We start from the raw sequence: 126,766 nt of genomic DNA, 5'->3' as shown, positions 1-126,766 counted from the left end.
CACAGATTGACTGCACCGGCCCACCGTACGCCTCCAGCCCCTGCAGGACAGATTTTACTTCTGCCCGTGCTGCTCACTTCCCCCACACCCGCGCTCGCTTCTCCCGCGGCCAAAACTTTAACCGCCGCCCACACGCTCGCCGACACACACGACCGCCGCGCTGGTTGTGAGCGGGCCGCAAAAAATATCCGCCGCGGGCCGCATGTTTGACATGCCTGCTGTAAATATGTTTTCTATTGTATCTGAATAAATTAAGAAAAGAACTGTGGACTGTTTGAACTGTGTGAACTGTGGACTATTTGATATATATTGAAAGGTAGGACATTTTTTTGCACCCATCTAATGAGCACATTTTTATTACTAATGCGTTAAACCATGGCATAATTATACTTACTTCCCCTCCATCCATACCCCGTTTAATGTAAGGTGAGATCTTATTTGCCTTTGCAGCTAGTGCATGACATTGGACACTATTGCTAAGCCTTCCTGTCTACCAGCACTCCTAATCCTTCTCCATCAAGGATTGACATAATTTTGTCACATTTAATTTGTAAATAGCCTGTTTATTCTTGTTTTCGAAATGCATAACCTTACATTTATATGTATTAAACTTCATCTGCCATTTACCGGCCATGTTTTCAGTCTATCCAAGTACTTTTGAGAGAAAATCAACATCCTGCTCTGATTTTATTACCTTACATATTTTGTGTCAGCAGCAAAGATGAAGACTTTTCTCTCTATATTAACCTCAAGGACATTAATAAACAAGTTAAAAAGCAGTGGCCCCCAGTACTAAACCCGGAGGTACTCCACTTACAACTTTAGCCTAACCTGAAAGGTTCCATTTATGACAACTTCTGTTGTCTATCCATCAACCAGTTTCAATCCAGGTGAACATATATTTACCAAGACAAACTTCCTTTATTTTGTACACTCTTGTGTGGCACCATATCAAAAGCCTTTGTAAAATCTAAGAAAAAAGCATCCACTGCATTACCAGGTTCTAAATTCCTACTTACACCCTCAAAGAAACTAAGGTTAGGTTGTCACGACCTGTTCTTCAGAATCCATGCTATTACTAAAACCGTTGTTTTACCTTAGGTATTCCTGAATTTTATAATGTACTAAATCATCGAGTAGCTTCCCCACTATTGATGTCAGTTTAACAGGTCTGTATTCCCCCCATTGTGATATAGCTGCCTTTTTAAATACAGGCACCATGTCTGCTTTACATCAATCTTGTGGTACTGAGCTTGTGAAATGGAGTCTGTGAATAGTAAATATAACGGTTGTGCTGTGACTGAAATAAGCTCATTAAGAACCCGTGGGTGCATGCCATCAGAGCCTGGTGCTTTATTTACTTACATTTTATCAAGTTGTCTATGCACTTCTTCCTCAGTTGTTCATTAATATAAACGTTGTGGCTTCCTCCTGTTGCAATATTTTTTAAATTAGCTCCTTGGTAAATACAGAGGCAAATATTTCTTTAATACCTGTGCATTTCCTTATCTTCAATAATTTGCCTGCCCATCTCACACTATTATATTCTCTTTTCCCCTTTTTTTTTTTAAATAAGATACTTTGAATAGCTTTTTAGGGATGATCTTACTTTATATTGCAATCTTTTCTTTGTTTTCAATTTTTGCTAATCTGATTGCCCAACGTTTGATACATTCCTTATAATTCTAATGATGCCTCTGTCCCTCCTGAGCGGCCTATTCACTAAACTTCGATAACTAACTCATCGGGCATTTTAAGCACTTCTCGAATGAGTTTGCAAATGTAGCTATTCAGAAAGCTTCGATAACATGCTTGTGAAGTGCTTCCTCCCAATCGGTAGCTCTCTCGTTCAGACAAACCGTGCGGGAGCTCAAAAGATGCTCAAACTCGCATTTTGTGAGATATCAAGCAATTCAGGTAACTTCGATAATCATATCGTGGCTGCAAACCGCGCGGTTCTCATCTCGTCACCTCAACGGTGGCGAGATTGAATCTGCAGTGTTAGAAATAGAAAGCAATGCGTAATGCTAAAGACCAATGCCAGGAGAGAGATAATGGAGAATAAAAGGTACTTGTGAAGGGACCCCCAAATGAATACTTGATTGAAGACAGGTACTGGGTACGTGTTCCTAGATAGTGATCTCCCCACCTACGTAGGTAAGTAACCTATTTTTTATGGGATACACACTCTCCTGATCATTCATTTTCTGGACACTTGTTGTAGTTCTCTGCCATCTCTTTTCCTCCTTGAATCTGCAGTGTGACTGAAGAAAAAAAATATTTTTACTGCATTGGATTGAAGCTGGGAGTCTCCGGAGCTGACCCGCATTAATATCAGCTCTGGAGACCTTCTGCTACAATACACTGTACTTGAAATGTAAATCAAAACAGTGTGATCGCCTGGAAGAGCTGTGCAGGGAGACGCAGCTCTCTCTGAGCAGCTCTTACAGACTGCGGGCAGATCGCACGGGCAGAACTTAGAAAAAAGCTGAGATATGGACACTGCTATCCCGAGCTGTATTGGTATTTTCCTTCCTCATGGTTTGTAACTTACGATAATTCTTCTTAATTCTTTGTGAATACCGTGATAACACAAATGTCAGACCATGAGGTTGGGTCATGCCAAAACGTTTGATTTGGCAGTGATAACATAGAAAGTTTAGTGAATAGGCCCCTGAGAATCTAAATGCCTGCCTCTTCCTTTTCATTTCCTGTCCAGTTTATTTAACCACATTAATTTATACTTGTTTCTTTTATATTTATTACACCTCTACTTATCTAAAAATTCATTAAATACATGTATCTTGTACATATTTTCTTGCAAAAATGTCATCCCAATTTATTTTTGTAGATTATTCCTCAGTTTATTAAAATCTGCCTTTGTATAATTTAAAGTTTGTTTGTTTTTTTAACTTTAAATAAGTTAAATAAGATATTTTTGATAATTTAGTTCAAATACTTAAATTAGCAGTGGAGGTAAAAATACAAAGAAAATGTTTGTAGGGATATGCTATAAACCAGCAAATATCTGTGAGATCGAGGAAGCCAAAATACTTTTGTAAATGGAGAAGGCAGCAAAACTAGGTTATGTTTTTATAATGGTGTATTTTAATTATCCGGACATACTGTACACTGGAGCAATAAGAACATACCGCTGTGGGAAGTGTGAGCAGGTGATCTCTTTGGAGTCTCACATTGCTGATCTGAAGATGCAACTTGCAACATTGAGGGACATTGACAATCTTGAAAGGAGTTTATTGCTCACTGAGCAGGCCCTGGCAGGGGCTAGTGGTGCAGAGGGTGAAGCATTGAATAAGGACCAAGTAGAGGTAGGTAGCTGAGTAATAGTTAGAAAGGGAAGCAGGGTAAAAAGGATGCCAGGCCCATTCGGAGTTGGCCCATCCCAATCTATTTGCCTGATTGAGTGCAGATTTTTGGGGTGTCAGGGCGGGAATGGCAAGGCTGGGGGAAACTGATTCCTCTAGCAGCCAGGGGAATAGTTCATTCAGCACACAAGTGATTAAGGATTCTCAGAGAACATGAAAGGTTGTGGTGGTAGGGGACTCCCTTATTAGGTAGGAGAGAGGGCAATCTTGCCATGACTGTATGAAACGAACAGTCTCTTGTCTCCGGGGCCCCCCGGAGATACGGGGGTACACGCGGGTCCCCGTTGGTCCAGTGGGTCCCTGCCGGTCTCCGGTATCAATCCTGGGCAATAAAAATAAAATTGCAGCCAGTTTCATTAGCTTAGCGCAGTGATTTCCAACCTTTTTTGTTTGGAGGAACCCTTGAAGTATTTCGAAAAATCTTTCGGAACCCCTATCTGGCTGATACATATTAGGTTCGACAGGGGTCAGTCACAACATTTCACACCTCACGAGCCACCTCTATTTACCACCCTTTACCCATGTTTTTCTCTCTCATCCATCTCACTAACTCTTCCCACTCCCGCCTCGCATGTATGTATCCCTTGCGTCTCACTCTTACTCCCTCTTTTACTCACTCTCTCCTGCCCCTCTCTTCTCTCACTCGCCCCTACCTTCCGTCAATTACCCCACTATCTCTCAATTCACCCTACAAAATACATACCAAAAAACCCCACCCTCAGGGGGGGTGGGGGGTCTGTGGTCCATAGGAGGAACCCCTGAGACTGCTTCAAGGAGCCCCAGGGCTACCCTGGTTGGGAATCACTGCCTTAGCGGCTAACCGCTAAGGTAATGAAAGGGTTAAATAGCAGGCACTGCATAGTTGTTGGTACAGGGGGTGGGTGAAGCTTGTAGTTGCCTCAGGGTGGATGTTTAGGCCTTGTGGGAGGGTGGCAGTAGAAGTTATTATTTACTTTATGCTGGCTGATTTTATTTTTAATGGGCAAATGGACTATTATCCATATCTGGATAATAGTAATTTTGCCCATAACTGTACTGTATGTGTTAGGGAAGGGGGGGGGGGTTATTGGGGGCACAAAAGGTGGGTGGGTTTTTTATTGGTAGGAAGGTATTTTAATGTTTATTGGGGGTAGAGGGATTGGGTGAAGGGAGCACTTGGCCCAGGGTGGGTGGTTATGCCTAATGGGTGGGTAGCAGGAGGTAATGAAGGGGTTACCATCGCTACGGTAATGAAGGGGTTACCTGCTCCCGCAACCTTCCCGGTAGGCCTAACCACCCACCCTGGGTCAAGTACACCCTTCATTCACACCCTCTGCCCCAATAAACCAGCTACTGCACCATAACCCCTTCATTGCCTTAGCGGCTAGCCGCTAAGGTAATGAAGCTGCTTTAATGTGATTTTTACTAAAAGTGTACAGGAGCAGGGGGTCTCCTGAGCTGTAGAAAAGGTAGAGAGTAAACCCCAAGTGTCCTGCGCTCTAACTGGTGCAAATTCTTGTTTGTGTTGAAGGTATGCAGCCTCTATATATAGAAATGTAGGCAATGATGTTGCAGATTAAAGGAATAAATGGATAAAGTCCAGAAGGGGGGGGGGGGGGGGGAGGTATGGTTGCTATGAAGCCACGGTGGGGGGGCCGATTAGCAGAATATAGATAGAGGCAGGAGAAGAAGCCCTGATGGGAGCCTCTCTCATGAACTCACGGCAGTCTATATCTGCTGCCCTTACCCGACCTGGTCACCTCGCCGCTCGTCTCTCATCGCTGTCCCCGCTTCACGAATATCCCACAGGGTGGATGTCGTCTAGCAGCCTCTCAGGGACAGGAGCCCACCGTCTGCGTACGTCCTCTTCGCCTCTCACCGCTCCACGGGTGCTCCGTGCGGTGTATGGCGTTCTCCCCCTGCAGCTCAAGGCAGGTCCCAGCAGGCCGTGCGCTCCGGCACTGCTGACGCTCGGGAACTGACGTCAGACGCTGGGAGGGATCGTAGAATCCCATGCAACAGGATTGCCAGCGTGCTCCAGCCGGATAGGTAGAAATAGTAGTGTAGAAAGGTGGCGGTCACTGCAGAAACGGAGCTCAGTCAGGATACAATAAAATCAGCTTTATTTCACGGTGCTGCACATTACAGAGAGACCATCTCTGACGCGTTTCGTCTCGTAGCAGAGACTTTATCAAGAAACGCGTCAGAGATGGTCTCTCTGTAATGTGCAGCACCGTGAAATAAAGCTGATTTTATTGTATCCTGACTGAGCTCCGTTTCTGCAGTGACCGCCACCTTTCTACACTACTAGGTCTCCTGAGCTGAACTGCATTAATTTCAGGCTCGGGGACCCTTGCTTTCTGAGTTGCAGGCCCCGGTAGGAGGTGCCGGTATCCCGCAATGTTTAAATCTCCCGGTCACATTACGTGGGAGATTTAAACGCAAAGGAGATACCGGCACCCCATACTGGGACTTGTAACTCAGGAAGCAGAAGTCCCAGAGGCTGAAATTAATGCTGTTCAGCTCTGGAGGCCCCCTGCTGCGACACTATATGTGTTATTGTTTATACGTAAACTCCCATTAATATATTATGGTTTATTTACTATATCCTTGATGTGTCATTTGACATTATTCTACCTATTTTCCCATAACTGTAGTGTGTACTTGATAGGATACTACACCCTGACTTTAATAAATATCACCCCTACATATATGTCAGCTATGGTATTACACAAGGGTCCAGTATATATCATTGCAATTCGATGTTCATTACTAAAGATATCTCTCTGTAAGTTCTCACTTTGTGATCGGGACATTATATATCTACGGTATATACCATCATAGATACTTTATCATAGGCTAGAATCTAAACCTCAATAAACATGTCATTCAATAATTGAGAAACGCCTATGTTTACGGTCAATTTTCATCTAAGGTTTCGTATCTTTTATTTAAAATAAGTCAATTTCTTACTATTAATGTATATTTTTCATTGTAAATTCAACTAATAGACCTATTCCATTCCGGGAGGTATAGGTGTATCCAGAATACTGCCATACCATTAGCTCAAATGCTGGTTCACGCCTCTGCTACTCAAAGTATTTAAGAGAGGCATGTAGACACAGACTCGACTCCTCCTTCCCCTGCTGAAGCGTGCCTACATCACACAAAACATGTGTCGGGGATTTCGATGACATCATGACGGTGGCATCTGGGGGCGTGACGGCACCATCTTTGAATCACACACGGCCAGTATTGTGGTTATTGGGGCACACAGTGCCCTTATACTTTTGTAGGACTGTTATAGGATTATCAGCATACCGAACTGGGATGGGCATTCTCCCTTTTCTTCCTATTCTGTCAAGAGTGGGGCTAGATATACCCATTACATCCATCTATTGTGTGGCCATATGTCCTGAATAGTATCTAGATTAATTATAGGATTATTCCCTATATTGCCACAGACACATTAGATTCAATCATTAGCTCTGGGCTGCCACACTATGGAAGATTTTAATATTGCATCACTGTATATGTCACTTCTATTGTTTATGGTATAATATTTGATGTGATTAAAATATTATTGTTTTCATTTTTATGATCCGGTGTGGAACTCCTCAGCTGATTGTCTTGAGTCAGGTTCTCACTATACAGTACCCACTCCTAGTGAAGAAATACTTTCATATTCCTCTGACTCATATGGTCCTTTTCCAATACTCTTCAGAGAGTGCAACCAGTAGGATTCTTTTTGACCCTTCTTTGATCTTATTTGTTAATATTAATATGTTCTTCCTACCTGCACCCTGATTGATATATTATACTGGAACGAGTATTAGGTTGAACAGTCGGGTCACCATTGTGTTTTACACCTAAAGAAAACAGGTTTTTGGTGGTGCTAAAAGACAATTACATGACCCAAATTATTGAAGAACCAACCAGGAGAGGGGCATTACTAGATTTGGTAATATGATACTGCTCCCTTCTAGCTATTAATTCTAGCCCCATCAATTTATCTGCCATGTTTCGTGCATTAGCCACATGCACTTAAGGTTTTTACCAGTCTGTACTATTGTTAGCTTACCTGCTCCAGCCTTTCTACTCTAATTGAATTTGGTCTACAGAAGATTAATAGTATTATACGTATTTAATATGCTTGCCACAGTCCCACATTTCCCCAGTCTACCTGAATTACCCATAGCCATTTCCAAATTTCTATCTATTCTGTCTAGTTCATTACCTCTTGTCTGTTCCCCTTCATTCCTAGTTTAAAATCTGCTCCAACTTTTTAATATCCTCCCACTAGCACAGAAGATCCGTCTTTATTGAGGTGCAATCCATCGTGACTATAAAGATAGCTTGTGCAACGTCACTGGGTAGCGACTGCTATGGCTGCTGGTTAGGTTCTTTTTCTCCTACACATTTCACAAGACATCGGCTTGCTTCCTCATGATGCAGGACGGATATGGAGATTAGCTGTAGGCTAGATGTAAATACCCACTACTACCATCATGTGTACAGAGTTAACCAATTGGTGAACATTAATGAAAGCTATACAATGTAAACCAAGCACTAGACCCTTTTTCTACAGATGATTAGTCTCTCTAGAATATTAATTGCATATATATGTGTAGACAGGTGATCTTCGGTTATCCGCTGGATAACCAATGTTAATCCACGGAAGTGAACATCGTATTATGCATTTGGCGTAATGCATTATAACACGTCGGATAATCCGTTTGACGGATAACGAGGACCACCTGTATATAGATATACACACATACACACACGTATGTGTGTATGTATGTCTTTATTTATATAGCGCCATTAATGAACATAGCGCTTCACAGCAGTAATACACGTGACAATTATATAAATAACAAATCACTACAAATAACAGATCATGGGAAAAAGTGCTCCAGACATAAAAGTAACATTGTGGAAGAGGAGTCCCTGCTTCGAAGAGCTTACAATCTAATTGGTTGGTAGGAAGAACGTACAGAGACAGTAGGAGGGAGTTCTGATAAGTGCATCTGCAGGGGGCCAAGCTTTATGTGTCGTTTATAGTATTAGCCACGGTGCTACTCATATGCTTCTTTAAGCAAGTGTGTCTTAAATCTGGATAGAGAGGCACTTTTTTGATAGCACTGATGCTAAAAGTGACTAAGATGTGATATATATATAAAACAAGAAAGAAACCGCTCAAGAAACTTATCAAAATAGTACCCAACAATCTGAGAAATACCAATACCATAGTATAATTGTCCACAATACTGTATTAACTCCAATGGTGCTGTGAAGTATATAATATGTATAAGAGAAGGAAGAGGCAAATAACCTCCAAAGATAAGCACTCGGGGTATACCAAAAAATACAAAAAAGTTTATTTGACTTATTAAAAATAGCGTCCTCGCAATAATACAATAGTAGGAAATACACAACCCACAAACTCAGCTCAACTAATACAACAATCCTAATCAGTGCAAAAAATGCAGAATAACCCTGAGAATATATATCCCTGATTTAAGTAAGATTTCTGTGGGGGGAATAATTATCTCCACAGAGATCTAGACCGGCCGGTCCAAAAATAGAGGGATACAGTAACATACTGTGCACACATATTTAAACTAATATCCTAACTGAGGTCACAGAACCAAATATATACATACAGTATACTTTGGGATCTGGTAATATATGCCGCGGAGGTCCAAGACTGAAAACCATTTGCTCCCGTTGAGACAATGCAATGCATCCTCTATACGTGGCATGGTACAGTATATTGATCCGGAGTGGTCCTTTTGTTCAGCGTGAGGTAATAAATACACATTCTTACCACCATATTACTTTTCTGGGTTACAACTATGGATGATGCATATGGGCTACGAGATGCTAAGATTATGCCGTCCTTCATTAGTTCCTGTAAATGTCGTCTCACATCTTTCACATCAGCCGGGACTAATCTCCGTGACCTTTCCCTGAAAGGGCAAGCATTATGGATCTGGTGCTCCACTCCATGCGCTTTTCCTACATCCCATTCTTGAGACATCTTCTCCCTCAGCCTTTTGTTCCAGTGTTCTGGAGCAGGACTGTCTCCAAAATTGAACATAGCCGGGGTCAATCTATCCCCATAAGATTTACTCATCCATGTGGGGCCCATCACTTCAGTACTATACATCATGGGCAGTCTCATTTCTTACTTCTACTCCTAGTGTTTCCATTTTCTCTGGCTGCATGGATAACACCCCACTCTTTACCAGTAACCCTCCGGGGTATCCTCCATGGGTTGGACGATCTAGCATGATCTATATTTCGCCGGAGTAATACTTTCCAGTTATCCTCTATACATTGTTGGGGGGCACTTTCACAGGCAGGGTGCTGCCCACGTGATCTCCCTCAAGGGCCCCTCACTTTGGACCCTGTCTTTTTTCTCCATCTGCTGATATGCCTTCAAACATAATGGATTGATGACCAACGTCAGGCCATAATCTCTTCCGCTGATGGTCTGGCACCATTTTGCTAGTTGTCCAAAAATATTAGAATTTGTGCCAATTATGGTTCTAGCTTCTTCCTTGCTGCAGACTTGACGTTATATGAGTTCCACCACTATCAATGGTCCTTCTACTCGAGTTACCTTCTTTGGAAATTCGAGCTACACCACTACATACTTAGATAACGGTAGTTGGCGTCACATGACCAAGCCTGCCAGCGATAGTAATGGCAAATGTTTTAGGTATCAATCATACCAGGGTTTAAAAATAATGGATAGCTGAGATCCACTATCCAAGAGGACTTTGCATACTTGTCCCTCAATCTTCGCCTCTGCTCGTGCGGATTGCCCAAATAGTCCCTGGGGTAAATGAGAGGTATGATGATCTCTTGCTAGTGCCGTTTGAACTGAGCCTTGCTGCACCCGGGGCCCAGTTTACACCTTCACTGGGTTCTGAGGTCTTTTCCCTAAGCAGAACGAGAGTGGATGAATTGTTTCACCACCTGGAGGTATATTCTCTCTTTTCTGGCAATGACTGACATAGTGCCCTTCTTCCCCACATCTATAATCAGAAATCTGGTGTGACAGTAGGGGTAAATGTGACTGCTTTTAATAAAGGTCAAGCCTGCCATTGCCCCTACCTGTCAGTAATACATTTGTATTATGTTGTATTTGTATATGTATTCTGTAACCTGGTTCCAGCTCTTCAGGGACCTGGGGTTAATTTTTTTTCAAGTTGGGAATGTTGCAAAGTGGGTTGTGATCTTCCCAAGTAAAGCTCTGCATGTAACTGTGTTTGTATTGCCCTTCCCCCCACCAATCAGGGGCTGGGTCATATTGCAAATACCTAGCTAGAGGAGATAAGATCTGCTCTTGGTTAGCTGTGAGCTCAGAGTATTTTAGTTAAAGCAGCTAAGAGAAGCTGGGAATGGAGGCAGATGGAAATAAGCTGTGAGGCAACGAGGACAAGCTGCAGTGGACATTGCAGGAACAGAACAGGGAAAATCTCTTTAGGGAGATCCCTACACCCAGATTTATAGGGTACCCCAGTTTCCCAGTTTAAGTGTGTGTGTTGATTTACAATACTGTAAGTAATTGTGGATATTTCTTTTTCCAAAAAATTAATTTTATAAACTCTGTGTTTCTGTCTGGAGAATTGATCCCTGGTGTGTTAGTCCTCGTCTCTCATGACATCCGGTCTTTGGGGTTTCAGCTCAGGATTTCTCCAAGGCTTTCTCCCCATCTAGAGGTTTGCTCCCTATGGGGTGACTTTCATGCTTCTCTCTGGCATTCCTCTTGAATATTCGCATTAGACACTTCTTCCATTCGCATGGCGGTCATCAATTCCAACATCTCCCCTGCGGGCTCACCTGCTTTGCTTATGCTCGCTTACTCCTCACTTGACCTATCGGGGTCATAGCTCACATCTGTCCTTCCTTGGCTGGCCAATTGGTTATTTGCTGCTACGCTCTTAGCGGATTGCCCTGCGGCCAGATGGTGCACCATTTGTTCTTACTCATCCCGTATTTCTCGTAGTAGCTCTAAAAACTTTGGGGGAGATTGCGCTCTGGGAGCCACATATAGAGAGTTATTACAACTCCAGATGGTACCCCCGAGATCAATTGTTCTACTTGGGTGTAATCAACCCAATCAGAGGTAATTATTCCTCACTACTTTCAGCAAAGCAACCTCCAATCTGCGCAAACACTTGGATTGTTTCTCACCCCCTTGCTGATACATTCCCCTAAATCTAAAAGACAATATTTCCCCACTCTCGGCGGCGCCAAATATATTTTCTAATACCTGTAAGAATGTGCATGGGGTGCTAACCTTGTTTCCTTCTCTAACGAATCTTACTATGGCTAATGTGGGCCCCTTTTGGCTTTCCTGAATCTGGACCTTCTTGTTTTGATCTGAGACCTCCTATTTCTGCACCATCTGTGTAGCCTGCTCTATCCAACTTTCAAAATAGTCCTCACTGTTGGGAGTCGGACTTACACCTGAGCAGATTTGTAATCTCCTATAGTAATTATTTCCCTGCATACATTTTTCCATTACCTGTCCCATAGCTGTCATAAAGGACTCTGGGGAAGCTGGGGCATGTCCTGTAGAGGAAGTAGCTACTTTATGGTACACTTCATTATGGAACTCTTCCATAGTAGCCCTTAGGGAGTCAGCAGCAGGTTTACATCCCACAGTCACACCCCAAACCTCCTCATCCCTTCCCTCAATACTTTCAGGTACTTTAGCAAGATCAATATCTTCAACCACACATAGACAATATATGTGCAGTCTTAGTATTGTAGCATAACATTTTTCCCCTTATGTGTACCCTTCCCCACGGACGACCTGCCCTGAGTAGCCCTTGTATCTGGTACCATAAGAATTAGCGCCTTATTACAATCCAGGCCATCCCATGTGCACCAGTCGCTTAAAATGCACAAAAAACAAAACTGTGAGCTTAAAATGCACACATGGTGAAGTAGCATAGACTTTCGTCAGGGGGCACTATAGGACGAAAGTTCTAGCGACTTCTGTTGCCATGCCTGTGTTTGACCATAAAAATGGGGAACTTACAGTGTGTATCACACTAATTAAACCAAACAATTGTGATCTCAGTAGCGCCTCCAATGTAACCCCCTCCATTTTTAGCTCTCAGACTTATGACTATTGCTGAGGTGGGGGCCTGAGTCCCTATTAATAACTTAACTACGCTCAGACAGCAGGGGGGGGGGATAGACACAGTACTGTATACTGGTGGTACAACAGGTTTACTGTATCCCCAATAATTCAGGCAAACTGTGACCATCAGCAGAGGATCACTACATACAGTATAGAATTATAACACAACCCCCAATAACGCTGTGCGGGGTGTAAGTCAGTGTCAGTGGTGCGTTAGCCACCCAATCCTGGTATATTGGCTTTGTGATGGTGCCAGCACACCGTGGGAGCTCATTGTGTACTAACTGTTGCAAGTCTGAACTTCAAAAAAGGGTTCTTCGGTACTATCGTGCTTTGTAGCCATTGAGGGTCTTCTCTGATGGCACTCAAATTCTCGATCACATCCTGTCTGTAACGCGCTACTCCTGCTGTCACATCCACTTGTGCACACTCTGCAATCCGCGATCGAACCTCGCACTGAGGCTCGTGCAGATCTGATCTCATCATGGGCCACCCCCCTTTTTAAAGGCTCCTCTCCCTCTTAGTCTCACCTCTTCCTTAACCATAATCTCTTCCTGAAATCGTCAACTGCCTATACCTACTCAAATTGTGTAGGTGTGGTGTAGGAGGACATGTGCAGAGGTACACAATGGAGACTGTTTTAAGGTGAAATTAAAACAAGGCTTTATTGTGACTGTCGCTTTAAACACAGCAAAAATCAACATAAGAGAATAAGCCAAACAAAAAAACCTATCTTTGCTTTGGAGACAATCTACATATGTAGCTCAGCCCTCTCTGACTGTGTTGGTTAGCTAAGCTATTTACCAGCCCCAAATCATGGAGACATTTATCAATACACATAGAGATAGATAATAGTTTTATACGAAAAGTCTTATCTGTTAGCTGGGCTGCTGTAGGGAAAGCTTCTCTGCTTTCTTGGAACCGCACCCTTGTGTGCACAGGCAATGTCAGGCTCCAGGTTAAAATCTTGTCCCCTTTGTCTTGTGGTCAGCTTGTCGCTCAAGACATCTGTCCTTCCTTGGTTCAGCCCAGTTGTGGACTAAGGAATCTCTGCTCTGTCTCCTAGTTCAGCTCAGGTGTGAGCTAAGGAGTCTCTCTTCCTGTCTCAAAGGCAGGCTTTTTCTACCACCTGCAATCAGCCAGGTGGTGTTATTTAATTGCCTACCAGCAGGTAATCACCACACTGCTGGATTAGAGGCACATTTGTGAACAGGGATAAGTCCCCTGTTACATACCTCCCCTGTTTGTGGGAAGCTCAGGCTTACCACGGCCAAAGCCCATCCTTCCACTCTCATTTGAGATCTTTCTGTTACTTGAATGAGAGTGGATGGAGGAAGAGAACCCTCTGTCTCGCTGGGATTGGAGCCCTTTCTCCAGTTTATTTTTGTCTCCTCCCAAAGGTGCTTGAGATCAGCACTCCTCAGTCGCTCGAGGAGGACTTTTTCCAAGTAAAGTCTTTTTACCGAGTGCACGGTCATGAGATTTCCGTTGCGTCGGGCACTCCTCTTTTTGTAGACAAACTGTATTGCAACAGTTGTAGAGCAGTTAGGACTAGCCCTTAGAGTTTTCCGCTCTTGAAGCGGTCTTTCTGCACCTCCTCCACACAACGGAGTCGCCAGTTCAGCTTCTTTGGGACTGAGTTGCACCTCCACCTCCCTTTCCAGAGAACGTCCTATCTTTTCAGCTTCCTCAGCTAAGGATTCTTCTGGCTTTGATCCTGCACTCCTACCTCTGTTTGTTGCCTGTTGGGCAGCTGTAGGTTTGGCTAGTGCTTTCTTAGGTGGCTCAAACTTCGTAATCTTGTTTTGAAGGTGCGTGGAGTCCCCAACTCTCACTGTACCCTTGTCCTCACGGGCATTAGTTACTGTGGGATACCGGTGCTTGGGCAGAGCCAATACCTTTTTCCGTATTGGAGGAATCTGTAAGTTACTGGTCTGCAGAGTCTCAATCTGTTTGAGTGCGTCTTGCAAGTCTCTTCTCAGGGAATTTATCTGCGCACTTTGCTTTCTCTGAGTCTTTATCAGTGTCTCCTTCATATTCTGGAGCTCTGTAATTTCTGTCGTCAAAGTTGCCGCTGCATCTGTTTTCTCCTTGGTGTACTGACTCAAGGGAATGGAACAGTCTCTCTGTCTCTCCAGCTCTTGCTCCAGTTTCTGAGCCTTCTCACGCTCCCTCTCATACAGAGTCACCTGGTATCGAAGCTCTGCCTCCAATGATGCTCTGAAGACATGCAGCGTGGCCTTTAGCTCCTCATACTGCTCTGTGGGGAAGTACTGGGTATTCAGACGTTCCTGCAGCGCTTGTACCTCTTTAGCAGCCTGCAGCTTTTCTTCCTGCAGCGTTTGCTGCTTCTCCTCAGCATACTGGAGGTGCGTACGCAGACCTTGCAGTTGGTTCTGCAGTCGATGCTCTGCTTCAAACTTTTCATCTTCCAAAAGTTTATTTATTTCTTTAAGCTCATGCAGCTTTTCATTCTTTCCCTTGACGTGTTCTGTCAACTCAGAATTTTCTTTTTTTAATCTTAAATTTTCACTTTTTCCAGTCTCTGTACTATTCAGGGCCTCCTTGCAGTCCACCTTCCATTTTTGCACATCTGCTTAGAGACGGGCTGTCCTCTGGCGTGAGACTTCCATCTCCAGGTTTAGGTTCTGAAGCTCCTTCTGAGAGACTTTGAGATCTAAGTTAAGATGTAGGATAGTTTTCTTTGAAATGTCCAGCTCCTCAGTGAGACTGTGAAGTTCCTTTCTGGAGACTTCCAGTTCTGTGCGGCAGCTGTTGATCTCATGATGTGAGGCATCCAGTGCTCTGCGGAGTGTATGAACCTCCTTCTGAGATACGTCTACCTCTGTCCGGACACTGTTGACCTCCTGTTGTGAGGCATTCAGCTCTATGCGAAGAGTGTGAACCTCTTGTTGGAAGACTGTCATCTGCTTCAGTGCCTCCTCATACTTGCGCTTCAGCTTAGCCATCATTTTATCAGATTGGCTCTGCTTTTCATCCATGGCGGTAATAGTAGAGTTTGCAATATCTAGCTCAGTCTTGAGATCGTCCAATTCTGTCCTGGCCAAAGAGTACATTGTGAGCACATCTTTCTGTAGCTTCACGTTATTTTCCCATAGCCGATCACAGTCATGCCTGGCAACCTTCAGGGCATCCCCAGGGCTGGTCAAGGGATCGTCACTCACCGGTTCCGGCTCCGCTACCCTGGGATGGTTGGTTGAGGTTTTTTCACTATTAGCACCGGACAGACACTTCTTTGGGGTACACGACTTCTGCCTTGGGCCCTCTGGATATTTGGTCATCCACGGGATGACTTCTCCATTTTCTCTAGGCTGCAGGGCATTTCGGACCCCCTTTTCCTCCGCAAGATCTGCAGATGTGTCTGTTCCTTCCACGGTAAGTGAAGAACCGCTTTTCTTTTTCTTTTTTCGTCTTTTTGTTTTGGATGACACCGTCCCCTCAGGGATACTGGGGTCTCCATCTTCATTTGAAATTTTAGCAGCATCACTGGATCCACCTGGCTTTTCTTGCAACTGTAATAGCTGACGGAAATATTCGGTGATCCACTGCTCCCGCTCTTTCTCCTGCTGATCATATTCGTCATCAAAGGGAGCGGTCTTTTTGGTTCGTACCGAGTTCAGGCATCCCCACCATTCTTGGGGTGTTTTGTGGGTGTGACTCGGTTTGGGTTCCCCATAAGAGATATCTTCCTCCTCATCGGACTGGAAGGGCCACTCTTCCGTGGGGTAGGGTTCATTACAGGAACGCTGTATTTTGTCCTCCATTTTGAGGCTATCAGATATATTTTTCTTCCTGACCTCAGGAGGCGCTATTGCAGCTGTTGCCACTGTATTTGCTAGAACCCCAAATAGTTGTAGTCCTACAGGTGGGCATATTTTGCTTGTAGAGGTCATAGCTCTCACAGGCCTCTCTGTAGACTTTTCCTTCCCTTGAGTAAGTTTTACAACATTAGCATTACTGTGCATGCATTCATTCTCAACATCTGAATAAGGCCTGAAGGGACACTGCTCCATGTGGTGGGGTTCTTTACACCAGGAACAAATTTTCTTCCCTATTTTTACAGAGTCTGTATTTGACTTCAGCTGGGTGGCCATTTTAAATTCTCAGGATTCTATTTCTTTAAATACAATGCTTGCTAGCTGCCCATTTTCTGGCTTCAGCAAAGGCATTTACTTTAAACCATTTACTTGCTATGTGCAATCCCTCCGCTTCAGCAACAGAATTTGGTTTTCTGCTTGAGTTCAGTAATTTGCAGTCTCATCTTTGGATATTATGGCATTCACTCTTCACACTTTGGTTGCCTGTTTTACTCCCAAGATACATAGGCAGACTTTTTTACTTGCAGAAAAAAAAACATTCTTTGCAGTGGAATATTTCTTTCACTCCCGGCAGGGTGACTCAACACTCAGCAATTGGCTTTGGAATACATTTTACACAGTTCAGCAATCCCTTTTTCCCCTGTAGGGCAATTTTACACTCAGCATTTGTTTGCTGAAAATTCCCCTGCTTCAGCTCAGTCTTGCATCAATTTTCACACTTTTCTGCATATACTCCATTCACAGCTGGTAGTCCTATGCGGTGCGGCAACCTTTATTTGCAGAATCAGTACCGCTCGTGGGTCACCATCTGTATTCACTGCTTCAGCGAAACATTTGAAAACAACAAACACCTATCCCTTTTAAGGGCTAACTCACTTCTTGAACCCTGACTATGGCTGGAAGGCAAACCCCCTATTTCAATGACCATATTACACTTCGTGATAGGCAAATAAGGTTTCCCTGCTTCAGCAGTCTCTCTCTGTCTCCTCTTGGAGATTGGGAAAAAGAGTCCATCTGTGGTTTTGTGAGTTTCAGTGCAGTGTAGATTTGCTGCCAGGGTGTGTCGCTTTAACTCTGATCTCTGCTGCATGTGATTGTTTATGTTGCTCGGGCTGTTTGTAGGCAAAAAGCACAACAACAAAAAAATTCCACAGGAAATCTCCGGGTCCTAACTTCAAAGACCACCTCTCATCCCAAACTTCTGACACCATATGTAGGAGGACATGTGCAGAGGTACACAATGGAGACTGTTTTAAGGTGAAATTAAAACAAGACTTTATTGTGCCTGTCGCTTTAAACACAGCAAAAATCAACATAAGAGAATAAGCCAAACAAAAAAACCTATCTCTGCTTTGGAGACAATCTACATATGTAGCTCAGCCCTCTCTGACTGGGTTGGTTAGCTAAGCTATTTACCAGCCCCAAATCATGGAGACATTTATCAGTACACATAGACATAGATAATAGTTTTATACGAAAAGTCTTATCTGTTAGCTGGGCTGCTGTAGGGGAAGCTTCTCTGCTTTCTTGGAACCGCACCCTTGTATGCACAGGCAATGTCAGGCTCCAGGTTAGAATCTTGTCCCCTTTGTCTTGTGGTCAGCTTGTCGCTCAAACATCTGTCCTTCCTTGGTTCAGCCCAGTTGTGGACTAAGGAATCTCTGCTCTGCCTCCTAGCTCAGCTCAGGTGTGAGCTAAGGAGTCTCTCTTCCTGTCTCAAAGGCAGGCTTTTTCTACCACCTGCAATCAGCCAGGTGGTGTTAGTTAATTGCCTACCAGCAGTTAACCACCACACTGCTGGATTAGAGGCACATTTGTGAACAGGGATAAGTCCCCTGTTACATGTGGCCAAACCAATTGTCAATCATCTTATAGAAAATAATACTATTTTGCTTGCTATTGTGATGGTAGGAGCAGCGTGGTTAAGCCCGCTTGATCCCCATACCAATCAAGATGGTGACCCATTTTATAGGGTTAACTGGACTTCAGGGCTTTAAAATGTCTGCCAGCTCTGCTAATGTATAACCCTCAGTTAGTCATCTGTAGAACACTGTTTATTTTGTATTTGTGTTGTTTCTATGTCTTTCTGTGTGGCTTATTGTACTCTTCCAAGTAAGGGGAGCACTTGTGTTTCACATGAAGAATATGTGAATAAAGAAATAACAATAATGGTGTAGCCAATAGTGAGAGTGAATCTAAACTTAAAAATATATTGGTCCCACTCACAGATTGTATGGTTAAAATAGTGTATCAGAGATCCACCTCTCTCTGATGGGAGCACTGCAATGGTCCAACTTCTGAAGAAGGGTCTTTATATCCAGTGTTGCTCTAAACAAAGGGACCACACAATAGTGTAATATATCCAAAAGAATATATACTGCACAGAAACAGATTGTGTGTGTGTATAACACTCACATTTTATACATATGTATCATTCATTGGAGGGAACATGGTAGGCGATCCTAGTGCTCTGTCGGGGCCACTCTGCTAGCCTCCTTCACATCTGTATACGTCACTTCCTGTGACGGATCTAGTTAGGGCGGAAGTAGCTCTTTCTGGACACTCGGCTGCCAGTACTTGGATCTCAAGTCCTCCCAGGAACAGGATTCAACACGTTTCGCTAGGCTTCGTCAGGAATCATGCATCCTATTGCTCTAATATCCTATTTATAGCTAGTGCCTTATTCTGATTTGTCAATCGATTATTATGAAGAGATTGAATTCATATAGATATTACTGCTGCGGCCAAGTTCATTCGAGCATTTGCCCGTTCTTGGCCGCAGCAGTAGCCTGGCGCGCGCCCGAGAGTGACGGGCGCGCGCCGAAGCAGCGGAAGAGCGCCCTCCGATCGGGGCGCTCTCCCTACCGCTGCCGGGTCCGCCGGGTCCCCCGGAACCCCCTGCCGCTGTCCCGCGATCGCGGGACACCAGGGCTCCCTCGGGGAGCCCCTGGACGCGCGTGCAGGGGGCGCTCGCTCCCGAAGACGCGTGACACGCCGAGGGGCGGCCACTAGCAAGCCGGGAAATCTCCCGGCTTGCGGTACCGGCCACACTCTAATAAAGTGTGTCGGTAGTGTACTGATGATTCAGGCATATTTATTTGGCCATTCAGTACATAACGGCTGATAAAAAACGGGAAAGGACAAGGGAAAGCAGCAATGAAGCAATTATAACAAATCAATACAACAGTAATACTGACTGTAATAGTCCTGTGATTTCTATATTTATATATTACACTAAGTAAATAGACATTCTATATATAGCTGTAATAGTCCTATGATTTCTACATATATATACACGACACTGAGTGATTAAACAATCTGTACATAACATACAATACAATTATTATAAAACAAATGTTAAAAATACAAAACAACGCTTGGTGTATCTCTAAAATAAAAGGGAAACATACATTACTGTACCAAAAACACAACAAAAATACAAAGACTGTATTCATATAGCATAAATATAAAAGATATAAATAAATAGATAGTTATATTCCAGAGTACATTTTATTTGTGCATAGTGACACTACATACTAAAAATACTATAACAGAAATACTAAAATACTATACCAAAGTGAGTGTGGCGCATAAAGTGCATGGAAACAAATAATACAGACATTTTAAATTAAAAATGCGCCAATGTCTATATCCACATTTAATCCCTTTGGTACTAAGGTCTGCATCTTATGGATCCAAAAGGTTTCTCTTTTGGCTAGACTATTCAGTTTATCACATTATAGGACTATTACAGCTATATACAGAATGTCTATTTACTTAGTGTAATATATAAATATAGAAATCACAGGACTATTACAGTCAGTATTACTGTTGTATTGATTTGTTATAAGTGCTTCTTTGATGCTTTCCCTTGTCCTTTCCCGTTTTTTATCAGCCGTTATGTACTGAATGGCAGAGTATTTAATATGCCTGAATCATCAGTAACATCTATATGAATTCAATCTCTTCATAATAATCGATTGACAAATCAGAGTAAGACACTAGCTATAAATAGAAAATTAGAGCAATAGGGTGCATGATTCCTGATGAAGCCGAGCGAAACGCGTTGAATCCTGTTCCTGGGAGGATTGAGATCCAAGTACTGGCAGCTAAGTGTCCAGAGATAGATACTTCCGTTCTAACTAGATCCGTCACCGGAAGTGACATATACAGATGTGAAGGAGGCTAGCACAGTGGGACCGACAGAGCACCAGAATCGCCTACCAAGTTCACTCCAATGAATGATACATATGTATAAAATGTGAGTGTTAGACATACGACCTGTTTCTGTGCAATATATATTCTTTTGGATATATTACACTATTGTGAGTTCTCTTTGGTTCTCGAGCCACACTGGATATAAAGACCCTTACTTCAGAAAAGGGACCATTGTAGTGCTCCCATCAGAGAGAGGGGGATCTCTGATATGCTATTTTAACCATACAATCTGTGAGTGGGACCACCATCTTGTTTAGTTTAGATTCACTGTCACTACTGGCTACAACATTATTGTTATTTCTTTATTCACATACTCTTCATGTGAACACAAGCACTCCCCTTACTTGGAAGACTACTGAATTTTGGGACCAGAGGACAGTCCAACTCAAAGGTGTAGAGCTGCCTTATATTTCTTTACCTCACATATTATATATATATATATATATATATATATATATATATATATATATATATATATATATATATATATATATATATATATATATATACACATACAGTGGTTGACAAATCACCAAAAAATCTACTCGCCACACAAAAAAATCTACTCGCCACCTAGTACCAAACGTGTGCTGCTTGGGCCAATATTTACTCGCCCAGGGGTTAAATCCACTCGCCCAGGGCGAGCAAATGTATAGGTTTGTTGAACACTGTATATATATATATATATATATATATATATATATATATATATATATATAACATATATATATATATATATATGTGATAAAAAATCACTGGCACTCCAATAGAAATTCAATAATGAATAGGTGCATGTCCCATATAAATAATAAAAGTATACATTACCGCATAGCAGCAAAAAGGGAGACAGCACTCAGGTGAATGAAAATAAATGTATTAAATACAGCACATAACTCCAACGTTTCGATCCCACAGGGGGATCTTCCTCAGGGTGGTGCACCACCCTGAGGAAGATCCCCCTGTGGGATCGAAACGTTGGAGTTATGTGCTGTATTTAATACATTTATTTTCATTCACCTGAGTGCTGTCTCCCTTTTTGCTGCTATGCGGTAATGTATACTTATATATATATATATATATATATATATTATATATATATATATATATATATATATATATATATATATATATATATATATATATAGGTAACAGAGTTCCTTACCAGGCAGACCAGGAGATCCAGGACCACGCAGCAAGAAAAGAGACAGCACTCATGGTAAAGTCCAAAATGATGTATTTAAAAGGCACAATCAACCGACGTTTCGGTCCTAGCAACAGGACTTTTCTCAAGGGACTGCTCATAACCAATGTGAACAAAACCACCAATATATATACCCACACCAAAACTATCCATCATGTGTGATAGGCTGAAAGCCTACCCCACCCATCCAGCACAGCTGTCTGCAATTATGTCTGGATGGGAGGATGATGTCATAATTGCGCGTCTGACTCCCACAGCCGTCGACAGACCAGGAGCATTTACTGTAGTCATGGAAACCACCCAAGTAAACAAAGAACCATAGCGCATGTGTCGCGCTGTCAGTGTAGCCGCGCTGCAGCCTAAGAGCCTGACATGGCTCTGGGTGGTCCCCAGTAGCTCCGCCCAGACTGAAGGTGGCGTGGACAGATCACAGGCAGCAAAAAATGAGCTCTAATAATGTGAATCACCAAACAAAGTGCACCTCAACAGTGAAAACACAACGGGATGTAAGTGTAAGGAATCCACTACTGGCTTTGACTATTGCCTTGCAGACCTGTGCAGTTGCAGGCTTCCTCTGGCAATCTATGGCACAGGTGCTGCCTCTCATTGCAGCTTCTGCCCTGTGCTACTTCATTGGAGGAATTCTCACACACCCTCCTCCTGTGATTGGATCTCCGCCCTTTATATTCTAGGCGTTGGCTCTGAACCAGCGCCGAGCATAACTATTCCTACCTCTATGTTACTGTCTCTGCCACAAACCACCCCAGGCCTCTCTCCTAGCGTTCTTACCTTCCAAGTTCCTGAGTATCCAGAGGCCTGGTCCTGGACGTCTGTGCTGAAGCGTTGTTGCCAGCACTGGCTTGCTGCTATCTCCTTGCAGTGGCCTACCCCGGACGTCTGTGCTGAAGCGTTGATGCCAGCACTGGTAACTGCTGCATTCCCTCCTAGCAGTGGCTACCCTTCCTGTCCTGTGGCCTGCCGCTATTCTCCTGTAGTGGCCTATCCTGGACGCCTGTGCTGAAGCGTTGATGCCAGCACTGGTAACTGCTGCATTCCCTCCTAGCAGTGGCTACCCTTCCTGTCCTGCGGCCTGCGGCTATTCTCCTGCAGTGGCCTATCCTGGACGCCTGTGCTGAAGCGATGATGCCAGCACTGGTAACTGCTGCATTCCCTCCTAGCAGTGGCTACCCTTCCTTTCCTGCGGCCTACTGCGATCCTCTTGCAGTGGCCTGCCTTGGACTTCTGCGCTGAAGCGTTGGTTCTTCCCGACGCTGCCCTGCGGTGAACTTTGGCCAGCCTGCTGTCTCCTCCTGCTGAGATCGGCGTCATGGGCCGAGGCCGCTCCTCGCGCAGAAGCCACCCCCGCGCTCACGCTCCTAAGCTGAAGCGGGGCACTCCCGATTTCCTGTTGCCGAACTCCTGCTTCATTAACGACGATGCTGCCTTCTCCAATCCTGACCCTGCGATGTACGACTACGAACTGCGCACTCCGGATCTGTCTGCGTGGACTAAGGTCGGTGATTATATAACCCCACCTCAGCCCCGCGGTCCGGTCCCGGTTTGTGGCGAGCATCGGCGTAACAGTAAGGAGTGTGGGAAGGGAGGGAAAGGAAGGGAGAGGGTAGCAAGCAACATACAGGGGTATAGAAGACAAAGGAAAACACAACAGGAACAGCAAGGGCAGGAAGGGTGGGGAAAAAGACAAAAAGAAGCAGACAGAGAAATGATAAAAATAAGAACAGTGAGATATCAGATGCAAATGACAACAGGTAGAGCCAGAGCATGGGGGAGAGCAGAGGATTAGGTAGAAAAGCAAAAATAATTAGATAAAGCATCCCAGTCTGAAGTCCTCATTCAAGCCATATGGTGCCATGGTCTTCAGATGGTAGATGGTTTTTGCCTCCAATTGCAGCAGCAGCCTATTGCGATCCCCACTACGGGCAGAGGTGTTGGCTTGCAGAATCGGCATACATTTGAGTGACGAAAGATTATGTCGATGTTGCTTAAAATATCTTGCCACCAGGAGGAGTTTAAGATCATCCTCTGTGTTTTGATCCAATAGTACCTTTCTGATGGTTGACCTATGGACGGCCATGCTTCCTTGAACATACGGCTCGTTTTGCCTATATAAATAAAATAGACGACGAATCGCGACTCACAGTTAATGGCAGTCTTGATACCAATTGATTTACCACTATGGGGATGAGTAAAGGATTGGCCAGTCTGTAAGAATTCACAATTAATACACCCATGACATTTATAAACACTGGGTTTCCTCTGGAGCCATGTTGTAGTATTTGCATATTTAGCCGATGGATCGGCTTGTACAAGCGAATCCCTCAGGTTCCTGCCCCGGCGATAACACATCGTTGGTGGCGTCCGACAGATATTCCCAATTTTGGGGTCATTAGCCAAAATATTCCAATTCCTTCTGATACTACGTTTGATCTGATTAGAAGAAGTAGTATAAGTACAACCGGTATTCATGCACGCCTTTTCGATTTTTACATTAGATGGTGAGAGTAGGGACCCCCTGTCAACTGCCTTTACTTTAGTTAGGGCCACATTGACTTCTGATCTAGAGTATCCCCTATCCAGAAACCTCTGAGCCATTTTCCACAAAGCTACCTCAACCAGCCTAGGGGCACTGATAATGCGTTTGACCCTAAGCATCTGTGAATAGGGAAGGCCACGTTTAAGTGACTCTGGGTGGTGACTCATTGCGCACAACAGTGTATTTTTGTCTGTTGGTTTCTGAAAAATCTCAGTAGCTGGTAGCCCATTTTTCTTATAAACCACTGTATCAAGGAAAGGAATACGATCCATACTGTAATTGACAATAAACCGTATCGTGGACGGTATCACGTTCAAGTGTGAAATTAACTGCAAGAGCTCATCCTCCTGCCCATCCCAGATCAAGAAAATGTCATCGATGTAGCGAGTGTAGTGGACAATCTTGCTAGCAAAGGGGGCATCATTAAGTAGGTGTAACTGTTCATAACTGTCCATAAATAAATTGGCGTAGGCCGGAGCCATATTGGAACCCATTGCTGTTCCTGTTTGTATACTGTGACAAACGGCTTACTCCGGGGCTCCACCGTCTGTCCAGGACTGTTAGAACACGGTCTTTTAGGGTAGGTTAAATGACGAGGCGTAACATGCTGTTCCTTTAAACAGGCTACTGCCTGGATTATTCAGTCCCAGGCACTGAGACTGCCACACTGCATACACAAGAAACACAAGCAAAACAAAAGCCTGCTCACCTGAGCAATAACTTAACTGAGGTTTTTCCCTGACTAGGATTGGGGCGACTTATCCGCTTCCAATAAACAAAAATAAGGAACTTTGCAATTTGATAAAGGTACAAAATGATTTAACCTGTTTGGGGAGAGGCTTTTCCTCTCTCTGCTTCCAGCAGCCTTCCTGCCTCCAGTCTCTTGGAGTGAGGGGAGAGGAACCAGGAAATCAGCCTTAAATACCTGATTTCTAACTAGCAGGACAGGTGACAGAAATCAGGCAGCAGACAAACTCTGGTCTGGATCCCTCATCCCTCAGTTCCAGCACTTGCCAAACTGTGGGATGGAGTGCATGCATTCTGAGGCTGCACTGTTCAGCCTAAACAGGATAGAAACTGTTCAGTATCCTGGGAGACCTATATATGGAATTTATTACCATACCCTGGTTTCTGTCACAATACATATAAATATATATTGTTTTCACATTGTTGGTGGTGGTTATACACTTTATTGATTTTGAGGCACTTATATTTGAATTAGTATTTGACACGGCTACAGATTTGGGTTTTAATATTTTATTTGCATTGGTTGCATTTGCATTGTATAAACCCATTAGGTATAGGAGCGCCCAGTTACATCTTTCTTTTTCTGGTAACCTGTGGCTGCATCTAGAGTTGTGAATATGGAGAATTCAGTCTCCAGTTTCTTTATGTAACGCTTGCGCGAGCCCACAAACAAGACCTGAACCCGGCACTGAGGTGGGAAGGACTGTGCCACACACCCACAGTAGCGGGGGCGAGCCCAGAAGGTGTTTTGTAGCGTTGCTGGGTCTGGGTATGTAGAAAGGGTTAATCCAATACTTGCCGGGGTCCGTGGGTTGGAGAGGTACACGTAGTTGGAGTCCGTAAGCCTGTGGTATGGGGTTGGAGAGGTATTCGTCGTCGTTATCCGTAAGCCAGGGGTCAAGAGCCAGAGAGAATCCAAATGCAAAGCCAGGTCGGTACACGAGAGGTTAACTGCAGAGAACAAGACAAGACTGGGCTGGACAAGACAGGCACACGCAAAGGCTACACAAGGTTATGTTCAGCAAGGTATGACAGGAAGAGGAAGCTTCTTATAGGAGACAGGAACCAGTAGGAGAGGGGGCGGAGTGGAGGCGGAGCCTCTGCAGATGCAAAGGATAGGCTGCAGGAGACAAGGGCTCACAGCAATCTTGAATCGCAGCTGGGGCTCGTTGCGCGACGTCACGCGTGCACGCCGCGCGTAGCGGAGGTGCGGTGTGACTGAGGGGGCGGAGCTAAGGTCTGTGACCTGGTAGAAGAGGAGCGGGTGCGCTCTGTAAACAGAGCGGGGGTGCGCGCACCAGCGGGGGGCAGATCGGAGGCAGCAGCCGCTGCAGTACTTTTATGTAAAGAGGAGGAACCGCGCCGCAAGGGACGCAATCCCCGAATCCTCACACTTTACTAGAAGGCTTTCTTGAAATAGAAATACTGATTTCTCTTTCTCACAAATAGATTCAGTATTACTGAGTGAAAGGAGATTTTAAATAGAGAATTTACAAAACTAGTGGCTGTATTATTTATCACCCCCCCCCCGTCCCCGCCCTCAAATATCTGGGTATGTGTTCAATGCCTTTAAAAGTTAAAAATATGGGGTCCGAATTATGATGGATGCTAAAATGTTTTGAGACATTATGAGTTAAAATACCTTTTCTAATATTTCCTAAGTGTTCTAGAATACGCACTCAATGGTCCAGAGGTATGACCTATATATTGGAGGCCGCAAGGGCACTCCAACATATAGATTACATATTCTGTTTTGCTATTGATATATCCCTCAATGTCAAATGGCTCTCCAGTGCTTTTTGATGAAAAATGCAATTTTCCCTTATCTTTATAAGCACTGGCTTTGCATACTATACAGCCAAAAAAGCCTTTTGGTTTATCAAGCCATGTGGGATTATTTACTATTTTCTTTTTAAAGGTAGTGGGGGCCAGTCTGCTTTTAAGATTAGGGGCTTTTCTAAAAATTGCATTTGGTCTATCCGGTAAGTGATCTTTAAGAATGGGATCATTTTTTTAAATGTGCCAGTGCGTGAACAATATATTTTTAATTTTGGGTACCTCCCTATTATATTGTGTAAAAAAAGACATATTAAAATGTTTAATATTGACCATCTCACTTTTCTCTCTTAATAGATCTTTTCTCTGAATATTATCACTCTTTTTAATAGCTCCCTGTGTGCTCTATTGTGGTGGGATTATAATTCCTCTCTTTAAATTTACTGATCAGAATCTGATTGTTGGCGATATACATGTTCTTCAATACAGTTCCTTTTAATTCTACGGAGTTGTCCATACGGAATATTTTTTATCCAATTGGGATTGTGACAACTCGATTCCACAATAAAATTATTGCTATCAACTTGGTCTTCTTGTTACTCCCGTAACCGATGTTGGGCATCAGGATCTGTCCCTTGAACCTCCTGCGGACTCTCCTGCGGACAAGGTTCTTGTTTTTTATTTCATTGTTCTCTATATAAATGACAAGATCAAGGAATTCTAATTCTGTTCTGCTTTTCTTAGTAGTACATTTTAAATTGAGATCATTGTCACTGATATATACAATAAATGTCTCCAATTCTTCCATACTATCTCGCCATATGAACAGTATATCGTCGATGAACCTCCGCCATGTGACCAGGTTCGCACTGTATCCCTGGGCCAGTAACTATGGTGAAGTGGCTAGTATACAATGAATCAGAGGGCTAACCTTTGTGTGGGGAAGTGTATTGTATATGGACAATGGTCAAGTGGGGCAGGGCATTCAGAGCACACACTTCAAAAGTGGAGCATTGTTCTCTTCCCGGCAGAGAGGCATCTACTCCTGTGGGAGGTATGAAGCTGAAATCGGGGACTGGGATATAAGCCGTCAACTCGGTTCCCATTCATCAGTACCACTTTTCCCTTGCTCCCAAACCCCGCCCCCAGGGGCTGTCATTAGGAACTATCTCTGTCCATAGATCTGATTGGTCAATTGCGGGTGTTCCCCCAGCTCCTGAAGATCTCCGCTGATTGATCTGCACATGATTTTCTATGTTTCCAAATAGAGGCCTGGATATTACAGAAGTTGACACAGATCACAGCTCCAAAGTTGTTTAGAGTTCTTGTTAATGGTAGAGTAGCTGTGGAACCAGAGACGGTCAACCCTTGTTACTGGGATAGTCTAGAATGGACGGATTGAGGTGGCATCCAGGGTAAGTTATCATTGGCAGGACCCTGAACCTACGTAGCAAACTAGGAGTTCCCCGTCACAACCCTGTTTTGGTGAGTTATTGCCGGGTTTCTGTATTGTGTTGCTCCTTGTTGGCCCCGGCCAGAATTAACCTTTGTTTATGTAACTCTTGTATTTTGCCTGGCCAAAAAGTCCGGTCAAACCTCCCCTACTGTGACAGCTATTACTGTTAATATGTGACTTTTAACCCATATACAGAACTTAGTAATTATTATTAATGATCCCTCTCAAGCTGCTACATAGCAATTATTTAACTGCTTTTTGTATGTGTAGTATTAGTTACAGTAGTATTTCTTTGAGCTGTTACATATAGGATATTCAGTATCATCTAGGAATAGGATACAACTATATTGTTTCAATTTTTTATAACAATGCTCAATTTCTACTAATATATCAGAGAGGCATTGCCCTTCTCTTTGCGGAATGAGTATATTGATACATTGTTGCGTTAACCATGATACTAATATTATGATTATTATCATTTATTTGTAAAGCTCCAAGATATTCCGCAGCATGGTACAGTGACAGTTACATACAAATATGGATAAGCATGCATGAAAAAAAAGGTAATGACAACCCTGCTCGCAAGAGCTTAGAATCTAGAGGAAACGAGGGACAATGTTGAAACAAAAGGTATGGTGGTGGCGCATTGTGGCATGGAGTATGGCTATGGATAAAGTATGATCCAACCGCACAGCTGTCCCATTAAGGCTTGTGGGTTGGATGTTGGGGAATGTTAGATATGGTGGAGTTTGGTCTAGCCGCACAGCTGGTACCAATAGGGGTGGTGGGAAAGGCGGGGAGGGTGTACTAGATATGCATCCTTGAAAAGGTGAGTTTTAAGGGAGATGTTAAATATCTAAATGCGGGGGGAAAGTCTGATAGTACAGTGCATGTTGTAAGATGTGGGTAACCTCGCTCAAAGCCCCTAGATGAGGTTGCGTGCTGCCTGGGAATGAATAGAATAAATCTAATGGGGTGTACAATGTGGGTGAGACAGAGTACACTTGAAAGGTCCCAAATGATGGCGCACTGCAGACCAGAATTGTATTATATCAAGGTCTAAATGTGCGACTAAAGACAAACAATTAAAATAATTTTATTCATACACTTAATGGTTAAAATGTGAACATAGATCCTAAATCTCTAAAAGGAAATATCTATAGAGGCCCCTAGATGAAGGTTGTGTAGATAGGTGTGTGATGGTTTAATTAACCAAACAAATCAAAGTACAGATATAAGTAGTTAGTGCTCCTCCTTTTGTGTACAAATGATAGCCTTTATATCAGGTTACTTAGTATACTTGGTCGGTGTGGACCTGAGGGGTGAGCTGTGTTTAAGAGGTAGATGTCATACTCATCATCCTAATGACTGATAGGATAGTATACTAGTGAACATGTATCATATCCTCTAGAAAGAATTGTGGGGGACTGATATTAATATATCGCTTTATTGTCCCAAAAATAAAAGGAGGAATGTCTTTATACAGATGGAAATGGGTATTAATGGCATGTAGGTACCATAAATATCCCAGTAAAGGCTACCATAATAATAGTTGTATTTATGTTGGATGATCTCTGTCATTTATATCTCCATATATAGGTACGTGTAATGCTATACCAAGTACATAATAAAGCTGCTTATAGAGTGGTCTTTAGTCTTGTATATGTGTATAGGTTATTCACTATACATGTTAGATTCCCAACACTATTATAAATACGTAGGGCTTAATAATAAACCTCTGTGTTAAGCAGCAGGGGTTGAGTGTGTTCTCATTGCCGTATACAATTATCGGCAAAATCAGCTGTTGGTTCCCGCGAGATCACGAGAGTCTCTGGATGTATCGTCTGTGATCAACATTCAACTTCATTGTATCCCAATGCCCCACTATTTGGTGATCTCATATATATTATGTAGCGTGCATCTCAAGCGTGATGACAGTGTGTGGGAATCTAATAGGTGAAATTTGCGGCGATATAATAGAGTTATCAGGAGGACCGGAGACCACGATGACTCGTGCGTCAGTACGATACTGTGGAGGATAAGGCGGGAAATCCCCGTCTAGTACACATAATTTTTAAATAGTAGGCATATTAAATGGTAAGCACTGTAATATTTTGTGCCACCATGTCGGCTGTAACCCGGCTCGTGCGTCAGTACAATACTGTGGAGGATAAGGCGGGAAGTCTCCGTCTAGTACACACATCCTTTAAATAGTAGGCATATTAAATGGTAAGCACTATAATGTTTTGTGCCACCATGTCAGCTATGACCCTGACCTTGATATAATACAATTCTGGTCTGCAGTGCGCCATCATTTGGGACCATTCAAGTGTACTCTGTCTCACCCACATAGTACACCCCATTAGTACAGTGCATGGTAGGAAATTCCAGAGAGAGGGTGCAGCATGAAAGAAGTCTTGTAGGCGGTGATAAGGCAGGAGGAAAGGTGGATATAGTCGACAGAGCATAGGGGACATTTGGGTATATATTTGGGGATGAGGGCTGACATGTAAGGGGGGGACAATGTTGTTGAGAGCTTTGTAAATCAGATTTAGGGTTTTAAATTTGATTGTGGAGGTTATGGAAAGCCAGTGTAAGGATTTGCGTGTCTGAGCGGTAGAAGTGGAGTGGTGAGTGAGGTAGATGAGTTGGGATAGATGAAGGGGAAAATCAACTAGGAGAAGGTTGCAGTAGCCAAAGTGGGACAGGATGAGTGAATAAGGATTTTACTTGCATCATGATTGAGAAAAGGGGTGTATCCTGGAAATATTTTGGAGGTATAGATGGCATGACTTTGTAAGGGACTGAATGTGAGCAATGAATAAGAGGAGTGTCAAAGATGACCCCGTAGACAGGGTGCTTGAGGTGTTGATGAGAATGGATTATTATTGACAGTGAGGGAGAGTTTTGGTGTAGGGGTGGCAGTGGAAGGGGGTAAAAGTATTAGTTCTTTTTTGGACATGTTAAGCATCAGGTAACAGTGGGACAACCAGGAGGAGATTACAGAGAGATTGTTGGTGACACAGGACAGGAGAGGTCAGGGGGGGAGAGATACATTTGGGTGTCATCTGCTTAGAGATGATACTGAAAGCCAAAAGGTTGTATTAGTTAACCAAGAAAAAGTTTGGAGTGAAAATAGCAGAGGGCCAAGGACAGAGCCATGTGGGACCCAACAGAGAGAGGGAGTGAAGAGGTGGAGACATCAGAAATTGAAACACTGAAGGGGCGGTTGGATAGGTAGGGTATGAACCAGGAGAAGGCTGTGTCGCAGAGGCCAAAGTAGTGGAGAGTGTTGCAAAGAAGGGAGTAATCGACAGTTACGATAGCAGCAGAAAGATCCAGAAGAAATAGTAAGGAGAAGTGAACCTTAGACTTAGCTGAGAGTAGGTCATTGTCCATGATATGGGACATGTAATGTATATTTTGTATATAGACACTTATGTAAAGGAAATCTCTAATAGGACATGCTTATGTAAGATTGAGCAATAGACAGAATATGCTTGATACTATTTGTGTCCTAGCCCCACAATTGACATCCCTATGTGCTAATGTATGATATGATGTCACCATAAACCAGTGGTTTTCAATCTTTTTTTGGTTAGGGAACCCCAGAATTCGATTTTGAAATTCTGGGAAACCCCAACCCTCTCCCCCTGTCTCTCCCCCCCCCTGTCTCTCCACCCCCTCATCTCTCTCCCCCCTAAGCTCCCTCTCCCATTGCGCAAGTGCCCACTCTCCCACTTACCACACACACCCATTTACACCCACACATACCCACTCCCACTTACACGCACACTCTGACCTCCTGTCTGGACCAGATCAGGAGTGAAGCTCTTGGAATATGTTCACCCCCTCTCCCTGCGAGAGTGCGCGCCGATCGGAGAAGGATAGCAGTGAGCTGCCGGCTGCTGCTGCTGCTTAGCTCGGGAGACGCCAGGTCACTGCTATGCTGGTGTCCTGGGACAGCGGGGAGAGTTGTTCCGACTCTCCACCCCTGGCTGTCGCGGAGCCCTGGTTGAAAACCACTGCCATAAGCTAATACAATGTATGCTAATACAGAATGAAGTCACAATTGTAATGTTGGCACGAAAATGAGGGGTCAAGTCATACTGCTTGGTTAGGGTATTTATTGCACTATTTGTGATATCACACTTAATTTAACCATTAGAATATGCAGAGAATGCTTCCATTAATATATTTGTTTTTACATTACTGTCTTAACATACTATTGTACATTAAATAGCTTCTGACTGGTAACTGACCAACAAATAACTTGAGCTCACAGTGATAAAAACAAGGATGAACATAGAGAAGAGGCAGAAGGTGTCATGTACAAATGCTAAAACTTGGAACAAATACTATATTTTTTAAGCATATTTTGTTGCAACCTCAAAACTCAAACAACAGCTTCACTTACGTAACCTGATAAACTTTTTTTTTTACACTAATTGCCTTTAATTTCCAATTACCTCATTGTAAAATTTATAGTATGTTACTATTTTGTTGCAAGAACAAATGTTTAAAGATTTCTTTATAACCCAGCCCTAATCACTGCAATTGTGTCACCAAACTTAGCTAAGACTCCCTAATGTGGTCCTTATGCAAGCAGTATGCATTCTACATTGTCTCATGTTCTTTTTAGAATACTTATTACAATTAAAAATAGGATTAAGTATGTTTACTTTGCTCATTTCTATTCTAAGAAAGATATCTATACTGTAGGTAGTCAGAAAATAAATATCGCTTTTTATTATTAATTTTGTGTAAAATATATGTACTGTAGTATGCTTTTTCAGTATGAACAAAAATGCTGAAGGAAATTGATTTCACATGCACAATGACTGTGGTTGGCCTATACCTGTCTGGACATCTGCATGAATAGATTGATTTGCTCATGGGTATGTAACCCTTAATCTAACAAGATATTGCCGTTGGTGGTCTACAAAGCATATGTTAGACAAGATAAATTGCCCATACAACTATTCGTCACAAATTGCATTTTGGTTGCACATGAAACTTTGGTTGAAATTCATGATATTCAAGACTGGGTTGCTGTGGCATAGCTAACTGTAATTGGGATAGTCTCTATAAGGATATTCCTTAAACAAAATAAAAACATAAATAGAATTTGTTTCAACTGCCTCCCTGAAACAACAACCTACTGTACCATGAACAACAGATTTATGTACCCTCTTCTGGGCTATGCTTGTTATTTAGTCCAGGGCTCTTCAACCAGTTCTCCAAATTAGCCAGACGAGAAAACATTTAGGAACATAACACATTATAATGTAATGTTACATACATTTAAAAATTCTTCTTCTTTCTACCCCCTTTTTATCTAAAGCCCTCTCCCGCCTTAAACCTTTTTCACTGACTGCCCCACACCTCTGGAATGCCCTTCCCCTCAGTACCCGACTAGCACACTCTCTATCCACCTTTAAGACCCACCTTAAGACACACTTGCTTAAAGAAGCATATGAATAGCACTGTGAACATTCTGAACACATGATACATAATGCTTGGCCCCCTGCAGACGCACTTACCAGAACTCCCTCCTACTGTCTCTGTACGTTCTCCCTACCTACTAATTAGATTGTAAGCTCCTCGGGGCAGGGACTCCTCTTCCTTAATGTTATGTTTGTCTAAAGCACTTATTCCCATGATCTGTTATTTATATTATCTGTTATTTATTCGATTACCACATGTATTACTACTGTGAAGCGCTATGTACATTAATGGCGCTATATAAATAAAGACATACAATACAATGTGAGAATTATAATATTTACACATTTTGCAAGCATGTGGAACATCTGTACCATATATATTTACATCATCTTAACTTACAAGTGAATTTTAGTATCACAAATTGTGCTCTGCATTTCCTAATTTAATACTAGTTGCTTAGGAGCTGAGAGTCCAAGGGCCAGATAAAGGCCCTGTGTGTGTGACCAGTTGAAGAAGGGTGCTCTAGGCAAAAAATATCTGTGCTAGTCCTGGATACTTGATTACTGTGCTATATTCCACCCCTCTTTCACACCGCCTCGATCCTTTATTATTTTTCTTAAAGTATTGCTTAGATCCTTACTGTTCATGAGCTCAGACTAATTTGTACAGAATGGCTTTTTTGGGGGGTATAATGCAGTTTAACATAACCGCTTTGCATAATCTTTCCTAACTACCTTATTATAGGCTCCTCTACATAATACCCTACACAGGAAATCTCCTATGATTAACATTTGGGAGGGAAATTAAGGATACTAGTTCATCAATGTATCTTCCATTGAATTGGATTATTATGAGGGAATTTATTAACAGTGGAAAGAAAAAAACATTTTTTTTTAAAGAAAGTGGCATAAATTCTTCCTGATATCTACGGAGAAGTTGTCAGTTTACCATTTATTTTAAATCTTTTTTTTTGTTGGAAGGTTTAACCATTGTGTACGTACTTGATTGGAACTATATAATCATATATGTATGTGCTCCTTTTACCTGAACTGGAAAATAAGTTATATTACAACTTAGTTTTAGTGTGTGTTTCCTGCTTCCCACCTTAAAATGCAAGTATCTTTAGTCCATGAGTAGCTACTGGTTTTTACAGTGTCCCTAACTCTTATTAAATCTTAAATACTGCACCAGAATAATAGGGGGATGCAACAACCCTTGTAATGCCCTTTATATTCCATCTGTCCTTCTTAAAAGGGCATACATTTAACAGGAATATCCATGCAATACATGTATTTATACTTAACAGCATGTCAGTGCTCAGATAAAAAAAAAAAGATAGGTTACCACTTCTTGCATCCAGACAATGGTTTCAAATCCCCATGATGTCTAATTTTCTTTTACAAAGAAAGTTTTCCAAATTTCAGAAGCACTGGCCAAGAAACTGCAGCTGAACACTTAGGGAACATGTTTTCTGTGCTGTCAATTGTTGCACACGTACATTGTGCATGTTAATCACAATGTTTAAAAGGTCACAGAGCTCTGTAGCACCAGAGCATACTGGGGATTTCCTTGCTAAGCACTCAATTATTTCCTACTCAGATTGGTGGTGCTTTGAATTACCCTAATGGAGCATTAAGTGAACACAACAAGAATCACAGTAGACAGACTGTGATATATTGCTGATTGTTACATCTACTGATTGGTACTTTCTAAATCTAATCAGCCAGAGGTCTTGAAAAGTAAGTCACATGTAAATTCACTAAAGTGTTTATTCTGTGCTAAATGTCACTTTCTGAAAATGACTCTTTTGTTTGACTCCCTACCAAAATCCATTCCTTTTTTTCCCAGTTAAGTGTTTTTTGTCCTTTTTGCAAATGGCAGTGAAAATGACTCATTAGCTTTTGTTTTTAACTCCTGGTAGGATCCCATGGAGTTGGGAACCAACACCTGGCCTGTTCTTACACCGAATGAGATTCTCCACAGGGAAAATGTGCTGCTAGTCTTGTTCATCCATACAAATCAGCCTTGTATAATTCCTCCTGCAGTGACAGCACCCATCTTCTGTCAGTAGGATACATCTGCAGTTGACCCCAAATACTTAAAACATATCTTCCTAGTTAGGACCAACTGTTTATATACATCAATTGGAGCTATAGAGTTTTATCGGACCACCTTCTTATACATACCACCTGTCCTCATAGGCTTTGCACTATCGCCACCTTAAAAGTCAAGATCACCCTCTTATATCATACATCAGATGTGTTTAAAGACATTAGTCTGATCAGCCTCTTAAAATGAATATTACTCATGGTAGTTATGAGTAAAAAATAAAATAAGTACAGTAGTAGTAAGCAGTACCTCCTAGTACCATCATTGTTCTACCACATCAGTTACCAGACTAGCCCATATACATATCCATGTCCATATCCATATCTCCCTGCTGAATAAAGAACCTGTGGCAAAACCAGTGCAAGGAATACATAGTGTATACAATATTATGAGCCATATTTGTCCACATTCCTGAGTTAGTCAGGATATTCCTGTTTTTGTGTGTTTCCTGCGTCCCACCTAACAATGCATGTATCTGTAATCCATGACCAGTTTACAGGTTTTAATTAAAGTGTCCATTCCATTGCTTTTAGTGAGATTCAAACACTTTGAAAAATATGATGCTGGTTTTTGTTCCAAACATTCGTTCTACAGTTTTGCAGCTGAAAGGCTTGAAGAAATGACCCAACTTGCATAACTGGTTCATCACAAACAATAACACTTTTAATAGTTTCACTTAGCTGGAATGACCAGATGCACAAATACCCAAAACTGAGACACCGTTCTAAACAGAGGTTTTAGTGATTAGTATCTATCCCCACTTTTACTAGAGCCAGTAAAGCCAGTAGCGAGGATAAATCCAGTGGACAGTGCACAATGGAATTGGTCTGTGTAGCTTGTGCACTGAATTTTGCAGAGTGGGAGCACTAGCATCTCTGAGCCAGGCAACTCCTGTCAGTAGCAGCTCTCAGAAGCAACTTACACCACGACACGTGCATAGTAGTTCCTACCAGTTTGCTATCCTTAGTCCAGAATTCACACAGTAGAACACGCAGCCCACAACTCATTACTAAAGAAAGTATTACAGCAAGCATCATAATCCCCCACATATTTGTGTTTCTTAGTTGTGAACAAGTTGAAAACTCCAGCTGTCCCAGCTAATCAAAGTATACAGACATGTATTAGAACTTTCCTCCTAAATAACCACGACAACCTACTTATCTTAAAGCTGCAGATCAAGTAAAATTTTACGTGTTTTTTTTCAGTTTTGTACTATAAGAAAATATTTGTAGCATTTTAAAGAAAAAACAACAATTCGGAATGACATTTTTTATGTATTATAAAGTAACGAGCATTTTTTGTTTCTATAGCAACCATTTACAAAGTTGCATCCCCTTTCTCTTCTGAAACATGCTGTGGCACATCCCGTTTTGATCCCTGCCCTCTCTCTAGCAGTGAACCAATTGTATCTAGTGACTGCCTGGTCACATGATCTCCCCCCCCCCCCCCCAGAACTTTGCATCTTTGGTCCTCTTATGCTGCACTGACGCCATTTAGTGAATACACAAGCCAAATCTTCGCCGATCGATCACAGGAGAACGGTTCTATCGGCCATTTAGCTAAATACTTATTGTATGGATTGTATTGATGCACATATCAAAGGGGGGGTCAAAGGTCAAATTGAAAAAAAAACACATAGCTTGGACTGCTGCTTTAATACGTCACACGAAACCATAAAATCTCTAGTCAATAATTCATTACTGTTACTAAATGAATCCTTTAACAATCCTACAATTCTGCCATATATACAGTCCTAGGGGCCTATGCAGAGAGCAGCGAATTTGAAAAATGGCGAATTTATTAAAAAGTAGCTTTTTTGGAGAGTTTTATTCTCCATATGCAGAAAAGTGCGAATTCTGCTATGTTTAACATGGATGCGTCTGGCGAGTTTAAATTGGCGAGATGCGCGCTTCAGAAACTTGTAAAAACAAATGCGCGCCTTTTTTTTTCCCTTTGCAATGGCCGCGAGCGGCCGCTTCTTGCCAATTTTTTCTGGCGAGGGAAAAAGGAGACAATAGCGCCATTTTATTGGCGCGAACAGCCGCTAGATGCCGTTCGCGGCTCTCTGCATTAGGATATTTGTAAAACTGGCGAGATTGAGGTTTTCGCCAGCCGTGAGGCGAGTTTTACAAATAGAAAAGAAAAATTGGCGCGTTTTTCGGAAATCTCCATTTTCTGCTGTTTTCTGCGCGATTATCTCCAAAAAATGGCGAATTTCGAAAATTCGCTGCTCTCTGCATAGGCCCCCTAATCTGTTCCCTGGCTACTCCAATATTTCTAAATAGACCTCTTCTAATAGTAATACTTAGGAATGCAGTCTGGCTTTTTATAGTTTCGGAATCGGACACTTGGTCACAGACGTTTTGCCGCAACCAAGACGTCGCCAGTGCTTGGCAGCCGAGGGACCCGTCGCAGCAGCCGCTCTGCCGCTGGAGGCTCAGCTGTTGGCCGCATTGCCAACAAGGAAAGTTAATTTAAGAGGCTTAAGTGGTATGGGTAGTAGTTTAAGGATAGGGGTTTAAGGGTAAGGGGTTAGGTTATATGGGTAGGGAATTATGGGGAGGGGTTAAAAGGTAGGAGTTAATGTTTTTAGGGTAGGGGGTAGCGTTAGTATTAGAGGTTAAGATTAGGGGTATTTAGGGGAAGGTTAGGGGGTTTGGAGTAAAGGGTTACGGTTTTTAGGTTAGGGGTAGCGTTAGTATTAGGGATTATGTTTAGGGGGTTTTAGGGTAAAGGGTTAAGGTTTTTAGGGTAGGGAATTAGTGTAAGGGGTCTTAGGGTAAGGACTTTTAAGGTAAGGAGTTGTAGAGTAAGGGGTTAAGGTTTTTAGGGTAGGGGGCAAGGTAAGGGACTTAACGTAGAGGTGAAACTGCCGGCAGAGATATGTCCCTGCAGGGAGGTGAGTGGTGGCTAAATGCCGGCAGCGACTGTCCTAGACTGCTTTAGTTTATCCTAGTGCAGACGTTCTACTTCTATTTACATTAACCCCTTAATTAACCAACAATACATTCTACTCCTCGCACCCTTTTACCTTGCATGTTACACTCGTCATCGTTATTTATTTATATCGGTACATGGACAGAGGTAGAAAGAAAGTAGTGGTAGAAATTTTTATCTGTTTAACAATGTAGCAAACTTTTTTTTTTTTTTACCTTGTTTTAGAAAGAGAGAGTCTTTAAATGAAATAAATAAACACAGACATACTCAAAAGTAGTTATGTCATTTATTTTTGGCATCCAAACAAAAAGTATGGCAAAAGGATTTTGTAGCGCAAGACAAAAAAAAATCCAGAACATAGCAAAGCAGCACAGTAATAGTTAAAAAGCATTAAAAATCATTTAGCTACAATGCTGTGTTCCAAAGCAGAGCGGGTGCTGACAGACTATACTGTACTAGTGTCGTCATGGTGAGTATCACCGTGTAACTTTTCAGGTCCAGAAACCCTTAGGCCTCGGGCATGGTCAGTGCTTAGGCGCAATGAGAGCGGCTTTAGCAGGGGCTCGCGCACGCCTGCGGAAGCGTGTGTCTTAAGAAATCTTTAGTTTCTTCGCTTGCCGGAGCGCAGGGCCGGTCACGTGAGCGGTTCGCCCAATGAGGGCGAACCAGCTCCGTGACGTCACTGGCCCGCCCCCAGACGGCGCGCGCTCTAAGGCTAGGGTGGTGCTTTCCCTCAGCCTCAGCGCGCCTCCGTACGGCTTCAGTCTCTATGGACTAAGCCTTAGGCTGCTTCCCTCGTGCCGCTGACCACGCTCATGCTTGAGAGCGGTGACGTCACCAACTCTCCAAGAATCGACGTTCGGCTGGCTGGCAAATTTTTTTGTAAGCGCGAGCGGGGGGGCCAAGGCCGAGCAGTGATTGGCTGAGGAGGTCATGTGACCCTTCAGCTCGCCTTAAACATAATTTTATCTGTCTCGGCAAGCACCTAGCGCCCGTGAGCATACAGGCACAGGTGCGCCGCGTGAGCATAGCCGGACAGATTAAAATGAATTTTGCTGACCGTGCTAAGCGCCAAGCGCGGTCAGCGGCACAGCGGACTCAGTCAGACAGGTTCAGCTTTGAATAATGCAAATTTTCTTAAGAACTTATGTCTGAATTTGGTGCAACCCAAAATGCGGCCATATGAAGACATTCACTGTAGTCCAAACTTAAAAAAACATGAATTTTTCACTTATGGGCAGATTCACTAACTTCAGATATGGGTTAAAGCATTGTTTTCCCGCATTAACTGCCATTAACATGTATGGCAGTTAACGTGGGTCGCAGTGCATTAACCTGTACCGAAGGTTAGTGAATCTCCCTCGTAGTGTTGTGCCTCTGAGAAATACAAACACAACAGGCTTAATTAAATGCGAGTTACCCTTATCGTGATGGTAATAAAAGATGTGACCTACATGCTTGATCCATACTGGATTTTTCTATTTAATTTCTGCCATTCATTTTGCTTAATTTCTTATGCCCAAGAGATACTTCTTCACAGTAATTTATGTGGGTACTTATGCATCTCAAGTCAACTGTGCTCCACTACAAACGTTGACACAATTTTGCTGTGTGTAAACATTTTAATGAAATGTAATGGCAGAAGAAACAACAGAGCTGAAAGAAAATTGCACCTCTCAAATAGGAGCAAATCCCGTGTAATGTATCTTTGCTTTAGTACATAAGATTTAAAAAAACAATGACATTCAATTTTGTTATATGATTTGCAGCCATACGGTAGCAGGATGGGGCATTAAAAAAAAGTATTGCTATATTTAACACTAGTTTTGCTAATTCAACAATTTCTATATAGTTGTTCAGATGTTGGCAGCATCATTGCACCCATTATTACACGACTAAATTTGCAATGTAATTCCCGTAAAGTTGCAAAATCGCAATTTGATTTAAGTGCCTTACTGCGTGTAGTGTTATGGGAAACATTCTCACAAATTTGGCTCAAAAAGTTCAATCTGTGAAGACGTAGCAAACAATAACATTTGCCCCAAAAATTGCTCAAAAAAGTTTACGTAAAAACATTTTGGGTGAATTTTTTAAGGCGGGCAACTGGATAACTATCCTATGTCAAGAACAATTCGTTGTAATATCAATATTTCAGGTATTTGATATGTCATATTCTAAAAAGCATGAATAAGGTGCTCTTGAAAATGCAGCATCCTGATAGTCTGTCCCTCTAATAACATGGGAGTTATTTACGCAAGTCTCCTGCCTGTCCCGATACAGAGGTCCAGGACCAAGAATCCTCTTCTCCATGTGAAACAATCCAATGCATCTTCTATGCGGGGCATGGTATATTGCTCCGGAGTGGTCCTCTTGTTCAATGTGCGTGTGAGGAATCGGGGAACACGTCCCTTGCGGCGTGTTCCCTCCTCTTTTACTTCCAGTACTGCAGCTGCTGCTGCCTCCGCTCTTCCCCCCGCTGGTGCGCGCAACCCCGCTCTGCTTACAGAGCGCGCGCGCACCCGCGCCCTTTCCTCTTCCAGAGCGTCACGGAGCATAGCTCCGCCCCCTCAGTCGCACCGCGCCTCCTCCGTTCGCAGCGAGCATGCGTAACATCGTGCAACGATCCCCAGCTGCGTGTCAATCTACTAACGAGCCCCTTGTCTGCCTGCACCTATCCCAGCTTCCTCTGAGGCCGCGCCTTTGCTCCGCCTCCCAAGTCATTGGTCACTTCCTGTATAAAGACCCAGTCAGTGCTCAGTCTCATTGCTGAGCATAACTTTGTGTAGCCTTTGCGTGTGCCTGTCTTGTCCAGCCCAGTTTTGTCTTGTTCTCTGCAGTTAACCTCTCGTGTACCTACCTGGCTTTGCATTTGGATTCTCTCTGGCTTTTGACCCCTGGCTTACGGATAACGACTACGAGTACCTCTCCAACCCCAGACCACAGACTTACGGACTTGAACTACGTGTACCTCTCCAACCCACGGACCCCGGCAAGTATTGGATTAACCCTTTCTTCATACCCAGACCCAGCAACGCTACAAACCACCTTCTGGGCCCGCCCCCGCTACTGTGGGTGTGTGGCATAGTCCTTCCCACCTCAGTGCCGGGGTCAGGTCTTGTTTGTGGGCTCACGCAAGCATTACAGTGCGCTAGTCAATACACAATCTTACTGCCCCATTTTTCTTCCGGGCCACAACTATAACGCGTGATCGCCACACACTGGACTGAACTGCGAGGCTGAGGTGGGGATATAGAAACACTGACCTGGAGCCGCCGGAGTGCAGATTCGTAGTCGTGGGTATCCGGGTCGGGGTTGGAGAAGTGAGGAACGTAAATAGACTCGCAGTGGTCGGAGCTGGAGAGGGTATGGGTTGTTGGGTTCACTAGATGTAATCGAGGGTTGGAGAGGGGCGGTTGGTCATAGACAGGAGCCAGGGTTCAGGTAAAGAACTACAAAAGACAGAGGTGCCCAATGCTACATCAAATTAACAAAACATATATGGTAATGAGTATAAAGTTTAAATACTTCAATAATAATAGTAATTACTTGGTTATTTAGTTAAACCCTTTGGCCAAAGCGTCGTAAGCCTGCATACCACGTCAAGGTAAACCAACACTAAAACTGTGAACCCTTCCTTTTACCTCTGTATGAGGGGAAGCAACTACAGTGAGTCTTGTCAATTCAGCAAAATGCCAGAACCTCCCACGTTAAAAAGGTGGGGAGGGGTGAGCTCTGGGGGGAGGTGCCACGCTCGGTAGCACTCATTTTGGCATATATATATATATTCATGATGTGGTGGGTGTAGGAGTTTGAGCTAGCTGGGAATGTTTGTGTGTTATTCAGGTAAAGAACTGCAGGATAAAAACAGCAAAGCAAGGCAGAACAAGGAGGACAAGGCAAAACAGTGTGCTTGCAACCAGCATGTTTGCAGGACAAGGCAAAACAGTGTGCTTGCAACCAGCATGACGTCACAAGTAAAATACTATTATGCTCAGCCGATTTGCAGAGGCAATCGCTGAGCCTATAAAGGAGGGACAGCCAATCGCTGAAGAGCTACACAGCAGAAGCTGATACTAGGATCAGAGCCCTGATTCGTTGCTGGGCGGGGTATGCACCACAGGCAATGATGACTGATGAACACTAAGAGTGATGCGTATGGGCTGCGGGATTCCGAGACTATGCTGGCCCCATTAATTATTTTTGATGTCTCACATCTTCTTCTACATTAGCCAGAGCCAATCTCCGTGTACTTTCCCTGAAGGGTCTAGTATCATGAAGGCAAATCTCATATTCCACTCCCTTGGCTTTTCCTACATCCCACTCATGAGTGGAAAAAACTTCGGGCCTTTGAGCCATCTTCTCCCGCAGCCGTTTCTTTGAGTGCTCTGGAGCAGGACTGTCTCTGAAATCGAACAGATCCGGGGTCAATCTTTCCCCATGGGTTTAGTTCGTCTGAGCAGGGCCCATCACTTCGGCACTATACAGGTGTGTTACTACGGTGCCTCTTCGTACTAACACATCATGGGCAATCTTGTTTCTCACTTCTACTTCTAATATTTCCACTTTCACATATGATATACCGTTCTTTACGAACAGCCACCCTGGGTATCCTTCATGGCGGGGACTATCTATTATAACCGTGGACCCTTCTATATTTTGCAAGAGTGTTACTTTTCCAATTATCCTCTGTACACAGTTGGGGAGCACTTGAACAGGGCGGAGTCCTGCACATGTTACTTCCCCCAAGGGCTCCTCGCTCTGAGCCATGTCCTTTCTCTCTATCCACTGGTATGTCTTCAATGTCTTCAAATATAAGGGATGGATGGTCAACATCTGGCAATAATCACTTCCGCCTATTGTCAGGCACCATTTTGTTAGTGTAAGAAAGATCTTGTGGGTATTAGAATCACAGGTAATGGTGTTAAAACTAATGCATACCCTGGTTTAAGGACACTCACTTTAAGTACACTCGCGAGTAATAGTAACATATCGCCCAATAGGCAAACGGCAGCTCACGCATGCGCCTTTCAGCACATCCTGAACAGCAATACCAGCTCCCTATCTGTACTGAAGCTGTGTGCAAGCGGGGAGACTATAGAGCCTGTTACAAATGTGTTATTTACTTCAGTTATGCACGGATGACGATTGCAGTACAGTACATGCATCGATAAGTGGAAAAAAGGTAGTGCTTCACTTTAAGTACATTTTCGCTTTGCATACATGCTCTGGACCCATTGCGTACGTTAATGCGGGGTATGCCTGTATATTACTAAAAACAGATACAAATATATAGAATGTAGGTAATATATACGTGCAGCAGTAGGAAAAAATATATGTTGAAAAATAGTTGGTGAATGAGAAAAAAAAAAAGAAGGAATTGTCACTTTGAGTAATTGCTGAACCAGGTGCTTGCTGCTTTACATAGGGAAAATTCTAGACCCCAAGAATGATAAAGAAAAGATTGCCTAGAAGAAAGCACAAAGAAATGCCCCCATGGTGAAATAGGTTTGGGGTTTTACTGGATAAAATAATGATTAAAATACACTCACACAGTGCATGCAAGCAAAGAATGACTTGTTCTTCTCCTTTCCTCCTACGTTTTTCGCTAGAACACAGCTAGCTCCTTCAGGGTTGTAAGGTGGTGGGGTCCTGCCTACTGTATGTGACTTCTCTCCATCCACTGGTATGACTTCAAACATAAGGGATGGATAGTCAACGTCCGGCCATAAATCGCTTCGCCTATGGTCAGGCACAATTTGCTAGTAGCCCAAATATATTGGCAATTGTTCCAATTATGGCTCCAGTTTCTTCCTTATTTTCTGTGGAAACTCAAGCTTCATCGCTACATATCCCAGATAAGGGTAGCTGGCATCACTGAAACCCCACACGATGAGACCCTCCAGTGGTTTCAATGTCAGATATTTGAGGTACCGATCGTACCAGGGTTTGAAAATAATGGATACCTGAGACCAACAACTATCCAAGAGTACATCACGTTTGTTCCTCGATCTTCGCCTTCACTCATGCTGATGGCCCCAGTAGCTGCCGAAGTAAATGAGAGGTACAATGGTATCTTGCTGGTGCTGTCTGTATGGAGCCTTTCTACATCCAAGGCCAACATATGCTCCTTCGCTGGGTCCCGAGATCATTTCCCAATGTAGAATGAGAGCAGATAAATTACTTCACTAACTGAGGTAGTCTCTCTTTTACTGCAATGGATGGCATAGTGCCTTTCTTCTCCTTCTTGTCCATCCTTGGCAGGCCAGATTCCTGCAGCACTATGTCCTACTCTTAGTGGAACGCCTTGCGGCTGTGCAGAGTGCCATCTGTTCTTCATCACCCAGCATTTCTCGTAGTAGCTCTAAGAATTTAGGGGGAGATTCTTTCTGCTCTCGGAGTCGTCATTACATCTCCGGATGGTATGCCCCAGATTATTTGTTCTACACGGGCGCGATCAACCTGATCAGCGGTGATACCCTTATTCCTCACTACTCTCAGTAAAGCCACCTCCAATCTGTGCAAGAACTCAGATAGTTTTTCACCCTCTTGCTGATACATTCCCCTGAATCTGAAGTACAATTATTCCCTGCTATCGGTGTCACCAGATGTTTTCTAATGCCCGTAGGTGCTCTGTAGGTGCTCTGCTGACCTCATATCCTTCTCTAATGGCTCTTACAGTGGCTAGCATGGGTCCCTTTCCGCTTTCCGTAATGCAGTCCTCGTCTTGAAATGAGCTTCCCATTCTTGCATCATCTACATGGCCTGCTCTATCCAACTTTCAAATTCATCCTCACTGGTGGGGGTCATACTTACTGTACACATGAGAAGATTCATAATCTCCTATAGTTATTATCCCCTCCTCTACAGTGCATGGATTTCTCTACTAACTGTTGCATGGCCGTGATAAGAGTTTCCAGGGAAGCTGGGGCACAGCCTGTTGAGGAACTAGGTACTTCAGGGAACATCTCATTACAGGATTCTTAAAGGGTAGCCCCCTCTCTATCTGGAAATTTTTCAAACCTTGTCCACTATGATGTGATTAGTAACATTGCTAGGGCCAGCGGTAGGGTTACACCCTACAGTGACTTCCCACATTTCATGGTCCCCCCTAACCCCCGCAATACTATTGGGTACTTTAGCAGGGTCAATATCTTCAGCACGCATACACAATACATATGCAGTTTTAGTATCGTAGTATTGTAATATTGTAGCACAATATGTTTCCCTGGATTTTGGCCCGTCTCCACGGAGAGCCTGCCCCAACTACCCCATGGACACTCGCATCATTGGTTATATCTAGGACCATCTAGATTAATGCTTTATTACAATGCAGGCTGTCCTGCATGCGCCATTCGCTTAAGATGGACACACTCATGGTGATATAGAACATAAAACGTGCAGCAGAGGGTGCTATAGCAAATTTTCTAGAGACTTCTGAAGCTGTGCCTGTGTCTGACCGTACAGAAAGGTGTCACAGCAATTAAATAAAAATAATCTCAGCAGTGCCTCCAATGTAACTTCTCTACTTTTGGGCCCCAGCTTTATACCTGGTGGTGAGGTGGGGGCCTGAGTCCCTTATGGATACTTAATGTGCCACATGTGGCCTACGGTCAGATGGTGGAAAATAAGGTCACAATGTGTGTGTGATACAGCTGCTTTTATGTACTCACTGTTGTGATGATAGAGAGGATTTGGCCCGGGATTAAAGGGGTTACACCCCATTTGGCCACCCTCTACTCTCACCTGGGAAGCAAGGGGTTAACTGAACTGAGGTCCAGTAATGTGGTTTTGCCTTTCTTCAATATCCAAATGTTTATTCCCCTGTATAAATGTATTGTTTCTGTGACAGTGTCTACACCACACACACTGGGGCTTAAGGGATTAATGAGCTACAGTTTAGGAAAATACAAATGTGGTGTGTCTTTTCAGAAATATCTGGGCTTCAAAGGGTTTGATTGAAGTTGGGTATGAAAAATAGAGGAGGTTTTTAGTGCCCAGTATGTTAATACCTAATTTGCAGGCCAAGGGTATATTGCTGGGAGACAGCTAGGACAGGAGGTCTGGGGCATTGGGTGTGAAATATAGCACCAGTAATGTAAATGTCCACTACACATAGCCTGCTTCAAAGGATGTATTGATGGGGGCCAGGGGTGCAGTTACGCAAGGAGATATCAGAATGAGTGACCTTATTAAATATAAGAATATTATGAGATGTCCTCGGCTGAACGTGCTAAAAGCTACATATGTGTATTCGTGGGACTGATCCGCAACTAACGGTTACAGACCCCTGAAGTTTAGCCAGTACTAAGAGCCAGATATTAATATCTCTCTTAATTTTAGTATTACACGGTAGTATTTAGTCTCATTGGGAGCGTCATGCGTGACGGAATATATTAATATGTCTCGCGTGCCAGTAAGTACTACTGAACTGAAGTTATGAAGTTATTTACAGTGTATATGGGATTTTGGGTCTGCTCTGAAAACTGCAGACTCCCATCTACTATGCTAATGGGCAGGAAGAGCATCCTGCAAGAATTAACATAGCCCGGTGATCAAAAAGTTAACTGCCCTATTGTTTATACTGGGGGCAAGAACAAAGGGGCTGAGTGTTTTTAAGTGTGATACTTCACGCTTACAAGGGAAGCCAAAATCTGCTTCAAAGATATTTTTTCTAGCCAACTCGGCATCTAAGGTTAAGAGATGAGTTTGACATGGTAATTAAGTCAGAGTCAACCCTTACTCACATGTCTTCATTCATGATCTGCATGTATTGCTGTGATGTCAACTGAATTATGGAAGAAATGGCCCATCCTGTATCCTGATGGCTTTCTTGTCCTAACCTTTAAGTAAGTGTCCATATTTTGCCTGTTATTTGTATATCTCGTGTGTTCACCTTTGTCAAGGAATAAATTATATTTTATCATATCTAAGTCTCGTCCGGTTCAACCCAGTTATATCTTTGGTGGTGTATTATTAATAGCCTGTCACAAAGCTCCCGTCACAACTGTCCACTCTCAATAACCCTGTGATCCTTAGAGAAAGATACTACCCGCAGCATACAACATTACAATTAACAGTAACGCTTCGCAGGTGTGTATCAGTGTCAGTTGCGAGTGAGCCACTCAATCTTGGGTATATTGGCTTTGTGGTTGTGCCAGAACACAGTGAGAGCTCTTAGTGCACTAAAGTGTTGTAGGCCTGTACTTCACAAAAGGTGCTTCGATACAACTGCAATTGCAGCAGTTACGTGTCCACTCCGATGGCACTCAATGCTCTCTGCAACTTCCCAACTTGGATCAACTGGTCCTCTCGCTACGTGTACTGCGATCACTCTGGCAACTCTTGATCCAGCCCGATAGCACTCAGGCTCGTGCAGATCTGGTCTTACAGTAGAGGCAACTCTTATTCGAACAAAAACCAGTGGCAATTCCCCAAAAAACCCAGGAAACACCCAGGTACATTCTGAATACATGCCTTAAACTTTCCTTAAACTAGCCCCAGCATTTCTGCATTGATTAATGGCCTATCAGATTAACAGCGGGGGTCCCTGGCAGTCCCATTCAAACTGAATTGGAATGCCAGGGATCCCTGCTGTGTTAATCCTATGGGTCGTTAGTCAATGCAGAAATGCCTTAAACGTGCCTCAAACTAGCCCAGAACATACCCAGCACATACCCAGCACATACCCAGAATGTAACCCGGCTAGTTTATGGCAAATGTTAGAATAAACGTTGCCTCTACTGTATCTATCATGGCTGCCCCTTTATAAAGGCTCTTCTCCCTTTTAGTCCAACCTCTTCCACAGCCTTTGTTAGTGGCTGCTCTTATATCCATTAATGGTCACATGTCCATAACACATTGGAGAGGAACCTGCCAGGGGGCAGTGTGACTGTGTTGAATGCATCACACAGGGGGTTGCAAATGTACTTTGAGGTTATTGCTACAGTTGTTTTTACAATATCCCATTAATTTCCGCTCCAGGACTGTAACAGGGGACTTATCCCTGTTCAGTAATGTGCCTTTAATCTAGCAGTGTGGTAGTTAATTACTAAACACCACCTGCCTGATTAGATTGCTTACAAAAACCTTTCTGTTCAGACAGGAAGTAACTCCTCCCTAGCTCTGACTGAGAGCTGACCTTTGGAGAGACAGAGCAGAGGTTCTTGAGTCCCAGGAGAGACTGACCAAAAGAAACCCAGATGTCTGGAGCTGACGGGTCTTGAGCTCTGCACAGCAGAGCTGAATTCAAGACACAGGGAAAACTACTACACCTGAAGCTGAACCAGGAAGTGAGATTTTCCCTCCAAGAAACAGATAAGACTTTTATTCTTAAGAGACTGCTTATATCTGCTTGTTTCATGTTATATGTTTTGGGGCTGCGAGAACTGCTTGACTAAGGGAGATGTGAATTATTGCACAGTGTTTCACTAGAAATACTCCCAAGTGAATGGAAGCTTTGTTCCCCCCCCCCCTGTGTTTGGATAATTTTCCTGATGAAAAGGAACAGGCACAATAAAGCCTATTATAATTTCACATTATAAAGCCTCCTAATTGTACCTCTGTGAACGTCCGTCTACATATGGTGTCAGAAGTGGGATTAGAGGTGTCTTTGTAGTTAAAAAGGACCGGAGATTTTCATGTGAAATTTTTTTTTATGCTTTTTGCCTACAAGCAACTTAGAAAAAAAAAAAAAAAAAAACCTCATGCAGCAGAGGCAGAGTTAAAGGGACACACCACTGAAACCACACTGCACTGAAACTTACAAAAACCATGGATGGACTCTTTTCCCCAATACCAAGAGAATGCTGAAGCAGGTAAACCTTTAATTGCCTATCACAAAGTGTAATACGGTCATTGAAATAGGGGTTTTGCCTTCCAGCCATAGTCAGGGTTCAAGAAGTGTCAGCCCTTGAAAAGGGATAGGTGTTTGTTGTTTTCAAAAGTTTCGCTGAAGCAGTGAATACAGATGGTGACCCATGACGGGTACTGATTTTGCAAATAAAGGTTGCCACACCGCATAGGGCTACCAGCTGTGAATGGAGTATATGCAGAAAAGTGTGAAAATTGATACAAAGACTGTGCTGAAGCAGGGGAATTTTTAGCAAACAAATGCTGAGTGTAAAATTGCCCTATAAAGGAAAAAGGTTTTTCAAAGCCAATTGCTGAGTGTTGAGTCACCCTGCCGGGAATGAAAGAAATAGTCCACTGCAAAGAATGTTCTTATTCTGCAAGTAAAAAAGTCTGCCTATATATATCTTGGGAGCAAAAACAGACACCCAAAGTGTGATGTGTGAATGCCATAATACCCAAAGATGAGACTGAAAATTACTGAACTCAGGCAGAAAACCAAATTCTGTTGCTGAAGCGGGGAGATTGCACCCTGCAAGAAAATGGTGTAAAGCAAATAGACTTTTTTACCTAGCAACTGCACAACTTGTATCCCTGATAAAAGAAAATGCATGCACAGTACTGCTGATATTAAAAAAAAAAATTATCCAAGAAAGAAAAGTCTACAGAGATGCCTGTGAGAGCTACGACCTCTACATGCAAAATATGCCCATCTGTAGGACTACCACAATTGGGGGTTCTAGCAAATACAGTGGCAACAGGGCCTCCTGAGGTCAGGAAGAAAATGACACCTGAAAGCCTAAAAATGGAGGACAAGATGCAGCGTTCATGTAATGAACCCTACCCCACGGAAGAGTGGCCCTTCCAGTCCAATAAAGAGGAAGACATCTCTTACAGGGAACCCGAACCGAGTCACACCCGCAAAACACCCCAAGAATGGTGGGGGTGCCTGAACTCGGCACGAACAGAAAAGACCACTGACTTTGATGACGAATATGATCAGCAGGAGACAGAGCGGGAGCAGTGGATCACCGAATATTTCTGTCAGCTAAAGCAGCTGCAAGAAAAGCCTGGCGTATATAATGAAGCTGCTAAAACTTCAAATGAAGATGGAGACCCCACACCGTCCCTGAAGGGACGGTGTCATCCAAATCAAAAAGGAAGAAAAAGAAAAGCAGTTCTTCACTTACCGTGGAAGGAACAGAGTCCATCTCTAGTGGTGAGGGTATATGACTACTAAAATACAGAAAATACAGATAAAAGTCCACTAAGCTATCAATCTGTTGAGAGGCATTGCTAGTGACTCACTATCCTCAAACTGACCCAATATCTGGTTGCTGGTCCCTAATGAAAGAGCACTAAATCATCCACCACTATCACACTCGAAACAGGCCCATTGACTGTTGTCATAAAAGGTCATAAAAACGGCCTTATGAACATTTCACTCCTGCTATGGAGTTTCGTGTGGGGCCACAGGTGAAGCTCTGGGAAAAATATGTTGGGATGTTTTTACGACACTTTACGACAACTGTCGATGGGTCTGTTTACAGCACATGGTAAAAAAAACTAAGCGCCAAACTGGCCATAGCGTAATACAGTTTTAATAATTAAAAGTATGGGAGGTAAATAGTAAACAACTCGCAAGGTAAGAATCAGCGTATCAACTTTTTTGGGAAGTGTGGAGCCCATGTATATACCTCACCGAGCTCGTCAGCTCTTCCAGCTGATCGGACCAAGTCGTCGCTTCGATGACGTCATGGCTTGTGACGCACTCTCTTTTGGCAGGTCTGGGGAGACAAGGCCAAGCATTCTCCACTCGTCTGGCGTTCACAGGTTTTCCCAGAATACCTATGCGTCTTGTGAGTGATCTCACTTCATCAGGGGATTTGATTTGGCCTCAGTGGTAGTCAATATCTATAGGGCTTTCAATTTGGTGATAATTAGTAAATGAACCGACTTGTATTTGGTATATCTTAAAGGTTTATGCCATTATTTCACCTTGTGTGTTGTTCAAAGGGAAGGGAAATGGCACCAGGGTATATACATAATCATATATATATTGTAATATTATGATACATATTCATATTTGTATTCGTATTAGGTGGTCAGTGGTATAGCTACTCACAGCTCTAAACAGAGAGTTCCAAAAAAAGTTAATAATAAATAATTAAGTGGGACTGCTGAGGTAAGCAATGAGGGGAATGCACAACGTGGGTGTAACAGGAAAGTTACGGTGGATGGAGAAGACACTGTGGACTGCGTGTAAAGGGAAGGGGAGTTCCAATGGACACCGCTACCTGAGATCCTTGGGATATAGAGAGACTATGTCGGTACCTCTATGGATCCCTCCTGTAGCACTCCTCATACGCAGCCCTGTCTGCAGAAAAGACGAAGCCGTCCTGGGTATCCACTGCACGGTCTCTCATCTCTGGCGTGGAGTTCCCGAGTGCCGGAAGTGCGTCATAGCACGTCCGGTCCGTCCCGTGAATCTTCCTCTCCTTGTAGACACGTGATTTCACGGGGGAGAATGCAGTAAACGCCAACACCCACGTACCCTCAGATCCTCAGCGCGTCACTCCAATCCGGCAACGACAGCAAGTGTAATGAAGATTGGAAAGTAGAATCGCCAAAGTCCAAAAATTTGCACCATCAGCTCACCAAGTGGAGGGCTAAAAAGGTTTTATTAAGACTACATAAAATGAAAATAAGGCAACAAACAAAAAACTAATACATAACAACCCTACGCGTTTCAGGCTCCTTAGAGCCCTTTCTCAAGGGGGATAATGGGGACTGAGAGTGCATCTGGTATATAAAGCCCCTCCTATTCAATTAACACGCAGCTGGAATGGATTGATATTACATTGATTGGTTAGTTTTAACATCTTATATGTCTGTGGATATTCAAGATGACCAATGAATATTAAAGGGAACATACCAAAATGCTTAATAATAATCAAAGTAATTAAAGAATAATACAATTCATATAATTACAAATTCAGATTAAAAAAAGACAATTTTTAGATCTGAGTATTATCTCAATGGTGCAATCCCATCTCATAGTGATGACATTTATATAGAAACATAGTATAGTCCATTAAAGCAAAGGGAAAGGGGGGGGGGAAGGGATAATAACAAGGGATTGATTGGGTGGAATTAATGAATAACAAAGGGTAGTCATAGCAATCATGAAATAATGCTTAATGTCTATAAGACAAATATTCATATAATCACAAGTGGTTGCTTTGAAATGAACAACAAGATTACCAAACAATGTTAGTCACAACAAAAGATAGATGCTGGATGAGAAAACAGATGTAAATATTCATAAACATTATGCAATTTATCTAAAGTAATGAACATGTTGAAGAAAATATTTAAGGTCCCACTCTGTATTCAACCCTTTAGGAATTAATGTATCGAGTGTAAAAATCCAGTGGGCCTCTCTACGGTAAAGTGTATTAATTCTGTCACCGCCCCTGTAATGTATGGGGACTTGTTCGATTGCTATGCATCTGAAATTTGTTAAGGAACCATCTTGACAAACACTAAAATTTTTGATACAGGATGTATCTCATCTTTTTTAAGTATTAATCGCATATGCTCGAGGATTCTCAATTTAAACATGCGTGTCGTTAGACCTATGTATTTCTTTTGACAACCGCAAGTCAGCATATAGATCACAAACTCTGTTCTACAATTTATGAACATGGGAATGTTATAAGATCTCGTACTGTCAGTGTTTGTAAAAATTGTGGATTTCGTAACATATTTGCAAATTTTACAGCGCCCACATGCAAAACATCCTTTTAATCTAGGAAAAAATTCTTTTTTTGTAATTGATATGCTCTTTTTAATTACACTGGGGGCTACAATATTTCCTATTGTTTGTGATCTTTGAAAACAAATCTGGGTCTCGTGGTGGTAATGCTCCTAAGCAAGGGGTCAATGGTTAATATAGACCAATGTTGATTTACAATATTTCGAATTGCTTCAGCTTGCCTGCTGTATTTCGTAATGAAATATGGGGTGTCTGTGTTTGTATTTTTCTCTTTCATTAAAAAAAAAAGATGAGATACATCCTGTATCAAAACATTTTAGTGTTTGTCAAGATGGTTCCTTAACAAATTTCAGATGCATAGCAATCGAACAAGTCCCCATACATTACAGGGGCGGTGATAGAATCAATACACTTTACCGTAGAGAGGCCCACTGGATTTTTACAATTGAATAGGAGGGGCTATATATACCAGATGCACTCTCAGTCCCCATTATCCCCCTTGAGAAAGGGCTCTATGGAGCCTGAAACGCGTAGGGTTGTTATGTATTAGTTTTTTGTTTGTTGCCTTATTTTCATTTTATGTAGTCTTAATAAAACCTTTTTAGCCCTCCACTTGGTGAGCTGATGGTGCAATTTTTTGGACTTTGGCGATTCTACTTTCCAATCTTCATTACACTTGTTGTATTCATATTAGCTCTAACTCTTTGAGCTTAAAATTAAAAAAATTGAATACAATATTCCGTCAAAAAATACATGTAAAAAAAATGGATCTATGCGAATACATAGACCAGAATTATAAAAGTAACCATTCATGCATAGAAGTTATGAAAAACAGAGCAAACCATACGAATTTCAACATACAAGAAGTATGAAAGAATCATTATAGAATATAAAGCTCTTAATTAGGAGCATACATTCATACCCATGATGAAGTGAGATCACTCACGAAACGCGTAGGGATTCTGGGAAAACTTATGACAGCGGACGAGCAGAGGACATTAGGCTCGGTGTCCCTGGACCTGCTGAAAGAGAGTGCGTCACAAGCAGTCACGTCATCAAGGTGATGACTTGGCCTGATTAACTGGAAGAGCTGTCGAGCTCCGCGAGGTATACACACAGGCTCCACACTTCCCAAAAAGTGTGAAAGTTGATTCTTAACAGACACCTTGTGAGTTGTTTACCACGTACCTTCCATATGTTTCATTAAAACTGTATTAAGCTATGGGCAATTTTGCGTTTACTTTTTTAATCCTTTCCTAATGTTTACTTTGATCGTTTAAGTACTTAATCCTAGTATGTCTCAAATTATTTTAAGTGTATAATATAACTGCCGTGCGGCAGTATGTACACACATCTATACAAATACGGATATATATTATTTATTTTTGTCTGGGAATGGTTCTTTGATGAAGTACCCATCCAGGTACAATTAAGGTCAAATATCAACTTTTCTTAAGTGCCAAACTGGTACAATTTTAGGGGCACAAAAAAAATGCATCAGATTTACCTGGCACCAAAATTGCACCTAAAAAACGTCAATAGCTTGTATAACCACGCCCTCGCCAGTGACGTCACTTTCAGGGAACCCTGGTCCTTTGTTTACCTGTGAAACAACCGCGAACGCGCCGAAGCAGCAGCGCCGCTCTATCTGGGCGTGTCCTACCATGCCGGATTTTGCACTGCGTGAGCGCGCTGTGTCAGTGGTGCTGGAATCCTGGGCTCGCATGCGCGCTCCCGTGCATTGTCCAGGGGCTGTCAGAACGCAGGAACGCTCGGAGGGAGAAGGGGCGGGGCCCGCAGCCTCTGCATGGCAGGAGGGAGGGAGAAGGCTCTGCTGTGTCTTTGCATTGGCTGCTGGCTTCCTGCACTGGACTTTCATCACTGATCTTCATTTATTATCAACGTTGTTATTTCTTCCTGCGCTGGACAGCGTGTTCCACACTATCACCATCGCCCTGTAACCACAGGCTCAGCCTTAAAATTAGTGCTATAAATAAATAATAGCATGTGTTTTGCCTAATAATCTTAAATTATATTGCAATCAATTATTTTATTTTTTTGTATATATTTTCAGTTCAAACGAATATATTGTTTTGGGGGGCAGGGTATTTATAATAATTTATTTGATGATTGCTCTTGCATCATTTCATTCTGGTTGCTGCTCACCTTCATCCTCCTCCTCCCTGGGAGCATCATGAGGCTGTGCAAGGTGCTCCTGAAAAACGCCATACCTAAACAGATCGAGTATTACTCCCGGTTCTCTCCCTCCCCTCTCTCCATTAAGCAGTTCCTGGATTTCGGTGAGTTTGGCCCCCCTTTTTATTTTGCTGATCCTATTCAGGGTGCTGTCTGGTGATGATGCAATGACATTGTAAAGTGTTACGAATAACAAATACGTTTTCTTTCTGTGGTCCCCTTTAATCTTGCCTGTAGGCCTTGCAATGTGTTGATTTGTGACCTGCAGCTCAATTGGAAAAGTGTGTGTGTGTATTGCTAATAAAGGATTACCTGAATTTGCACACATCCGTAGAAAATCCCAAATAGGTGAAGAATAACTTGAATGACAACATTTTTCTTTTATATTAAACTTCTTTGAGCACATTTTAGGACAGCCTTCTATTCTACCTCTAGGTAGAACAGCAGCCACTCCTTTGCTTTTATATGTATTTTGACGAGGGTGTCCCCCAGAGTTGATCCGTGGTCCCCTTTGCTTCCAGAGGTAGACTGTCACCAACAGAAAGTGGGGAGTGACTGTCAACAACAGAAGAATCTTGGTAGTGAGGTGGGGTCCCCAGAACCTGGGAGAAAGTGAATTCTCCCCCAAAGGATCCCTTGGTTTAAGCAACTTTTTAAATATAACACCTCCCCCCGCCCTTCTCAAAAAATAGTGCGCCGCAAGAACATCTTTAAGCCTGTCAGAAATGTGGTACTGTAGCTTTATTTACACATGGTGTGAAGAAGACGTGTGTGTGTGTGTGTGGTCTTGTACTGATGGAGCTATGTAGAAAGCTTACACGATTATATTAATGCTACCGCTGGGATTCCCTAACCTCCAATAAAGGTGATCACGCCACAATCTCGCATTCAATTCTGTTCACTTGAATTCTAATGTACACGGTATCACAATGTGATGACCTGTATGGGAGGTTAGTGAATCTATTCAGTATATCAGCATCAATGTTCTTGATTAATTTGGTGCGGCTCCAATTGGTAAGATTTGGGAGAATATAGTGCGTAGTTGAAGAGCACAAAACTTAAATGGCATGTTAGGCCCTTGCGGCATCCAGAGAAAGTTTAAGGCCCCCTATGAATGTATATCTTTATTTATATAGCCCCATCCAGGTACACAGCGCTATCACCGCCAGTAATACACGTGACATAATAATGTAACACAATGCGAATAAGTGCTTCAGACAAAAGTAACAATAGGAAAAAGAGTCCCTGCCCCAAAGAGCTTACAATCCAGAGCATACATATTGCATGTAAAAGTTTGTCTAAAGTGCTCTGTTCCAATGTTTACCACATGTATTCATCACACTGCAATAGTGCTATTTGGGGCACTATCTCGCTTATACTCGCATTCAAGTTATTTGGATTTACGTTTCAGTTTAATGAATAACCCCTTTGACGTTTCTTACATTTTAGGCACAGTGCCACTACTTTTCTTTAAAGGCACTTTAACCTTTGAGTAGTATTCACCTCTGCACTAGATCATTGTTACATGTAAGCAAATTAACATTTAATGTCTACAAATTGTCAGGGAAGAGATTCTTCCTCCGTACCAAGGTGCAAATATGAGCTTGACACGCACTTCAGTATGTTTTTGAAGATCATATTCGTCAATTACGAGTTATTTCTACTTGCGCAAACGTGCAGCTTCCTTCAGGACTAGTAAGCGGTTAAAATGTTACTCTAGAAAAAGGTCATATGCATTAGATTTATTTCACAAGTTGTGCTTATCACTCAACTGAAAATGGTTGCAAGTAATTTCTTATATAGTGCTGCTAAGGTATACTGTTCTCAGATCTTACAGGGATCCTTGCCCGTAATAATTTTATTGATTGTCACATATTGAAACTTATCATTTGACCAAATGTATATGTTGGATGAAGCAGATTGGTTTCAAGGAACTGTTTTCAGACCAATATTTACTATTGGTAGTAACATGTTTAAATGGTAAATCCGGAGGACTGGTGCCTTTTTCTTATTTAAATTTTTTTTAATTTTTTTAACCAACCACTAAGTAATCCCCCCCCACCCCCCAATTAAGTTTGTAGACATTGTTATGCGAGACGTGGTAAGGGTTTGATTTTCTTTTACTTCCTCCCTGTGTGTTCAACAAGAGTTTACATAGGCAGCCGCCACCACGCACACTACCTACGCTTACCTTTTATTTGCCCTCTGAAATGGACAGTAGAGGAAGCCCTTTTCTGGCTGATAAGGACATGGTTTGGAGATCTACTAAAGATGTATATAGAGACTCCATGGAAGCTGCTGTTTCTATCGCTCGTCTCTCACAGGGCCCAATAAGCCCTTCAAATCCATTATTCCTTGCATGGAGACTGAGATTTAGTATTTGAAGAGTAGAGGTTTGTCAGACCCAGTAGTCCAGACTATGCTCTGTGCAAGGAAGCAAACCACATTCAAAATATGCCATAGAGTATGACATGTCTTTTCCAAGTGGTGTATTACACAAGACTTTGAGCCGGCGGAAGCCACCGTTCCTCTTATACTGGAATGTTTGCAGAGTGGCCATGATGAAGGCCTTTGCCTTAATTCTCAAAGTCTAAATTACAGCCTTAGCAGTGTTCTTTGATACCTCTTTAGCTAACTAAAAGCAGTGGAAACGTTTAGGCCTCGAATTTGCCCACTAGTTCCAGCTTGGGATTTATTTTTTATGTTTTAGAAACATTATTTTCTCCTCTGTTTTTAAAACATTGCTTCAACTTTCAGCTAAATGGCTTTCTCTTATAGCAGTATCACTATAAGATACTTATAGCAGCTTACTCTTATAGCGGTATCTCTAATAGCTATTGCTTTAGCCCAAATAATTGGGGAGTTTGCCAGCTTTATCTTGTAAAGCACCATATTTTAGGGTCTATCAGGAGAACATTATGCGCCCTGTATCTCCGTTCCTTCTTAGGCCTCGGCCAGGGTGGTGCTGAGCGGGCGGGCGTGCTCTCGCTGACCGCTCTGAAACACATTGAGGCAATGTGTGTGGACAGCGTGAGCAAGCGCCTGCGCATGCTCGGCGCTTAGATGCTTGAAGAGCAAGCAAATGTAATTTTGCCGCTCGCAAACACGTCACGTGAGTGGTTTGCCCAATGAGGGCGAACCAGCTCCGTGACATCGTGGCTGCGCCCCCAGACGAGCGCACACCTAGCCGGCCACTAATCGCCCGGCCAAGCAGGGCGCAGCGCACGAGCGCCAGCCGCCCGCCCCTGCTTGGCCGCAGCCTTAAGGTAGTCTCTGCCTTTCACATAAATCAGGACATAATTGTTCCTTCATTTTTGTCCTAACCCCATGGGTAAAAAAGAAGATCATTTGCATTATTTAAATGTAGTTGGAAACGTATCTCATTATGTTGCTGAGTCACAGCATTATAGAAAATCAGAGCGATTATTTTGTTTGGTTTTTGGGAAACAGTAGAGGCTCTTCTGACGCTACATCTCCCATCGCTAGATGGATCAAACAATGTATCCAGAAGGCTTATAAGCATATACCTCTGAAGTGTCAATTAGTAATTAAGGCTCATTCAACTAGAGCCATAGCTACTTCATGGGCCAACAGAGACCTTGCCTCAGCAGAAGAAATGTAAAGCTGCAACATGGTCTTCACAGAATACGTTTATTAGACGGTTATTATTTGTGGTCTATGATGTAATAATTTAAAGAAGGCCTATGCAGCTTGGCTAAACGTATGACTGGGAAGCTGAGGTGGGAGGATCCTTTTTAATCTCTTTGGCAAAGTTGGTCCTACCATGCATGAGGAGTGGCATAAACCACATTGTTTGTACCGTCATGGAGGGACTCGGAAAAATATAGCTAAATAACGGTAAGGTGTGTGTGTATCTATGTTCGTGTATATATGACTCATACAGCATCTTTATATTGTGGTGATGTAACTGTCTTTTGAAGAAAGTGAACCCGGGACTTATTGTGCCTGCAAAATTCTATGTAGAGTTTTGCTTGACATTGCCTGACTAACCGCTATGGCAAACAGTGTGTTGAGCTCTAGTTCCCTTCACCAGGGTCGCCTAACCACCACCCCTGGTGTCCTCATCACTGTTTCCCACTCCAACATGGCTTTTCTCTCTTCCAACCCTCTTTTATAAGAATCATTTACAGCCCAGTTCACCAAAGCTGGCCACAAGGGCTGTGTGGAGCAACAAACACCTAAACATACCATTAAAACATATACCGTAAATTCCGGACTATAAGCCGCACCTGTATATAAGCCGCACCCATTGAATTTTAGATTTTTTTTTATTTTGACCATATATATATATAAGCCGCACCTGTTTATAAGCCGCACCTCACATTAACCCCTCCTGCACCACACATCAACCCCCCCTGCACCACACATCAAGCCCCCCTGCACCTCACATTAACCCCCCCTGCACCTCACATCAAGCCCCCAGCACCTCACATCAACCCCCCCTGCACCACACATCAACCCCCCCTGCACCACACATCAACCCCCCCTGCACCACACATCAAGCCCCCCAGCACCTCACATTAACCCCCCCTGCACCTCACATCAACCCCCCTGCACCACACATCAAGCCCCCCAGCACCTCACATTAACCCCCCCTGCACCTCACATCAAGCCCCCAGCACCTCACATCAACCCCCCCTGCACCACACATCAACCCCCCCTGCACCTCACATTAACCCCCCCAGCACCTCACATTAACCCCCCCTGCACCTCACATCAAGCCCCCAGCACCTCACATTAACCCCCCCTGCACCACACATCAACCCCCCCTGCACCACACATCAACCCCCCCTGCACCTCACATTAACCCCCCCTGCAACTCACATCAAGCCCCCAGCACCTAACATTAACCCCCCAGCACCTCACATCAAGCCCCCAGCACCTCACATTAACCCCCCCCTGCACCACACATCAACCCCCCATGCACCACACATCAAGCCCCCCAGCACCTCACATTAACCCCCAGCACATCACATCAACCCCCCCTGCACCACACATCAACCCCCCCTGCACCACACATCAACCCCTCCTGCACCTCACATCAACCCCCCAGCACCTCACATTACACAGTAAATACCTGCCGTCCAAGCAGGAGTGCACGCGCTCGCTCTAGCAAGCAGCAGGCAGGAAGTGCCTCAATGCTAGAGCGTGCTGCTACTAGGGAGGGAGGGGGAGAGCAGAAAGCGGGAAAAATTCACATATAAGCAGCACCTGAATATAAGCCGCTGGGTTAAATGCGTGGGGAAAAAGTAGCGGCTTATAGACCGGAAATTACGGTACATACACACACATATTGAAATGTATGTATGTCATTAAGCCCGACGTGCCGGTTTCTCTACCTACTGTAGGGTCTCTCAATGAGAATAACAGCTGAGGTCTAATCGTATGATGGCTTTACTCCATCCACATCTATCCATGTCCTTTGAGGCCTGATCCTCAATCTGGATTGAAGTCATTGATTTCTCTATTGACTGAAGAATAATAACTCCTATGTATAGTTCTTGAAAAAGTAAAACTTGTCTTTTTCTTCATTCTTATCGACCGCCCGTCCTCAATGTCCTCTCTCTGCCTACATCATCGGTGTTATTGAAGAGTGAGGGTCTATTGCAATTACATAACACTTGGTAGGAGCCTCTGTGGTATATCAAGCCGTCAGATTGATTTACACGTAGTAAATGCTCTTACCAATTGTCACGTGGGAGAAAATGTCCTTACAATGTCCAACATCATTTAGAAGAGCAGTTGCCAAGGGGTAAATGAACCAATCTGTTTGGTTAATCTTAGCAGGGCTTTGTTAATAGGGCATGTTTAGGATTACGGCTCATTTGCTTATCATTTTCAGTAATGGCTGTTCTAATGTTTTTTGGGGGGGGAATGACTCTACACTGGCGACACACTTTATTCGAGCTTGGCTAGTCCCACGAATTCGGGTATACCCGGGTGTATTGAGGTTTGTGACTGTTTTCTGCCCGAGTACATTGAGTTATTTTCCAAGCAGGGATTGAAGCATTTTATTCCCTATGGCTGCAATACTGCACAGTATATATATATAAACTGCATTACAATTCATGAATTTATGCCATCTGGTAGACACGCGAAGCATTGCAGCCTATTAAACCCTAATCATTATCATTTAACAGATCAGCCGCCCGTCAGCCAGGCATGAACCCAGGCTGGGAAGGCAAATGCAACGGGGCTTGTCAGAGGTTAGGAGTGGCGCATTCCAGGTATCTGCCAGGTACATACCGGGTATTTGCTCGAATAAAGTGTGTCGGTGCAGTACGTTATTTTCTTTAAAGAATACTTTGTTACTATTAATGTGACCTTAACTCTGTTAAACATCCTGGTAAATAGCCTACCAGAGCTTAGTGAATCTGGGCCACAGTGTTTACTTTTTGGATAGGAGACTAGCACAGGATAGTGAAAGGAAGTTCAAAGGTGCTTTTGAATTAAATGGTATGCTCATCACAACAGTTTTTTCAAATAAAATGCTTTAATTTTAATGCTGCTATTCTTGGTCTGTCGACCTTTTAATTGTGTTGACTGCTAACAAAGGTCTATTAATACACAGGAAATGCAGTCCGTTGCTTATTAACTTTAATTCTAAACTTGTGAATATACTGGGGTTGAGTAATTCTGCTGGGTTATGATTTGTGTTGCTATAGGTTACATAGCTATTAATATAACCAGAAAGCCAATATGTTAATATGAAAGGTACAACCCCGCAAAGAACGAAGTGTAGCAGAAATACAGACCCGCCAACTCGCACGCGTTGTCACACACCACGTCATTGGGGTGGTCTAAGACATTTGGTTGCGGCCGTTTTGCCGAGACCAAATGGCCGCCGTCGGAATTTTGCAGCTAAGGTGAGTTCCTAATCACCCTACCCTAAGCCGTTACCCTAAAATCCCTTTAATTAACCCCCTACCCAAACCACTAAATCCCCCTTAAATTAACCCCCTACCCAAAAAAGTAATAAAACTTACCTTAGGAGCAACTGTGGTGGAGATTTGTCGGCGGCCATCTGGTCACGGTGAAACCGCCGCAACCAAAATGTCCCATTCCGCATTGGGGTGGGGTAAGCACATGGGGAGGAAGTTGTCAAAGTGGATGGGTCTGACAATATGCTTAATAACAGACTGACCGTGTTTGATACCTCTTCTTCTTTTTTTTTTTTTTTTTTTTTTTTAAGCTGGATAAGCATCTTTATAAATCTTGCAGAATAAACTTTTTCAATAATGATTTGAACATTAAAACTTCAAGTTTATAGAGGGTGTTACTGGCCTTATCTTTGTTTTGTCTCTTATGTCATTTGTCCTTGTCCTAGTAAGCATCCATAGATCTGATTTGCAGACCCCTGAGGTGAGACAAACAAGACTGACAGTAATTTCTCCCCTGTTCAGTTTCTCAGCCGTAACATTAAATTTTAAGTAGAGTTGGCTTTTGGGATTTATTTATTTTTTGCCAAGTTTTGAAGCAGTGTGTTTCAACTCCTGGGACCCCCTGCTGCCCAAGATACATGCCTCTGAAGGTGTTGTGGTAATAGCCCTGGCTGGACACGGTCATCTCTTGCGGCTTCCTATTGACCTGTGTAATGCAAGACATTGTAAAGTGAACAGAGATACTGGCAGCACATTTTAGAGGATAGAGATATATACAGCTAAACCCCGTTATAACGCGCCTCGTTATACCGCGATTCGGTTATAACGCGGTTTTCCCGTGGCTCCCGTTTTAAAAAAAAAAAAAAAAAATTACAATTTTTTTTTTTTCATTTTTTTTTTTGCACACACTGCACACACTGCACACACTCACTGCACACACACTGCTCATTGCTCACACTGCCACACTGCACACACACTGCACACTGCACACACACTGCTCATTGCTCACACTGACACACTGCACACACACTGCACACTGCACACACACTGCTCATTGCTCACACTGCACACACTGACACACTGCACACACACTGCACACTGCACACACACTGCTCATTGGACACACTGCACACACACTGCACACTGCACACACACTGCTCATTGGACACACTGCACACACACTGCACACTGCACACACACTGCTCATTGCTCACACTGCACACACTGACACACTGCACACACACTGCACACTGCACACACACTGCTCATTGCTCACACTGCACACACTGACACACTGCACACACACTGCACACACACTGCTCATTGGACACACTGCACACACACTGCTCATTGCTCACACTGCACACACTGACACACTGCACACACACTGCACACACACTGCTCATTGGACACACTGCACACACACTGCACACTGCACACACACTGCTCATTGCTCACACTGCACACACTGACACACTGCACACACACTGCACACTGCACACACACTGCTCATTGCTCACACTGCACACACTGACACACTGCACACACACTGCACACACACTGCTCACTGCACACACTGACACACTGCACACACACTGTACACTGCACACACACTCCTCATTGCTCACACTGCACACACACTCACACACACTTACAGACACTCACACACACTCACACACACTTACGCACACGCACACACAATCACACACACTCCCACGCACACTTACGCACACTTACGCACACTTACGCACACTCACGCACACTCACGCACACTCACGCACACTCACACACACTTACACACACTTAGACACTCACAGACACTCACAGACACTCACAGACACTCAGACACTCACAGACACTCACAGACACTCACAGACACTCACAGACACTCACAGACACTCACAGACACTCACAGACACTCACACACACTCACACACACTCACACACACTCACACACACTTACACTCACAGACACTCACAGACACTCACACACTCACACACACTCACACACACTCACTCACACACACTCACACACACTCACACACACTTACACACACTTACACACACTTAGACACTCACACACTCTTACACACTCTTACACACACACTCAGACACTTACACACACTCACACCCACATACACACACCCATATACACACACACACTTTCTCTCCCATATATACATACACACACACACTCTCTCACTCTACACAGATGGGGGGTGGGGTCGGAGCACAGGAAAGGCCGCGACCAGCACCACCACCCGCTCCCCCCTCTCCTCCCGCGCAGGCAGCGGGAGCGCCAGGGACAGCGGTGGGGAGAAGAAACCCCCCGCTACCACCTCCATGCAGGCAGCGGGATCTGAGGTAAGCGGCGACCTGAGGGACATCCCCGCTCTCATCTCCTGCCCCGCGGGCTGTCACGCGGTGACAGGGGGAAGCGGGGACAGGAGGGACATCCCCGCTCCCATCTCCTGCCCCGCGGCCTGTCACACGGTGACAGGGGGAAGCGGGGACAGGAGGGACATCCCCGCTCCCATCTCCTGCCCCGCGGCCTGTCCCGCGGTGACAGGGGGAAGCGGGGACAGGAGGGACATCCCCGCTCCCATCTCCTGCCCCGCGGCCTGTCCCGCGGTGACAGGGGGAAGCGGGGAGTGGAGGGACATGCCCGCTCCCATCTCCTGTCCCGCGGGATGAATATGCGCTAAAGCGCGGCGGCCATTTTTTTTTCTCGCGACCCCGTTAGTAACGCGGTGGTCTCGGGGTGGACCCCGAGACCCGCGTTATAACGGGGTTTAGCTGTATATATATATATATATATATATATATATATATATATATATATATATATATATATATATATATATATATAATCTCTATCCTCTAAAATGTGCTGCCAGTATCTCTGTACTCAGTATATATATATGCTTTGCCATTAAGACCAACCTCACACTGATGATACCCATCAAGGTTGAAACATGTATGTGAGTGGGTCTAATGGCTTAGCATCTCATCCCAGCCTCTGTCTAAAAGCTGTGTTTAAAACAGCATGCATTGGCTTGAGGATTGGCTTGTGTAATACGCTTGAGACAAAAGGTGGCACTGAGTGCTCATTTGCATGTCATTTCCCAGAATCCTTTGCTGCAGTGGAAGTGCTGTATGCTGGGTGACAATGGGGAAAGACAGGGTTGCAGACCTGTCTAAGACATGCAAATGAACATACAGTAATATTTACAGTTGCTTTATATATATATATATATATATATATATATATATATATATAATCAAAAAATAAATAGATGATACCGTTCTGTGGCTAACGAAATGCTTTTATTTGTTACTCGCACAAATAAAAGCATTTCGTTAGCCACAGAACGGTATCATCTATTTATTTTTTGATTATTGAAGCTCGGCTAACACGGTACTGATACCTCTACACATATATATATATATATATATATATATATATATATATATATATATATATATATATTAGAAAAGAAAAAAAAAGCGCCATCCCATATAGCAATAGAAAAATTAACAGGAAAATGTATTGTAAAATGAAAGCTTGGTTGCTGGACATAAACACTAAAATAACACACAGACAATAAAGGTGAAACTGATAAAAACAGAACAGAGGGGTAATATAAGACAAAAATACAATGGTAAAATACTAAATAAAATCTCCAATAGATCTATTGTGGATGAGTGATGCAGATGATAGGTCTCTAGTGGCATAGATCAAATAGCAAAATGAGGAGAGTATAGTAGCCGTGTGTATTTAGTATTGAGGTGTCAGTAGCTTGGCTTATAATGTTTCTCCGTGTGGAAAGATTGCTGAAATGAGATAGATAGAATAATTTTTTTACATTTTTTTTTTTTTTTAATATAGAATATATTTTATATAGTGATAGAACGGCGTAGATTCAGCTCGGGGGTTCACTAATTGGCTGCAGCAGAAGTGGACCAAAGATGCAAAGTTCTGTGGGGAAAATCATGTGACCAGGTAGTCACTAGATACAATTGGTGCATTGCTAGAGAGAGGACAGGGCTTTATTAATTTAGAAGTAATGATTATAAAGATCTGTTTCTTAAATAATTAGGTCAATTGTGTCACATACTGTATATTTATTTACTATGTCAGAATTTTCCGACCCAGGATTTAAGGCAGGGTAGGTTGTAACTTTCTATGGTATAGTTTAAAGATATGGAAATATTGTGGCTACACCACACCCCCATTGTAGTCTTTGGACAGAGGCCATGTCATGCGCCTGTTGGAAGGTATGATAATGTTGTGACCCCACTCACATGAAACAGTGGCATCCCCAGGTTAGAAAGCAAGGTTGTATGTTAATTATGGTGGTAGTATGGTAATGTTTGGGTCCTACCCATTTTGGCTTGTATTGGAAGTGGCTGGGAAAAGAAATTTGTATCAACACGCATGGTCCATGGTTTTAAATATGTGGCCATTTTCATCCAAATTTTTTGATGTTTTTATATGATGGTATTTTCTGTAGATGTTATCACTTTTTTTTTTCAGCCTAACTTTAGGAACAAACTATTTTAATATACTTGCAATTAATTTAAGTTTTTTTTGAAGATTTAACATTTTTAAACCAAGATGTCCACCATACAGTTAGGTCCGGAAATAATTGGACACTGATACAAGTTTTTTGTTATTTCGGCTGTGTACCAAAATAAATTCAAGTTACAGTTAAATAATGAATATGGGCTTAAAGTGCAGTCTATCCGCTTTAATTTGAGGGTATTCACATCCAAATTGGAGGAAGGGTTTAGGAATTACATCTCTTTAATATGAAGCCCCCTCTTTTTCACAAAGGTGAACGCATGTCCATGCGTTCCAGACTTAAAGCAGTCATTGCCTGCAAAGGATTCTCAACAAAGTATTAAAACTGAACATTTTATTTATGATTGTGTTAATTTGTCCAATTACATTTGAGCCCCTGAAATAAGGAGACTTGTGTATGAAAATGGTTGCAATTCCTAAACGGTTCATACAATATTTTTGTTCAACCCCTTGAATTCAAGGTGAAAGTCTGCACTTCTATTGCATCTCGGTTGTTTCATTTCAAATCCATTGTGATGGCGTACAGAGCCAAAATTATGAAAATTGTCCAATTATTTTCGGACCTAACTGTACATACTCGGATCACTCCTCAATATGTCAGTATGTGACGTACAAACACGAGATGCATATTGTAGTGAGTCAGCGTCTTTAAAGCTGCAGTTCAAGCAATATCCTACATGTTTTTTTTTTAATCAGTTCTGTACTATGAGAAAATGCTTGTAGCATTTGTTTTTTTTAAACAATTTTAAAGACATTTTTTAATGTATTCTAATGTAGCAAGCATTTTTGTTTCTATAGAAACCATTTACAAAGTCACACCCCCTTCCTCTTCTGAGACCGGCTCTGGCACGCCCCTTTTGCCCTCTCTAGCAGTGCACCAATTGTATCTAGTGCTTGCCTAGTCACATGATCATCCACACAGAACTTTGCATCCTGGGTAATCTTGTGCAGCCCTAACAGTGAATTAACCCCCGATTTGTCGATTGATTACAGGAGAACGGATCGATTGGCAACTTAGCTAATCACTTGTCAGTGTGCAGATTGTATTGATGCACATACTGAATGAAAAAATAAAAATAAATAAACGACAGCTTGAACTGCAGCTTTAAAATAGCATGCCACACACACTAACCTGTAGATCTGATTTAGAGACGAAGATAGTCCATGTACTGCAGATGACATATCTCCGTATTGCCAGTAATTTTGGGGACCGCCATCCTGGACCCCTGCTTTCCCTTTATGTCTCAATGACTTGCTATGACCAATACAGACCTCCGGCCCTCAACAACTCGTACAGACCCATCAAGCCTCCAATGACCAGTACAGATCCTCCATAATCTCTATTTTCAGCAGGCCTACTTATCTGCCAGGACTGTGGTCGGAGATATGGCTGATTTAACCATCTGGGATCCCTGTAGCAGACTGAAGGAAGGTCTTGATGAGCAATTGTGTAGCGTTTGGAGTGGGAGAAAATGCATTTCACTGTAGATGGCAAAATAAAATAACTACATTGGGGCTACTGTTTATTAATCACTGCTCTGCTTCTCTAAATCGGGCGTGACAATAGACGGTTGTACCACCAATGTGCACCACTTCCTGCATGACAAGAAGTGCCACTTGGCACTGCTGTTTAGGTGTATTTTCTAGGCACCATGTCAACCTGCTCCCCAGAATTGTGAAGCCCCACGATTATCGAACTCGGTATGCAATATATTATCTGGAAGTTGTACTAGTTTTGTGGGACTTGACCTTTTGACTCTGCAGTCTTTTTGTGATTTTTATTCTGCTCTTTAACACATTTGTCCTTTGTATCCTTTGGATACCGAGTTACAAAACATTATGTCTCCTCCCTGGCCTTTTCAGCAACTCGTTTTTTAATTTATTTGAACAATAGACGATTAGTGTCAAAGTGCTACTCGTGGATTAATGAATGACTGAAGGTCATATCAGGCCAGTAACTTTGGCAGGTTGTCGGTAAACCGTAGCTCTGGGCTCTGTTCACTACTGTATTTTAAAACCGGGCAGTAATTACATGTTTAGTGATTGGGCCACAGAGCATTACATTTTGACTCTAATATATATTTTCCATGCTGGAAGCCAGGGAAGGGTACTGATACCATATATATTTATCATTTTTAACCGCTTTGATGCCAGGGGTGCCAGCATAGTTAACCTAACAGTGAATTGATTACAGTGCATTCCCACTTAGTCAAAAAAAGCTATTGCAATGCTCATTACTACTTGCGAAAAATGTAACATACATGTATTTGAAAATGTTTCTGAAAATCCTTTCTCATTGTTGAAAAGGATTGTCCCCATGCATTACAGAATAATACGTGGTTCTTGGAACACTTTGCATAAATCATGGCATCTTCTATGGCATAGAAGTTACAGATAGTGGGCTATTCCAAAAGACACCTTATGGGCCTATTCACATGAATGGGCTCTCGTTGGGGCTGGAAAGTGTCTTCTGAAATCGCACCACTTAGTACATACTGACCCTTATCTTTTTGTTACTGGAAGAGCTTTCATTGTACTGCAGAGTAATGTGTAGTTTGACATCAACAAAGCTTTTACAACTTGCTGCTTTCTAATAAGCATTGCAGATCACCCCCATCTCTGAAAGGAACAGGCTGCAATATAAAACGAATGTAACTATGCACTTCCAACAATATTAGACCTTTTATCTGTATAGGGCAGAGATATAAAAGCATTATGGCAACAATGAAGTAAAATAAAAGTAGATTCTTTTATTACAATTGCTACAGTAGAAACTGCCCCCCCCCCCAAAGTCTATAATCTAATAATTATCTATTGTTTATATTACTTTAAATTGACCCCTTTGGTTCCCGGAGGGGCCGCGGCACCATAGTGCGTCAAGCAAATCACGATTACGGCGTCATTTAATCCAGAAACAAGAGGCGTTCTCTTCTGTTTCCTTGCATTTCGGATTTGCATTCTGGGGCACGGAACTCTCTGTCCCCTGAAAAACGAGCACTTAAAGGGCATGACATAGCCACTGCCTAATGGGGCCTGTGGAGTGTCAGACCCTATGACTTGGTGACTTTGTCCTAAGGCACACATAGTAATCAACCGAGTCTCTGCCCGCAATGCTTACAATCTAATTGTATGATTCACGCAAGGCTGCAGCGGTCTACATACAATATTTTAGGCCCATGTCCCATAATGCTTACAATCTTATTGTTGTCACAGGGACGTAAAATGTCTTTAACCAGTTCAAGGAGCTGATATTCAAACTGGAGTCTCCTTCTGCAAAAGCAGTGAGGTTGTAACTGAGCCACTCCATCTACCAATGATAATACCATATACATTAGAATTATCGTTTAGGTTGTGGGCAATTTGAGTAGATCTACAATATCAGATATTGACTGAACTTCAGAGACCTAAAATTCAGAAAGGAACACCAGCAATTCTTTTTAAAGCAACTCTGCGTTGCTCAATTTTAATTTTGAGATATTTTACCTGGAACGATACATCCGACCCCACCCTTTTTTTTTTTTTTTTTTTTTACATTTATTATTTATTTTTATTTTTTAAAGTGTAGGAAGAAAGTTGTCCCTTGACACTGAACTCAAGCTATTTTCTGCTCCAGCGATCCCCTGGTTCTTGAGATGCTAACTGGGGAAGTTAAAGGATTGAAATATCCATAACAGGGGGACAATGCCATACAAACAGATATCATTTCATAATCTAAAAAAAATATTTCTTAGTGTGGAAGTAGGACTGGTTACAAGCTTTATGGAGATCTTTCGCCTGGTTGTGAGAAATGTATTTGTTATGCTATTTATTACAGAACAGGTGATCTATAGTTTTAGCTTGCATGTGCAGTACACAGATAGCTACTGCTTCCCTTCAGTGTGTGTGTGTGTGTGTGTGTGTGTGTGCGCGCTCTAGAGCAGGAGTGCACAAACTTCTTAAGCTCCGGCAGCCGAAGCATTCGCGCCCCTCCTCTCCAAGGACTGCGTCAAATGACGTCGCGGGTCATGTGAAGTCACGTGACCCCGCCACGTCATTTGACACACATTGCCATGGCGACACGTCACATGACCCGCGTCGTCATTTGTTGCTGCGTTGCCATGGCCGAAGACAGGGAAGAGAGGAGTTAAGCCAGTTAGAGGCCTCATGCCTCCCCGGCATTTAATTTAAATGCTGGGGGGAAGAGCGCGGGCCTCTGTAACTGCCGCGCGCCCCCCTGTGCTAGAGCAGGGGTAGGCAAACTGGGGGGGGGCACGCCCCCAGGGGGGTGCAAGGTTTTCTGTAGGGGCCGCAGCAGTTTCAGAGGCCCTGCACTCTTCCCGAAGGCATTTAAATTAAATCCCGGGGGAGCGGCGAAGACAGAGTTACAGAGGTAACTTCACTTACATTGGCTTAGACGGCTTCTGGCAACGTGACTTCAGAACGCCGAAGCCAAGGTATGGAGGGGGGGGGGGGGTGAAGGAGGGAGAGCCGACAGGGGAAAAAGATTATGCACCCTTGTGCTAGGGGATATAAAGCGGATAATATCAAATAGAGATTGTAAAGTCTCCTGGATGTGGTCTATCGACATGATTACAGTATATCGGTGCCCTTTAGAAATAAAAGCAGGTTTACGTGGTGAGTTTGTGTTGTGTGGTTAGCAGCATTGAATGGAAACAGACCTGTGAGACGACAACTCCACATTTAAAAAAGGCTAAGTACAGGGTCATGTTTCCATTGAGGAAGACAAACTTCCAAACTATCTGGATGATGGCAGAGCATATATGTATTTTGTACTTCTAAAGACAATTTTATTGCATGTGGGTTACAGATGTTTACATGACAAGCCATACATGACTATTCCAGAAATGTCCAAAAAACAGTCATGCCTTGTTAGTGATTTAAGGTTTTTGAATATAGTAGTGGCACCCCTGAAACGCATTTATAACAGACGTTTCCCGTGGCTGCTCACCTAGGGTTTCCCCTTTCTTTTTAGCAATCATTTTTAACTTTATCCAAAAATCCTTGTAGCAAGGTCTCGGTGGATCCGTCCAATTACAATATTTGCTCATCTGGATATAACCATACTTTACCAAGAAAAAGCCAGAGTCTGGAGTGAAAGTCCAATTTGAATAGGTTGCAGTAATATGATACTGTGTGGTTGGTTGCCTTTTTAAAAACACATCAGATATGTTGGGGTTTGTAGAAACAATTGTATTGTTCTTGGCAGTTTTTGTAAATATTGTAACCTGAATTTAGGGTCGGCTTTATTGTCCTTATCTCTGTTATCTTTCAAATTTTCATTTAGTGCCACATTTTTTTTTTATCACACACACATGAGTGATAATCTATCGCTGCCATTTAATTATTTTTTTTTTTTTTTTTAAGATGTACATTTAGCTTTCAAAACCTCCCAGGTTTTGACTTTATTACACTATAGTTTCATCTATGAGGAACCCTAATGCTGGCACCCAAAAGGTGTCGCAACCTTCAACGAATGAAAATGTTCCCATGTCAGGACCAATACGGCTACCAGAACATTGAACTGCTCTCTGATTCTACGTAAGCCTGCCCCTCCCAATCTGAGACCCTCAAGAATAGCCATTATTCTAAGACCCCACTGTAAATGAAACAAAAGAACATTGTAAAAAAAAAAAAAAAAAAATCAAAATACATACATTTACAAACCTATTAACCTAGTTTAATCATTTTTTCCGATATCCCTGTCATTGGAGACATTTGTTTCAGTCTGTACGTAGAAGGCAGGAAGGTGTTCTCTCAACAGATGAACGTGTAGTCTTTTCAATATTACTCAGATTCCGTATTTTCCAGGCTAGTACAATTTTCGCTTTCTGTGGTTTCTGTGCTCTCGCAATGTTCGCAATATCTGTTACTGTTCTATAGCTGACAAAACGAGAGTAAATTGATAATCAACTGGGGTGCTGCACCTACTTAGACCAGTAAATAGATGAATAGTCTTAGTGATGTAAGGTGGGTGCAAACTGTGAATGATTAAGTGAACATCAAAAACGAAGTAGAGGGTACAGGGAGGTGTACTGGTATACGCCGAGAGAAATCACTTAGTTGCACACCACGCAAAGTAAAACTTTGCATTTAATAAATTGATTAAAACATATATCACTGTAGTAGAGTCTGAACAGTAATTAAAAAATGAGTACAGTAGGGCCCCACTCATTCGGCGGGTTCCGTACTAGGCCGCCACCGTAAACCGTAACCTAGCATTTGCTATGTCCACTGGCAATTTTCCGTCTTTCCTACCCTTCTGCGCATACACAGACCCGGCCGCCCCCCTTCTGCGCATGCACGAACTCGGCCACTCCCCTGTTCTTCGTATGCACGACCTCGGCTGCTCCCCCTTCTGCGCATGTGCAGAAATGGCAGCCCCCTTCTCGGAATCGCCATATTGGCAAGAAGCAGAGAAGCAAAACACAGAAGCGGGGCTGTACTGTAATAGTAGGATGGGGTGGGGAGGGGGTAGTAAGCAGCAATCACTTAATGCTCCCTACCGAGAGAGGTGCATCGATACAGGCGTGCTACTGTATCAGAGAGACTGACTAATAAATGCATGCAATGAGTATCTCTGATATGAATGACTGAGCACGCTTAAAAAGCTGTAATACTGGTAGAAGCGAACAGCAAGGGGATCCTGGTAATCAAGGAGAAGTCAGTATATGGCTACAACAGTGGCAGTATATAGACATGTAGCACCATATCAATTTAAATGGTTTTCTACAGAGTAGGCAAAAGTCTACCAGCATGTGGAGAGGTAGCTATAGTAAAAATGTACACACATGTAGCACCATATCACTTTAAATGGCTTGCTACAGAGTAAGCAGAAAAGCTGCCAGCACATAGGAGCAGCTATGTAGCTGTAGCTAATCAGACCCCAGCTCTCACAATGCATACAGTGGCAGTGAGTGTGACCGCCAGGGTGGAACCAGGATGCTGATCAAGGAAAGCCAACTGTGGAGGGGGTCCTCGTCACTAGCCTAACTCGTATATCCCACTGGCTGTGCCCTACTAATTCTAGGATATCTGCCGCGCCCACTAGCACAGGCCCATAGCGGTGTCTCCTAATATCACATTACATGCCGTGCCCTATTACGGAGCTTCGTCAGGGGCCCCTGCTATAGGTCTGTATTAGTGGGCACTTTTATCTCTGGACTCGCAGGTGCCCGAGATACTTGCTGGTTTAGTTGCCAGTGTTACTGTTCCCACTAGAAAACTCAGCATGGCGGCCAAATCCTACGGGTCTCCCATATGAATTGAATGCCTTAACGTCATAGGAGTGATAATGATGCAGCTTCCTATTGGATGGACTCCGCGGCCATCTTTGAAAATTCAGAAGGTTAACCCGCTTTTACACTGCTAAGTATGTCAGGAAGCTGGGGGGGGGGGGAGGTTCTCGGAGGTAGAAATAGTATGGATAATCTCGGTAGGACCCCAGGGTTCGAATTCTATTAAAACCTATTAACCTATGTAGCAATTTGGAAAATATCTTTTCTTTTTCAATGCAATGAAAAGAATTGTAAAAGCCTTCAAAAAAATTATAGGTCATGAACAGATTTGCTACATTTTATTTAGTGTTACAGACTATATTTTGGCTGCAGAATGGACCGGCTGTAAGTGGCAATGCAATATGTCATTCGTTGGCTTGTGGTAGTGTTACTATAATAGAACAGCAATTGTAGTAGGCACAGAAAGGTGTTGCGCTCACTGATTACAAAATTGCTTTTGTACCAGGAAATCTAGGTACGCTTTGTGGTATTAAGGAAATGATTGTGCATTCTTCTTTGCAGCAACACAAATTGAAATAATACTCAGCAAGGAGCTTCTCAATGAACATTGCGTCAAGCATAAAGAGTAAAGGCTGTGCTGGATTTCAGTCTAAAGTGCCTCAAGTGAAAAGAAATCTCTGATTAGGTAGGAGCTATAGAAAAGTAGCAGATATTGCGAACATTATGAGAACACGGAAAGCGAGAATTGTACTAGCCTGGAAAATACTTTAAACTGCGCTTTATTGAAAGGACTACTGTAATATCAAGTTAATTGGTCTACTGTTAGACGCAATGGGCATTTTACAATGTATGTGCAATGTGGGTGATTCTATATTTTGGTATCTTGGTCAAGATGGAAACAATTATGCAATGAAACTATGTTTCCCATTTTTGGTACAGTTGAACTTTTAGATTTTCATTGAAAGTCGCTTGTTGGTTTTTGAACGTGAAATGTATTATTGTTGCCTTGAATATTTTTTTTTTTTTTTTTTTTAAAGTAGAGCTTTCTTTAACTCCGTGATTTCCAACCGGGGTTTGCGAGCACTCCTCAGGGGTTCCGCGGCCTCCAGGGGGCGAGAACTGGGACAACTCTCCCAGCTGTCCCAGGCCTGGCGGCTGCACCCCACACAACAGTGAGCCGATATCAGCAACAGCAGCTACCTGATCACTGCTCTTTCCTCTCCCTGCTTCTGCCGTCAACTTCCAGCTGACAGGAGGGAGGGGGAGAGTGTGTGGGAGGGGAGGAGTAGGAGGGGCAGAGGAGCAGATGTGTGGGGGAGGGGGAGAGAGTGTGTGTGTGTGTGTGTGTCTGTATGGGGGAGGGGGAGAGAGTAAGTGTGAGAGGGGGAGAGTGAGTGTATAGAGGAGAGAGGGGGAGAGTGAGTGTAAGGGAGAAAGTGGGGGGTGGGGAGGGGTGAGGGTTGGGATTCCCCAGAATTTAACTAGTGGATGGAGCAGAAGGGCCACAAGCTTGCTATAATTTTTTGTTTTGCATTAAAACAATATTTAAAGATTTTGTGAACATTTACAACATCTGTACCATCTACATTATCTTATTCTACTAGTGAGTTTTTGTGAATAACTACATTTGGGTGCTTAAGTAACTGGTATCAGATTACCAGGAACAAAGAGTTCATGGGCCACATCACGGCCCTTTGTGGGCTGGAGCTACACAGTTACATAGTAGATGAGGTTGAAAAAAGACGTACGTCCATCAAATTCAGCCTATGCTTAATTTAGACAACAGATACTTTATCCTATATCTATACTTACGTATTGATCCAGAGGAAGGCAAACAAAAAAACCCCAGTGACCTATCATCTGATAACTCATAAGGGGAAAATAAATTCCTTCTTGACTCCCAATATTGGATTAATTCCTGGATCAACATCCTTCCCATATATACTTATTTGGTATATCCCTGTATACTTTTGCTTTCTAAAAAGTCCAACCTTTATTTTTTAACAAATATATTGTATCTGCCATCACAGTATCCATGGGTAATGAATTCCACATTTTAACTACCCTTACTGTAAATAACCCTTTCCTTTGTTGCTGGAGAAATCTCCTTTCTACATTAAGGGATGACCCCATGTCCCTTGTACTGCACTTGGGATAAATAGTTCTTTTGAAAGCTCCTTTTATTATCCCCGAATATATTTGTATATAGTTATCATATCCACTCTTAGACGCCTCTTTTCTGATGTAATAATCTAAATTAGCTAGCCTCTCGTAAATCAGATTATTCATCCCCTTTATTAATTTTGTGGCTCTTCTCTGCGCACACTCTAATTCCATAATGTCTTTTCTAAGGAGTGGTGCCCAAAATTGTACTCCATATTCAAGGTGTGGTCTTACTAATACTTTATAAAGGGGCATAATTATGTCTACTTTCCTTCCATCCATTGCCCGTTTAATGCAAGATAAGAGCTGGTTTGCCTTTGCAGCTACTGCATGACTTTGGGCACTATTGCTAAGCCTGCTGTCTACAAGCACTCCTAAATCCTTCTCCATCAAGGATTCTCCTATTTTATACCCGTTTCATTTGTAAATTGCCTGTTCTTATTTCCCAAATGCATAACTGTACATTTATCTGTATTAAGCCTCATTTGCCATTTACCCACCCAAGTTTCCAGTCTCTCCAAGGCCTTCTGGAGAGAAATGACATCCTGCTCTGATTCTACTACCTTAGGCTGAGTCCAGGGTGAGCGCTTAGGCGCTGACCCGTGCTGAAGCACGCTGACGCTTGTCAGTGAACCCCTGTAGCCGCAATGAGAGCGGCTTTAGCAGGGGCTCGCGCACGCCTTCAGAGACGTAGGTCTTAGCAAATTTCAAATTTGAGCGCTCACGGAAGCGCAGGGGCGGTCACGTGAGCGGTTCGCACTCAGCTCCGTGACGTCACTGGCCCGCCCTCGGACGGCGCGCGAACTAAGGCCAGGGAAAGCACCCGTTTTCCCTCAGCCTAAGCGCCTCCGCACGGCTGCACTCTCTATGGACTCAGCCTTACACAATTTAGTGTCATCTGCAAAGATGGAGGACTTTGCTCTCTATGCCAACCTCAAGGTCATTAATAAACAAGGTAAAAAGCAGTGGTTCCTGTACAGATCCTTGGGGTACAGTAGTACTCCACTCACAACTTGAGCCCAACCTGAAAAAGTTACTTTTATTACAACTCTCTGGTGTCTATCCTTCAACCAGTTTTCAATCCAGATGCAAATATTTTTGACCTGCAGGCTGCCAGCTGTAGAACCCAGTTGGAAAGCATTTGATCATTGCCTTCTGTTTTGAAATCTGTCTTCTGAATTATTCTTTTAGACTTACATTTGTGTAACAACTTAATGTACTGTATGTTTAACTATAAAACAGGCATTAATGGTTCAGATTTCACTTAGATGCAACTCTAACTCTTATTTTTGCTTGTACTGTACTGTGGTGCCTATCTTTTTACAATCAAATGTATAACCTGTAATCTGAAGCATTTATTAAGGCAGGGGTGCTGAACTCCAGTCCTCAAGCCACTTCCAACAAGTCAGGTTTCAGGATATCCCAGCTTTGCACAGGTGGCTTAATCAGTCCCTGCTTCAGCACAGGTGGCTCAATCAGATCTGATTGAGCCACCTGTGCTGAAGCTGGGATATCCTGAAAACCTGACCCCTTGGAGCTGCTTGAGGACTGGAGTTGAGCACCCCTGTGCTAAGGCATGAAGGGCCTCATGCAGAGAGCAGCGTTATCGGGGGAAGCGCCATTTTTTGGCAAAATCTGCCTTTAGAAAGGCAGGTAATGGCGAGTTTTGAAACAAGCGCCATTTTTTTTTTTTAATTTGAAAATTTCGCCGCGTGGCTGGCGAGAACCTACATCTCGCCAGCTTTAAAAATTTCCAAATTCAGAAACGCGCGAACGCCATCTAGCGGCTGTTCGTACCAATAACATGGCGCAATTTTCTTCAATTTTCTCCGCCAACTAAAGTTGGCAAGAAGCAGGAGCTCGCCGGCTATAGGGGAAAAAAAAAAAGCGCGATTTTTTTTCCCCCTTTTCGGCAGCGTGCATCTCCTCATTTACAATTCTCCACATGCAGTAATGGTATAAATAGCGGATTTCGCCCATTTCTGCATATGGAGAATAAAACTCTCCATTAAACCAACTTTTTATTCCCCTCGCCAATTTTAAAAAGCGCTGCTCTCTGCATAGGCCCCGAAGTCTTTTAAATGGGAATAAAGGTTATAATTGCCCTATTCAACAATGTGTCATAAAACAAACATGCCTGTGTAATTCCCAATAGTGTCCTTTCTTTTTTTTTTTTTTACTGTAGGACGTAATAATGCCTGTGAAAAAACCTCGTACCTCTTCTTACGAAAGGAGCTCCCGGTCCGGCTTGCAAACACCATGAGAGAGGTCAATCTGTTGCCTGATAATTTACTCCAAAGGCCGTCTGTAAAGCTAGTTCAGAGCTGGTAAGAGCAAACCGCAAATCACAAATACAGTTGAGTCATTATGGCCGAACATTTGAATCATTTGAAACTGCTAAATGATCTTACATTTGAATCCTTTCCACCCCCAAACTACTACACATTTACTCTGAATAATTTTGTTGATGGTAAGGACTTCGGGGGAATAACTCTTTTTAGTTTCACTTTATTGCTGGCGAGTGTAGCCTTATACTCCTTTATTGTAATTGATATGCTTGCATGTTATAAGCAATACAAAAGAACACATATTACTGCAATGTGTTTGTGACAGTGCAGAGACTGTCTTTTGAATCCAGCAGAGCGTGTACTCACACATTCCCCTTTCTTTTGTGCATATCCCAAATCCGTGGCAATGATGTATCGTTCTGTATCCCTGTACGTCTTGGTGTAGGGTGACCTTCGTGAATAAGGTAAAAGACCAATAGTGCAGACTAATAGCAAATGTTATCGATATATGGATAAAAATGATACTCGCATGGTGTCTGATAGTAAAAAGCATTATGAGCATTAGCGAGTGCAGGCTGGGATCCCTGGCGTTTTCACCACTCCTCTCCTCAACTGCGCTTGCGTCTCTCGTATCGGCTCCCGCACTTCAGAGTTGGGTGCCCGGATGATGAGCAGGAGAACCGGCAGCACTATAGTAGCTTCCTACACAGTGATTAACAGCGATTTCACTCAACGCGTTTCACCGGCTTGCGGTTTAATCAGGAGCTGGTGAAACGCGTTGAGCGAAAAAGCTGTGAATCACTGTGTAGGACGCCAACACCGTGCTGCCTGTATAGAGTATACACAACAGGGTGCAGTAGGGGAAATGCACGTCGGGGATTGATGTGACGTCCTAAAGCGAGGCGCTGCCATCTTGGTGCAGCAGTAGCGGACCCAAAGATGGCCTGTATCGCCGGTTTTTTCTCTCTCCATGTCATACCAATACCTTGCCTATACATCACACGCTATATCTAGTAAGACCATACTATCTAGCTTTGGGTCATAGCTTCTCATTTATACCTCTGACCTATTGTACTAGCTTCTTTTACCCATTTTATCAGTTACTGTGCACTATATATATGTCTGTGTTTTCCATCACTGATTTTTGAGACCACGGCATAATAGGCTGTCCTTTGCACATATACCTTTGCATTAGATCTAACTGAGCAATCCTCACATACTGACCCCTTGTTATGCAGCTGTAATAATATCCTTATTGCCCTACTGTGACCATCTATAGTAAATATGTGAGAGATATTTACTGTTGTTTTATACACATTATTTGCTGATACTGTGGTGATATGTGTATTTGTATTGTGGGCATGTATACATTCATTTATATAAATTGATGTGTGTATGTATATATATATGTATGTATGATAGATATATATTGTGACAAACGGCTTACTCCGGGGCTCCGTCGTTTGTCCGGGACTGTTTAGAACACGGTCTTTTAGGGTAGGTTAAATGATGAGGCGTCACGTACTGTTCCTTTAAACAGGCTATGCCTGGTTTATTCAGTCCCAGGCACTGAGACTGCCACAGTGCATACAACAGAAAACAGATCAAAACAAAAGCTGCTCACCTGAGCGATAACTTAACTTAGATATCCCTGACTCAGGGTTGGAAGTGGCTTTTCCACTTCCAACATCAAAACACGGTACTTTTGCAGTCTTACACAAATGAACAGAAAGATTGAACCTGTTTGGGGAAGAGGCTTCTCCCCTCTGTAGTTCAGCAGCCTTCCAGCCTCCTGGCTCTTGTGGGGAGACCAGAGCAAACAGGAAATCAGTCTTTCATACCTGATTCCTAATTAGCATGACAGGTGACAGAAATCAGGCAGCAGACAAACTCTGGTCTGGATCTCTCATCCCTCAGTTCCAGCGCTTGCCAAACTGTGGGATGGAGTGTATGTATTATAAGGCTGCACTCCCAGGCCAAACAGGATAGAAACTGTCTAGTATCCTGGGAGCCCTATATACGGAATTTATTACCATCCCCTGGTTTCTGTCACATATCCTCCCCCCCAGCTCAGACCTCGAGGGATGAGCGACCATGGATATTAGGGAGTGCATCCTTGACAACCCGTCAGCATTGCCATGTTTGTGCCCTGACCTGTGTTCCACAGAAAATTTAAAGGGTTGTAGGCTTAGGAACCACCTGGTCACTCTAGCATTCTTTTCCCTGTTTTGACACATCCAGGTAAGGGGTGCATGATCTGTGACCAACCGGAATTTTCTCCCCAACAGGTAGTATTTGAGCGTCTCTACAGCCCACTTTATTGCGAGACACTCTTTCTCTACTATGGAGTAATTTTTCTCCTGGGGATTTAGTTTCCTACTTAAATAAAGGATGGGGTGCTCCTCACCTTGAGACTCCTGGGAGAGTACCGCCCCCAGCCCTACCTCAGATGCGTCGGTTTGGACTACGAACTCTTTGGAGAAGTCAGGTGTGACCAACACTGGTTGGGCACAGAGAGCTTCTTTCAGGCTTCTAAAGGCCTGTTCGGTTTCGGGGGACCACTTTACCATTAGCGGTCCTCTTGCTTTTGTGAGGTCAGTTAGTGGGGTTGCCTTAGTTGCAAAATTGGGAATAAACCTTCTATAGTACCCAATTAACCCCAAAAAGGTCCTTACTTGTTTTTTTGTAACTGGCCTTGGCCAATTTTGTATCGCCTCCACTTTGAGTGTTTGGGGTTTGAGTAAACCTCTGCCAATAGAATATCCCAGATACTTGGCCTCCTCCAGACCAATAGTGCATTTAGCGGGGTTAGCAGTTAGTCCAGCAGACCGGACTGCGTCAAGCACAGCTTGGACCTTTGGAAGGTGGGATTGCCAATCTTCACTATGGATTACCACATCATCCAGGTAGGCGGCAGCATACCGAGCATGTGGTTTTAAAATTTTATCCATCATTCTTTGGAATGTGGCGGGAGCTCCATGTAAGCCAAAAGGCAACACCTTATACTGAAAGAGGCCGTCTGGGGTTGAGAAGGCTGTCTTTTCTTTTGCCCTTTCTGTGAGGGGAACCTGCCAGTACCCTTTTGTTAGGTCTAGGGTTGTGAGATATCGGGCTTTGCCCAGTCTCTCTACAAGTTCATCTACCCTGGGCATAGGATAAGTATCAAATTTTGACACCGCGTTTAGTTTCCGGTAGTCATTACAAAACCTTGTTGTACCATCTGGCTTTGGGACTAAGACTATAGGGCTGTTCCACCCACTTTGGGATTCCTCAATTACACCTAGTTTTAGCATTTTTTTAACCTCTAAACTTATAGCCTTTCTTTTGGCCTCTGGGATTCGGTACGGTTTAAGGTTAACTCGGACCCCCGGTTCAGAGACTAGGTCATGTTCAATTACGCTAGTTCTACCTGGCCGTATAGAGAAGATTTCTTTGTTTCTTTTCACTAAATTCTGAACCTCTCGTTTCTGATGAACAGACAGGGTTTCAGCTATGCTAACCTCTGGGTCAGTTTCTTGATTCTCTGACGGACCTGGGGGTACTAGGGTTAACAAGACTTCTCTATCTTTCCAGGGCTTGAGTAGGTTTATATGGTAAATTTGCTCAGGTTTCCTCCTACCTGGCTGTCTTACCTTATAATTTACTTCTCCCACTCTTTCCAAGACCTCATATGGCCCATGCCATTTAGCAAGGAATTTACTCTCCACGGTGGGAACCAGAACTAGTACCCTATCACCTGGAGAAAAAATTCTGACCCTAGCACCCTTATTATATGTATTCCTCTGTGCTTCTTGAGCTTTCTCCATGTGTTCCCTCACTATGGGTAGGACTGCAGCAATGCGGTCCTGCATCTGGGCAACATGCTCTATTACACTTCTGTAAGGGGTAACCTCGTGTTCCCAAGTCTCTTTGGCTATATCCAGTAAGCCCCTTGGGTGTCGGCCATACAATAGTTCAAACGGGGAGAAGCCAGTGGATGATTGGGGAACTTCCCTAATGGCAAATAACAGGTACGGTAACAAACAATCCCAGTTTTTCCCATCTTTATCAACCGCCCGCCGTAACATGCTCTTTAAGGTTTTATTGAACCTTTCCACTAAACCATCTGTTTGTGGATGATAGACTGAGGTTCTGAGATGCTTGATTTTTAGGAGTTTACATAGCTCTTTCGTTACTTGGGACATAAATGGTGTTCCCTGGTCAGATAGAATCTCTTTAGGAATCCCGACCCGGGAAAACAGAACTACTAACTCTTTTGCTATGTTTTTAGCTGAGGTGCTACGTAGGGGAACTGCCTCCGGATATCGGGTGGCATAATCTAATATTACCAATATATGCTGATGTCCCCTAGCAGACTTTATTAGGGGTCCTACTAGATCCATAGCAATCCGGTCAAATGGTACCTCTATTATGGGAAGGGGTACCAATGGGCTGCGGTACGCCTTGAACGGGGCGGTGATCTGACATTCTGGGCATGAGGAACAATAATTCGTAATTTCTGCCAGAACCCCAGGCCAATAGAAGCTTCGGAGAACCTTTTCTTTTGTCTTTTCCACCCCTAGGTGTCCCCCCAATGGATGACTATGTGCGAGGTGTAATACTACGTTACGGAATGTCCGTGGTACCAACAATTGTTTAGTTGTAACTGATTTCCTTTTATCTACCCGATATACTAGGTCGTTCTCTACCTCGAAGTAGGGGTAAGCAAGTGACCTATCTGGTTGGCCAGGAGTACTATTCTGGTCCCGTATATTTCCCCTTGCTACCGCTAATGTGGGGTCCTCCCACTGGGCCTTCTTAAAACTCCCAGGACTGACCTCTAGGTCAGCGAGGGTCTTATCCGGTTCTGGGGTGGTAAGTGTCTGCTCAACATCTTGATTTGGGGTATTCCCTACCAAAGTAGTGATGGGGAAGGGAATTTTACAGCACTCCTCCTTTTCCCCCTTCTTATTTGGGCCCTCGTCAACCTCCATTTCTGAAAAAGGGAAAGGATTTGTTTCTTCTAATACTTCGTTATGGTCCGCTATTGAACTCTGGGCGCTATTCTGAGCGGGGGACCACATTTTTAGAAAATGGGGAAAGTCGGTCCCTATTAACACATCATGTGCCAGTTTGGGTACAATACCCACCTTGAAATCTAAAGAACCAAACTCTGTTTCAAAAAAAACATCAACAGTGGAATATTCATGATTATCCCCATGTATACAACAAATTGCCACTCTTTGTGAACTGTTTCCCTGTTTCTTCTTAATGGGCAAGAGGTATTCGGACACTAGTGTGACCATGCTCCCAGAGTCAAGAAGTGCCCGAACCCTCTTACCATTAACCTTTACAAATGCCCACAGATGGTTATTCAAGGGGTCCTCTGGGCTAGGGCCCATACATTGGGACAACAGCGAATAAGGTTCCACGCTGTTGCATTGCATGGGCTCATCATTTAGTGGGCAGATTTTTGCTGTGTGGCCCCTCTCATGACAATTTACACATTTAGGTACATAGTCTGTGTCCCACTTAGAGCCTTTTCCCGGCTCCCCATGTTGGCTATTGCCCTTAGTGTGCGAACCACTGTTGCTGGTGCTGCGTGAAGGTGTTCGCCGCTCTTCAGCGCCCCTTAACCCCGGTACCCTTTTACCGTCTCTGGAAGAGTCCTGGAACCTCGGGTAGTGGGGTTGCTCCACGACTGTGGGTTGCGGGTGCTCTTCTGCTGCATTGTACCTTTCTACGAGGGCCACAAGCTCATCCGCATTGTGGGGGTCACTCTGACTGACCCAACGGCGTAAGGCAGAGGGAAGTTTCCTCAAGAACTGGTCCATGACCAACCGTTCCACGATGTGGCTGGCTGAGTTGATCTCGGGTTGTAGCCACTTCCGGGCGAGGTGGATGAGGTCATACATCTGGCTTCGGGTGGCTTTATCCATCGTGAAGGACCATGCGTGAAACCTTTGGGCGCGAACAGCCGTGGTTACGCCGAGGCGGGCGAGGATCTCGAACTTCAATTTTGCATAGACGTTAGCTTCGGCTGGCTCTAGATCAAAGTAAGCCTTCTGGGGTTCGCCGCTTAGGAAGGGTGCGATTAGACCAGCCCAATCAGCTTCTGGCCATCCCTCTCTCTGTGCCGTGCGTTCAAACGTGAGAAGATAGGCTTCCACATCATCCGAGGGTCCCATCTTCTGAAGGTAGTGGCTTGCCCTGGTCATTTTCGGTACTGGGGCTGCCGCTGCCAGTGGAAGGTTACTGATAGTCCGCCTCAGGATCTCGAGTTCCTGCTGTAAGCCCTGAGCGAACCGCTGTTGCTCCTCTCTCAGCAAGCGGTTTGTCTCTTGCTGGTTTGCATTCGCGTTTTGCAGGGCTTCATTCGTCTGTTGCTGGTTTGCATTCGCCTGTTGCTGGTTGGCATTCGCCTGTTGCTGGTTGGCACTAATCTCTTGCTGGGCTATTAGCAGCTGTTGCTGGGCTGCATTCGTCTGCTGCTGGTTTGCATTAGTTTCTTGCTGGGCTATTAACAGCTGTTGCTGGGTTTCATTCGCGTCTTTCTGGGCAGCGACATTGCGTACCAGCGCACCCACCACGTCTTCCATCTTGTTTGCAGAGGATGAAAAAAACTTTTTTTTTTTTTTTTTTTTTTCAAAGTTCTTCAACCCGCAGACCCCCTAGTGCTCTGCCCGCATTCTCCACCATATGTGACAAACGGCTTACTCCGGGGCTCCGTCGTTTGTCCGGGACTGTTTAGAACACGGTCTTTTAGGGTAGGTTAAATGATGAGGCGTCACGTACTGTTCCTTTAAACAGGCTATGCCTGGTTTATTCAGTCCCAGGCACTGAGACTGCCACAGTGCATACAACAGAAAACAGATCAAAACAAAAGCTGCTCACCTGAGCGATAACTTAACTTAGATATCCCTGACTCAGGGTTGGAAGTGGCTTTTCCACTTCCAACATCAAAACACGGTACTTTTGCAGTCTTACACAAATGAACAGAAAGATTGAACCTGTTTGGGGAAGAGGCTTCTCCCCTCTGTAGTTCAGCAGCCTTCCAGCCTCCTGGCTCTTGTGGGGAGACCAGAGCAAACAGGAAATCAGTCTTTCATACCTGATTCCTAATTAGCATGACAGGTGACAGAAATCAGGCAGCAGACAAACTCTGGTCTGGATCTCTCATCCCTCAGTTCCAGCGCTTGCCAAACTGTGGGATGGAGTGTATGTATTATAAGGCTGCACTCCCAGGCCAAACAGGATAGAAACTGTCTAGTATCCTGGGAGCCCTATATACGGAATTTATTACCATCCCCTGGTTTCTGTCACTATATATATATATATATATATATATATATATATATATATATATATATATATATATATATATATATATATATATATATATATATATATATATATATACCATAATACTGAGTTAAGTTATGGTGAGTAAAAAAAGTGACAAAAACCCTCCACATGAAAGCAAATATGCAAATACAACTGTTTGCTCATCTGCATGTCTTAGGCAGGTCTGCAACCCCGCCTTTCCCTATCATCACCCAGCATACAGCACTTCCACTGCAGCAAGGGATTCTGGGAAATGACATGCAAATGAGCACACAGTGTCACTTTTTGCCTCAAAAACCATTTTTAACATGGTTCCCTATAGGCTTAAGCTTGCTGCATGGTCACAGCTTTGAGCACAGCCAGGGTTAAGGTGCATACCCAGAAAACCACCCACAGACAACCCCACACTGATGAGACCCATCAAGGTCGAAACAGCTGTCTGTGGGTGGTTTTCTGGGTATGCACCTTAACCCTGGCTGTGCTCAAAGCTGTGACCATGCAGCAAGCTTAAGCCTATAGGGAACCATGTTAAAAATGGTTTTTGAGGCAAAAGGTGACACTGTGTGCTCATTTGCATGTCATTTCCCAGAATCCCTTGCTGCAGTGGAAGTGCTGTATGCTGGGTGATGATGGGGAAAGGCGGGGTTGCAGACCTGCCTAAGACATGCAGATGAGCATACAGTTGTATTTGTGTATATATATATATATATATATATATATATATATATATATATATATATATATATATATATAGCCTGCAGGTTACCTACTGCGCTGCTGCACCAATTAGATATGTAGGTTTGTTATCTTATATTTATATCACGTACCTCCCATCATACCATCATACATACCTTATCAGGTGACTTTATTAAATGGTATATAGAGGTATATGCTATATTACATCAATTGTACACACCTAGGCGTTTGGCCTCATGAGGATTTTTAATTACACTGTGTATTATATGTTCACCTGTTTATCAATTTATTATTAAAATGTTATTATTTTTTTATTTTTTAGTCCTATGTGGACATATATATATTATATATATATATATATATATATATATGTCAGTTTCTGGCTAGCCTCTGGTCTAACGACCCTCTTGTAGAGATATTTGGAATCTCAAGGACTATGAGTCCATGTATCTCTTTCCACAGCGAGTGCTAGATATAGGATCTTTTCAGGTTCCGTTTGGAACCTACCTTGTAAAAATGATACAGATACGTAGTTCTCATGCTTCACTCTTTTTAACCTCTCGACTAATAATAGCATTCACCGCAGCCCAATAGCCGCACTTAACGGTAACTGCTATTCACTTGAATTGCTGTCAGTGCACAATCGTAGCTTTCAAGCTTTTTGTCCATCTCCCCCAAACCGTCTCATCATAAGAGAGATTAGGTAAAGATTGTGAAAAAAAAACTCCAGTGTGTCTTAAAAAAAAATACTCCTACTTTCCTGGTGGTTTTTTCCCTACTGGTTGCAACCACCAACATTTAGCCTATTAAATATATTAATGCAAATGGTTTATTTGAAAACAAAATTAATTTAACCTGCTAGTTTTATTTTTGAAAACTCTGTGAACAACCATGTGATGATGCAGAACAATTCATTTGGCGACGAAGCCTCTTTGCTTTCTGGGGGAAAAGAAAAGGCTTTTATGTATTTCTTATTTCACTCTTAGGTATATGCAGAGTTTTCTTCAACTTTTAGAATACGAGAATAAGAGTCCAGAAGACCCAGATGTTTTGTACGAGTAAGTATTTTCAGTTCCCTGTCCTTGATGAAGAACATGATGATGTACCATCCAGTAAACATGCACTTTACATTATTGCAATGTTTGTCACTGGGCAGCTTGTAATATCTGCTATTGTGCATTACTGCAGGGGTTCTCAACTCCAGTCCTCAAAACCCACCAACCGGCCAGGTTTTCAGGATATCCCTACATCAGGACAGGTGGCTCAATCGAAGACCGCACCACCTGTGCTGAAGCAGGAATATCCTGAAAACCTGACTTGATGGTGGGTTTATTATTTTTAATAAATATATTTTTCCCTTTTAATATGTGTATTAATGCAATCCACACAACGATAAGTATTTAGCCAAGTTGCAGATCGATCAGTTCTCCTGTGATCGATCGGCGAAGATTCGGCTCGGGGGTTTACTAAATGGCTATCCGTGCAGCAGAAGAGGGCCAAAGATGCAAAGTTCTGTGGGGAAGATCATGGGACTAGGCAGTCGCTAGATACAATTGGTGCACTTCTAGAGAGAACAGGGCTCAAAGGGGTGTGCCAGAGCCTGTTTCAGAAGAGAAAGGGGGTGTGACTTTATAAATGGTTGCTATAGAAACAAAACTTGCTTGATACATTATAATACAATAAAAATGTCATTCATAGCTTTTTTTGTTGTTTTTTTTTTGTTTTTTGTTTTTAAATGCTACAAGTATTTTCTCATAGTACTGACTGAAAAATAATAAAATAAACAAACATGTAGAATATTGCTTGGTCTGCAGCTTTAAAAGGAAACCAGGAGAGGGATTTCATCTGGAGCTGGTGGGACAGATTTAGGAGAGAGTAAAGTGATTCCAGCAGCAGCCTTTAGGATAGATTGTAGGGGAAACATGTGAGAGATGCAGGAAGGCCGGACAGTAGAAGGTTACAATAGTCGAGTTGGGAGAGAATGAGGGCCTGTGTTAGTGTTTTAGCAGTAGTGTGACAAAGGAAAGGGCGTATCTTTGCAATGTTACAGAGGAAAATATTACAGCTACTAGGGGATACAGAAGGGTTGAGCCTACCATACAGGCTCTGGTGGCAGCAAACATTAACATCTCTGGGCACAGATCAAGAATCTCTGGCAATGATGTACCCCATGACGTGACCTATTTGCAGGAACCTCCTCCACCCTCCGCAAACCTCATATTCCCTCCGCTAATGCAAGAGTGGAGGGGGAGAGAGAAAAACTGCATGCCAGAACTTTGGGCTCACTGTGCACTTCCCCAGTTCCCTGACAGACCAGATTGACACAGACGCATTAGAGGGCAAAGTATACAAAGATGCATGAACGTTTGTTTTTCGGATACCTCCTGGATTGGCTTGTATTGTCACTTCAAACTAAATCTCTGCCATGATGAATTATTATTTTCTTGATTGTGTCCAAGGAGTTGCTCTGATACTTATACATAGATTGTAAGCTATTTGGGGCAGGGTCTTCTTTAGCCTTATGATGTCCTTTTTACCTATGGCACTTATTCCCATTGTTTATTGATTTATCTTGTATTATCATTTTGTAACTACTGTACGCACATTGTTAGAGCTATATAAATAGAATTATACATACTTCTGAAGTCTATAAATAACTAGAACTGCAATTAAAAACCAGCATCTGTGTAAGACCTGCTATATAATTTTAAACCTGAAAAGATTGTATGACTATCTTGGGTCTAACTCTGTTTCACAATTTAACAGCCTAATTTCAAAAAGCACCAGAGCTATTATCATAAAATCCATTCAGCTACTGATCGGCGGTTAATTACAGTAGCAACAGAGGAAGGAATCCTTCAGAAGCTGCAATGAATCAGCAATGTTTGTTTTTGTTTTTTGTTTTTCTCCAGATTTACAGTATCTAAAATAAGAGTTGTTGAAGTTTCACTTCCTTTAAAGGGACTGAAAAAGATTTGTATTAAGTGTTATCTTCAATGAACAAAATTTAGATTCTAATCTTTACAAAACTGCAACTTGTGTCTGGAAAAAAATCAAGCTCATTTGTTCTTTTTAGGATAGACACTTGCACCTCTAGAAAAGGGGCCATGTATTATAGTGGTCGGGTGATAATGAATGATTCAGTAAATAAATACCCAGGATCTCACGAGCTTTTTGTTTCTTTGAAGAACCTTTAAGAACGATGCATACATATTTGAATCTGGAGAAAGAAAGTGATATTGCAAGAACCCAACACCTCTTTTTCAGAAGGCATTAAAAGATCTATTTATCAAAGGCTCCAGGCTGCAAAACTGGGACAAAAAAACTGCACCAGATTTAGATAAAATAACAAATTCCCACTGAAAGCAACAGATTTGTTTCCCCTTTTGATGAATCTAGTGCAATTCTTTCACACTGGTTTTATATTTGGGAGACTTTGACAAATAGACCCCTTTGTTATAGTGGGATCCTGTTTGTGGGTCGTCTATTTAAATGCAATGACTATAGTCCGCTTACAATTAATATTTCTGTTCCCCTTTCTTCAGATTTTTAAATATTCTTATACAAGTGAGAAACCGTCACAATGACGTGGTTCCCACCATGGCCCAAGGGGTGATAGAATACAAGGAAAAATATGGATTCGACCCATTCGTCAGCAGCAACATTCAGTACTTTCTGGACAGATTCTACACCAACCGAATCTCTTTCCGAATGCTTATTAATCAGCACAGTAAGTCTTTTGTCTCTTGTATTCGTAGCACACACCCTACACACCACAGCTTACTCATATGCCAGGAACACTGGGGCTTTTTTTATTTAGATTTTGAAACATCACATCGTGTGGGGTGAAAGTTCTGTGTGAGCTAAACATTATTGGAGATGAAGGCCAGAAGCATAGCCAAGGGCAGTAATGCCATGTATTGAGGGGATTATTAATAGAGGCTAAATTTGTTTACATTTATTTTAATACTACAAGCGACAGAGAAGCCCAATGCTACATCCAATATGACAGAAATACACAGTAAAATACTTATATATTCTCTTGAAAAAGGGTCATTTAGTTTAACCCTTTGGCCAAAGCGTTGTAAGCCTGCGAGCCACGACAAGGCAGACACCTGTTCGCAAGTCCTAACACTACCAGATAAAATACTAATATACCTCTATTCGGATTAAAATTCTCATACACCTCTATTAGGAGGGAGAAAGACCACAGTGGGTCTATATCCAGCAGAATGAAAAAGACCTGCTGACTTGGGAAGTGGGGAGGGGTGAGCTTAAAATCCTGGGAAGGAGGGGTCACTAACCTCCAACAGCTGAGACAGATGAAAATAAGTTAACAAACAACACACAGAACCCCAGAAAGCTCTTTTTAGGAACCCCTGAGCTCCCACAAAATATATATGTATATAAGTGTCAAAAAGGAGAGCTAATGAGCGTGGCAAATGTAACATTTATTTTAATAGCTGCTTTTACCAGTTCATATTTGTGGGTATTCATAGGCCATTAATGCTCGGGTATTAGACCAATGCAAAATCTTGGTTTCTGATTTACTGTGAATGTAGCTTTGTTGTATGGTCTGATGAAATGATGGTGTAAAGATCAGAAAAAGACGTATTAGTTTCTTAGTGTAGTGTTTCTAAAAAAGAAAGCAGTGAGGTGTTAAAAGCTGTGTACACTATACTTTAATTTTATGAATAGATCTATGTTGGTCCCTTAAAGTTATCACATCCTAAAATGGATCTAAATTACTCTAAGCACAATAGGACTACTCGACCTACTTTCTGACTGTATTAAATCTTTATAGAGCAATAGGGTAGCCCCTGCTACTGCCACGGATAAAGTGAATGGTGAACGGTGCTTTGGGTATGAGCACAAGTAGAAATGAGATAGAACCCAAATGTACTCGAGTGCTACATTTGGGTTCTTTCTCTATCTCATTTCTACTTGTATTAAATCTTTAGCCTACCATAACGTCTGTCGTAGAGACCAGACTTATTACACAGGGATCACAAGTACCAGATAAAATGAGAGTTAAATAAACTGTTTATTTTGGCGGAAGTCAACAGGTAGCAACACAATACAAGAAATACAGTTGCACTCCCCAAACTGGGGAAACCTGGTTGAGATCTCCAAGCTAGCTAGGTGCTGGGTGCTGCCGAAGCTAGCTTACCCAGGATGTCTTCCATGAGTGGTCAGGATATCCCAGTAACTATCTAAGGAGTCTCTTGACACTGAGACTACCCAGGAATAACTATGGAGCTCTGATGGGTGTCAACTTACATAAACCCTCTTGGCTTCCATCGAGAAACATGCAAGTCTGGGTGCCTACCAATCAGGAAAGAGATGGATAGTCTTTGTGACACCAATCAGAACTCGAGTGCTCGTCTGAGACAGATATATCAGGGCCGGAGGAGGTGACCGTACTCTAGGACAGCCCATAGAAGCATGCTTGGGAATATGGGAAATTGGAACTGACCAATGGGGAGAAGACCCAGGCCCCAATTCTTTGTCTGCTCCATACCTCCTGCAGGGATAGGCTCCACGTTTCCTGGGAGAAGACAATTACACTTGTGAAGTGTAAGTCTTCTCCGCAGGTGTTCCCTGAGCACAGCACCTGGCCCTGGACAAATGATGGCAGTTGGTTTCATTGTGAGCTGGCCTTGCTAAACTAATCAAAGGCCCAGCACACAATGAATCCCATATTAATAAACACAACACTTACAGAGTCTTAATTACAAATGCAAACATCACACATTGACTTGCAATAGATGGCTAACCTCAGATTACACATTATGCCTAGGCTGGCATCCATGTTATGGTTTAAGATGACTACTGAGCCCCATGCATTTGGTCACCATCTTGACGGGTACGGGCAAATAGCAGGTATAACCTTTAATATACAGTGCCAGGCTGCCCCTACCATCACAACTGATAAGTACTGAAGGTTATTACTTCTGCACTCCCAGACCTTTCTGATGGTATACAAGTGGTAAGGATACTGTCTCTGATATAAGACAACCAGGGTTGAGATCTAATTACATCTTCTTGTGACGAGTCACTTTACTGTGCTGTGCTCAAAGAGGCATCAGTAAGGCTTTGGTCCCGCTGCATTGGGCGGTGTGCGGGGCCGCGTGCGCGTTACTCACCATCAGTGGTATCCTCTCGAGCCGGTCCCAGTCCCCCCTCGCTGCACGGCTCACTACGCGCTGTGATGCGTCAGCCGCCAGGGGATGCAAGAGAATTGCGATCCCGAGCGGTGACGTGGTGCGCTGGTGAGCCAATCAGCGGCGGGGGCGGGAGCTGTCAGAGCTTCCCCCACCTCCAAAAGGTAGGGGGGGAAGTGAGAGAGTGTGAGAGAGTGTGAGTTAGTTTACCTTCCGACAGCAGCATCTCCTGCAACCCGGGAGACCGACCCCCGCTGCAGCCATCCGCTTATATGAAGTCGACCTATTTCAGCGTAGTACAAAGTTGGGGTAAGGACAAGAACAAAACAGAAAATACACACAGCTTCAGAAGAAGACCGGTAGCTTTGGGTTTTATCAGCGTAAAGGTTGCAGTGAAAACCAATTAACTATTAGTTTGTCCAGGGACGTGGTGTACAGAAAAAAAGAAAACATATGTCCTAGAACAGAACTCTGGGGAACACTATCATGGAGTGAAGAAGAGGAGGTGCCAGCAAATGAATCACTGCAGGATATACAAGAACAGAACCAAGAGAAGCCAGTGCCATGAAGGCCAATGGAATGGAGAGTATGGAGTAGGCGAGCGTGATCGACTATCAAAGGCAGCAGAGTGGTCTAGCAATTCTTTATACGTAAAACTGCCCCTGTGAATTTGCATCGAGGAGATCATTGGAAATATTTGTTGGGGCAGTCTCTGCAGAATACAGATTTTGAAATGCATCAATGAGGGAGTTAAAGGAGAAAAAGGGGATTGTGATTATAAACAAGACGTTCAAGTTAGCGTTGTAGAGTAATTTTTTTCTCCTAAATGTGTAGCTATTGAGTCTCGTACTCATTGTGTATCTCAGGAAGCAACACAGGTCAAATATTTTTTTTTTTTTATCAGAAATTTAGTTGTAGCGTTTAAATCTGCAATCCTTTCCCCTCCTCCTCTGAACTGAAACTGAAGTAGTAACATCTGTGCACTTTCCCTAGTTCCATAATGTATGTTTTATGGAGTGGTGCCCAAAACGGTACTCAATATTCTAGGTGTACTTACTAATGCTTTATATTGGGGCATAATTATGCTTGCGTCTCTTCCATGCATTACCCATTTAATGCATGACATTGGGCACTATTGCTAAGCCTGCTGTCTACAAGCCCTCCTTCTCCATCAAAGATTGACCTAATTTTGCCCCATTTAATTTGTAAATCGTCTGTATATTCTTACTTCCCAAATGCATAACCTTCTATTTATCAGTCTTAAACCTCATCTGCTATTTACCAACTAAGTTTCCAGTCTATCCAAGTCCTTCTGGAGAGAAATTACATCCTGCTGTGATTGTTACTACCTTAAACAATTGTGTCATCAGCAAAGATAGAGATTTTGCTCTCTGTGCCAACCTCAAGATCATTAATAAACAAGCAAATTAAAAGCAGGGGTCCCAGTACCGATCCATAAGGTACTCCACTCTCGACTTTAGCCCAACTGGAAAAGGTTCCATTTATGACAACCCTCTGTTGTCTGTCCTTCAACCAATTTACAATCCAGGTGCATATATTTTTACTGCGTCCAATTCTCTTTATTTTGTTCACCAACCTCTTGTGTGGAACCGTATCAAAATCCTTTGCAAAATCTAAGTACACCACATCAACTGCATTACCCTAGTCTAAATTCCTACTTACCTCCTCAACAAAAACTAATCAGGTTAGTTTGGCATGACTTATCCTTCACAAATCCATGCTGACTATTACTAATTATTTTGTTTGCTATTGGGTATTCCTGAATATTATCCCGCACTAAACCTTCAAGTAGCTTCCCCACTATTTATATCGGGCTGAAAGGTCTGTAATTCCCCGGTTGTGATCTAGCTCCCTTTTTAAATTTAGCACCACATCTGCTTTACTGAGCCTGTGGAAATTGAGTCCTTGAATATTAAATGCAACGGTTTGGCTATTACTGGACTTGGCTCCTTAAGAACCCTTGGATTTATGCCATCGGGGCCAGGTGATGTATTTACTTTAATTTCATCAAGCTGCCTATGCATTTCTTCCTCAGTTAACCACTTGTTTGTTAATATAGAGGTTGTGGCTTCCTCCTATGGCACTATTTTTGCCATTGATTCCACCCTGGTAAATAGAGAGGCAAAGAATGTGTTTAATACCTCTGCTTTTTCCTTATTCCTAATAATTTGCCTGCTTATCTCACACTGAAAGGGTCCCATATTTTCTTTTCTAATATTTCTGTTAAGGTACTTAAAGAACTTTTTAGGGTTGATCTTACTTTTACAATCCTTTTTTCATCTTCAATTTTTTGCAAATTTGAATACCCTCTTGCAACTTTTGTCACATACCTTATAATGCTGATATTATGCCTCCGTCCCTTCTGACTTAGACTCTAAAACCCTGCCTCTTCCTTTCTATTTCCTCCCCTACACTACCTGTTTATTTATCCACTTTCATTTATTACCCAATGGTAAACACACTTATCTAACAATGTTTTAAGGACTGCCCATTTATCATCCACATTATTCCTGTTTTATTAAAATCTGCCTTTCTAAAATGTAAAGTCTTTGTTGAACCCATGTAATATAGTTTTTGATAATTTATCTGAAATGAGACCACTGTTTCCAAATTTTCCCGGACTTGAATTTATTATTTGTTATTATTTCTACATTGTTCAATATATTATTATTATTTTTTTATTATTTTTTTTTAATTAATTTGATCTTTTTCTAACACATGTGGAAATGTTCCTTTTTTTTTTTTAAAGCTCTTCTCTTCGGTGGCGACAGAAATCCTGCGCATCCCAAACATATTGGCAGCATTGATCCTACCTGCAATGTAGCAGAAGTAGTGAAAGGTAAGAGGCCCTTTGCTTTTGTCTTCACCTGTGTTGAAGAGTTGTTTTTGTCTTCTCATATGACCCAATAAGGCTAAAAACAATCTTACTTGGGGACAGAGTAACTTAGGGGGCATTTTGATTCCGTAAAAGCTAAACAAAACAAGCCACATTAATCAGATTGTAATCTCTATGGGGCAGGGATTTCCTTTCCTATTAGAAAAAAGAAATAAGGCCGCACTGCAAAGGTAAATAGGATTGTGATGTGATGTGTTTGAAATATAAAAGGGTCTTTCTTTTCTAAGGCTATATAAAATTATCCCAAAGAAAAGTGTGTGTGTGTGTGTGTGTGTGTGTGTGTGTGTGTGTGTGTGTGTGTGTAGCAAATGGAAATATTAACGAAGTATGTGTGTGTGTAATATATATTATTTACATAACATACTACTGTGTGGTGCATCACATGTCAACATACATATATATTTTCATATATCGTAGACACATAAAATAGCCTAGGGCCCTATTCAATAAGCTCCAGAGAGCGTGCTTTGTATGTATTGTGACACGTTGTGTTTTAGTAGAGAATTATTTTGATTAGCACCTTTTCCTGTCTCCGTTTAGGGAAAGTGTCGTTGTTTTTTTTTCTTTCACTATAGCAACGGGGCAGAAAATATACTTTTCTGTTTCTTTGCTAACAATTTCCTTTCCTGTATTCTTGATTTTGTGTTGTATGTTTGTTGTATTATAATTCCCTATATTTTATGATCGCTTTTGAAAAACACTGCATACATTGTTGGCGCTATAACAAAATATATATAAATATAAAACTAAACATTACCAACATAAAAATAAGCAATCACGTGGTTTTTTTTTCCTTTTCTTTTTTTGGCAGATGCCTATGAAACTGCAAAGATGCTGTGTGAGCAATACTATTTGGCTGCACCAGATTTGGAAGTTGTAGAGCTCAATGGTAACATTTTCACTTCAACAATTGAATGCAAATAATTGTTTGAGCCTTATTACATAGGCAGGACTGGCGTGTGATTGAAGTGGGCAACATTGACTGAGAGAGGTTGTTATCCAACACTGCCGTGAAACTGTTTCACCGAGCAAATTTCCCAACCCAGGAATATGTTCATTTCATAGCTTTTCTCAAACTGTATGTTGTGAGCACAAGGTGTGGGGACGGGCTCTACATATCCCCATTGAATGCCGCCTTTGCACAACCATTTATTTGCATAATCCTTTACCTCTACAATCCATTTGAATGACGGTATTGGTAATATAACACAATCTGAATATTCTAATCCCAAAATCCATTTTAAAAGGCAGGGTGTGGCTTGATATTTTTTTTTTTATATCCAGTTTCATTGGGGGTAACTTATTAAATGGTGATGGTGCTGATCTGGGCACTATCGCACACACACTCCCAATGACGTCAGCAGGAGATTCCATGCGCTAGTGCCCCCATTTGCACTTTTGCAGCGTAATGAATAAGCCCCGTTGTCTAGGATATTTCCATTTAGAAGAATCTTATAAATATGAAGCTGGTTGGTGGGTGGATTGAGTAAACATCCTGTGTCATGGAGTCATTGACCGGGAGTCATGAACTCGCGTTGCGGAACATTGCACCGGCTCTGGCTAACTTCCATTCGAGTCAATGAAGGTTACCGCAAGCTCGAGTGCAATGTCCCGCATCGCGGCTTCATAGCTCCCAGCCACTGTGTGTTTATCACTGTGCCATTAATAGCATTACAACTTAAATATGTATGTATGTAGGTCTTTATTTATATAGTACAGTTAATGTACATACTGTACCGCTTTACAGTAGTAATACATGTGACAGTCCTATAAATAACAAATAATACAAATAACAGATCATGGGAATAAGTGCTTCAGACTTCAAAATTAACATTTTGGAAGAGGGGACCCTGCTCCGAAGAGCTTACAATCTAATTGGTAGATAGGAAGGATGTACAGAGACAGTAGGAGGGCGTTCTGGTAAATACTGCTATTCTGTGTTGTACTGGCACATCATTGCAGCGACAGCCGTAGTAAACATTAATATGACTGTCACAAATAATGACCATCAACCCTAGGTTCACTGCTTAAAGCTGCAGACCAAGCAATATCCTACATGTGTTTTTTAATAAATCTCTGTACTAGGAGAAAAACTTGTAGCATTATTATTTTAAACAACTCCGAATGACATTTTTAATGTATTATGTAATGAGCATTTTTTGTTTCTATAGCAACCATTTACAAATTCACATCCCCTTCCTCTTCTCAATTAAAAAAAAAAAAGCCCATTCCAAATACATGTATAACGCTCCATTCTTGTCAGTCTTTCCGAGTTGTAGATCTGTGATAATTGTCTTGTAGTTGTTAAACAGTATGAAGTAAGATGCGTACATAGGTGTAAAATCATTAACAGCACTAGATGACTATTTTACATTGACTTTGCACTAGCACCGTGTAAATAAGATACAGTGATGCTAGTAAAGAAGAGCATTGTGATGAATACACAGTAATTCCACACACCGTGCAGAAAATACTTAAAACGTTAAGTAATTGTTGTGTTCTATTTTTTATTTTGTAGCTAAAGCTCCAGATAAACCCATCCAGGTAGTTTATGTGCCATCCCATCTGTTTCATATGCTGTTTGAGCTGTTCAAGGTAGGTAGTACAATAAATCCCTTTTAATTCCTAATTGTACATTAGGTTTATTTTTATAAATAGGTACTCCGTGAATTATGTTCCATTTTACTTGATGTATCACATTTGCTGTCTTTGCAATTCATTTTGAAAGAACGCTTAAGAATGTCTTGCCATTGGGTCTCAAAAGGAATGGAGAATAGATCCAAAGAGAGCGCAGGTGCACAATAAGTACCTATAAAAAGTACATTTATATTAATAACTCCCCCAAACTCATGTCCACAGATAGCAACCAGTATAAGTAACCCAAAAGCATACATTCTCATACATTTTAATATGCAATACCTTAGAGCAGTGGGTCCCAACCTCAGTCCTCAAAATCCCCAAACAGGTCAGGTTAAGCACATTCCTAGTTGAGCACAGGTGACTCAATGAGTGGCTCAGTCATTTTGTCTGAACCACCTCAGCTGAAGCAGGGATGTCCTTAAACCCTGACCTGTCTCTGTAAGTTCTCCCTATTTACCAGTTTGATTGTAACCTCGTCAGGGCAGGTATTCATTTTCCTAATGTCTTTTTATGTCTGAAGCACCTATTCCTATTATGTCTCCTAATATTCTGCCATGTGTATTACTGCTGTAAAGTACTATGTACAGCAGAGACTGCGACTATTCTAACACAAACCAGTGGCAATCGCCAAAAAGACCCAGGTACATTGAATGACACAAGGAGCGGGCAGGGAGGTAAAGTGCATTCCGGCCAGCAGGTGGTGCTGCAGAGCACACACACCCCATCTATACATCATATATGCATCCGCACACACCATCCATACATCATATACACACACAACATCCATAGATCATATGCGCGCACACCATGCATCATATATATACACACACAGATATAGATAGATATAGATATATATATCGATATAGATATATATAGAGATAGATATATACATGTATATGTATATGTGTATGTACACACACAGATATATATGATGCATGGTGTGCGCGCATATGATAGATAGATAGATAGATAGATAGATATATCTATCTCCAACCTCACACTGAGACCCATTAAGGTCGTAACGGCTGACTGTGGGTGGGTTTACTGGCTATGCATCTTAACCCAGGCTGTGCTCAAAGCTGTGAAATGCAGCAAGCATAAGCTTACAGGGGACCATGTTATATAGTTTTGAAGCAAAAGTTGCCACTGTGTGCTCATTTGCATGTCATTTCCCAGAATCCATTGATGCAGTGGAAGCACTGGGTGAAAGGCAGGGTTGGAGAACTGTCTACGACATGCAAATGAGCATACAGTAATATTATATATATATATATATATATATATATATATATATATATATATATATATATATATATATATACATACATACATACATACATACATATATATACATATATATATATATATATATATATATATACAGAGGCGGCACACTTTATTCTTACTTGGCTAGTGCCACAAACCGGGAGATTTCCCGGCTTGCTCATTTTTTTCCCTCGGCGTGCGCGGTCACGCTTCATCGGGAGCCCTGGGTTCCTCTAATGTGGGGGATGGCAGTGTGGGGCTCCGGTGGATCCGGAGAGGGGAGTGGGGTGCCTCGATCGGAGGACCGATCTTCCGAGGCTCCGGCACGCGCACGGGAGACCTCGGCGCGCGCGCCTGGTATCTGTCGCGGCCGAGACCGGGAAAATGTTAGAATAAACTCTGCCGCGACAGTATATATATATATATATATATATATATATATATACCCACTCTCCTACCAACAGCACTCCAGATATTAAAAAGAAGGCATTTTATTTGAGCCCTTAAAATACAAAACTTAAAACAACCGTGCAACATTTGGGGAAACGCGTTTAGGGGGCGTGAGGCTGTGAAATTTCCATCCTGTGTGTGTATCTGGTATGCGTCATTATTGTGCTATTGTATGTGTACGGAGCTTTCTCATTGTATAGTGTATAGCTTGCATCTGTGTATAGTGTATGGCATGCATCTGTGTATGGTGTGGGGGCCGCCTGACGTTTTGGGCCAGTTTGTTGGGCTTGTACATGCAGGCCTGTTGGGGATTCTTGAGGACTAGTTGGGAACCAGTGCCGTAGAATTCAGTCTATAATTGCATTAGGGGGATACAAGCAGTACATAAACGGCACAGCTGGTGGCTGTTTATTTTGCCAATCTGTTCAATCCGTCCCTTATAAATTATTGTGCACCTGCCATCTTCTATCCATTTTGTATTTATTGTTATGATGTTTGATGCACATAATATAATAATTATAATTTATTTAGAAAACATCTTTATGTTCCATAGCACAGTAGGGCGCCAAGTAAATAACAATCTAATTACAACATTAACATAGACTGGTACAGAAGAGAAGCGGGGACCTGCTCTGAGGAGCTTATAGTCTAAAAGCATTGCAGCAGTTGATTTAAAGAAGCTCATAAACATTCTAACAAGTAACTAAATATTGGTGAGGTAACATTTCCTGTTAGTATCTGGCAGACACTGGAAAGCAGTTCCGGGAAGGAGTGAGAATAAGTAAAGGCATCTAATGAATGGTCTTCCCCCATTGTTACCAGGACAGAATTTTTAGTGCTGGCAGTTCAGTTATTAGAGGCGGAGATTTAGAAGGCAGCGTTCTTTGTTTTGTGATGTAATAATCTCTGTAAAGAGGCAGGGCTGCCGTTCTGTTTCTAGTATCGTAATTGATTTGACAAATCTAGGATGGATGCTTCTGGTCTCCGGAAAGGTGGGTAATCTTGGCGTAATGCTATGGTAGATGTTACAGAGCGGTCTAGACATTTAGCCGCTGCCAATCAACTGGCGGAATATTTACCCACCGGCCGTTTCGCCGCAAAGGTAAACCTTTAACCCAGGGGTAGCCAACTCCAGTGCTCAAGAGCTACCAACGGGTCAGGTTTTCAGGGTATGCCTGTGGTCTGAGCCACTGATTGAGCCATCTGTGTTGAAGCAGAGAAATCCTGAAAACCTGACCTGTTGGTAGCTCTTGAGGACTGGAGTTGGCTACCTTTGCTCTAACCTTCACTCCTTGCTCCCTAATCCCCTAACCGTACCCTAAAAAGCTTAAGCGCTTACCCTAAAATCCGTAATGCTAATTAACGTTAGTGTACTTACCTTAGCGGTAGCTAAATGTCTGCGGCGTGTTGTCCTATTCCGGTTAAAGAGACTGTCTCTCCTAGGACTGATATTGAATAAATTACAGTACATGTAGGTCATTGGCACTAAAAAATAAAAAGCAGATGGAAAAGGTCATTTTAGAATTTTTTTAAAACTTTTACCATTTTTAACAGTCCAATTACCGTCCATTTAGATTTTAAATTTTTTGCTTTTTGTCCATTGTAAAATAATAATGACGTCATTAGTTAGTAACGAACTGACCAGCATAAATGATGTGGCCATTTTTCACATAATACAAAAGAAAGTGTGTAAGCTGGTTTGAATTTTCTTAATAAACCCAATTTGTTAAACTTTTGGTCCGCTCTGTGGGACTACCACTTTAATGTATAAATATAAAACGAGTAATGTTTGAAAGGTTTACAAGGAACAATTGGAGAAGAATTCCATATTGATACATTTTTTTTCCGAGTAAAGGAACTTTCCTTCCTGCAAGTTTTTCATGTTGATTTTTGTATTCTTTATGTACAGTAGTTGAAGTTCCACTGGACCACTTACACTCTACCTTTATTTCATAATGTTAATACTACTGTATATGTTTAATACTTATGCAAATGATCTTGGCTAATTTTGTACAAAGCACAAGAAACGCCAATGTAAGTAACCATGCTTCAAAATGTTTATTTGGACTTCATGTCTAACACTGAAATGTCAACCACCAAGGCCCCAGATCAGTGAGGTTTGGGAGCTTTGGACAAAAAAATGATTTTTCTAAATAGAAAATACTGATTTCCATTGAAGTTTATTACACTGCTGATGCACAAAATCAGTGAGACTGGCCCAAAATCGGCATTATCCACAAGAAAATCACAGGGAATTGACAGGTCTGCTTGCTTTAAAAAAAATGCTGATCATTGCAGTGATCATGACTGAATTAAAAAAAAACATTTAAATATCACGGTGGTGCCTTCGCCATGGGTAGCACTATTACACAAAAAAGCTGACAATGCCAACTTTAAACAAATTAAGCTGATAAGCCACGTAGTCTCGGCTACTTGGCCAAGCCCAATACCTACTCTAGAATGTCAGCAATTATAGATAAAATAGGGAACATACTAACCATGAAGAAAGTCACAGCACGGGTCAATGTCTCGACCAATAGTTTTACCAAGATCTGGACTTCATGAGTAGAAAAACATTTCCACATACAATTTGACAGATCAACTTTACTACTCTTTACCGGGCGACCTACACACAAAAAAGTCAAGAGAATAGGCCATCATGTGAGATACATGTCGTATAGGTTGTGGTGTGATCTCAGCCGAGATATATTTGGTGCTCACCCCTCTTCTGTTACCAGATGAACATATCTCCGCCACCCCTGTGTTCTGTACCCCATCCACTGTCACCCCTGCCTTAATTTTTTTGGTTCCTCACTCTTCGACCATCCCGTCAAATAAATATGTTATAACCCAGGATGGAAAAGATGGTAATATTCTGTGACTAATATCCCCACCACGTTTTTCTGTTTCCCCTTTTATTTAAATAACCAATAAAAAATATAAGTTAAAAAAAAAAGAAAAGCCTTTACTACACAAAAAAGAGTAGTGAAATATTTGACTAACAGTCTTTCTCTGTAATCGAAAACTCTTAGTGTTTCACAAATACAGAAGTGATTTTGCACCGTTCAGCATGTTATTTGAAATTGTTGGCCACATAGATGCAAGATTAAAATGTAAAGGAGTAGTTAAACTTTTCTCTGCATTTTGTATGCTTGCACTAAAAATAAGTTGCGTTACATGTATGAAAAGGAGAACATTTTTCTCAACGTAATTGCTTTTTGGATTGTGCACATTTTAACGGAATAATCTGCAGAATTTTATTAACATAATGCATTTTTCTCTATCTAGAGTTCAGTAAATGTTGTATAATGCCACACGTGCTTATTGCCGGGTCCAATATCATTTATTAAAATGTATTTGCAAAAAGATGAAGGCACGGAGTTGCCATAAAAAAAGACCATGCATGATTTTAAACAGAACGTATACTGTATGCCATATAAACTCAATTTGTATTGTGTGTGTGTGTGTATAGATATATAGCTATACATATATACATACATAACGAATAAAAAGTAAGCGCTTGCTAAGAAATTCGAATAGTGATTAAATATAAAAAGAACAATTCCTGTGCTCCTACCAATTAGTCTAAAATAAAATAATAATCTCATGAAAAAGGGTATTTTGTTAAACCCTTTGGTCAAAGCATTTGTAAGCCTGCATGCCACGTCAAGGCATACCCGTAATGCAGGTACCTATGGACTAGTGTAAAAGCACAGAATGGGTTAAATAAAGCATGAGCTTATGTGAGTAGTGCAATTAAAATCTGGCTAATGCTAGTATCATACTTACCTTTACTATAGAGGTAAACTAGGTGCACAAATTCCCTGGTGTGAATATAATACAACTTACACATAAATATCTCTCTGTCAGCCTTACACATTCACCTACCATTCAGTGGAGGGTGATGTCCAGACTGACACTGGGGTATATTATACCTGCACTCATTGGAAAATTGGTAGGGGCTCATTAAGGTGAATTGTGTAAATCCAGTGTTATGTAGGGTGTTTATGAAAATTCACATACACACTCCATGATATATACTAACCTGAGTGTGTGTGTAGGAGTGTGACAACTAAAACACAGTGTATAATAATATAAAACAATTCATACAGTGATTGATGCAATAAAAGTCCATATAGTTTGAAAGTCCATATGATAATATTACTAAATAAAGGATATAAAGTGTCATGACAGGTCCGCAGCTTCTAAGAGGATGAACCACATCCACGCTCTGTTTAGGAAAGGGAAAAGCAAGGCGCGTGGCGCACAGCGTACATCTGTGTTGCCATTTATTATCAATGTAAAAGTAGCACACTCACATGTTCTAGCTACACTTGTGAGTGTGCTACTTTTACATTGATAATAAATGTCAACACAGATTTACGCTATGTGGCACGCGCTTCTTTTTTCCCTTTTCTACATACATACATACATGCATACATACATACATACATACATACATACATACATACATGCATACATACAGAAGCAAGCACTTCAGGACTTAGAAAAATAAATGTTGAAAAAGTACAGGTAAACCCCGTTATAACGCGGTCCTCGGGGTCCACCCCGAGACCACCGCGTTAGTAACGGGGTCGCGCAAAAACAAAATGGCTGACGCATCATCACCCTCCCCCCCCCCCGTAGCAAACCTTCACCCCACGGGGCAGGAGATGGGAGCAGGGATGTCCCTCCGGTCCCCGCTTCCCCCGGTCACCGCGTGACAGCCCGCGGGGCAGGAGATGGGAGCGGGGATGTCCCTCCGGTCCCCGCTTCCCCCTGTCACCGCGTGACAGCCCGCGGGGCAGGAGATGGGAGCGGGGATGTCCCTCGGGTTCCCGCTTACCTCTGATCCCCCCCCACGTGCCCGGTGCTCCCGCTGCCTGCATGGAGGTGGTAGCGGGGGGTTTCTTCTCCCCACTGCTGTCCTCGGCGCTCCCGCTGCCTGCGCGGGAGGAGGGGGGGAGAGGGTGGTGGTGCTGGTCGCGGCCTTTCCTCTGTTCCGACCCTCCCCCCCCCCCCCCCCCCCCCGTCTGTGTAGAGTGAGAGAGAGTGTGTGTGTGTATGTATATATGGGAGAGAAACTGTGTGTGTGTGTGTGTGTGTGTATATGTGTGTGTGTGTGTGTGTGTTTGGGGTGTGTGTGTGTGTGTGTGTGTGTGTGTATATATTTATGTGTGTGTGCAGTGAGAGTGTGTGCAGTGAGAGTGTGTGCAGTGAGAGTGTGTGCAGTGAGAGTGTGTGCAGTGAGAGTGTGTGCAGTGAGAGTGTGTGCAGTGAGAGTGTGTGCAGTGAGAGTGTGTGCAGTGAGAGTGTGTGCAGTGAGAGTGTGTGCAGTGAGAGTGTGTGCAGTGAGAGTGTGTGCAGTGAGAGTGTGTGCAGTGAGTGTGTGCAGTGAGTGTGCGCAGTGTGCGCAGTGTGTGCAGTGTGTGCAGTGTGCGCAGTGTGTGCAGTGTGCGCAGTGTGAAAAAAAACGGGAGCCACGTGAAAACCGCGTTATAACCGATTTGCGTTATAACGGGTCGCGCTATAACGGGGTTTACCTGTATCATGTATTGTTGTCATTAGTTTGATTAAGTTATCTCTATCTATTATTAGGATTTAGATTAAGATCCAATAACATTGAATGTTTAAAATATGTGAAAATCCCAAGTGGTTCACAAACCTTTTCGTGTGTGTACACATTTTTTTCCTTCCCTTTTTGAAGTTCCCAAATACGATTTGATGGCTAGCGAGATTTGAAAGTTGCAATCCCATTCCTATTCCCCCTACTAGCACGGTAGAATCACTAAATATTAAGAATGGTTGAGCAGTGCATTCTGGGAGAGAAAATGGCAACTGCAGAGTCTCCGTTATACATTTAGATGTGGTGTTTTGGGCTAAGACCATGCCATATTTACCAAGGGATGTTACTCCACAAGACAGGTTCCGGCGCTAGAAAACACCATTGGAGATGTCTTCCATCTCCAGGAGGTATATTCTGGTGCAACACCACTTGCTGTATGAAAGAGTGACCAATTGCAAGTACTACCTTGAGAACCTTATTTATTTACTATGATCTGTTTAGCTCAGAGCTCATTTTAGGCAGAATTGTACCTTTAACAGCATCTTCCAACATTTATGTTCTTATAGTTTCTACACAATTGTTTCCAAAACAAATTAATAACAGTGTGTATTGGAATCCGATTTGGATAAAATGCCTTATGATAATTGTTATGAATTATTTGTATCGCTATCCTCAATTTGGCTACAGTTCAACATGGTTACAGAATGATTGGCTGCTATAATAAGGGATAACACTACTTGGGTAGTGGAAAGCAGCGAGCATTTAATTTCATAATAAAAGATTGGCAGTTTCCACAATGATATATTGTAGTGCCTTCTTACATGTAGTCCTGAGCAACAATTTTAATAATAATTGGGCATTTAAATAGCTACTTGATTCAGACGTTAAGCCTATTACCTAGTTATTTTACTTTTATAATTGGTTATCATAGTAACAGAAAGTAGTAATTTTAACTCGGAGAAGACTGGTACCATTGAGTTCAGTCTCCTTGAGGTTGATGTGCAGTGCTGTAATTATGTTGATCCAAGGAAAGGCACAGAGAAAAATGTACTAGCAATAATAGGCTCATAGCTCAAAAGGGGCAACACATTAGGATGCTGACATTTGCACCTTGGCACAGTGACACTTCCTTCTACATTGTTTGTAAGGTTAGGTTCTTTGAGGTTCCTTGTGCACAAGAATAGAAAGAAACAGGAGCCAGAAGTGGAACACACAGGATTATGTGCTCCACCTTTTTTTAATTGGGAGCTAAAGGTGCATGATTACGTACAGTAGCTGTCCAAAAAACAACTTGTTCTGAAAAATTTAACAATCCAGTAGGCTTCCTTAAACTACTGTAACCATGCTAAAAGCAAAGATTTGGCTTCTTTTGTTTCTCTTGTTCTTTATTACAAATTGCTTTTTTGGGGGGGCTCTTCAAATAGGGGAGTCCTTCAAATAGGGGAGTGTTTGTCATTCAAGTGGTTTCATTACTCTTCAACCACCCAGTCTTTATCGGAGAGCCAATAAAGACAAAACAAGGGGCAGTTTTGCTGGTAAACGGGAGTACGCAGAGGAAATCAAACCCCTCCCATGTTGTAGCTCAAAATGTTTACCAACAAACTTAAAACAAACGATTTACAAATACTTATGTTTCAGATTTGAGTAAAAATGTAGAGAGAAAAAAAAAGGCAGCAATCGCCCATTGGTGACCATTTCAACTTGTTACTGCCATTGGTATAATTTGATTTTAGGCGTGATTGCCCCTTTAAATATTGGGCATAGATACTCCACGTGAGTCCTCGAAAGTACTATACAGTCATTTTGAATTTCTCTGAAGGGTTAAAGGAAATTTGCTTACTTCTAAAGTAAACCTGGTTACTAAAAATGACTAAACACTGGGGATTCGGACAACCAAGCTATCGTTAAATATCTTTGCATGTTATACATTGCAGACCTCACTCTTGTTTCCCAAGCTTATCCCTTTAAGTACAGGAAGACTAACCCCACCCAAAGTACCAACAGTCTTTTCGATCACGTAAGGTGGTCCCTCTTCCGTTCCGACCACATTTAGAGATGTTAAGTGGACTGCGAGGAATATTTGGGATAATACATTTTGTGGGTGGTATATCTTCCTTACTCCAGAACTCAATGAGAGCAACCGTAGAGCTACACGAAGGCCGTAAGGAAGGCTTCCCATCTGTGAAGACACTGGTCACGTTGGGCAAAGAAGATCTGTCTATAAAGGTAAATCCTATAATACTTAAGTAATAATCCCAGAAGAACAGGGCATTACTGGGCAATGATGCCCTGGCTGGAAGAGTTGAAGGCGCGAGGCACTTTCACCCAGCCTGTTCTGAGGGGATTATTACTATTATAGGCTTAATGTAGGCTTTTGTCATAAATAATAGATACTTTTGTATAGTTGTTTTAATTAAAATAAAATGGTAAATACATTAAAGCACCGCCTATATACACTTACATTGCAGCTATCTATATCCACAAAATGCCGTCCCCCCCTGTGTACACACACTGCAGCCCTACACACAAACTGCTGCTACACACAAACTGTAGCTACATCCAAACTCTGCTGCTACACACATACATACAACACAACTGTACCACACACACTGCAGCTCTACACACACACACATACACTGCAGCAGACACACACACAAACTCTGCAGCTACACACACACACACACAAACTCTGCAGCAGACACACACACAGCAGCAGACACACACACACACAAACTCTGCTGCAGCAGCATATAGACACACATTAGACACAAACTACAGCTACAAACAAACTCTGCAGACAGACTTACTTTGCAGCTACAAACACACACTCCCTCCTCAACTCAACGGCTCTGTGCATGGAGGGAGGGAGAGGAGTCCCTGCTCGGCTGCTGCTTCCTGACCAATCCCCTGCCCTGTCTCGGAGCTGTTCTGAAAAAAGGAAAAGCTCATTGGCTAGAAATAAACCCTTTGCAAGCTGCCAAAAATTCTGGGTGTTACTGAATGAATAATGCCCAGAATTGTAACCAACCAGAGAGCAGGGATTTCAATAATGCCCGGAATTGTAAAGCTTTAGCCTATAATTTGAGGTAAAACATTAAAGGATGTTAAAACAGAGTCTTCTCAAGAATGATGAGCAGCAACTTAAAGATCATTGCTATTTACAAAATTTACTATATTTAGTACTGGTACTTTTTTTGTAACTTTTTTTCCCCTCCATTTTCAAACATAGCAATAATTTAAAACCCATGTTCATTTGCTAAAGATTATGAAACGTAAGTTTGTTTGAAAATTGCCAAAATAATTGTGCGTTACTGAATATTGCTTCACAGCCCAAGTGATCAAGTCCTGTGAGTAACACCATTCAATGGCAGATGCAATCAAATTGCCTTTAAAATAGCAGTGGGTGCTGTGCCTAGGTTCAGGAAATTATACATCTGGATTTTTTTTGGGTTGTTAAATCCCAATTAATCTTATTTTAGAAAGATTTACACAGTATGTATGCTCAGTGATATTGTAATCGCCTCTCGTGGGTGATCCTGGTTTAAATCCCAGTATCTGCTCGCCTTGTATCTTAAAAGACACTTTATCTGCCTCTTCCCTCTAATTTTCGTAAAACATACAGAACACCTACAAGTTCATATTGAACCCCCAATATAACCACAACATATATATAAGCATATAAGTGTCACAGAGGAGTGCTACTGAGCATGGCAATATATATTTAAAACCAGAGACAGAACATGAAACACAGACAGAGCTCAGTGCACATCCAATGAAACTTATACACGGTACAGTGCCTAAATATATATGTATAGATATCTTTTGAATAAAATGGTCTTTTAGTTTAACATTTTGGCCAAAGTGTTGTAAGCCCCTGAGCCACTACACGGCAGACCACATCTCAAGGGTACCTAACACTAATATAAATTCTTAATAACCTGTGTATTACCAGGAAGAATGATTTATAATAAATCTGTCAACATTAGTTGCAAAGTTCTAAGTCTGATTGAAGCTTACCCCCGCCCACTTTTAAATGGTTAAAAGCTCACTCCATTGCATCGCCCACTCTCAGTGGATCTTGCTTGCTTACAGTTTGATTGTGACAAATCTAATACAGAGTGCTTTTCCTGGTAATGTACAGGTTAATAAAAGCTTCAATCAGACTTAGAACTATGCAACTAATGTTGACAGATTTATTATAAATCATTCTTCCTACTAATGCACAGGTTATTAAGAATTTATATTAGTGTTAGGTACCCTTGAGATGTGGTCTGCCGTGTAGTGGTTCAGGGGCTCTAATTTTCGTGTCTGAGACCACCTATACCTGAACAATTCTATTTAAAGTGCTGCATACATTGTCATTGCTATATAAGAAAGTTATAGTACTGTAGTATTATTATTATTATGAGCAAGTAGTGATCCTTCTTAAAATAAATCAATTTTATTTAAAAGAAAAGTGAATTTGTACGTTTGTAAATAAAAAATAGCATTCTTTTTAATACAGATTTTAATTAAAAATATATATATATTTTGGATAGTTCGGGGTATTAGAAGTACTTTCATTTTCTTTTCCTGATAATATTCTGTCAAAGTTTTCTATTCTGGAGACGTGTTGAAATAAGCTGCTATTTTCAGGGCTTTTTAAAAATGGCTGCTGTTGGCACAGTGTTGCAGTCATTATTATTTTTTTTCTTCCTTGGTTATGATGAAAAAATATAAAATATTTAGACTTGCGTACTATGGAAAAGGTATTTATATTTATTTTGGTGTTAAAACAACAAATAAAAAAAATGTATACACTAGATCACGTGTAGGCAACTCCAAGGGCCACTAACTGGTGAGGTTTTCAGGATATCCCTGCTTCAGCACAGGTGGCTCGTTCAGTGGTTAGTGGAAACACAAAGTAAAAGCATAGGTGGCTATATGGTCACCCGATCTGAAGCTGCAGTGTAATTTCACTATGATGTCACAGATTCCTATTGGCTGACCCATGTGGCCACATTGTATCTATCAGACATTAATTCTTATTTGAGAAATATTAAATATCTCAAAAACCTGGGGATCCCTGTAGCGTTGAGTGGCACAGATCTGCTCCATTACATCCCCTGTTTCAAACAAACCAAAGTGCATATGTTAAAAAAAAAAACAAGAATTGGCGTGGATTGCTGCTTTAAGCTTTTTGCGCAAACATTCTTGAATTATTGGAAAAAAATGACCCTGTAGCATAGTTCCTACTTAGGAACTCACAGGACAATTTCTTGATATTCTGTAGGCACGTATGTAGAGATCAAATTGAATCTGCTTCTGAAAAACCCTCCTACAATATTGGAGAAGGTGAATTGCAGGAATTCTCACGGGTCACACTGTTTTGTTTTTCTTTTTTCTTTTCCCCCACTATAGAGCAATTTTTTTCCATTGAACTTGTTTCTCTCTTGGTGAGAGAGACTTACCTGAGCTGCAGGGATTGATAGATTGCTTGTTTGGATACACTATTGTCACTGTCACTGCCACACTCATCGCCATTACTGTCACTATTTGATGACCTAATTTATTTACGATTGCAATTTAGTATTCTCTTTCAGTCTTCTTGAATTATTGCACAAAATTACAAATATGTGTCTGAGCTTTTTCACTTTAGTATGTGTATGTTGTATGCGAAATGATGCAATTTGCCTTTTCTGCAGATAAGCGATCATGGTGGTGGGGTGCCATTGAGGAAGATAGATCGTCTGTTTAATTACATGTATTCAACAGCACCCAGGCCAAGTCTCGAACCAACGAGGGCGGCTCCTCTGGTGAGTTAAAGTATCGCCAAACCTTTTAGCTGTGACTTAACTTGTCACATTTGCTGCCTATAAAAACCAAACATGTTTTCAATTTACCTTCACCCCTCCCTTGGGGGTGCATATGGGGATGCTGCCTATAAAAACCAAACATGTTTTCAATTTACCTTCACCCCACCCTTGGGGGTGGGTGCATATGGGGATGAACATACTGTATGTTGAAAAGAGAGAAAAAGATCCCCTTGAAACCATGGAGGAGTGCATGGTTTCAAGGGGATCTTTTTCTCTCTTTTCTCCTTTTTAAATGGGCACTAATTAGTATTATTCCAGGTAGAGAGTCTCTGCTGTTGGTGCTGTACACATTTTGCTTATCTTATTCACACACTGAAAAAAATTGGGGACAAACACGTCTTTCAATCTTCTTCTTCTTTTTTTTTTATTTGTTACATTTTGCCTGTCTTGCAAAAGGTTACACAAATTTTCTAGATTTGTGAGGAAACCAAGGGTGAAAAACACTTTTCTGAGTTTACGGAGTACATTCAATGGCCATTTTCCATTTGGATAAAAAAAAATGTAAATCAATGGGGTTTTTTTTTGTGTTTCTTCATCGATCTATTCAAGTTTAATGCGATTAGGAGACGACAGGTTCAGATATTTTTCAAATTAAAAATAAATCTATTTTAAACCGTGGTAGTAGCTTCTTCAGAGTATATTGAATATGGCCCTTAGTTTGTAATCACATCAAAACAATCCATGGTTTATGGTGATGGGGAAAGTATAGATTCTTTGATATGCTGTTTGTCTTGATATGATTAGTATCTGCATGCTACCTCTGTTTATGAGCTAAAGGTGATTTATTGCTTCATTTGAATATTGATTTGGAAGCAGTCCACTAATATACCAACACCTTCACTTAGATTAAAGAAACCATTAGGCTGCAGCAGGGGAACTGCACCAGGAAATACAGCCTTAAGGGACACATTCCCTTGTGGAATTCTGGTGGACAAATCAGTATTTCACATGTGTGCACTTGCCTTTTATATAGTTGGTCCATACTTTGCCAAAACTGTTAATTATCTAAGCACAGTGAGGTGGCTTTTTATTTCATAGATTAAGATAGTGGATTTCAACTCAGTGGTTCACAGCCAGACAGTACTTGAGGGTCATCAGAAAATATCCCATTCCTATAAAAATGTACAGCATTCACATGTCCAATACACCATTTCTAAAATCCAGATTGGGTGAGGCTTAATGACTATATGGCTGAAAATTGCTGGTTTCGTGAGTGAATTCCTTTAAAACAATGTAAGAGTAAAAAATGGTGTAATATTTTGTATGAAAATGCAAGATATTATTTTATGTTTACCTTTTGTTTGCAGGCTGGATTTGGGTATGGACTTCCCATCTCTAGGCTATATGCTCGGTACTTCCAAGGAGACCTCAAACTTTATTCCATGGAAGGAGTCGGGACTGATGCTGTCATTTATCTAAAGGTACTGTAACATTCCATGACCCATGTGTAGATAAAACTTTAGTTGTCTTAGTTTTATGTATAATTGTAGTTATGTATTTTTATATTTGGTCATCCTGAGCCTCAGTCTGTCCTTTTGTTATCATTGCTTAAAATATGGAACTTTCAGCCAACCCAATGTTCTAGGGAACATGGGACGCTAACATACTTCTTTTGACATGCAAGACATTCTGTATGTAAAAAAACATCACATGCTCCATCTGTGCATTGATCAACATACTGTACAATTAGAAAAAAATAAGGTATTCTGGTAGAAAAACCTAACTCTGTCAAATATGAGTGCAGTTGTCTTTGGGTCCCATATTCCAGTATTACTTACTGTAATTTGGTTTGTTCATGTCCTGAAACATCATTCATTCCCTTGTGCAGAAGACTTGTGCATTCTCAAAATCTCATGTACATACCACATCGACAAATACCCATCATGTTGGTCTATAAAAAGTATAACCACTGTATCTGAAAATAAATTCATTGGTCTCCCGGATCGTTACGACTGCTCTAACTCAACTCTGTATTATTATTTTTGTATTATTCAGGCTCTGTCTAGTGAATCATTTGAAAGACTTCCAGTATTCAACAAGTCAGCATGGCGACACTACAAGACCACCCCAGAGGCAGATGACTGGAGCAATCCAAGCAGGGAGCCACGGGATGCCTCTAAATATAAGGCTAAATAATAGGGCATGTTCTGCATTTTTCTGGGACGTGTTCAGAGAAAGGGATTACTGGGATAAAATGGCATTGTTAGCTACTCTGCTTTTAGTGAATCTTCTTTAAAATGAAAGTAATATTAGCCTGTGGAAATGAACGTGACTTCTAAATGAAAGCCATTTAGGGTCTTATTCACAGAAGTGAGTAAGTCCATTCACTTCAATGGTTTTACTGCTCACAGTGTAGCTTACTGTAAGTGGCACTATGAATAAGCCCCCATGTGTGCTTAATGCGTGATTTGGTTTAACTTTGTAAAGTTGAACCGTTAAAAAGGATTTGCGCACTTAATGTGTTACTATATGGAATCATGAAGCAAAAGGGATGCATCTATTTTTTATAGCCCAAGTAATATGTTGCAAGACACTTTTGTATTTGGCTACTATAGTGTGGTAGGAAAAAAAGGAATACATTATGTCATATATAGTATACCCAGTGACTTTCCCTTATTGAATGGGCTATTGTGCTACAGTTACATTTGTGATGATTTACAAGACTCTTGAGCAGTAGTATTGGCTTAAGAGGAAATTATTTCAACACCTTTAACCCGATCATTCCTTGGGACCATATCCATTAAGTGGTTAAGGCACCTTAAAATCCAGTCATTTTAGTAGCCTGTAAGATACCTTCCAGCTTAATGCAAATTAGTATAACTGGGTATTCGTTTTGCTGGCACTGTCCCTAGTCCCCTTATTAATTTAAAGATGGTTTTTCTACGTAACGACACATTGCCTTTGTGTTACAGTACAAAAACACTCTTCTCTTCCATCGAAGGTTGAAACAGGTGTATCATTTAAAAGTGCGATCTTTTTACATTTTTTTTTTAAAAAGGACCTATTTCCACGTGGCTGCAGTTCTCTGCTAAACTTCCTTCAACCTGTCTACGTGGGGAAATATATTTCTGACCATCTCTGTTGCCTGGGATAAAATTACATAGGCAGAATCAATGAATTCCTGTGTGTTCCGGTCCTCACTTTTGAGAGGTGGCCAGTGCTATTAACGCCGAGAGCAGCAGGGGATTCTCAGAGAAGAAATATCCACCATAGAATCTCCTTTGTGAATGTTGATCTGTAATGGATGATTTTCATTGGATATTGAGATGTTCTTTTTGGGAAAAGGTTTAAGGTGTTAGTTATTTTTTTACTCGTTCATATTTGTTTGTCTGAAGTTGATTTTTAGAGGGGATAACACCTTTAAGATAAATTGTGTAGCTATTTAGATTTAGCCGCCATTTTTTTTTAGGGTCTCGTTAGCACTGTGGTCTAAACCCCATAGAAAACTCTCTTTAATTTGGTGTCAAATTCAGTAACCTACAAATTGCTCGCAGAAGGATTTACAAGAAAATTACCTTCTCAAATGCCATTTTGTTTCCTTGCATACACTTTAAAGCAAATATACATTGTTAAAGCTAAGGTGCATTTGCACAGGATTATTGGCCACACTTTTAGCAATAATTTGGAAAAACTCCATATTTATTTTAAAAGCAAAGCGTTTAGGTACCTGATAGGAGAGGCAAGACATTTTAATCCACAAAAAACTTGAAGCATGGATAATCTATAGATGTGGGATTTTATTCATAAATTGATAAATGATTGAATTTAATACTGTACCTGCTCTGCATTAATAAAAGAAATTAACCTTGTATTTAACAGTGCTGTATCTTAAAGCTGCAGTTCAAGCTGCCGTTTAAATAGCTAAAAAATAAAAAGATCCGTTCTCCTGTAATCGATCGCTGAAGATTCGACTCAGGGCTTCTTTATATCACTGTTACTGCTGCAAAACAGTACCCACAATGCAAAGTTCTGTGTGGAAGATCATGTGACCAGGCAGGCACTAGATAGAGAGAGGGCAGGGCTCAAGAGCCAGAGCCTGTCTCTGAAGGGGAAGGGGGTGTGACTTTGTAAATGGTTTCTATAGAAACAAAACATTAGAATACATTTAAAATGTCTTTAAAATTATTTTTATTTTTTAAATGCTTCAAGTATTTTCTCATAGTACAGAACTGATTTTTTATTTTATCTATTTTTATAAACACATGTACAGTAGGCTATTGCTTGAACTGCAGCTTTAATTAACTAGTCTACCCCTTTACTGCAAAATAGCATTTTAATTAAAAAAAATTTGCAATACATGACACCCATTTAATAGCACTTGGCATGGTGAAGTTTAGATCTGTTTCCCCAGAATCTACACAATTCAGTACTCTGAACTGTCTCCTCTAGAGTTTTGAATCACTGGTCTATGGGTATATACACTACTTTCAGTAATAAGTCAAGTGCAGTGCAATGCACAAGCAATTGCGGTATCTAAAACAGGACCAGACTTGTACAGCTCATAACGTCGACTTGTGTGTAGCAACCATTTAGCAACCTGGGAAGATGTCCCAAAGGAAATGGTATAAAGAGTGTTTCCTTCTCATCGTGCTTTAACCAAAATTAAAACATAACCCCTTTTCTGCGTTTTATAAAATAATAGGGACATAAAAGCACCAAGAAAAGCTGGTTGTATATCTAAGGAAATTGCATCTATTTAGTTTGGAAAACATGTTAGAATTAATTGTTTCATGTTTTATTGTTCTGTCGAGGTTGTAATCCTATTTTTTTGCAGGATTAAGAAGAGTAAATATTTATTGCAGACCTAGAGTAATGGAAGGTACAGTACTTTATTTAAAGGTGCAATCAGTAATATTTTATTTTACAATACATGTTTTTTTTATGGACCTTTTCAAATATCCATGTAATGTTATCTACAGTCATTTTCTTCTTTTCTCCTCACTGGTCTTTTTAATGCAGTAGCACTCCAGGGATATGTTTTTACTTTATATTGTTAAAGTGTATGAAGTGGCTGCTGTTTCTTCTTCAGAAATAATGGTCCGGTTGCGTAATGATTTTAAAGTGTATTCTCTCCGGTTAAATGAGAATGAAAAGAAATAATAAACATAATATTTGTTACAGTAATTTGCTTTTGTATTTAAAAAAAATACACCTTTGTTTAAGGGGTTATATCTTTAATTGCATTAAGGGAAAAGAAAAGGCAGATTGCAAATAGAAAACAGAACTGGAATATAATCACTTGTTGACTAGGCACAATGACACTGATCAATATTGAAATAAATCTTCTGTATTATAGAAATGACTTCCGTTCAGAGATGAACGTCAAATTCTACTTTCACTTGTTAGGTGTTTGTGCAGATTATTATTTGAAATATCCAATATCCACATTTTGTGTGTGTGTGTTTGTTTTAGATGTTAGATCGGCTTGGGTGGACATCACCACACTGCAGGGGAAGGGGGGATGTGATGCGTCATGTGGAAGATGTGCAGCCCTTTAAAAAACAAGTTAGGCTTGTCCGGTGAACACCACTGCCCTGCTCCTCTGCTGCAAAAAATGCTGCAAGGAGCCTGCACAAGGGAGGAAATTGCCCAGACATTAGAAGGATTGCGCAGAAGCTGTAAAGCTTGCAGAGGTTTGAAAGTCTGCCAAAATAACCAGTTGGTCTATTTCACTTGCTTGAAATGGATGCTGGTTCAGGAAAGGGTGCGATCTCTAAAAGTACAAGGGAGTTAGCCGGTGTTTGCTGTTTTTGCTCTGTTTTGTTTTTCATAAAAAGAGATGGCTACAATTCACCTACAGGCAGTCCTCGGTTATCCAACGGAATCCGTTCTGGAAGTAGCGTTGGATAGTGAAACCGTTGTAAAGTGAGTCCCATGTTAATCAGTGGCGGTGAGCGTTGTATAACGCATTCCGGCGTCGAAAAACATTGTAAAGCGTTGGATATGCCATTTGTTGTAAAGTGAAACGTTGGATAACGAGGACTACCTGTATATGTCTATCTGTGTCTACCATTAAAAAGAAGGCTGCAAGGAAAATGAAATATTCCACTGCCTGTGAAAAAACAGCTTTGGAGAATAAAAAAAAACCTGTGAGGACTGCCTCAAGCAAGCAGCAAAGAAACCTGTGAGCCAATGGTTGATTTTAATGTTGTGGATAAAGGATGCAGTAACTCAGGGAACTGAGGCGGCAGCCTCCAAGTCTGCAAACAAAGGTCAAAAACGCATTACGTCACAGACCAGTCTGGAGAAACTAGATAACAACTCTAAGGAGTCAGAAGAGCAACAATTCTGCAGCATGGAGGCAGATTTTGACTCATTAGATAATGACTATTCCACTGAAGAATCGTCAACGTTTGATTTGGAGCTCATTAAGGCGGTGAGTGAAGTGCTGCACTTAGAGAATGAGTCTGTACCTACAGAACCAAAGAATCATATTGTTAGAGGCCTCCACATAAAGCTTAGAACCTTTTTTTTTTATGCATGATGTTGTGATGGTGAAGGACATGGTAAAGAATGAATGAGAGTTGTGATGTTTAGAAAATTCACCAGTGTGTATCCATTCGGGAAGGAGGATGTGGAAGCCTTGGATTCACCTCCTAAGGTGGATATCACAATATCTAGATTTGCAAGACATACATTACAGTGCTTCCAATGGATGACATTAGGGACCCTATGGATAGGTGCATGAAAGGGGTTTTGAGAAGATCCTTTACAGCTGCAGGAGCAGCATGTAAGATGGCAGTAGCCATAACTTTGGTCTCAGGCACTGAAACTGTGGATTGCAAATGTAGAAGAGGCTGTAGAGCAAGGAGTTAAAAGATCTCAGATCGTCAAAGCGCTCTCTGAGCTGAAGTTGGCAGTTGAGATCATGCCGAGGCAACATTGGACTCCGTAAAACAAGCAGCAAGAGCAATGGCTGTGTCAGTTACAGCTAGGAGAGTACTCTGGCTGCGACCTTTGCAGGCGTATTCCGCTTCTAAAAAATAATTTATGCAGGATTCCCTTCGAAGGTCAAAACCTTTTTGGGAAAGAATTGGACACAATAATAGAGAAAGAGTCAGAGACTGAGATTTGGAAATTCTGCTATGATGAGGGAGAGAACCAACACCCGGAACATTAGGTCATATAGACTTGGAAGAGGGTATTTAAGGGCACCCACATGGCGGGTGGTCAAAGTTCTATTTTTTTTTTTGTGGTCCAAGAAGAGGTGGCCCCTCATCTAAAATGTCTGAAAGGTTTGCATGAAACGAGAATGGCTCAGGCAACCCGTGTCGGAGGAAGACGCCATCAATTTTGGGAAGTCTGGGTCTGAACCATTTCGGACACTTGGGTGCAAAGTGTTGTTTTCAACGGTAATTGTATAGAATTCATAAACCTGCGACACAGAAATTAAAAACATCACAACTGTCAGCAGACAAACCGGCCGCTCTTGCACTAAAAGCAAGTATAAAAAAATGAATCGACAACAGGGCAATTCAGCCAGTACCAAGATCAGAAAGATTTCAAGGAATGTTTTCCATGATCCATATAAGAAACGCGATGGGGACATTCAGAACTATTCTGGATTTAAGACGAGTTACCACTGCTCAATATAAAGAAATTCAGGATGAAATCATTGAAAACAATCATTGCAGCAGTGGAACAAGGGGATTGGAGTAGTCACAAGAAGTAATAAACTGAGGGAGTACCGTATATTACTATGGTGTGGAGATACACACACACACACACACACCATTCATCAACACAAATGGAGGCTAAAACTCAAACTTTCTCAAACCATCTCATTTGTGAATTTAACACCGGCTGCATGAAATTCTTTGTTTTCTCCCAAAAACTATTTTTATAGGCTTATTCACTGAAATGCAATTATCAATTATTATGGCCTTTGTTAGTTACCCGTGTGTGTGTGTGTATATGTGTATGTAAGTATTACATGTGCATGCACACGTGCTTGTCTAGATGGCCATCTTCATCATCATGCAGCCTTGATACGCGACAGAGAGCTGCCGTGCACAATTTTTACCTGCCAAAAACCTGATTACCAACTGATTTGGGATTCCCTACTCAACGCGGACGCCGAGGTTTGCTGCCAGTGCCAGTTACATTTCCATTTTGTGAGAATAAATATTTGCACAGATTTATGCTATGTGTCGCGCGCTTCTTTTCTTCTGTTGGATATTATTGCGGATGTGGTTGATCCCCTGAGAAGTTGCGGAGACGTCACGGCGCTGTATATTTTATTTGTACATTTTACCACGGACATATTTATGTGGACATCTTATTCAATTGTGATTTTATTTTCTATTTTTCATGACTTATTTAATTATTTTTTTAACATATTTGAGCACTTTCACATTTGTTCATATTGGTATATTCTGTCATTTACATCTTCATAAATGATAGCAGCACGTATTCTATAATGATATACCTTACTTTGGGGTTTATTTGTTATTCTAAGATCTTTTATTGGATGCACTGAATGACTGCTTACGTTGTGTGTGTGTGTGTGTGTGTGTGTGTGTGTGTGTGTGTGTGTGTGTGTGTGTGTGTGTGTGTGTGTGTGTGTGTGTGTATATACATATATATACAAATGTAAATACAACTGTATGCTCATCTGCATGTCTTAGGCAGGTCTGCAACCCCGCCTTTCACCATTATCACCCAGCACACAGCACTTCCACTGTAGCAAGGGATTCTGGGGAATGACATGCAAATGAGCACACAGTGCCACTTTTTGCTTCAAAAATCATTTTTAACATGGTTCCCTATAGGCTTAAGCTTGCTGCATGGTCACAGCTTTGAGCATATATATATACACACACACACACACACACACACCCTGGTGAAGTCGCTTTCACTATTGCGACGAAACGCGTCGGGTTACGCCATTAGAACTGTTTGAAGGAGTACCCTAACAAAGCTAAGGAGCTGTGGAACCAGAAAGGCAGCACGAGGTTGACGAGGGACGGCTCTGTGAGCGCACAGATTCGGAGCACCTACTGGTTGCACAGGCGAACACGCATCATACCCCCCCCACCACCACCACCACGAGCATCCAGCTCTTCATCGGAGGTGAACCGGATGAATACTTGCTATCATCCAGACGGGTCCTGTTGTATATACAGTTCTATGTGCAAGTTCTGTCCATCTTTGCGAGTGGCATGTTTTTATGTTTGGAATCTTATTAAATGGTAATACCGAGTTACTCTATGGAGGCTATAGTGTCGTTTGTTTTGCAATATATTAGAAAATCAATACTAGAAACAAAAAGCAACTCGTCCTTGGGGGGGGGGGGGGGGGAAGGCACTTCAGGGTCTTCCTCTGTGCAACCCGAGTGAAAATGGCTGCGCGGTGTCAAATGTCACGTTGTCATGGCAATGCGGTGTCATTTGACCCCTCGCAGCCATTTTCACACGAGTTGCCGTGGAAAACACTGAAGTTTGAGGGAGGGACACAGGAGAATGTCGGGAGACGCCGCACCCCGCCGCCGGTAATACTTGACAGCGGGCAAAATGCACTCGCTCCTGTAAGTGTGAATGATAATATGCTGTCCTCGGATGGATCAATACATCCCCAAGTTTCATCTAAAACCACCTCTTTCTAGATAAGATTTTATAGGTATGCATTACCAAAGATTACATTTTCAATTCATACCAAAAGAGAAAAAAAACACATGGTTGGGGAACTTGGAGTTTTATGCTTTAATTCACTAAAGATTTGTAAATCTTTCAAACGGTTGTGCTTTTTTGCGATATTACATACTGTAAAGCTTCAGAGTGCTGTGAATGGGGAATTTTTATGCCTAGCAATATATCTGCAAATTACTTTGTTCTGTTTGGAGATTGTGGCCCATGTTTATTAAGTGGTACTAGGCCCAAATCCACAGAGGTCCGTTAAGTGACTTATTAAACGCTGACCTAAATGGATGTCCCGTTATTCCTCAACATGTTTCTTCACAACTCAAGAATGTCAGATTATGTTCTCGGCCAGAAAGTGCATTGCATTAACTAGAACGGACGCTTGTGCTAGTGAGATGAAAAAGAGGCGTTACCCCCGATGACGCATATCCACAAAGGTACGTTAAAAGTAACGCAAGGATTTAACGAGAACACGTTTGGTACATTACCTAGTGACTTGTATACCTCCCCAAATATCCCTTTTATACAACAGGTGGAGAAATACCTGTGAACACACCTGAGATACCTTGAAATATGCACATTTTTATATCTTTAATATACCTTGCATATCCAAATTGGCTCCTCTTTCAGGGTCTGACTATGAGTAACGCCACCTTTAGGAAAGACCTGTTTAGCAGCATGTTATTTAAGGCTAACGCAAGGTTGTGCCATCTCTGCATAGCGTATTTAGCTTTGGATATGCATTAACCTCCAGAAAAAGAGCATCCATTACAGATTTTGCTACTAATGGTGTTATGAACCCTGAGTTAACCACCTCGGTGCATCTGGCCTGAAGACATGAGATGCCTTGCTTCTTATTATGGCATAACACTGCTTACTAAATATGAGCCTATACCTTTTCATGTAGCTTCCAAATATATGTGCTGATGCAAGTTTAACAGTGTATATTAATGTTATAAATATTACCAAGTACACTCATAGAAAATAATAGGAGCAGTAGATATATTATTTGTATTGTTCCTAATGCTTTAGATGTAGAAATTGTACTTGATATTGCTGATGCTGATATGTACTCTATGCAATTGTGAAAAATTTAAACTAAGATAGTTATTGTTTAGCCAATGCTTTTTGTACTAAGTCATTGGTAACATTATACGGTAATACTTTTCGTTGGACAAGCATTTCCCTCTTCAGAAGCGTGCGTGTGTGTGTGTGTGTGTGTATTGCTGACCTGAGGAAGAGAGGAGAACTCTCGAAAGCTTATTAACACGGCTATTTACTGATATATATATGTATATATATATATATATATATAGTTATACGTTACCGTTCCAAGGATTGGTAAACAAGAGACAGCACTCAATGTTGAAAATCAAAGTGTATTATTGAAAGCAAAAATACATCCAGAAACCCAACGTTTCGGTCCTACAGAATGGGACCTTCCTCAGGGGGATACAAAGATCTGGATGTATTTTTGCTTTCACTAATACACTTTGATTTTCAACATTGAGTGCTGTCTCTTGTTTACCAATCCTTGGAACGGTAACGTATAACTACATTCTCTATATGGGACGTGCACCTGTGGCTTACCAGCACCTATTGGAGTACCAACTGCCTTATCTGACTATATATATATATATATATATATATATATATATATATATATATATACAGTGTTCGACAAACCTATACATTTGCTCGCCCCGGGCGAGTGGATTTAACATCGTGGCAAGCTCCTATTGGCCCAAGCAGCATACGTTTGGTACTAGGTGGCGAGTAGATTTTTTGGTGATTTGTCAACCACTGTGTGTGTGTGTGTGTATATATATATATATATATATATATATATATATATATATATATAATCAATGTATATATATATATATATATATATATATATATATATATATAATCAGACGTGAGTCTTCTTTTTCATTGAAAACACTGTAGGCATATAATGAAATTCCTGAATGATCTCCCTTGGGTCAGCTTAATTAAAATTAATTCTCGGACAGGAGTGTACATAATACCAATGTGCAAAGTTTTGCACAAAAAGTTCAGATTTGAGTAGATTTTGAATTCAGTGTTCTGCATAAGTACAGTATTGGAGTACCAACTGCCTTATCTGATTATATATATATATATATATATATATATATATATATATATATATATATATATATATATATATATATATATATATATATATACATACAGTGTTCGACAAACCTATACATTTGCTCGCCCCGGGCGAGTGGATTTAACATTGTGGCAAGCTCCTATTGGCCCAAGCAGCATACGTTTGGTACTAGGTGGCGAGTAGATTTTTTGGTGATTTGTCAACCACTGTGTGTGTGTGTGTATATATATATATATATATATATATATAATCAATGTATATATATATAATCAATGTATATATATATATATATAATCAATGTATATATATATATATATATATATATATATATAATCAGACGTGAGTCTTCTTTTTCATTGAAAACACTGTAGGCATATAATGAAATTCCTGAATGATCTCCCTTGGGTCAGCTTAATTAAAATTAATTCTCGGACAGGAGTGTACATAATACCAATGTGCAAAGTTTTGCACAAAAAGTTCAGATTTGAGTAGATTTTGAATTCAGTGTTCTGCATAAGTACAGTACCATAAATGTATCCAGTAGGTGGCATAGATGCTACAGCACATAGAAATTACTCGTTTGTATTTTTCCATGTTTTGGGATGGTTATAATATTTCCTTTGCCTTTTTGTTGGTTTTGCTGACTGGTGTTTAAATATGTATTAAATTATTTTTGGGACAGAAATGCAAATAAAAGAACAGAATGATGAATCATTTGCTTTACTGTAGTGTTTTTTTTTTTTTTTTTAAACAAGTTTGGTTGCATCACAAATGTACATTAGGCAGAAATTCTCAATAATATTAGTACAATTTGCTCACATTATTAGTGTATTGTCCGACTTGACATAAAATAGAGAAAAGACCTCTTTCTCTTTCAAATACAAAAAAAAATTATGGGCGGATTCGAAATCTGAACGTTGCAAACTTTAGAGTTCATTGTGTGTTTTTATTTATGAATAAATTAGGCAAAATGTTTAGTTTGCGACCAAAAGCTGAATTTTTGTTTTTAGAACTAAAACATTAGTGAGAGCCATCTCTTACTCAAAATATTAATACAATAAAAATAATATGCCTATCATTATAATCGTTTTCTGTTACTGCTTCATATTAATGGTACAGGAGCTTATGTGAATTCACCACCCAGATTTCAGACCCGTGTATAATAGATTGCAATATACAGGGAGAAGATGCAATCATTGATCTCTTTCATAGACTTCAATTTGACTCCACAGAATATCTCTAACAAGGCCTTTACACATTTGCTCTTAACAGGTACCTTCTAAAGGTGCGGAAATGTGAGATTTTTTTTTTAGAATACCCTTTGTCCCTATTTAATATTCATTGTTTGCATTTCTGAAATCTGAAAAACAATTTCATTTGACCGGTAGAGTATATATAGAGATTAATGAGCCAAGATATATTTTCAGTATTCTTTCTATTAATATTGAACGAGCCCACCTTTTTGTTTTACATGTAGAGGAAGAATGAACCGTGTTAATGTCCTTCCGGTGATGGCCTGATTCCCGAGACACCTACCTGGACAAGGTGCCACCTGTAGCGTTCCCTCCAAGGGAAACAAAATTGCTTTTAAATCACCAGTGTTACACTGGCAAATGGGAAGAGGCTATGTCATCCATCGTGGATTCCTATTGGCCTGCATGGTTTTAAATACGGGGAAGTAACCGGCAGCACCATCTCTGGCAGGTATCTTGGGAACCAGGGGATCTTCGAAGCTGAAATTAACATATGGCTCAACTCTGGGGACCCCCTGCTTTTTTTTTTTTAACCGCATCAAAAATAAATTGGCACCCAGGTTGGTTGAAAAAGTATATAAAATGGCTTTATTTGAACATAAAAAAGACAGGAGTCTCCAGGAAAAACTTCCTACGCGTTTCATGCCTAAGTGGCACTTTCTCATGGAGTCTCCGTGAGAAAGCGTCAAAAGGCGTCTGAGTTTTTTCCTGGAGACTCCTGTCTTTTGTATGTTAAAATAAAGCTGTTTTATATACTTTTTCAACCAACCTGGGTGCCAATTGATTTTTGTTATGCTGTCGGTGTCGTTGCTGCTCTGGGTTTTCTCTTTATTGTCTACTTCATTGCAACGTTCAAGGGGGCTGCGGGAGATCCTCGTCGTCATCATGAGCGAGACGCCGCATATACTGCTGCCACGACTATTATCAGCACTGCTGACACACGGGTTCAAGCAGGAGGTGAGACTACTTCATCTTACCTCCAGGACCTAACCCAGAGTGCCAGAGCCATAGACTCCACACCACAGATCTTGCCACGACACACAAGTACTTAAGTCTCTCTCGGCATACTCCTGAGTGCACGACAGTAGACTTTTATTTCCCACATATATAGCAACTTTAATAATAACTGTTACATATCTAGATTTGTTAATAAACTTTTTTTTTTTTTCCCCCGCTACATGACCTGGTGTGCTTGAAGAAAAACTAGAACAGGGCACTCGCCAAACAGTACAAATCCTGTCAACTAGGGTGCATATTGTGCAGGATCGTAGTACACAAACCAAAAAAAGGACAGGTACTCCAATGTGCAAAAAAGTTAAGATTAATGGAGAGTGTCAAGGTTCTAGAACCAGAATGAATCCTGCATCACTCAAACTGGTAGGTCTTGAACATGCCCCTCCCTCACTTTTGGTAGGGGCTCATTTTAAGACACTGTAATAAAAAAATAAAAGAATTCTTCTGGATCTATAACCTTGACACTCCATCCCAAAGGTTACAATGAATTTTTGGACGCCAGCACCTTAGTATAGTAGGTTCAAGATAGAGGATAATGGGTGCTCCAATAGTTCCAGAATATATGTATATATGTACATACATATGAATCAAACTCCTGCATGGAGTGGATAATACGACGTGTGAGTATCTTGTATAGAAAATAACTGACCCTCCTGAAGGCAACAGTCAAGTATGACAAAATCACCATGCTGTTGCTGTAACCTAATTGAAGGTAAATAATGACAAACAAGAATATTACTCACAGTTCTCCCAGACAGGGATACTTCTTAATGATGATAGTATGAAATAAAAAAAATTCACCACTCCTAGAGCCTCAATATGTAAGTTGGTGGCGTGTCCAGCTGCTCAGCAGAAAAAAACAGATGGAGACAAAAAAGAAGTAGCAGCGCACTGCCTGGGAGCCAGGTAGTATAAAAATATTTTATTGATAATAAATCACCACCCAAAGGAGGTGTAGGACCTCCTACGTGTTTTGAACCCGAATGTGCTTTATCAAGGAGTATGAATAATCGATTTATTATCAATAAAATAT

At 41.8% G+C, this 126,766-nt stretch overlaps 1 protein-coding gene across 1 annotated transcript; it reads left to right on the top strand.

The window, feature by feature from the left end:
- Positions 1 to 55,199: 55,199 nt before the first annotated feature.
- Positions 55,200 to 124,177, top strand: LOC142491549 (pyruvate dehydrogenase (acetyl-transferring) kinase isozyme 3, mitochondrial). The gene is made up of 11 exons (XM_075594271.1): positions 55,200 to 55,742; positions 78,709 to 78,850; positions 87,817 to 87,888; positions 90,376 to 90,560; positions 95,765 to 95,854; positions 96,723 to 96,800; positions 98,430 to 98,506; positions 107,958 to 108,059; positions 111,518 to 111,628; positions 112,996 to 113,109; positions 113,684 to 124,177. Exons 1-11 carry the CDS (start codon positions 55,637 to 55,639, stop codon positions 113,822 to 113,824), a joined length of 1,218 nt encoding a protein of 405 aa, XP_075450386.1. The 5' UTR covers positions 55,200 to 55,636; the 3' UTR covers positions 113,825 to 124,177.
- Positions 124,178 to 126,766: the final 2,589 nt, after the last annotated feature.

This window comes from Ascaphus truei, chromosome 3 (assembly GCF_040206685.1).
Source record: "Ascaphus truei isolate aAscTru1 chromosome 3, aAscTru1.hap1, whole genome shotgun sequence".
Lineage (NCBI taxonomy): Eukaryota > Metazoa > Chordata > Amphibia > Anura > Ascaphidae > Ascaphus > Ascaphus truei.
This window is presented reverse-complemented; position numbering and strand designations above follow the sequence as displayed.

Coding starts and splice junctions, on each gene's coding strand:
- LOC142491549 (XM_075594271.1), top strand. CDS start 55,637: ATGAGGCTGTGCAAGGTGCTCCTGAAAAACGCCATACCTAAACAGATC. Junction 96,801..98,429: donor GGAAGTTGTAGAGCTCAATG/GTAACATTTTCA, acceptor TTTATTTTGTAG/CTAAAGCTCCAGATAAACCC. Junction 98,507..107,957: donor TGCTGTTTGAGCTGTTCAAG/GTAGGTAGTACA, acceptor TCCTTACTCCAG/AACTCAATGAGAGCAACCGT.